The sequence below is a fragment of the Labrus bergylta genome, chromosome 3, assembly GCF_963930695.1.
Source record: "Labrus bergylta chromosome 3, fLabBer1.1, whole genome shotgun sequence".
NCBI lineage: Eukaryota > Metazoa > Chordata > Actinopteri > Labriformes > Labridae > Labrus > Labrus bergylta.
In genome coordinates this window covers 12,415,963-12,537,858 of record NC_089197.1, presented here as the reverse complement: position 1 = coordinate 12,537,858, position 121,896 = coordinate 12,415,963, and the positions used below count along the sequence as shown (strand labels likewise).

The 121,896-nt window shown below is 39.6% G+C and overlaps 4 protein-coding genes across 4 annotated transcripts; 2 read left to right on the top strand and 2 right to left on the bottom strand.

Moving 5' to 3' along the window:
• Positions 1-1,252: 1,252 nt before the first annotated feature.
• On the bottom strand, positions 1,253-57,295 carry ddb1 (damage-specific DNA binding protein 1). Its single transcript, XM_065952700.1, has 27 exons — positions 57,130-57,295; positions 53,595-53,743; positions 51,406-51,522; positions 50,890-51,111; positions 50,387-50,501; positions 49,697-49,794; positions 45,286-45,444; positions 43,441-43,524; positions 42,589-42,705; positions 37,062-37,164; positions 36,271-36,346; positions 36,085-36,193; positions 32,364-32,542; positions 28,339-28,502; positions 25,640-25,747; positions 23,048-23,255; positions 22,703-22,798; positions 21,858-21,969; positions 20,822-20,945; positions 17,337-17,501; positions 16,671-16,765; positions 14,044-14,214; positions 12,573-12,682; positions 11,627-11,796; positions 7,041-7,143; positions 5,479-5,602; positions 1,253-1,947 (listed from the first exon to the last, which is right to left on the bottom strand). Exons 1-27 carry the CDS (start codon positions 57,188-57,190, stop codon positions 1,864-1,866), a joined length of 3,423 nt encoding a protein of 1,140 aa, XP_065808772.1. The 5' UTR covers positions 57,191-57,295; the 3' UTR covers positions 1,253-1,863.
• Positions 57,296-58,833: 1,538 nt separating this feature from the next.
• On the top strand, positions 58,834-72,354 carry cfap70 (cilia and flagella associated protein 70). The gene is made up of 26 exons (XM_029279202.2): positions 58,834-58,972; positions 59,362-59,548; positions 59,747-59,842; positions 59,999-60,057; positions 61,143-61,328; positions 61,618-61,800; positions 62,121-62,215; positions 62,554-62,644; positions 63,220-63,357; positions 64,174-64,287; positions 64,536-64,625; positions 64,771-64,862; positions 65,164-65,224; positions 65,334-65,513; positions 65,680-65,811; positions 65,894-66,022; positions 66,242-66,375; positions 66,809-66,924; positions 67,628-67,825; positions 68,260-68,402; positions 68,878-69,030; positions 69,163-69,324; positions 69,766-69,855; positions 70,174-70,275; positions 70,931-70,978; positions 71,277-72,354. The coding sequence occupies exons 1-26, from the start codon at positions 58,907-58,909 to the stop codon at positions 71,385-71,387; spliced, it is 3,156 nt and encodes a 1,051-aa protein (XP_029135035.2). The 5' UTR covers positions 58,834-58,906; the 3' UTR covers positions 71,388-72,354.
• On the bottom strand, positions 72,017-77,483 carry LOC109990943 (transmembrane protein 138-like). The gene is made up of 5 exons (XM_029279201.2): positions 77,357-77,483; positions 74,715-75,298; positions 74,321-74,492; positions 73,879-73,954; positions 72,017-72,156 (listed from the first exon to the last, which is right to left on the bottom strand). The coding sequence occupies exons 3-5, from the start codon at positions 74,489-74,491 to the stop codon at positions 72,044-72,046; spliced, it is 360 nt and encodes a 119-aa protein (XP_029135034.2). The 5' UTR covers position 74,492; positions 74,715-75,298; positions 77,357-77,483; the 3' UTR covers positions 72,017-72,043.
• A 3,007-nt stretch (positions 77,484-80,490) lies between these two features.
• On the top strand, positions 80,491-104,622 carry LOC109990938 (CD151 antigen). The gene is made up of 8 exons (XM_020643217.3): positions 80,491-80,688; positions 84,945-85,029; positions 89,852-90,043; positions 98,756-98,830; positions 101,134-101,238; positions 102,685-102,843; positions 103,049-103,135; positions 103,258-104,622. The coding sequence occupies exons 2-8, from the start codon at positions 84,946-84,948 to the stop codon at positions 103,315-103,317; spliced, it is 762 nt and encodes a 253-aa protein (XP_020498873.1). The 5' UTR covers positions 80,491-80,688; position 84,945; the 3' UTR covers positions 103,318-104,622.
• Positions 104,623-121,896: the final 17,274 nt, after the last annotated feature.

The window sequence follows — 121,896 nt, the reverse complement described above, 5'->3', positions numbered from 1 at the left end:
ATAAAAGAAGTGTCTTCTGAATACAAACGGCTCAGACTGAATGAAAAGGCTTTACTCGCAGGTCTGTCTATGTAAAGAGTTACGTGAGCTTTGGCAAATAATTGTCTACTGATGGTCTTCACTACCTGCAACAGTTTAGGTCAAATTATGGCTTCAAATAAGATTTTTATTATATAAAAACCTGTCCATTGTTTTCTTTGATTTGTTATAGAAATGTTACTGTACTGTAACTATGCCAATAAAGATTCCCCAAATGCCAAGATCACACATTCAAACAGCTCAGTTTGTCTAACAAACACTTGAGAACCATCAAATATTCACATTAATGAGCATTTTGCTAAAACAAGACAATGACTTAGTCCTCAGTTTCCACATTTTTGGGGGGTATTTAACGGTTTATAGGTGATAAATAGGTCAAATCAATGGCTACTGGGCTTAGATTTTGTATGTTAGAGTCCTTATTATACAAAATGATTTTTTAAACGCTGTTTTTTTAACTGAGTAAATTATTTTGAGCTGCTGTATGTTTAAATAGTGCTCAATAAATAAACTTGTCCTGTCTTGTCTTTCCCCTTTTTTTTTGGAGTGACCTTGACATGGCGACCACACTTCAGAATTAAGCAACAAAGGGGGAAGGGCTAACCAAACTAAATTTTATAATTTTTAATTTCTATACACTGGACATAAAGACAACTCTCCTGTCACTTAATAGCCGTCATTAAAACAAAGTTCTTTCGATTTCACCATTCCTTTGCATCTACATCAAATGAATATATTCAAATGTATTTTGTAGACCTTTTTTCCTGTGACGATATGACAGTAATCCCCTTCCCCAAGCAGCTAAATTCCATATTAAACAGCCTCAGTACGCAAAGCTTTCTTGTCGTATTCTTCTGCCACTCAGTTTGGAGCCTGAATGTGAGAACGATCCAGCTGGATGGCCACTTGGAGGACAAGATGACGGCCATCAATCGGACACAAAAAGAAACTAGGTGCCAAAAACAGAGGGGTCAAGGATAAGGGGGGGATGATTTGGAATGCAGCCATAAAGTTGACAGCCATGCTAGTAGCTCTGTGTAGGTTTACTCAGGCTCAGTGGTGCTGTGAGCTAAACACTCCCAACAGCATGCTAACACACTCGCAGTGAGACTTGTCACTACGAACTAACGGCTGGTGGTTAGCAGCTGGTGTATCATTTGCTAATTAGCCCCTCCTGGTTCCTAGGAAACAGACACAACTGAGACACTGAGTGTTAACAGTACTAAAGCAAAGTTTATTAGAATAAACAAAGAAAACATCACAAAGACAAAATAGCTATAAATCTATCATCTTCCTCATTTTGTTTGTCATACAGCGTGTTTTCTTCCAGACTTCAATAATAAACTTGAAAAGTGTAAATCAGTGAGACTTTAACTGTGCGTGTGGAGGATCTGCTAATCTTTAACCTGCATTTAGCTTTTGGTGAAGAAAATATCTGTTGTTATGTTTTCCTATTTGTAGTCACACATTATTCCACACAGACCCAATCACACACACAAGCACACACACACACACACACAGCCATAAACACTCAAACACACGCAGACCAATGTCTCGACTTTGGTCTTTTAGTTGTCCAAACAGGATGCTACGCACTTCGCCCAGAGATTTTTCTTTTCTACATGAGGAGGCAGCACTCGTCATGTAGCACCTTCGGGGACTCACAGGTTGACAAATCACTGAAGTCTGAAGGACGAACATGCACACACTGTTTATTTATAACTATTTACAAATCTGCAGAACCCAAACCGTTCCCTCCTTGTTGTTCCTCTCCTTCTCTGGACCCTCCTGGAAACTCAGCAGGGGTCCGGATGGTGGTGGAGGTTAGTGGATCCTCGTCAGCTCCTCCACTATCTTAATGACCTCGTCCACTGTGGCTTCACGCTTCATGCCGCTGCCGTCATCGATCTGAAATCGAACATCACCAAACAGTAAGACTCCACTACCCGGAGAAACAAGCCTGAGACTAATCTACATCGCAGGACGTGAACCAATAAACAAGTGCCGGCACAGAGAGGGATGCTTGTTTTCAAAAGCATTCGATTAAGTCTCTAAATATGAAACCTCATATTTTCTTTTAGTATTTTTATTTCAACTGTTCTTTTAAGCTATTTGTGCCTTTATTGGAGAGATAGGACAGTTGATAAGAGTTTTTCCCGCTGGGCGTCCCGTTAGCAGGATTATAGCTTTCGTACATGGGGCGCACGCATTAACCACTGTGCCACCAGCGCCCCATTTCAGCTGTTTTGATGTTTACTTTTTCAACTCTTGGGTGTTCTTTATGCTACTTGTAATGTTTTTGATTGCACAATTCTGAAATTCTAAAATAGTTTTTTAATTAAACAAACAAAAACAAGAACATAATCCATCAATTTGGTGCGTCTGTGGCTCAGTTGGTAGAATTGTTGTCGCTCAACCGGAAGGTTTGGGGCTTCAATTAGGTTTAAATTTGGATTTTCTCAATGAAGCATCAAAAACCAATGTTTAAATCATCTTTTTTCCCCAATGAATGAATATTTAAGCTAATCCTTTTAAGTAGCATAGTCAATCATTGACAGATCTAGCTTCTTATAAATGAGATTCTGCTGCTTTCCCCTCGTCTCTGCATGATGACAAACTGAATCTCATCGCATTTTGGACAAAACGGCACATCAGATGGCTTCACTTTTAGCTGCAGGGAAGTTTCACAGGCCTTTCTCACTGTTTGCTGATTTTTAAAAGAGAGAAGAAATTAATAAATTAATTAATGAACCAATCACGTTCTGATTGTTGATTTTGAAATATTTGTTAGTTGTGGACTAGAGTACAAGAGTACAAGTGAGCATCTATCACTGCATCATATTTTATCTGAAAGGCAATGATCCAGCTTCAGTAGAACCTTAGCTTTAAAGAGTTTCTTGGTGTAAAAAATCATCCCAATATTTTAGACTGTGTTTTTATTAGCTTGTATCGAAGGTAAACAGGGAATAGCCTTTTGTTTATGAGCTAAAGGTGTGATTTAAAAAGAAAAATATGAGAGCAAAGAGGGAGCGAAAAAGCAGAGTGTGCTCACTTATTTATCTGCCAATAGTGATTCTGCCACCTGTTCTGCCATGAAGCGTATTCCCAGTTCTCTCTCTCAAACAGCAAAGGAGCAGCTAATGAAACTGTCTAAAGGGTCTCTGAAAGTTCAACGTCACTGGGAGCCAGAAACACAAACGACAGCAGAGATCCGTTTGCTTCTTCAGCAGATGTTTTCTTTTTTGGGTGAACAGAATGAGCTTGGTGTTGGAGCAGAGGTCTGGGCTCTAATAACAAGCTGTTATTAAACTCACTTTCATATTTGTGTCAATTACAGGTCAACACAAGCTGTGCCAGCCGCCTGGCAAAGAGAGAGGGCTGTTGAGCTCTCTTAATGCCTCAGTGCTTAATCTTCTTTTGAGTATGAAGCCATTCAGTGTGTTCACCATGCTGAATAACTCCTTTCATGATTGCAGGATAAAATGAGAATTAACACCTCGCAGTTTTATGGCTCAGCCAACCATTCATGTTCCAGTTTACGTCCATGAGTTTTTCCTACAGAATAACAATGGATCTGTGGCGGGGACAGAGGATATTGTTGTACTTTGAAAGTATTTCAACAATAAGATGACAATGCTTTTGAAACAGACAAATGGCATTCGCAGGCCTAGATTTGTCAGGGTGAACAAGGGGAGTTCATTGAGTTATTGGGGGGGGGGGGTCATTCACTTGGATTGATGAGAGAAGAAAATAAATCAAATGTAAACAAAAAAAAATCATCCTGGCATCGCCAACTTATCACTTTTGCAAGAATGGACGCAAGGTCATAGGTATGTTCATAGATCATGGATGATACATTAACGTGGAAATCACATATAGCTCATGTCAAAAAAAGAGGTGTCCAAGAATATTTCTTTTTTTTTTCTGTTGAATTATAAATTACTGAGAATTTTGTATTTGTCACTTATTTTGCCTTATCTTTGTTATGTGTTGAAGTGTGGGGTCACACTTACATTAAAACATTATTTATCTTACAGAAAAGAGCGGTAAGACTTATTCAAAGTCCACTATAGAGAGCACACTAACGGGCTGTTTTCAAGATCAGGTTTATTGAAACTGAAAGATTTAGTTGAGTTACAGACACTCGTAGTTCGGTTCAGAGCTAAGAGTAAAGTAATATCAGAGAGTTTACAAAAGATGTTTGATTTTTAGTTCAGAAGATGAAGAACATAGGAGATTTCATTTGAAGCATCAGTTTGCACGGACAACTTTAAAACAGATGTGTATTTCTGTAATTGGAATCAAATTGTGGAATTCTTTGAATAATAATTTGAAGAGCTGTGTTCAGATATTTCAACTAGGAGAGAATTATTAGACTGTATGACATTGGCAGTTAGTGTGTTTTGTGTGTGTTTTCCTTATTTATGTGGAAGTTAATTCAAAAATTCTGAATTGTCAGATTTGTTTTAAGTTGCCATGGTATTGGTTGCCAAGTGATTGTTATTGAACAGCCCATCCAGATGTTTCTTGTTTTCTTTGAGAGTAAGGGGCAGGCAAACTAAGATTTAGTCTTCTCCCTGTTCCTTTCCAAACATGGATTGGGATAAAAGTGTGAAAAACGACGTTCACAGAAATCGTTGTGTGTCTTGACATGTGCAGAACAAATAAAAATTAAATTAAATAGTGACGTCTCTATTCATATGTAGATTAGTATTGACCCCAGCAGTACTGACCAATCACATATCAGCAGGCTTGGCTGTATGCAGTCCATATGGAGAGCAGAAGCAGGCGGAACACAGTCTGCCGTACTATCATCCCAGCTCACATTGGCAGTGATCGAACAACCATGAGTCTATCTCGACAAACACATATCTGCATACAAGTGAAGCTTACAATCTGTTCTAGACCAAAAATTTTAACTTGAACAAATAATCGGCTTGATGAAAAGTTCATCAGCGTTTAGATTCCCAGACTTTCTTGAATGCATCATATATTAATGGATCCATTAAATCCGTTCATCTTGAGTCCAAGCGGACATACTGTTCGTGCAAACCTTTAAGATCTTCCCTTCTGGCGTTCTTAGGATTGCCTTTACAAGCATAGGGCGGGAATAATCGAGATAGGAAAGTATTTTTCTAGAAGATAAGGACTTTGTGGGATCGTAAATTCACAAAGAGATTTTGAACTTTGACCACGTTAATTCTCTTTATCATTGAGTCTTATGAACGATTTCTGACAAACAAAAAAAATCACAAAGCACTCCTAAGATGTTCTTTTCAAAAAGATGGGATGGACAGATAAATGGAAAAACTAAAAACATAAAGCCTCCAGCCATAACTCTCACTGGCAGGGAGGCATTAAAGATTCACAGAAAGAAGATTCATCTCTTTCAACATATTGCTTATATAAGGGTGGCGGTGACTGGAGATGAGCTCCTACCTGCAGAGTGCTGACGACCTCCTGCATCTTGGCTCGGCCGAGATCCAGGAAGCTCTCAATAAGATCCCCGTCGATGAATCCTGTGGCCTGCTCCGTCTTACGCTCGGTGTGGAAAGATCTCCAGGTGCAGCAGAGTCAAGGAAAATCAATTCAAGGCTGCTGCTTCGCCTGAGGATTGCACTTACGCTACAACATTACATATTTTATGTCAGGCAAAGTCGACAAATATACAGATTGATGTGTAGGAAGTCGAATAAAAGCTGCAGTGCTCAGAAAAAGATAGCCGGTGTTGTCGGCCAATGGAAATTTCGTATAGATACCCCTGAACTCACAGAGAACTGGTGTAAAAAACTGCAGCTCACATTTAAAAGCAAATCAAAAAGAGGAACTTATCACCCTCATCTCTCAGAGCAATTCTCAAAATTCTCTTTTTTTAGGTTTAAATCAAAACAATGATCTTTTTGACAACAGATTAGAATATTGCTAACCCAGTGTCGTCATTACAAAAATGGGCTTCATCAAGACAAAAATTATAATGGTTACAAAAACAATGAGTCATTACAACAATCAGTTAAACTCCTGTGGAACCACAACTCTGAACAAAATCCCTGGAATTAACCTTAGACTAACATTAGAAACACTCCATATAAATCAGCCTTCCTCGTTAATTAAAGCCTATTAATGACAGTAAGGCAACCTCTTAAAAAGGTCTACTCGAATCCCTCAGTTGTGGCTTTTATTATACAATTAAAACAATTACAGTAACATTAGGACAGTGATTACATGCATAAAACTGTATTTTGGAGAGATCATGACAACAAGCCTTACAAGCTAACAAGTTGATTAAACAAATTAATTACATTTTCAAACGTCGGCCAACTATGCCTCTCAAATTGTGTGCTCAAACTGTTACACAGCCATGGCTGTAGCCACAGAGTGGCAGTAGGCCCGGTTAATGGGCCTTCTCCTCTGGCTCTACTGTCTGTTTGTAAACAAGCAAAGTAAATGGAGTATAGCATCCTGTAGGAGCTGCATGTCTGGTAGTATTACGTGGCCACATTCATCACAGGCATGTGAACGTTAACCTGCAAGGAGGACCAAAGGCTGGCAGGGCTAGCACTGCTAACATTAGCCACACTCTGCAAACTAAACTAGTCGGCTAATATCACCCCTACTCAGAATCAGTCACAACAATGGGATCAGTCACAGTTACAAACGGAGTGTTTCCAGTGGTGAGAACGTATCTGTCAGACAGTCTCCCCGACTATGTGAAGGACTGATAATTGTTGTTGAGTCATTTTCTGTAGACTCATTTATAGACAAATGTACCAATAGTTTTACTTTAATATACAATTACACCATCATATCACACGGTAAAGTGGCCACATACATACCATTATATACACCATAGCGCTATGAAACACCTGCAGAGCCATATAAAGTAACTATAATCACTTTGTCACGTCACCCTCTGGGCTTACTGCCCAAAAGACGACCACAGCTGTCAGCATCGGTCGTCTCTGTGACAGACGGTAATGCACATCCGAATATGAAAAGGATATAAGCTGTGCTCGATCTTGCCCACACTCTTGATGACCTTGTTGAGGCGGTTCTGCAGGTCCAAGAGGAGACTGTACCAGCCCTCGGACAGGGACGTCACCAGACCTAAACACACACACACAGAAACACACACACACACACACACACACACACACACACACACATCAGTCAACAGCACGACTCATTTCTTTGAAGGTGCGATATTCTTAACAGGCTTGCTTCTCTCTTTGGCAGATGGTTGATTCCTTTTATTTCTCCTCAGTATAAATAAAGGATGAGGTTTCAGAACTGGATTCAAAATAGAACTCAAAGCACAATAAAGTCCCCTCGTCTTTTTTGTGTGCCTCTGCCACTCGGTCAAGTTGCAGTCCTGACCTGCGTCTGTCTAAAATATCTAAAGTTAGAAATTGACAGAATTCTTAATAAAGTTTGAGAAAGACACAATAACCATGTTTTCAATTAAATTGAAAATACATTTTCATTAAATTCCAGTGAAAAACATGGACAACCTTCACTTCAAGACTATTTTTTTCACAGGAGAACAGAAGATTGGAGACACAGCATTTAAAAGAAAAGGAAGAACATGAGGTAAGAGCTTATTTTGGCTTTTGACCACCAGAATCTTATGTGCTCACACAGACATTAGTGTAAACATTGAAGTAAACCCGCTCCAGACTTTCTTAGGATATTGCCTTTTTGAGGAAGGGACAACAACAAAAACAACATAATGTCTTGATACCTAGCTCCTGCCAGCAGGGAGGAATTAAGAGCTTCATAATAAACAGACTAAAAGATCTTTAGTGTGACTGCAGTCCTTCTCTTGCAAGATTCAATCACATACACTGGGACTCTGGGAGGAGGAAAGTAGTATGATTTAAATATTTCAATAATTCAAGACCACTCTAAAATGTTGTAATTTATGTTGTAAGTAATTTCCCCGTAAATTTTAAAAGCCACAGAGCTTTAAACTAGTAACATGCTTTCTTCTGAGCTAAAAAAAAAAAAAATGCAATTTCTGTGACAGCAAGTGCATTATTGTGATGCTCTGGGGAAATAATCTGCACTGGAATCGACAGTATACACAGAAAGAGACAAACTTGAGCACAAAGGGCTGCACTGAGTTGCATCGCAGAGCTTACTTCCCTGAATATGAACCCAGGAAAGCATGAAGGCGTTTCAAGAGAAACTGAGAGACAATGTTTGGAAGACAGTAGAGATGCAACAAAAGAAACAACAACACAAATGATTCCCTTATAAATTAATTTCAAATGACCTTCTCTAATTATGGTGTGTCAGAAAATAGTGAAAAATATCGGTCATTTATTAAATGTAAGCTGCCGTGCCCCTTCCCTGATAGAATTCATGATTCAGCAATAATTACACATGAGGCGTTACAAAACACAAACTCAAAGACAAATAGAGACATTATTAACACTAAGCACAGAAACAACAATAATACAGACAGTGGTTTGTATCTTGCATTGCTCTAAGACCTAGTACAATGTACAACAAGACTCACCCGAGGTGTTTTTATGATCATTAAATTGTGTTTATTTTTTTACTATCCACTTAAAATTTAAATTCAATCTATGTATTTCTTTGCACTTATGTTCTTTTTTGTAGAGCCCGACCAATCTATCAGCCAGCCAATAATATCGGCCGATATTAGCATATCCAGTGACTATCGTATCGGCTAGTTTTATAGCAGATATGCGCCGATATTACTCGATTTATTCACCAGTCAAATAGCATTTCATTTGAGTTGCACTATATTACACTAGCAGTTGTCTTTCACCAGCAGAGTGTGCTTTATGGATTACAACAAGCACCATCACTCTCCAGAGTGTCAAGAGGTGAAGCACATACTGTACATGCGCTGTTACTTTCCAGTTGAGTGACCATCTTGTCTTTAATATAAATCTTTTCCACAAGTGTTTGATATCCACATTTGATGGATCAACACAATAAATGTGTATATCTATCTCTACAGATCGAACATAGATCAAAGAAAGATTTCGGATGATATATCGGCATCAGATTTTTTTCTCTCCCAAATATCAATATCGACCCCAAAAATGTCAAAACGGTCGGGCCGATATGTTCTGTTTTAATTTAAGGATTGAAAAACAGGAAGATGAAATAATGATAACTTTTCTCTTCCTCAAATCAAATATAAAAGTAAGACGTTTTCCACAACAGTTTTATTCATACCAACTGTAACTGAAGTCATCTTGTTGCGTCTGCCATTACACTGAAGCCTGTTTGAGTTTTTGGTCGTATTAAAATATTTTACATATAATGTTTTAATTTCCTGTTTAACTTTCCTCAGAGGCTCTTTAAAGAATCACACAAGGTGTGGAGGCGAGACAATGTGCAGTGTGTCTGTGCTGTGTGATTACATGGTGTAAATTACTGCTGTGTCAAAATGATTTTCTCCCTGTTCTTTTCATCATTACTGTCAGGCTCAAAGTTACTCGTTTAAATCGGAGTCATGACGTGTGAGACTATGATTTCTCTCCTTTTCTTCTTGCCTTCTCAAATGGAAACATTAGTTGAGAATAAATGGCTCTGACAAAAGTTTGTGTACTCCTTAATTGGCCTGCGGTCGCCTCTCTGCAGGCAGCTGATTATTTGAGAAGTAGATGGGAGAGCTGTCTGTGCAGTGATACAGACTCATACTGTAAAAGTGAAGGATGCTTTTTTTATCGGTTTAAACTTTGTGATGTTTATCTTCTTGCATTTTCAGAATTAAATTCAACATTATAGGTAGATCTTTTACAGAATACTGCTATTAAATTTAGCTAAAACAAAAGTTAAAAATATGTGATTTGTAACTAAAGTTGTAACATTACCCGAATTTCTAACTTAGATACGATAATACTAAAAAATAGGGATCGATATACAGGTACCTATTTCAATACCTATTTTGATACCACGGCAACAAAAATATAATTCCAGGGTACACAACACTTGGTGATATATTTTTCTTGTCTTGTTGTTTTTTTTGAATTACCATACCAAAAATTGCAAATAAGCTCCTGCACACTCTCAAAATTGCTAAGTGCTAATGTTTGAGTGCTAACTTAGACAGTGTCACCCCCTCTGCTCTCTGTTTGTCAGAGACATAAACATAAACATGTCAGTATTGGGGGACCTTTGAATTTGAATGGACCAGCACTGCTCAGTCTCTTTTGCTCACTGCAGCCTTGGGGTAAAATCTGTATTGACTGAAGATCTGTATTTTGTTTGAAAAGTGGTATCAAATGATCTGACATTTTGACAACCTTACTTGGAACTGTTTAGAGAGTTTACTGTTCTCATAACATATGATTTTCGATCAAAAGTTAAGGAGTTATCAGAGGGTTATCCTAGGCAACGGAGAAAAGTACTTCTCGAAAATAATACTGTAGAATTGTTTTGAAAATGTTATCTTTCACTGCAGGGAACTCCACAAACTGAAGTCTCTTCATCTCCATTGAATCAAGCTGGAGGCAGAGCTCTGAGAAAACAGTGGATATTGCGAAACCTTGAAAATAAATCCACAACTGTCTGTTTGTTTGGACACAACTGGAGATAAGGGAGAGAATGTGTTGTTTGCTTGATTGGGGTAAACTAATCCTTCAGGAGAAACTTTGCCCACAGCTAGATGAAAAGGGAGAAGTGAAGTTCCTTTAACCCAGTTAGCTTACCATAGTTTAGCACAAAGACTGGAAATGGAGAAAAAGAGTGATTCTGGCTTTTATAGCTCTGCCTATTGCAACAACTACAACTTTGTCTGACCTGTACAAAAATCCCCTGCTGAAGGCAGCCACATTGCAGTGGGAAAGTGACGTCAAGAGGTGTTTTCTGACCAAACAGTTCTGTGGACTTTTTGATGAGAAACTCTCCACTAGGGAGTTCCCTGATAACTACACACCATGGGGACTTTTTCTCTGTCTGCATTCACACCACCATTGTACCTACTCTGAAGCAGGAGCTAAAAAGGTTCCTCTAAACGGGGATTTAAGAACTAAAATAGTTCATAGTTCCAATAAAAAAGAGAGAGGGTTCCAACAGTTCCTATGAAAATGTTTCTTCAGCCTGAAAACGCCTAATGCATACCCTCCACTGTCAATAATGTAACAATCTTGAATTCTCACAACACGAATATACAACACGTTTTTTTTTTTTTTTGCTTCTAGATTAAAAAACAAAAAGAAAGGGATAATACGACATGTCAGTTAGCAATCTTTAAAGGCGCCAAAGATGGATTTTATGTGTAGACAGAGTCCAGCTAGATGTGTCCTCTTGTTTCCATACTTTCTTAGCCAACTGGGAGCTGATAGTGGCCTCATAGAAAACATAAATCTACAGATATGCGAGTCATAGGTTAAATTTAACACCTTTTTTATCTAATTCTCAGCACAAAGCAATAACTGTATTCCAGAAACGTTGCATTATTCATTTTAAAAAGTTAATTTGAACACTTGAGGGCATTTTTTTGTTGTGGTTGGTGAGAAACTGATGAGACACAGCAGCAGTTTTACCTTCAGCAATATTTGCGAGTGTGTCGATGCTTGAGTGAGTGTTAAATTGTCCGTGTGCCTACCAATCATGCCGTTAACGGTGCCGAAGAGCACCGAGCCCTGGGTGGGTGTGGAATTCTCGCCCAGATTCTGCAGCACCAGCGAGCCGTGGCAGAAGACATTCACAAACTCCCCCAGGTGGAAGACCCCCACCTCCTGCAGGTGCTGCCGCTCCTCGTCTGTGGTGGCCGCACTGACCGTGGAGAAGGACGGCGGGAGAGAAATAGAAAGAGGGGAGGGGGAGAGATTAAAAACATTGGGGAATAAAGAGGGGTCACACAAGAGCAAATAGAAAGAGGAGAGATCAGAATCGAGTGTGAAAAAAAAAAAAAAGATTTCAAAGGCAAAGTTAGAAATGTTTGTGGGTGAGAGTGATCGATTAAGCAAATGACAAACAAGAGGGGCAGAGATATCAAGAGCGCCGGTAAAGGTCAGGGAGTAATAGAGAGGTAATGGAAAAAAGTGTGAGGAAAAGCAGAGAGCACACTCGGAAAAGAGGTGATACAAAAATAAAGGTCAAAAGCACTCTATGATCTGACCTGATGTATTAGAGGGATAATAAGCATTGGCGTTAATGCAACACACTCGCTTTCAGACCGCATCTTTCTTCCTTTGCCCATGAATTCAACACTTGTCTAATAGAAAATGACTAAAATGAGAAAAGCAGCCGGGCGGCTAAAAGCTCGCTGGCGGGATGACTCATAATTTCCGAAAAACAGATGCAAGGACAATGCTGTTAAACCACATTTGTATCAATGATGCTGCTCGGAAAAAGGTATCCCGAGATTCTGGGTAATGACATAATGGTGATTTGAGAGGATAATATCGGATGACTCGGAAACTTTTTGACATTTTAGTTCTATAAAAAAAGCTGATGTGAGTACAGTCAGTACAAGGAAGGTTGAAATTCATGTTGAGGAAGCTCACTGCAGCTCTACATTCACATTAAAAACTTCATGTTCCCCTCACCTGTCCTTCTGGCAGACAAACAGATTGAAGGCGTTCTCTGCCCCCAGGAAGTTGTCATCGTCCAGGATTTCCACGGCGCTCATCCAGTTTGGATTGAAGTCACGTGCGATCTGACCGAGAGAAAAACATGAGATATGTTGAATTAGCCCGTAAACAATACAGAGGGGCCGAGGCCTGGATGAGGCCAGTCCGAGGGTAGTTACTGTATTATCCATGAGGATGAGGTTTGAGGTCAAACGAGTGCTGAAACCCAGACATAGTCAACATGTTAAGTGCATATACAAGAGGAGAAGACATTTTTAAAAGACTTAAAGATGCTCACGTCCACATAAGAGCTGCCTCCACAGAACATCTGCTCTATTTATGAGAGTTTTGGGAGGAAAAATAAACACCAATCTGTACCGTAATTATATAAAAAGACAGAGTGTGGACTCTGCTGCAGCTCATTGCCTCAAATAACTTTAAAACCATTAAAAAAATAAAATATATAACAGCATCTTAAAACACATTCAGAATATGTTATAAGGGGAAGCTTTTGGGGGAAACTCTCATGTGCTTTATTACAGAATGTACATTCATTTCACCCACAGGAAAAGGAGAAGATGACTGTATACAAATGAACAAGCTCCCAATTTTCTTTATTATCAATGTAGCATTTTGACCTGCAAGGTCTTGACCATGGCAAAGATCCATGTAAGTAAAAAACAGTCTTTGTTCTGCACACTGTTTTTTGGTTCACATGGATGTTTTCCTGTCAAAGACATTAAAAATCAAAAAGGTGTATGACCAAAAGCTTGGCAGCTTGCATATTTTAGCGGATGTGCAGAGCCTCCATTTCTTTATCTTTTTTTGCAGTTTTTTTGTCCGTGATTAGCACAATGTGCTCCTTCTGAGATGGGTACCATCCTCCTCTCTGTAGGTTGAGCAGAAAAACTGGAGCCAGGAGAAAATCACCTTAGCATAGCATGAGGTTTATTGGTTACAAATGCCTGCTTTCAATCTCAGATTGTGTGGCATTTTGAGGAGTGTTTTGTTTGTGAATAAATTCAGAAAGTCCTTTTCCCGGCCCCCAACCTACCCCCACTTATCACACTGAGCACAGCGCCGCAGCATGTGCTCAACAGTGTGCGTGACTCGTCCTCAAATCTCTTCATCTTTCCGCCACAAATCAATTTGAACACTCGGCTCTCCAAAAAGGCTGGGAGGTGTACGTCTGCCACAATGCTTGGCGGAGCGGGAGAAAAACATTTACACACCAAAGAGATATTAAGTGCGGATAAACAGACACGGACCAAATATTTGTTTGATGTTTGATCGTATCTCAGTATGTAAAAATAAAACTCACAAACTAGCAGCAAAGTGAAAACCCTGATTTGCGTTTTTACAGACCCTTTAGGTATGCAGCGACCCATTTAAGGCTCCCGTTTGACCTTTAGAGTTCTGAAAGTCTCAAATCTTCCCGACATCTCACCTCTTCAAAGTTGCCCTCCATGGGTTTGTAGGCCAGGAGCAGGACGGACCGCATCAGGTCCCCCACCAGGATGAAATCCCCTTTGGTCTTCAGGTACAGAGCCATGATGTTGTTGTAGTGGTTGCACTCGGTCCTTAGTTCTTTCTCGGCGGTCCACTCGTACAGACGGACCTAGAAACAAACATTCCAGGCGAGTAAGCGTTTGTATTTGCGTCAGCTGCCAGAAGGAAGAGGATCGGCAATTAGCCCCAGCAGTGTTGGATGAACTGGCTGACACTTTAGCTCTGTGTCGCCATCGCTCCGGATGAGATGAGCCTGAGTTAGGCTGAAGTGCTGATTAACCGTCTGAGCCATTAGCTGCCACATTACATGAAGAGTTAACGGCTAATTACACCCACTGCTTCACACTGTCTGCACCTTCAAACAGTCTTTAAAACTGGTACTGGGGTGGGACAGTGATGGAGTGGTGATGGTTTGATGCTAGAATATGTTAGCTTTACCCTTGGTTTAAGAGTGATGTCGAAAGCATCTCCCACAAGGTGCTACGAGATCAGAGAAGAGTTATCTTTTTAACGTGCTGTTTTTTTAATGTGATGAAGCTTTCATTATTTAGCTTTTCGTCATCTGGCCCTAACATTTTAATTCTTCCATATTTCTTACCTCCTTCTGCCTTTCAGTGCTTTTGTTTCCGTCTCTTCTTTGTTCTAATATTCTATTTAACTTTTCTTCTAAATCCTTCAGCGTTCAGTACCGTGGGCAGATTCATCTTTTGAGACACCCTCTTACTTTTCCTGAATATTTACATCAATACTTATACCTTATCCAATGACCTTCACATTGGCGAGGTAACGCTGCACGCACGCCGCACGCACGCACGCACGCACGCACGCACGCACGCACGCACGCACGCACGCAGGCACGGGTGCAGTAACATGTAACAATGCACAAGTCCAGTGTTTATAGCAAAATGCTAATTTGCAACACCTATCAACAGGAGGCTTCTAGAATTAACTATTTAAAGATTTACATTTTTTTATAAGTAACTTATTTATATTTTGGCATTAGAGAAATAAAACATTTCCCAACCCTCAGATATTTTGGTTCTGACATCAAGAGAAATGTTTGCAAGTGACAGTGATGGAGATTTAATCATCAGTTCATGAGACAGAACAACGCAGTAGAGTGCTGCATTAAGTGAAAAAGTTATCGAAAATGGCATTTCATAAGCTGAAACTATCATCAGAGGGTAATATTGTATTGTAACCACTACTATGATGGATTAGTCTTTAATGATTAGAAGTTCCAATTTTAATGTTATGCGTTTAAACTCTGCTATTGCTGTACCAAGAAGTCAGTCAAAATAAATCATTAGAAGCGGTTTAAGGTACATTTTGCGTTATTATGGATGAAATGATTTCTTTAGAAATCCAATTTAAGGATGAAATTAATTCAGGAGAGAAGTGGTAAGAAGTCATTCTCTGGACGGTGAGATTAGTTCCAGAAATCTGCAAACCATGACTATTTGATTCTCAGTATCTTCAGATAAAGCCTTCGTCTCCAGCTTTTAATCCTTCTAATCTATCTATGTCTCAGTGTGGATGAGCATGGTATTACAGGACAGTCGGGGGGTAAGCCTCTTCTTTCACACTGTATGTCAAGTGTCCCGTGTGGGATGAATCTATTGACATGTAGATATATAATATGACTGAGGGGGCACTTTGCTTCCTGAACAGATCACATGCTTCTTAAAGAATTAAAGAAAGGAATGTCATCCAGAGGTCGACCGGCTGGTGAGAAAAATAATACGTAAGGCTCAAAAAAAGTGTGGACACTATGTGAACTTATTTGAAAAAAGTGCCTCTTCCAAATCCAAAAAAAGTTAAACCAATCATGGCCATTACCTTGTTGTTGCACTGTTATTGCAGGATCATTCAAACAACATCAATTTTACAATTTTGTTAATGGATTTCGTCTCTATCTTGACTATTGGCCCAACAAAAAAAAAAAAGATCAATTTAAAAGATTTATTATGGTGAAAATAAGGATATTCTGAAACAAAAACATGCACATATTCTTGAACTTTCTCAAGGAACAATCAGCTGAAACTAAGTTTATGTGTTGGTTACAGTATTAAGGTTATTTAAACGTCCTTAGCCCTAAAATAAAGGAAGCATTTTATTCATATTTTATGTTTGTGAAAATGCAGTTTGTCTTTATGTTGAGCTTAAACAAGAAAAGAGTTGTATCCCTCCCATGTAGTAGATGCAGACTTTGTCCGGGTATTTATATCAACGCTACAGTGTAAACACAACTAACAGCTAAAAGACCTCTTGGCATACTGACAGGAGGCGCACTTGAAAGAGGCAGGTGGTCAGCACCTTATCAAGAGCTGAGACTAAAGCTTTCAAGTTGGCCAACAAGTCTTCAGACTTTCTGACAGTGAGTGTAGTAAAAGCATGATCTGACAAATCGACTTACATCAAAGTGTACCGTGAAACCGACTCAGCGTTCAAGCTGCACTTTTCCCTTCCAATATTTTACACGAGTTGTACAAAATATCCACAGCGTCAGTGAGGAAAAAAGTCAGTTACTTTGTACGTCTTGCTGAAAACTCTTACACCACTTACTGTGCTATTGATGCTTGCCAGCAGTTTGCCATTGAACTCCACCATAGAATAGACAGCTCCTTTCACTTCCTTCTCAGCCACGGTCTGCAGCTTACCTGTAGGTAAAGAGCAGCACGCCTGTCAGTCTGTCCGTCCAGCTAACAATTTAAGTGTTACATGCTCAATGTCAACTTTAACTAGCACCTACAAGATCTCAGTGAGGCAGAGCGTAGAGTACAGTGGTGACAGGGATGCAGGAAAGAGTATAAAAAAAACAAACAACAAAAAAAACAGAAGATGAGGCTTCAGGAAAATGGTCGAGGAAAGAATGAGAAGCTAGAGGAGGATAAATGAAAGTCACACCATGCACCTTGAGAGGGACAGAGCATGAAAGAGAATGAGGAAATCAGTAGTGGTAAGAGGGGGGGGGAAAGTCTGATAAGAAGAGATAAGACAATGATTAAGTGGGAAGGGAAACAAGAGCATCATAGGACAAACAGGAAGGAGAGGAGAAAATGAAACAAGGTGAAGAATAGAGGGACGAAAACAAAATGAGAGGAACAAGAAGAGGTTAAGGTGGAGAAAACTAAACCTGTGTGTGCACTTGAGTTTGTGTTTGTTTACAGAGAGAGCTAAAAAAAAAGAAAAGAAATAATAATAATAATAGTAAAAGGCTCAGCTACTGACCATCAGTGTAATGAAAGACGATGATGCGTCCCTGCTTGGGCTCAGCCTCCTCTGGGTACACCATTGCCGTGCCGACAATGAAATACACTGACGGGTCTTTTCCCAGACGACATGACACCATGCTGAGGGCGTACTCACTGGGGAGGAACTGATGGGCATGTAGAACTGAGGGGAATACAAAGCACACATATATTAAAAAAAAACACTGCAGCAGCACTATTTCTCTCTCTATTGAAAAGGTTTACTTTTGTCTTTTTAGTTTTTCTTCATACAAAAAGGAGAATCTGTAGACACAGAACCTTATTTGGGCATAGTTAGCGAATGGGGTTTTCATTTGTAGTCTGGATACAATTGTCCACTAACATTTCTGCCGGGACGGTCTGTATGCAGAAATATAACCTGGATTAAGAGCCAAAACAGCAAAATGCAATCTGCTGTAGTACAGTCCAGGAAGTCATCAGCAGCAGCAATCTCTCTAATAATGATTGAGCTTCAATTCATGTCTAAAAACAAATACTGCACGCAAGTGAAACTAACAATCTGTCTCTGAATGTTGGACTGAAAACTGAAGCGGGCAGAGCGTCTGCTTTGGCTGTGATGGCTCCGGAGCTCTGGAATGATCTGCCTGATGAGGTCAGCTGAGCCTGAGATCTCTCTAAATCTAATTTTGTAATCTGTTTTTAAGTGCTCTAAAAATAAAAGATGATTGTCAGTATTAGCAGATAACTCAGAAATATCAGCCCAGAGGCCCATATCCTCAGAAAAGAAACGACGGCTTCCTATTTCTTGGGACCAACCAATCTTTCTCATCTCAACCTCAGTTGTGCAGGCTTCATAACAAACTGTCTGACCTCATCTTAACTGAAATAGGAGGTTGCTGTTTTATGACTCCTTTGAATTATACTTCATTTTGACTGTTTTCTCATATGTGGTGCCAGAATGTCGGCAGGAGATCGTCGGTGTCAGACGTGTTCTAACCTACTGAAGATGCTGTTTGAATTAGGGAAGGGTTTGCTCCAGGGGGAACATGTAGGAGGAATATGGGCTCATCAGTAATGAAGACACTATTTTTATGTTGATATTACAACATATATCTGGAGGTGTCTTCAATGTCAATGAAGAGCAGAGAAGAAAAAAAACAAAGTGTGAAAAAAAATGTCATCAACACACTTTCAGGCCTGTAGCGATTTCAGAAATAACCTGCTCTGTTCACACATCAGCTCACTTAAAGACACATAAGGTCAATTGTAGATAAGTTCAGGGTCTCTCTGCTAGTGTGAGTGGAGCGATTGGCGGTGTCCTAAAATTCCAACAACTTTGGATGAAACTGCCGCAGTGAGTCTACGTCGTCAGTGTAACGACCTGACCTTCATCTAATGTGAAGCAATTTCTAAAACGTTTAAATGTTGGTACGAATCAAATAATAATGAATGACTTCAGGAGAATAAAAGAAGGAAGTGTTTCCAGTGATATTTCAGGACAAGCAGAGAGAGATTTCCCAGTTTTACAGATATCCCGAAGATAAACTGAAAAGGAAACACTATTCAAGGAGGCTGGGTAAAGGACATGTTTCTCTAAGGAGGTTTGGATCCTTTGATATCTGCAGGAAGCTCCTTCATGTTTTTTTTTAATCAGGGAATCTGAGCTCATGTCCTCTTTAATGCTGTGCACCGCTCCGCTGATATAAAAAAAAAACAGGATCAATAAGATGATAAGAAAGACTAACTCAGTGATTGACCCTACATCAGATCACAGAACAAGAGACAACAATTCATAGGTCACCATTTACATAGTGTTTGTAACAGACTAAAGCTCATTCAGTGATAAAAACGTGTTATGGTTCATTACCGTCGGATTCTTATTTGTTGCAAGCCTGCAGGAGCTTCGCTGCAACAAAACCCCCCATAGAGCAAAATGGGAAAGATTAATAGCCATATGCAAAGATTTTAAGGTGGAAACAATTTATCCACATTATGCAAACAAATTTGTTTAGGATAGGATAATACTTTATTGATCCCAAGAGGGGAAATTTGGGCGTTGCAGCATTACAAGACAATAGAAGAAGGTCAAACAAAATAAAACTTTAAACAGTAGCAGTAAAACTAAAGTGAGTGAGCTTAGAAATGCGTAACAATTCTTTCACTGCACAGGAAAACAAGGGCCCCTCGTTCAGGGCGTGATTGCACAAGGGGCCCTTTTAAACTGTTAAACAACATTTAAAAAAAAAAAAGTGTTTTCTATTTTAGATTTTAGACGTCTTACTTATAGTTGCCATATTCTCCGATCAAGCCAGTGCCTCTAATATGATTATGTCATAACGTGGAACCATCCATGGTACACAGACACAGGTGTTTTCAGTCACAGTATCTTAACTAATGAGATCCGCACCGTCTTTTTTTATGTGTGTTTATTTTCTTCCCCCGCTCTCCTGTTTGTTTGTTATATTTTAATCCTAGGTTTTACTCTTCTATTTTTTCTGGCAATTTTGTGCTTAATCTAGGCAGCATACTAAAATCTTACCAATATAAATATGTAGGGAAAGTACTCTGCACAAGGTATGGCAATTAATCACATGTTTCTTACCTTAAGACATGAGGGAAAAAAGTCAATTATAGAGAAGCTACAGAAAGCACAGCCTTGTTTGGAAGATAACAGCAGATTTGTTGTTTGATGTTTTATCAGTAAGCTGTGAGGTGGTTACACTGTCTAACATCCCTGCATCTCTTCTTAAAGACAGGGTACCAGTGCTGTCACCTGCATCAATGATCTGTGTTCACTGAATGACAAGCATCAAAGTAGACAATTTGCGACTGCATTAGAGCGTCTCCGCGTCTGATTGATGGAAATCTAATGACAACTAAATGAGTGGTTATCTGATCACACGTTGATAAAGTGGATTCAGCTGTGGATACATTGTGCTGAACCAGTCCCTCATTTGCATATCATTTACATATAATATACAGCAATTTATGCCGTTGTGGTAACTCCTGGGTTCCGATAGGGAGGCCTGGTGCAGTGAAATCTGAATTGCAAAACAGGATGGAGCAAAGTCGTTTCACTTTGAGTGGGCTTCACATTGGGGGAGGTTAGCTTGACGCTCAACAGGACGACTGTTCTGTGTGTGTGTGTGTGTGTGTGTGTGTGTGTGTGTGTGTGTGTGTGTGTGTGTGTGTGTGTGTGTGCCTGCAAAAAGCCTGCTTAATGTTTAGATACTTAATCGTATTAAGAGCAAACACTTATTGTATGGAGAACAAAAACAGATTAATTCAAGCTCAGTAGATGAAATCATTCTGAACCTTTCTTTGGAGTAGTTTGGGGCGTCGAGCAGCTTAATGAATGAGTGTTGGGACCTATATGGAGAAAGTGTCTCATGCACTGACCTGGTTATTCTCTGAGCTGAGCAAACAATATTTAACCATCAGAGGCTCCATATGAAAGGACCAGCTGTGTAAGATCAAAACGAAATGTTCATCCAGCTGTCTCACCTTCAAAGGTGTGCTGATCCACGACGAGCAGGCTGTGAACCTCCACCTCTTCACCGAAGGAGGTCTCGTGGGGAGAAGTGCTGCTGGGGAAGAGCTTGCTGGAGCTCACGCTGCTGGAGAGAGCCTGCAATGATGTTGGATTTATCAGAGAGGACAGGAAGGAGAGGTAGCGGCAGAGAGGAAACCTAATAAACGCTGTAAAGCAATTCAAATCTCTATTTCTGCGTGAGTTCGACAGCCCGGCCGGCTCCATCTGTGGCACCAGATGTGCGGCATTTAAAATCAGGTAAACATCTTTCTGGTCATCACGTGTGAGGGGCTCTGGCTCTGCAGCAATAAATACAATCACAAATAAAAGCACACACCTGTCCCCCTGGGGGGAAGCTGGAGAGCCAAGCTGAGTGGACACAGCACATGCTGTCTGTGTAAATCTGCCTGAAAGGACTTTTTGATTAGCTCTCCGAGTACAAAGCTCTTTGAAAATGTTGCTCCTTCTAGCTTTTCTTTCTTGGCAGCTGAAGCCAAAGTTATTGTTCTTTGACAGCATATCAGACAAACGGTGATTATGTTTAATTTCATTTGGACTTGACGCAAACTCTCCCAGCTCCTAAATTTAGCTTGAGAAGATCCGACACTGAACAAAATGTCTTCATTCATTGCACTCTTAAATGTTGCCGGAGTAGCAGTGAAACACAAAAAAGAGAAATATATATTGTAGAATCTTATTGTAATTACATTTTTTATTACAGACTATACTTTTGGGGTGCTAATGTTCTGCCAGTGTGAGCTGTAACTGGGCTGAGATTACAATTCTGATGACAAAGGTAAATGAACCGAACAGCATTAAGATTTAAATGTAGTTCCAGTGCACATGCTAAGTGACTAACAGGACAGGACATGCGTTGTCCTAACAAGATCCCAGTTAAGGTTATAAATAATGCTCTTAGTCAGCATGCCCGGTTAGATAAGAGTGCAAAAACAAACAAGCCTTCTGGGTGTTTCAGTTTCTCTAAACACAAACATGGGGCTACAGTACCTGAGTGCTCGCGCTGGGGCGCACAGCAGATGTGGTGCCGCTCACATCCTGGATCTCCACCCGGCTGGACAGAACCCCGAAACACTGCGAAACCTCCTGATAACAGATCCGCCTGTAGGGGAGTGAGCAGAGGGAGAGAAGGAAAGGGAAGATGCAGGTAAATATTAAATGGGGGTGCTGGTTTAGTCGCCCCTTCTACAGAGGCTACAGTCCTCATTGCACTAGTTGCAGATTTCAATCCCTATCCTGAAGCTTTCCGGTGCATGCCATCCCCCCCTTCTCTCTTCCCTCATTTTCTGTCTCTCTATATCTTTCCTGTCAAAGTCCCAAGCACATTACACACACTGTTGACACTTCACTTTAGGTTACTATCTTACTTTTTACCCGCATATCAGCTTCATCTCTGTGGCACATGTATGGTCACATTATATTAATCAGCATAACGTCATCCTGGGAATCCTGGGAATCATGGGGCACGTTTGGAGCGCTACATAAATGACTGTCTTGCCTCGCACTGCCAAGAGAGCCAAGATGTACATTAGTCATATGCTAGGCCACTTTTTCCATGCAACATTGACATTTTCCATTATTGCAAACACATCAGTGTCTGGTCATGATGCCCTTTAAAACATTTTGAGGAAGGGAATATAAAGTTATCCTGCAGTTATTTGACAAAAAAAAACCAGCTGGTGAAAGTAGCCCAAATCAGAGCAAACAGGGAAAGTCACTGCAAATATGAAGAGCACACGGTTCATTTGCACAGAATTTGCACAGATGATGGGTATGAAATGTTCCTTTGAAGGTCAATTCTAATTTTTTTTTTTTTTTTGGACAAGCAGACTGACCTGGGAGACTCGTAGAGGGGAACGGTGCGAATGTGGAGTTTCTGGATCTCGTCGATGGTGCCGATGGTCAGGGTGCTGTTGTTGGCCAGAGCCAGACTGTAAAAGACACAAGATGCAGATTAGTAAGAGGGTAAAACAGAACAAACGTATCCTCCAACTTCATATCAAAGGAAAGATTGATTAAATGCATTACTCTAAGAGATCATCTGAGCAGACAGTGTTTGATGATAAAAACAAAGGAAAGTGAGGTTTGCATTTTTCTGAACACTTCAAAGCCCCAGAAGGAAAACATAAAAGAACAAAAGTTTCCTTTAAGACAAAGAAACCCCTGCAGACGGAGCCTACCTGTCGGGATAGCCCTCAGAGTTGAGTGGGCACATGTAGTTGACCTCCTTGAGGTTGACGTTGGAGAAGACCAGCTTGTGGTTGGACGAGTAGATGACTGTCGGTCGGTCGGAGCAGGCGAAGACGTTAGAGGTGGACAGGGATCTGAAGGTCCTCAGCACGGTGGGCTGGGTGCCGAGAGTGACTTTCTTACGCTCGCTCAAGGCGCCTGGGGGGAGGAAATAAGATGTTAAAAATGTTTTTAAAAACAAGTTCAACAGAAGTTTAAAAAGGTGGGTGTAATGATCTTATTGGGGTCAAAATGAACACTTGAAAAGCACATAAAGTGAATAAAGTTCTATCACCATTTTGATGTTCTTGTGGATGCACTCTGCACACACCTGAGACCTGCATGAAAGAATCTTCCTTTCTTGTGTTTCTCCATTAATTTATTTAGGCTTTTCAGTAAATGAGTGTGACTTTAGGCTTAAAAAACCTTCTGTTATTTGGCTTGTGATGCCTTTATTTTTCCTGCATTCTGACCACATCAAGTGACTGTGAAGTGATCAAAACAAATCAAAATTAATGAGTACATTTATATGCACACTAATGTCCTCGCAGGGGAGTTCTTGATTGAATTCAGAACAAGATGTTTACAAGGAACAAAAATTACCTGATTATATTCCTAACCCTCATAATCATAACATTTGCAGTTCATGCAGGGGAGGTCCTGGAGGGGAGGATTTGAGCTTTCCCAACTGATTACGTGTTTTGTGAGGTTAGGCCATATACTAAAAGGGTCAAACGGATCTTCTTCTAAATTTTGAAAATGTTCATGGAGTGAGCTGAGTGAGCCGTCCTGCTGGGTAACGAGTCCAAAAAAAGAGACAGTAAAGTTGGCTTTAGTTAGAACACACAGTGATTCAATAAAGCAGCAATTATAGCAAAAATAACTGTTCCAAGGCATTAAACTTGTCAAATTCAATTTGGTTTTCACACGGAGTAATGAACAGCTTGTCAAAAAAAAAAACTCTGTTTTCTGTGGCTCTCAGTTTTATAACTTCAAATGATGTCATCTGGGTATCTTGACATTACCATGAATCATGTTCCCATGTGCTGACTGAGCATGTTGCCTGTTACAACTGCTCCCAAGTTTAACCCCGATAAGTTATTTCTGATTCTGACTCTGGGTCTACGTCGCAACATTTTTAATACTGACCCTCCATCACAAACCCTGATGTGAAGAGTCGAGTCTTCAGTAAATTATAAAAAGTCTTTAAAGGAAGCATGTGAGACTTTTTGATCCAGTAGATGTCGCCTTTAAGCACCAGCATGAAACCAAAACAATTTTCTGTGTGGCGACACCTCCACCATACTAAAGCCTCGATCTCCTCCAGCGACACACCTCCAACCCCCCTCCCCTCACATATGCATGAAGGAGTTATCAAAAGGAACGCACCATAATTAAGCATCATTAAGCAGAAGCGGCGGACAATTTTGTCCTTGGTTCGGGCTGTATTGTTTTGTTAGCGGGCTAATGTTAGCACACTTCAGTTAGCTCGTAGCTACACATTGGACGTAAATTTACACTGAATGAGCGTGATCTAAAAACGCTTACATGACAGTCAAATAAGTAGTGAATATGTTATTCTTTTTTCTCTAGTCCTCGACTAAAACAAGTTTTATACAGAAGGGGAGGAGTCAGTCGTCCCGTCCATCTAAACATGTAAACATTTCTCTTTTTTTCCAACTTTAACCAACAAGACTACATAATGCTACACACTGACAGCCAATAAAAGCACCAACAAAGATCTTAATCTTCAGCTCCCTCCAGGTGTAAAGAACCTATAAAGACCTACTGTAACACACTTGAGGATTTATCAGCTAAAAGGAAGAGACGGAGCAATTTCCCTCGGCTGGTAAAAACTATACAGGGTTAAAAATGTTGATTACTGGACGAACTCCAAATGAAAACTTTTAGCAACCCTGTTGCCAAGAAGTACTATAAAGTAGCTTAGAATCGTCAATGTGGTGTTCACAACTTGTTTCTCCAGCTCCCGAGAGACCAAATTAGAAAAATGAGTTATTTCAGCTTTGATTGGCAGTAAGATTCTCTGAAAAGTTTAGAGTTGACTTATTCCCATGAGGTGGCGCACAGCAAGTTTAAAACAAATAAAAAAATATCAATACATATCATTACTTCCCAAGGAAGATTGGCGGGTTCCCAAACCGGAGTGTTTAAGTGTTTGTATATGAGAGAGCAACATGAAAAGTTTGACAATGTGTTTGAATTAAACTGTATATTTTGAACAGGAGTTAGTTTTTTTCTGGCAGGTTCGACAGCTCAGGTGTTCTATCTCTGAAGTCACAACGTTTGATTGCATCACGGAAATCTCGTTCTGTAGTCAAACAGGAAACACAGACTCGCAGTAGTTTCTCCACACTGAAGAGTTCCTCCACATTTACATCCAAATGTAGAGCTGGCAGTTACGCAATTCTCCGTGAAATTCTTCTCTGAAAATGAAAAATGTTCAGACGGCTGCCTGTGGCCTTGCCTGGAGGACAGCAACAGTCTGAGAAGTTAGAAGAGCTTTAATGTGAAAAAGAACCTACCAGTCTGCAGGTCCAGGCCGAAGTAGAAGAGCGCTCCGTCTCCCAGCGCGCACAGCAGGTAGTAGCTGCCTTCGAAGGTGGTCATTAGGATTGAGCGAGGGATGATCTCTGAGGGAACACACACAGAGGCAGATGATTTATTCTCCTTGTTGTCTGGAGTCACAGGTTCATGGATAAACACCGAAGTGATAAATGTCTGCAAAAATGTCTTTGTCAGAAAAATCAATAAGGGTTATTGGCCCGGCTGGCTGGTAACTTTTTTAGAAAAACATTTAAATGCTGCAGGATAAATATAAAGTCTTCTGTCTTCTCCGTTTCCCAAAAGAACCCTGGATTGTCTGACTGCAGGCACCAATTACATCAAAACAGCATTGGCTCTGATTAAAGGCTTGCTGGCTGACTCAAAAACAGCAGTGTTAGAAATGTGGCTTCTAGAAAGGTTGCATGTTTCCATGGTAATGTTCATCAGTTATTATGAGGAAGTGAGCCAAGCTATTAAAAATACAATCATTAAGGCCGGCTCAAAGTTAAAAATAAAAACAGAAAAACTTCGTCTCAATTATAATTTAAAATCATTTAAATCCACAGAACTAACAGAGATAAAGTGAAGCCGCTCAATGTGCCAGTGCTTCCAATGACAGAGCTAAAAATACCGACACTAAGGGCAGCAAACAAGCTTGTAATGTTGAGGTTCCCTGTTTTTTACCAGTACGCCGTTACACTGTCCTTGTTAGGGCAGTGAGCGAGAGAGAGAGGAGCTGGCTGAGTTTGAGCAGCTGTCAGTCAAACACGTTTGGATAATACTGCGTGACAGTGGGTAAGAGTGTGGAAATCCTCCTCATGGATGCAGCAGGCTAATTGGAGAGTGAGAGTCCTTTTCTTTGCCTGGTTCACCCCGCTCTGAAACTTTGTCTCCAGTGACTGCTGACTTTTTGATAAGTTTAACCAAAAGGCAGTCAAAGTCCTCTCTTGCATATTTCAACACTCGCAGTTTAAACACTTTAAGGGTCTAAATGGGAGCGCTAAATGCATTTGGGTTGAGAGCATATTTAATGTTCAAGTACACATCTAGAATATATAAAAAAAAATGAGGAACTTCATGGGGGGATGAAATTTACATCATATATAATCTATTTCAGGTACTATTACACTATAAGGACCCATTACCTGGGTGTATATGTGAATAGTTCTTCATTATCCACAGCAAAGGGTAGCAAAGTCCACACATTAAATTGAATTATTTAAGTCCTGCAATAAAACAGAAAGGGGAATTCTCCGTCACAGTTTTCCCAGGCATTAGGTGCAGAGTGCTTGTTGGCCCGGGGCTGCAGAAAGGTTACTGATCCCATGTGGATTCATGACATTTAAATGGGCTGAAAGGTGTTTTTTTTTCTTCCTACCTTTTCACAGATCCATGCTAGCTGTTTCCGTCCATTTGCACTCTGTTATGCAAAATAGAGGTGCACTAATGTATCTGCCAAATATTTGCATTTGCCGATATTTGCCCTCGTGACTGACATCAGCCCATCGGCTAAAAAAAGTGGCATGCACCGATGTCATTAGAAGAAGGGTTTCTGATGTGTGTCACAAATTAAATGCTGGAAATTGGGAAGCTCTCGTTTATTTTCATGCTCAAACATGAAAAAGAAAAATGTGTCTGCAGTGTGGGAGTGTCTGAGAAAGATCAGCGACATGCAGTTTGTAAGACCTGTAAGAGCGACATTTCAATATGAGGGACAACTAAAAAAAAAAACTATTTGAATACATCAAAGCTCATGGCTCATTCAGAAACAGATATGAAGAAGTAGTGAAATGATCAGAATAGGCTAAATTACATTATCCTAATTATCAGTATCTGCTATGAATGTCACAATCTGTTCGCATATCTTATGCTAAACGAGGCTAACCGTCTGAAGGCTGAGATTTCATCTTAACGACACAAACATTTAAAAGCTGTCTTTTGTAGTCGATCTATAACCGGATTTCAGTCAGTAGAAGAGCAATCCTGCTTTTGTATGATCATGTCAGGGCTGAATTTGGTATTTTTACATCTTTGTTTTGACCATCTTTTCATTCAAAGTCATGATCCTCTCCGCCACCTTCAGCCTTCTGAGGAGAGAGGATCTCTGTTCAAAAGTCCTTGGACAGTGTTGCGTGACTAACCAGCAAACTTTATAATATGCTCTCTCTCTTTTGTCGCAGAAAATGGAAAGTTAGTGGGGGAAAAATGTTATTGTTATTGAATTTTTTTTTCTTTAATATGAATGTCTCAATAGCTTTAAAACTGAGTTTCTTTGAATTCAATACCAAAGAAAAGGAGACATTTTACTTTAAAATAATGTGTAATGTGTCTAAGGTCAAGTTAGAATTAAACTGCACGCCCTCTCCTGCCCTGTATTCAGGCTGTGGCTTTCTAAGTGCTACTGAGCACTGAATGACAGAGACAATTCTGCCTTTATGTGCAAAGATTTGGTGGTGGGTGTTCAATTGCTTTCAGAGAGAGCTTTTGTTGGGTTAGAAATTATTTATTTTTTCCCCTCTATCTGTGAAGCCTATTAAGAGCTTGTATGTGCTATTGGACCAAAGAAAAAAAGCGTCACCTGACTTGACATTATCTGCATCGACTTTTGTCTCTCACACCAGCTAATACCAGCTTTCCTTTTCTCCTGTCAGTGCCTAGTGCCTCTCTTTTCTCTCACCTCCTCCCAGCATCTCCTTGTGCAGGGCCGTGAAGCAGGGCAGTTTGAGCACACGGGCGGAGATGTCGGTCCAGAGTCCCACGGCGCAGAGTGGTGACTCACCGCCTCCCTCCCCCAGAGGTGTGATGTCCAGACAGGCCACCTCGTGCTCCATCTCTGTGGTGCTGATGGGAGATTAGAGGGCATGAGAAAAACAGTAACAAGCTGCCCTTCACATTGTGGGAAATGTGACAGGGTAAGGTTGAGACGCACAGCGCAACAAAAGGACTACTGGCGTTCATGTGTTAAGTGAAACAGTGCACAAGCTCTAATTGAATTTATTCTCATGTGATTTGCAAATTTAGAAATGTTTGACAGGAATTTTGAGAGCCGAGCTGTGAGTTCACACAGCTTGAAGACGACAGACGACGATCTGTTTGATACCGCTCCACTTTTTAAATCGCATGTTAGATATTCTATTATTCAGCATTTCAAAATAAAAATAGTTAGGCTTTTATTTTGAATTTGTGTACTGTCTTAAGCTGAGAGAACTTTACTTGCTGTTTGAATTGAACCCTGCTTTTATTTTTAAATAAAGTTAGGACCTTCTGGTAGATCAAAAGTTACGACATTAACTCATTCTCCGAAAATGGAACTTGTTAGGAATTAAAAAGTAGATAAAAACAGCGAAAAAGGAACAGTACAAGAGTGAAATGTTTGATGAAATGAGCAGTCTGAAAGTTTTGTAAATCGAAAAGAAACATAGATGCAGAGGTGTCATTATTTTCCATCACTGTGACTACAGGGAGACACTGCAGAGGCTTATCTATGGTGCTCCTAAAGGGACAAAATAATGTGATTAATCTCAATCAAAAATTATTCACGCAATCATTTCAGACCTAAATGAATCACGATGAACTAGTTAATGCTGACAGCCTTACTTTATATATTTAGATTTCAACTACAATGGCCCTGATGTGCTGTTAAATCCATGCTTTGGGTGAGTGGACACATTCAACACAGGAATCAAGCAAGGTTCCATTTAGTAATTTGTGATGTATCAGTGAAATAAATATTTTCAAACATCAGTAACCTTACTGATTAGCATGACTTGATATACATCCAGGAACAGTAGCTCACTGATGTTTGCCAAACTTTACTTCACAGCAGCAGTGAGTCACTTCACTCTGTCTCCTTCATCGTGTCATCATTTATCATCACCCACAGGCTGAAGACAAACACTGTGCTTCAAGGAGGCCTGGTGGCCATTCTTTGCAGGCTGTATGTATTACTCTGAAAAATTATATATATTTTTGAGTTTCCTGGACTTTTTTTTTTTAGAACTCCTGTAAAAAAAAAAAAACACTGTCTCAAAGCACTTTTTTTTTCTTTTTTTTGGCAGTACTGGCACAAAGACAGCCGCAGGGGTAAACCATAAGAACAACATGACAGAGATATAATAAAAAAGTGAGACTTGACGGTTCAACTGCACTTTTCACTTTGGACTTCAGAAATGAGATGCAAATCCCTTATCTCAACCTTTACTGCATATCAGGGAGGAAGAGATTAAATTAAGGGAAAGATAGTGAAGGAAAATAACATCACAAGAAAGCTGTGACTCAGAGGTAAAGTTGCTGAACTATCGGGAATACACTAAAATGATGTTTGATTAATTAAACTTTCAATCAATGGTTCTGTTGGGTATTGTCCAAGCACAGTATGTACGATTCTTCCCTGCTGTTATATCACATTAACTAATTAATATACCGACAATTCTATCAGGCGGACCACTTTGTTATAAGTAAGTTGAAGTAAGACATCTTGTCTGTTTCCAAACAAGGCACAGAGAAAATCTCTGCAGCAGACTTGTGTCTGCACTACTTCCCTGAGCGAGCAGCTACAGCTTTGTAACCTTCACGCTACAAGGCAACTTGAAAGAGATCACAGCCAAGGAGACAACTGAACCAAAGATGCTTTTTTTTTTTTTTTTTGTTTTGTTGACTCCTCAGCGTTTCTGCACCTACAAGTGTTACCGCCACAGCCAGCAAGCAGATGAAATGTTTTTATAGATTCAGCAATCGTGAAAAAAGGAGTTTAAAAATTGTGAGTCAGCTGGTCCTCTGTGGCCTTTCTCTGTCAGATATTAACTGCCAACTCAAGAGAGCAGTGACAGTCCACAGCTCAGCAGGTGGTGTTTATGCATTTAACACTTAAAATAGAAATAGAATCCTAATAAAACCAGGTGAAGTGCATACACATGAAATGAAAAATAATTGGGAAATATCATATCTATATCCTTTGTATGTGTACCACACAATCTGACTCCGTAGGTGTCTCTTATCATGTGACTGTCAGACGGTCATATTTGGCATCAACTCCCCTGCTTAAATTTAAGAACTACTGAAGCTGTACACCAGCAGAACCTCTGAAGTCCTCTGATCAGGGTCTGCTGTTGTTTCTTAAACCAGAGTGGAAACATTAGGACACTGTACTTAAGAGGTTGTAGCTCAAAAAACTTCAGAACCGTCTCCCATTAAAACTAAGAACTGTGGACACTGAGTACATTCTTAAAAAGCAGCCTAGAAACCGTCTGCTTAGATTTGTCTGTCTGCTTTTATGGAATTGCATATATTTTAATGGCTGTCTGACTTTCCTTTTAATCATTTATTGTGAAGCATTTTTAACATCTGTTCTTTAAAAAAATTTCATAATTTAGTATTTTAATTTAATATACTAATACACCTCGAGGGAATTTGAACTTTTCACTCTGTTATTTTTGTGAGGCCGGCGACACGTATACATAGAGAGGCCTGAAATACACTCAAGCACACACAGGACCTATAGACATGGATTAATGGTCAGAGTGAGGGTTGGTGCTCCATCCCTGTGCAACTTACTTGTTAAAGAATGGTTTGACAAAGAGAGGATTTGATGATTTTGCATGCAGTGAGTCAAAGGGTCAATGCCACTGCTGTGACTATAAGGTATTTATGAAGCTGGGGTCAGTTACAGGTTAGCTCAGCTGGCACAAATTTAGAAGGAATGAGAAACAGTGAATCTGTCTCTGTCCAAGGTAGCAAAAACTCCACCAAGTACCAGACAATGTATTTACCACCAAGTAGAAGCGTCAAACACATTTCACCTCACTTTGCTAACAGTGTCGAGCATTACTTGAGAAACAGCAGTGAACTGACAAATTACTGTTCGATTGATCCTTTCTTGGACTTTTCTATGTCATGTTTATTGACCAATTTTGATTGTGTGGACCAGACAGAATTAGCATTTTTTTTCTAGTTTCTAGACTTTGTGCAAATTTGCTACCGGTTTGAGCTTTAGATTGACCGCACAGTCATGAGAGTAGTCTGGTAACTGCTGAACCAACCATCACAGATACAGTGAAACGGTCTGAGAAATACAGTTAGCTTTTACCAGAATATCAAATTATTTTTTTAAAAGCATATGTTCTTGTTGACTTTCATCTCCTGGAGTAATAACTGTGTAATAACTGTCTTGAAGTCCCCAGTTTGGCATTTGGAGCCGGAAGAGGCCACACTATATGGATTCGAGGGTGGATACTAATGAGGTCAATTCCAGTGACTTAAATTATCTGTAGTGACACCTACTAGACTGCTAGCTCAAAGTACATACCTCTAAGGCATAATAAGACGCCAACAGTGATTTATAAAATTGGGCCCTGTGCAGCTATCATGAATGGCTAAATCTGCTGAAAAGTTGGGATGTATAGCATTGACCTCCATGGGTTTTAACTCTGCAGGTTTCAGCGCTTTAACATCAGCGTCATTCTTAAGCCTTTGAGGTTGTTACTTGATCTACACAAAATGTACTGTTGTCGATGTTACAAGATATAGATATCTGTATGACGTATGATTCCAAAGGCTTATAGCATGACCTTTGTTTGCAGAGGAGTTGGATATTGAAAGTAAATCCCCAATTCATCAGTGTAAGTCAAATATTTCTGAATAATCAGACAGATGACAATGAGTCTATCCTCTGAGGGTGTGTGTGTGTGTTTATCTGTGTCCTACCTGATCTGTTTGAGTTCTCCAGCCAGGATCTGCAGGTAGTAAAGAGCCCTTCCCACAGCAAGCACCACCTGAGTGTGGTTACAGGCCGCCACGCTGATGTTCCTGCCCTGTGGCTCCTTCCATTCACTCACTAAAGCCTTGCTCTCCTGAAGCACCAGGCGCACAGAGCCTGATGTGATCTGGAAGCACACAGAGATTTTTCCTTTTATTGTTTAGCACAGTGTTTGAGCTACAGTGCTGAGATAGGAAACTGTTTCCAAGAGAATCCCATTATTTATATGCTGTTTTGAGCCGTTAAGGTGTTCACACATATTTGATGTATTTCTGTAAATGAAAAAGTGGAGAGACCCGAGAGAAGATAAATTACTGAACATTTAATCTATTCCATCTACTTCAATTCTGGTGCGTTTAAGTTCTTCAGCCTTCAGTTAACGTTTAAAAAGGGACACTTTCAGTAATCCTGGTGGAGCTCAAACTGATGTTCATAAGGAGAGCGAGTTTGAGTAAAATAAAGTCAGAAGGCTGCAATGACATTTTGAAATCATTACTGAATTTAAAAGCATTCATGGAAAATACAGCTCTTCAATCACTGCACTAATGTTTAGAGTCCAACCGATTTATAGGCCAATATTAGCATATCCAGTGACTATCAGTATTGGCTACTTTTAATGCAGATATGTGCTGATATTACTCGATTTATTCACCAGTCAAACAGCCTTTCATTTGAGTCTCACTGTAATACACTAGCAGTTCTTTTTCACAAACAGAGTGTGCTATATGGATTATAACAAGCACCATCACTCTCGTCTCCAGAAAGTCAAGCAGCAATGCACGTACATGTAAAGTTACTTTCCAGTTGAGTGACCATCTTGACTTAATTTAATATCTTTTCCACAAGTGTTTGATAACTGCATTTGAACAAAGATATCGGCCGATATAAAAAATCCCATATCGGTCGGGCCCTACTAATGTTAAGAAATATGGCTTGAAAGAAAAAAAGATGCAGTACATTAGTGCAGGATGTGTTTCATTAGATATCCATTTAATGAAACAGCAAAAACAAGATGTTTTCAAGTCCTATTAATTTTGTTATAGAAGTTAATTTGATTGCATCTGTGTTGCCTTTACAAAGGAGTGTGTATACCTGATGAAAGCCCCTCAGGTTATGGAAAAACACACACCTATCTAAAATGTAACGACGTGATTGGGTGAGCCATACAGCTGCAGAGGTATCATTTACAACAGTCACACTATAAATGGAAGTGTTTCACTGTTGGAGAGATGATATTATATGGGGGTGCAGTGAAATGTGAAACCAGAGGACTGTATATTTCTAATATTATGGAATCTTAATGGAGTCCTTGAAAGCAGTTATGAAGATGATATAGCCCAGAGTCTGCAGCCTGTTTATGTTGTTGTACTGAATATCAAAGCATACATAAACAGTAAAAATCTGACATCTTGTTGTGAAGGTAAGTGAAGACATCTTTTCACATGGGTTAAGTTTTATATCTGAAACACACAGTTGGGGAACAGCTAGTGTCCAAACACCTGGGGAGGTTATTTTGTCAAACAAGACTAAGAGCCCACAGCAGCTTTAGTGGCTGTGTGAGGCTGTTCTTAAGCACTGCGGTGCTTCCAGCTGAATGCAAACATCAGGGTGCTAACGTGCTCAGAATGCTGACATGCCTTATAGCAGGTAAAATGTTCAACAAGAAGTTTATAAAGTTACCATTCAATAAGTCAAGAAAGTTAGCGTATTTACATCTCCTAATTAGCACAACACAAATAGTACAGCTAGGGCTGATGGGAATGTTTTTTTATTATTGACAATGTTTTACTGTGTATACTGGATATACTGGGTGCACTTTGTAAGTACAGGTGAATCAGCCGGTGTTGGCTGATCTGTGTTTTTTTCTAGCTGATCTACCCGTCTGTTTCTACACTACATCTGCCACTTTAACTCGTTCTCTTGCATAAAATTAAACCCTATGTGTCTACCTCTTGATTCTTAAATTCTACTCTTATAATGCATCATCGGGAGAAAAAAAACATTTCACTGTGCATCTGTATATGGTTGACATTGCAATTAAAAAAAGGTGACATAATTTGAATTCTTGCTATTCTTGTAGAAAAAATGTCTAGAAATCACTCTTCAGTAGAACCAGAGTGAAAGTCAGGGGATCCACAAAGTCAAAGAGACAATGAACAATTACTATCCTGCATCTTCCTCGATCTTATTTTTCAAGCCCGGCACAGTTTCGGCAGATGTTCATCATGAGTCTGTTTTTGCCCAAAGATCAATACCTCCTAAAGGAAGTTTTTTCTTGTCACTGTAACTTTTCTAAATGTTGCTTAGTGCCGTGATGAATTCATGATGGGTCTTTGTAACATAGCACTGAGTAAGGTGTTCTACCTGCTCTTTTGTAAAGTGTCTTGAGTTGGTGCTATAGAAATAAAGACTGATTGATTGAGATTGGAAGAAAGCTTTTACTGTTCCCTCTTGAAGTTGATTTGACTTGTTTCAGTCTGGACAACTAGAAACAAATACCACCATCCCTTGTTCAACAAAAGCACAAATGGGTTACTGTTTTTGGCTAACTATTAGGTTTTCTGGTCTTTTGGCTTAGTCTCAAACGCTCCCTGAGAAATATTACTTGTGCCTTTTTTTTTTTTGATGTTCAGCATTTTATTAGCAGCTTATTTAGCCCTTTGCAGTTTTGTGTTGGATAGGTTGTGCACAGTCGGCTTCTTCCGGCTTGTTAGATAGAAATTGCGGGGTTAATTAGAGCGGCAAAGCCCAAGCTCACTGTCTATGTGCAGGACAGTCGACACAAATAATGAGCTAAAATAAGGGCCAGGAGCCAAAGATTCATTTGTGTTGGGTTAAACAGTATGAGCAACCCTTTCATGTTGTATGGCGTCATTTGATTCACTGTTAGAATTAAAACGTTATGTGCATAATTTGCAAAGTGATTATAGGATGTTAAAATGATAAGATGAGACAATGTTGCTGAAAATCTAAAGCAGCCCTTGTGATGACACCAGTCCTGTAATCTGCAAAAACGTCATTTTTGATCAAATCCACTCAAGGAAGAAGTAACACAATCTAACTCAACAGCTGGAACCTTTAGTGCAAATTTAAGCGCAACTTTAACAATTGAAAGTGACTTTATCTCAGGCAGGAACGCAGGAGTCGTGTAAAAACAACAAGGAGATGAGCTGAAATGTAAAAATGCATTCAGTGAAACAAGTCAGAGAGTTAATAAAATGTTCCAGCCTTTAAACACAAGCGTTGTTGTCATAACAGCCTTAAGATTAATGGTGCAGGGTCTAACAGTTGGCAGAATTCCCAGCAGGTCCCATCCTCGTTTTATAAAAGGCAAGCTAAAACTTGAATTTAGATGAAGTGCAATATTCATCTCCACCCAGTATAAAACACATGAGGTCCTTTTGCACCCTTCCTTTTCACAGCTGCCCCTTTCAATCATGTATGACTCAGTTCCTGCAAAGTCTATCTTATTAAACGGAGAAAGGCCACAGTTGAATTATTAATTTCTCTAATTAAATTTGAATTTGTGAAATTAGATGCTACCCCTGCTTTGAACTGGGGTGTACAAAGTCAGCTAATTCAAAGAGAGCAGGGTCAGACTTCAAACGAGTATCGATGATCTAAGAGTACACATACAACAGAAGAGTTTTCATGTGTGAGAATACGAACTTGGATGAGCTGTTGGTGCGCCACGTTGCCACAGTAAAATGTCTGCTGGTTGTCCACGAAGCCGGGGAGTTCAGTCTCCTCTACTTCCTCGCCGCTCAGCATCAACACTCTGAGGGAAACACACTCTTAAGATAAGATAACGGCATTTGGAATTGACTCTACACTTATCAGGCGGGCTGCACTCACCGTGTTTGACCCACGAAAGACAGCACCAACATGTCATCTGTCTCTCTCCCGGCCTCAGAGCGGAGGGGCCACAAACCTTTGAGTGAAAGTGTTGGGAAAAGTAACGTTACTAAATGCATCGTTCTGCAGCGCAAGACACCAATAATCCAGACAGCACTCCATTTCATCTTTAACTATGCCATCCATCAAATGTTAACATTCTGGAAGACGTACAGGTTGCTGATCCCTCTCAGAGAGCAATTGATTGGCTGAGTGAATAATTGCCTTTCATGAAGAGGCCAGGGGCAAGAGGCAGCAGCTGAGACTTTTAGGGCAGAGGCGGTCAATAAACAGCTGAAGCCTAACAAGTGCGAGCAGACCTGGACCTGGCCTGTGTGTCTCATTTAAGCCTTAGAGAAGTCTTTGGAGAGGAACCTCATTTTCTGAGATTAAGAGGTGTCTGCCATCATTACAGCTGATGGCATTCTTCAACTTGACAGTTTACTATCGCAGACACTGAAGTGCCCGTTGGTTTGCCTAATGAAAACAAATGTTTCCAAATTGGCAATGCTGCTGTTCTTTTGAAGCCAACCGCGCCAAGACCTAGGACTCCTGAGCCATCTGCCCAGACTCGCCTGCTGAGCGTAGACGAGCAACAGCTGACGACTTGGCAAGGTGAGGCAGATGCAGACAGATGTGCAGGTTGAAGTGGCATTACATTAGCCAGCGAAGGATTAAAGTCAAGATAAAGTCAACACTTGAGACAGATGCAGCGGAAGAGACGCGGGCATTCACATACAGTGCACACAAACCTTTAATTCCTGGGAGGTCAATGCTGGCGTGCTCATGAATTCCAATGCCGTTGCGGATGATTCGAAGAGATCCCTCCTTGAATGCACCTGAGCAAGTCACCAGCTGAAAACAGAAAGAAAGACGTAAAGACATGAGCTTGGGGCCAATAAGAAGGGTTTGATGTTGTTCACCTTTTTAAAGCACTGAAATGCAGCCAATCACTTTTCTCCAAATCATATTTGTAAATTGGAACTGTGTTTTTGCTCTCATCTGAGTAAAAAGTTTGATAAACAATGATTAGAAAGTCCGTCCTCTCCATCTTTTGCCTGCTCCACTTTTCAGAAAATATGTGCTCAAACAGGCTGTTTGGAGATTTTCCCTTTATGACATCACAAAGGGAAGTAACCCCTCCCCCAGGTTGGTGACACTCCCACAGCTAGGTGTTGTTCTTCCCTCTGAGTCTGCTTTCTCACTGTAAACAATAGGACATGGCGCGAGAAAGCCCAAGTCACCTAAGCCCTTCCAGAGGGGCGTGGTAGTCACAGCTCATTTACATTTAAAGCTACAGACACAGAAACAGTCTGTTTTGAGCAGGGCTGAAATAGAGGGGTTTATAGGCATGATCAAATACAGGATCAGAGTGAATTATTTTGGCAAGACACTTCAAAGACATGTTTTGGAGACCTCTGAGAGTTATTTAAACCAGTTAAAAAGGAGGATAATATGTGACTTTTAAAACACCATAAAATTATGTTAAGATTTACTTTTATTGATCCCCGCAAGGGGAAATTTCAGTTTTTACACTCTGTAAGTCATGAACACACACATATGCTGAAATATACATACACATGCACAAACAGGATCCTATGGACATGCACTAAGGGAGAGAAACCAGAGTGACGGGGCGGCCCACAGCAGGCACTCCTGAGCTGATGGTGGGGAGGGGGTTTGGTGCCTTGTGACAATAACATTCCTCATAGTTCTCACAAATTATTAATAGGTGGGTTGCTGAGTTTCAAGCAACACTGGCGTAAGGAGTGTGATGGAAAAAAAAAAATGTACAGCTAGTAAAATGATCAGTGAGGTTTAAAATACATGCTCAATTTGAGCTAACTTAGATGAGGTAAAAACAAAAGCCAAGAGTCCAAAGTCATCATCCTGTTATGTTTACACCAAAACACCAAGTCAAATTCCTTTTGTGTAAATGTATTTGGCAATAACTCATTTTTCTGACATTTTACAGAAACTTCTTTTTGGTCAAATTGAAGGATTTATCAATGTTTGGTTTTTTTCAAAAGGGCTGCGACTATGAATTGCTTTCATTTTCTGTTGATCTGCCATTTACTTTATCTACTGATTTTTTTCACTTTGTCTATAAAATTTCCACAAAAATAAAACATTTTGAAAAGGCCAAGCTGACCTATTCAAAATGTTTGATAACTTTAACTGTTTAAATTTAGTTTATGATTTTGTTATATGAACATTTTAACTATATTATAATCTAGCTGTAAATCTTCATACATTAGATGCTGGCACATTGAAACATTTGGTATTTATGATTAAAGGAAGTTTGAACAGAGTTAAAGTAAACTTCAGGCTCGATGAAAATGGATTAGACTGAAGCAATAAGTGCCTCAGCATGTGCTGTACTGACTGACAGAGCCGAGCTCCACCGCTCACAGAGCTGCGCAAAAAGTTCTCACAATGTGTTGCCCGAGAGCAGCAGCAGCCTCTTCCTTACTCTGCTGATTTTCATCGGCTGTATACTGGATTCAAATATATGCTGCTGAAAATCTCAGCCAGCACCCAAAAAACTCTTTTACTTGTTCATTGCATCCTCAGAACTCACACAGTGGATTGCCATTTTTCGCTGCTGGAAATGTAGCTAGTTTGCAATTCAAGCAACCTCAAACTATTTCAAATGATTGTATTCTGGTGCCGGGAGAAAATATGATTTTACAGCACTCCACAGAGACACAGAAAACTTTCATAACAACTGGGAGCATTTTTCATACTTTACACCTACCTGCATGAATAGGAGCAAGTTTAAGGATCAGTAACCAATCCCTAAAAAAGGACATATAAAAAATGTGCCACTTTAACTATCCTTAGAGATTGGCTTATTGCGGGAGCTCTTAGGGTTAGGGTCATTAGGTGTCGTAATAGTAGGATTATGTGGACCTCTAGGGTCAAAGCAGTCATTAGCAGCTCATTAATACTCACAGCTGACCCTGATCCAAGTTCAGGCAGTTTTAAATGTCATCTAATGTTTAAGTTAAGCTAGAAGTCACAGCAGAGGTCAGTGTCATAGCAGCAGCACTGTCAGTTGCAGTAATGCAGGATTTGTATATCCCTATCAGCTTATAGTAGAGCCTCTCTTAGATTGCCAGTTCAAACATGGCAACAGTGTTAACATCCGACGCCCTGAAGGTAAATAACTCTGGTGTCTGTGCAGTCTGACTGCAGAGCATCAGAATGTTATTCATCCATCCAGTCATGGTTCTCTAACAGGATTAATACCAGAGCCCATATAATCTCAGCCTCCACCACCTGCCACCCAAAAGCTTCATCCTAATGGAAATAACCATTGTGAGCCTGGCAACCCACCTAACTCCCGGGGCTTGTTCTCAAATGCCCTCACACTCTCAGTCACACTCTCTCAGGACTGTCTGAATCCTAACAGTCTGATAATATATTTTATTTGGGTATTTCTTGTTTATGCAGGTTTTTAATGATTCAGAAACCACAATGTGGCTTTCAGTTGCACATCTGTGATTGTAATAATTTGTGTAATATCTGGTAATATTTTGTCCTTCAGCTTGGGCATCAATCCTCTGCTGTATTAAATGTCTTGGAATTTGTCCGCACTAATTAACCAGGCCAAATTCTCAGTGGATTTTCAGCAAATGGCTCATTATTTGCACAATCGTTACTGTATTTAGGCCCGGGCCTCAAATGACTGAAATGAGCTGGAGTGTGTGTGTGTGTGTGTGTGTGTGTGTGTGTGTGTGTGTGTGTGTGTGTGTGTGTGTGTGTGTGTGTGTGTGTGTGAACACTGTCAGGGGCTGATTGTGTGCTGGTCCGTACCCAGACTGTGGCTCAGCGCTCGAGTGTACTGCTGCCTTTGGATCCACATCCAAGTACCCCGAGGCCTGGTGTCAAACCCTGCCAACAAAACCTTCTGTACTCTATCTTTCTGGTTACTGTTTCATCTTCCTCTGCCTCGCTGGTTCGACACAAGGAAAGACAAGACAATGTCATCATATAATGACGGGTTTTATCAAATATGTAGGGATGGATATCGTTAGGATTCTAGTGAGACCTACAACAACTTAGATACCGCTTATCTTTACTTATCAATAATGCTCATATTGATGATACTGTATCAGAGTTTTCAACACATAGACGACACCATGGCTGGCTGCCAAGATATATTTATGGCCGCACGAGTATAATTAATAAAAAAAAATTGGTTTATCCATTAAATCATCGTTTGTGAGAGAGACGCACACAAATGCGACGCTTGTTTTGCTAGAACATCTCATTTTAAAACTGTAGCTTCTTATTCTGTTGTTTTAATATTTTTCTGCAGCTGCAGTGATTGTAGTGATGCGCGTCGCATGAATCATCATCATTAAGCGCAGATCTCCTGATGTGATAACGGCATAACGAGTGAAACATTTCAAACCGCGAGTAATGTACATGAATCTGTGAATATTGTCATAGATACACAAAAAACAAAGCTGCAGAATGAGGCAAGGTGGGACAAGCTGGCAGGTGTGTGTGAGTGTGTCTATGGCTAAAGCCTTTTTCACATACGCACTCCTGAAACTTGTCAACCGTCAAGTGATGTAAAAAAAAAAAAAAAAGTGTGGAGTTGGCAGACTAAGCAACAGAGTCCGCTATACGACGCCATAATGAGAGTATTTGTCTTAATATCAATGCTATGTGTAGTTCAACAGAGTCACAATATAAACTAATAGTAATAGAAGATACTGGAGAACAGAAAACGTAATGCAGCCGTTTATTTACATGCACAGAGATCATAGCATTGGCATGCCGACAGTCTATGGTCGTGCACCAATCAATCACTCCCCCTTCTCCCACTCGCTCAAGCTGAATTCTCCTGATTATATCCTGCTGGGTTCTCACATCAGCTCACTCTGACATTCTGCAGAAAAAAATTCTAAGAGGCTGGCAGGTAAAGTCCAGATAAAGCCTGAGTGAAAAATGTGGCTGTTGGCTTTCTCACATGCAGCTCAACCTGAAGACTTCAGGAGTTCATGAGGAGTTTTCTGCAAGTGTGAAAGCCCTATAAGAGAATCTAAGGAGAACGGAGTAAAGATGAGCCGATGACGTTTGTTCACCAACTAAAATAAGTTAGATAATAAAGCACAATTCATATACAAACCTTACATTAACATCTAAGTTAAGCTTGTAAAAAAAAAAGGTTAGGACACCCCCCTGCCTCCAACTACAGCACCCGAGTACAGCGTGATACTATGGGAAACAGTGTGTGTATAATGGTGCATACATAGAGATGAAAAATGGAACAGTGTAAAAAATGTCACCATGAATGTGATATACTGTTTAATATTAAGCAAAGGCTGTTGCTACTTGACTGATGCTGTCTCCTGGATAATTTCGGAACATAAATTACAAGTGTTTCAAACAAAGGCTAGTCAGGGAAAATTTATTTTTTATTTAATTGACACTAGAAAATAAATCCTTTATACGTTTTTTTCCCCTTTAAAAATGACTCAGAATACAAAGTGTTCTACATCAGACGCATGGAAATAACTTCAGTAGTAAGAAGTGCATAAGATGATAGATTGTTGGGAAATATGCAGACACGGGGAATGAGTGAGACAAAGCCTTCACAGTCTGTTTAAAAGGCTGTAAAAACTATAAGAGGCCATAAAACGCACAGCAATCGGCCTTCTCGCATTGAAACAAGAAACTCAATCTAAGTTTGATCACTGCAAAGTCACTTCAGTGCAGTCCAGCTCAACCCTATTATTTTAGGAGACTGGAGTACAGGGCTCATGTTAATACCAGCAGGTATGCAGGGAACAAGAGAAGAGACTAGACTTAAAGTAACACTCATACAAGGAGCCACAAAGAGCTGTGTTTTTGATGTCAGCAAGAATCTCCTGAATACTTCGCACCCCGCTATTCTGGCCAGTGGCAAGTTTGTACAGTAGTATGTTGCGGCTTTAATTCTGCTGACAAAAACACTGTTAACACGACTGAAGAATGGGGCTACATCAGTGGTGTAAGCTCAGACTCCCTGAAGGCTGTGACACGGTGGAAGATAAAAAGAAACACAGACTGAGACTTTACCAAACCCTTTAAAGTGTATCCGTTGACTATTTAAAGGGTTTTTTGGTAATCACCATGGCAAGTCAACAGCCTCTAGAAAAAAGGAGGAACCGTCTATTCTATCTGGATGAATCTCTTTCAGCATTTAACTGAAGTATTACTTGTGTTGTGGATATCTCGTTCTGCTTGAGCAAAGAAATAAATAATTCTACTTCTGGTTCTTACCTGGCCCTGGCCTTGTCTCTCCAGGTCTACCACACACATGTCTACAATGGGCCCCAGGTTGGTGAATGTCTCCATCACTGCCACAAAGGAGCCTTGGTCATTGCTGTCCACGTTGAGCTGCAGAGAAAACAAAGAGATTCCTCTTTACAAATCCACAGCAGAGGAAGAGGTGATGTGGTGAACAGGAGTGAACTGTCGTTTTATATTTTATGTTGACTTATAAAACATATACAGAATCCATCTCAAACTAAGACAGAGTTCTACTTCCATGTATCACATCATTTTACATGCATAGAAAAAGGAGAGAACACTTGCATAGTTTAAAGACAAAATTTTAGAAAAGATCTCAAGTTTCCAATATGTAAGATATCTACTCAATCAAATGATAAAATGACCTCACTATATCATCAGACATTAAGGACACATGCTATGTTGAAGTGCTTCTCTGTCAACAATGCAGCAGCCATTATGTCCTTCTCATGAGTTTAGATTTCAAGTGCGGTATTGTTTTTGTTTTCTACCGGATTCTACCCGACCTACAAAGCCTTGGCATTTTTCTGATATGCTCCACGAGCAGAAATAAGGTAAAACCAGGATAAATATTGGAGATGAAGAGATAAGGGAGATAAAGTGAAGCCTCCTGCGACATGACATTCTGCGTGCACATCGGCTCGAGGGAGGAGGGGTCGGGGGTAGACAGCTTTCTTCAATGTTTTTAAATGGGGACTGCAGTACCCATTTTAAACGCTAGGTTATGAGTTACATAATTGGTTGTTTACCACATTGAGATAAGAAAAAAAAATCTTTAATCAAATGATTGTAGAAGGTGTGAAATAGTATCTTGCTGCTTACCTTCACCAACTGGGAGTCGCCCAGTCTGGAGCCCACAAAGACAACGCCGTTATCCAAGTAGGTCAAACACTCAGCGATGGAAGTCTGTCGTTGGAGGGACACAAAAACATCTTGGTATTAGCCACAATTACACAAGGGCTGCAGCTAAAATACAACATCTCATTTTCAGCAATGCTTAGGGTGATAACAGCAAACACTTTCTCATCCTAATAACTTTGATGGTCTCTAAGCTTTTTCTGCAGCACTTCCAACATGTTTGCTGAAATGTGCTGACAGGCTTTTTTAAAGAGAATAATGTAGCCCTTGGTATGAAATGGAATCTCTTAGTTAAACTCTTTTTGATCGTTGCTTTAAGAGTCATTATGAGGTTGACAAATGTGTTCAATATTTTGGTTTAAAACAAAATCCCTGCAGAATTAATAACATCTCCATCAGTCTCAGTAGTTAGTTGTTTTTTTAAGTAGATGTTATGATGCTAACTTGCTAATAGAGCTGCTTAGCATGCTGATGTGTGTTTCGCTCATGTTTTATTCAGCTGAGGTAACACTGCTCAGCTTCACAGAACCATTTTGAGGAAGTGAACTCTAAATCATGTTGATCAATGTGGAGAATACCTTTTTTGATTTATAGATTTCCCTTTAAGGTAGCCGTTCTTTAACATCAAATCTGCATTATTAAAACTATGTTTTCTGCACCTTACCACCTATGAATACTCTTTAACATTTAAACAATCTGAGAATACAAATAATCATTTAAAGGGACCCTCAGTCCTCAACAGATAATCAACTTAATACTCAGTTTTGTGTTCTCGGTCAATCGGCCCAAATATTCATCTGAGAGAAGTATATTTGTCATTATGAAATATTTAAGTAAAATTAACTTTATTTTTTGTAAAAAAAAAAAAAATTGATTTTTTGGACTCAATCAGTAATAGAAACCAAATTAACTGACAGAAAACTTGAAAATGGAAATGACACACTATTTACCTCCTGACTTTTTCAATTATCTGATCACAATAACAGAAAGATCACTGAGAGCACCCCTGTTCAGCTATACACACTCATATGAAGTCATAACAATGACCACATCACTTTCCCATTGTTCAAAATTTTAACTTTGGAGCGATCTTTAAAAATTTGTTATGAAAAGATATTTCAAATTCAGCCCCATCAGTGTGAACCAGGGCTTACACTCCACCATACTACTGATACACAGTGAAAACCAGTTTTACTGTCTGACATTTTAAAGCGGAGCTGCTGCTGCTGCTGCTGCTGCTGCTGCCTGTTGGCTAAGCAGACTGCACCAAACAATAAAGTTAAGACTGATTTGAAAAGCAATCTGTCTCTCGCTCAGCAGTCCTACTCTGCTTGATTGTTTCAAGCTCCGGCATCACTCTGCGGGCTCCACAGAAAGCGTTTTTACCTTTCCAAACTTGGCAAGTCATTAGAGGAACGGTGCCACAAGCCAAAAGCTGTGCACCTTCACCGTGGGATTTAGCTCCGAGCACAGTATTGACATACAGTGATTGTCTAAATCAACTTAAGAGGGATAAGTGACACGCTGGCAAGCACGCAACAAAGAGGTGGGATCATTTCTTCTCATCTTCTGTACAAGTGTAGACTGATGCAATAGCTCCTGTCAGGGCCATAAACCTTTAAACAGTCAGTCGTAACAAAAGGTGGGTAGTGAGGGGGAAAAGCATCAGGAGGAAATTCAGCGAGCAGCGGAGGAGGGGGGGGGGGTCGAGTCAGGTAAAGAGAAACAGATGCGAGAGGAAAGGCATGTGGACAATCAGTGACGACAGGAAGAGACAAAGAGAGAGACAGAGGAAGATTAATAGAGCACCTCTCCGAGCAGCTCCACGTGCAGGTCTTTGAGTGCCACCGTCCCGTCCATTAGCTCCTCCTTCTCCAACAGCAGCATAAACAGACGCCCCTCCATGTCGCCCAGCAGGTAGCGCGAGCCATTGGGGTCCACACGGTTGTGACATACGATGGTGCTTTGCTGCAAGACAGCAGAACAGAGCCAATCATTAAAAAAAAAAAAAACAGCATTGTGAAGGAGGTCCCTGAAGTAAACAAGTAGGAAATAGGACTTTTATATATATATATATATATAAAAATAAGTTGATTAGATATGTGCATGTTTAATTAAAGACACCGGGATCTGTCTTTACAATATTTGCTTTGTCTGCTCTTTTTATGGAAACATTCTCGCGGAGGAGATTCCCCCAGCGTACAGCTTAATCCCGACTCTCACAGCTTCAGACTCCTCAAATTCTGCCTGACAAGAAAAGTACAGATTAAACACGTCGGCCTGCCGTCCTGTCAGGAACCTGCATGCTACAAAAGCAGAAATCAAAGACTCATGCATGAAGAGAAGGACTCCAGGCTGTCCAGACGCTCTCGTTCTTTTGGCTCATACGATTTGAAAGTCAATTACAACTGTAATAATGCACACAGGGATTATACTGAAGACTTGTTTTACAATGCTTACAATTACAGCCTAATACAGGATTTGCAACTCATTTAGGTTTTCTTTCAATCTCATAAGACACTGACAGGTGCTTTCATTTGAACAAAATTAGATTGCATAATGAAACATTTTGTACATTTTAGTGACATGTCATTTTTCTGATTACTGAATAATGACCAAAACATGTACTGAGCGGGTATACACAACTAGACAAAACTTGCCAGAACTCAGAACAGAAGTCAACATCTCTTTGGTACTTTAGTATAGACTTATAATCTTAAAATGCCCTTTATCACTGAAACATCTGTCATTGTGTTTTTTTTTATTTTATTTTTTTATCTTCATGTTGAAAATGTCTTGAACGGGTGTCTCTAAACATGACAGTATCTTCACTCCAGCCCTATTCATGTTGTCAGTTCAAGGGGTGATATTTATACCTCTATAACTTCTTGCATTTAATATAAATGTCAAAGAATCATGATGGTGGGGACCAAGTCGTCCCATCTCTGTGCCTGCATTGGAGGTAAAAAGTAGGGCTGCAGATATTCCTCTATAGTCCTATTGGAATTTGTATGCTTTATCATTTTTAATATTCAAATAAAGTCGATTTTTTTTAAATGCAAGAATTAAGCAGGCTACTATTTACCCTATTTTCCCTTGCAGAACACATTAATGCCATGTGAAATCACAGACTGGTTCACCAACATTACGGGGCTTTGGAATCAATATAAAAGTACAAAGATGTAACGACAGCAGCGCTTCATTACAGCTCTGTTGAAAAGAGCTCCTGTTTTTATGCTGTTCCAGCGAGACAACAATCTTTTTTATTATTATTCTAGACTGGTTTGACAATAAAAGGAACTGAATTTTAATTGAACTGAAAAGAAGCTTGCTGCATGTCACACCATGACTCTCCAGACTTAATGCTCTGATCGATGCATGTTGGAGTGTTTCACCATGTCCAATTAAATATGTTCACCAAACAAAACTGCAGTCACTTGCAATGCAAACAACAACAGAACCTTTCTTCTTTTAACTTTCCACTTGAACAAAACTCCCTTTGGATAACATGAGAGTCTCACTCAGCCTGAAGTCATCGATAGACCTGGGCGGCCAAAAACAACAGGAGCCAAACCAGAGCAGGTGACACCAAGACACATTTTCTGACATCTTAGGCGCTTTAAAGTGTTCTTTTTTGTGGAGAGCCAAAGTCTCCCGTCTCCACAATAACTAAGATAAGCTGGCTAGAATAGTATTCATGATTGGAGTAGCATTAAAATCACGTAGCGTGACTGAGCTTTCCTTCAAAAGAAGGTATTGTTATTGTCTTCTGTAAGAGCCCCAGTCAATTTCTCACTTGATTGAACCTTTACAAAACTTATTTTCACAATCCGCCCGCCTCTGATATTGCTTACATCTTCTGTCAAACAGAGAATCCACTTTTGTTTTACCACCAGCCTCCAACGTGCCTCTCCACCGAATGGCAGCTAATTAGCTTGTTAGACTGAACAAGGGAAACCAGTGTGCTGGCCCACTTTACACCAGTCCCCAAAAAAAAAAAGAAAGAAAAAGGCTCATGAGTTCAGACATAGTGAGAGGAACTTCATGCAGGCAGAACGTTTGGTGTCTTACATTAGTTTTCCCCTTCTTTGCTCTAGAGTGACAATTTATTAATTAGCTGCCAAAAGTGTTGCCATAAATCAAAGGATATGCTTCTGTGTTTCCTTGACACTGCAAAAAAGAAGCGCTGAGTGTTTCAGATGAATGCTAATTTCACTTTAGGTGTGAAAAATAAATAAACATCTAAAATAAAAAAAAACTTCATCTTCATTTAGACTGAGGCTTCATTAGTCACACAGCAGCAACAGATGTCCCACTACATCTTCCCTCAAACATCTGCTCAGCAATGTCGGGCAATGCTTCTGCAAAAAAAATAAAAAAAACAGAGTTGTAACAGAGCCGAGACAGCTTGCAAGACAGGAGCACTGTAAGCTTTGCAGGCTGTTTGGGGCTTTTAAAGAACAAACTGATCAGCAGGACACATATGAGCTGCAGCCAATGATTAAAAAATAATAATAATAACAACGTACAATAATGTGAAGCTGCAATTCTATTTTTCATGATAGGGTCATTAACAATTTAGTGTTGCTGCTAGAAAACACTCAAGAGAAAGTAATGAAGCATGTAAAGACACTGATGTTCCTGCTATACTGAATATTGAAATAAATATTAACAAAGAACAGTTCTGACAAGAGAATCTGGAACAGGTTTTTTGAAAGACCACAGAGCGCCTTCTTATGGAGCATACCGGTTCACTTTTAAGCCATGAGGCAAAACCCAGGATAGCTTGAGCAGAATCACAAGAGACCCTCCCCCACCCCCCCACCAAAGAAGGTTTTTAATCTAAACGAAAATGACCACCTTTGAAATGACCCCGGGGACAATTAAAGTTTCTTGAATTGAATTGATATATAATACTCATGCAAGTGTCAATGAAATGCAGATTAAAAGGTCTAAAAATCACTGAAGAGTTGCTCATTTCATTACAACACAAAAACATAATTGACATTTATTTGAAGGCAGAGTCAATCCTGGCAGATCATCGTCATCCTTTGTCCAAGGAGTTGACGTTTCAGCCGTCAGGCCACAGACTCAGCCTGCCAGCATGTAGGACAAAGAGACTGAGGAGCTCATTTGTCCCTGCTGCCTTTGCCTTTTGAAACTAAAGACTAATCTGTTTTTTTAACGACTATATATATTGTCCATTGGACTTTTTGCTTCTTATTGTCCTTCCTTATGTTGTATGCTCATTGCTGGCTGTATTTATGTATTTTACTGCTGACTGCTAAACAAATCGCTCTCTCACAGCTTATGTTACATTTACCCATTCAAAAAGGCTTGACTCTATTAACCAGATATCATAATGATAAGTTGGCAACATAGCCAAAAACTGAAGACAACAAATTGATTTCATATAGTGACTCGCCGAGATTTTAAATGAGGAACTACGCCATCTGAACAATTTCCAGAGTGTATGAGGCCATGGCACCACAAGCAGTGGGACAGTAGGAGAACATTCTCTAATTATAGGAGCAGGATGCTGCTGAGGAGCTCCTCTGGGCCCTGAGCTTTGTTAAATAAGAGCAGAGCGGTGCAGGCTCCGACTTCATCTCGTTAAGATAACACTAAAGGCGATGGTGTATGGGGAGCTAAAGTCATCATCACGGCTTGAATGAACCTGCCTTTAAATGCTATTTCAACATTAATCACGGGGTTCATAACAAATTAAGTCCAAAGTGTAAACCTCAGGGTGTCCTGAGTGCAGCGAAGTATGATTATGTTCACGTAGGGAAAGGCTTCTGATGACAGACTGTTTTATTAGACTACATTTGATCAAATAGCTTTGCATTTGGGACTTCATTTCCTATTAAACCTTCTTTTAACTTGACTAATTTGGAAACTCTTCTTCTACCATTTTTCATATCAACTGTGTTTCAAATTAAATCTCAAACAGTCCTAATGACTGTTATGGGACGTCTCAGAAATTGGACTCCTAATAGTTACAAAACAGAAACATTCATTGATCCCATAATAGAATGATCTCCCTATGAAAATAAAGTGTTAGCCGACCCGACATATTCTGCATTGCAGATATGTATATATATATATATATATCACATAATGCAACTGAGATTTTAAAAAATACATTATTTTCTTGAGCCTGGAGGATGATGAAATATCTAAAGCTGCAGGGCTTCAAAAGCAGTTATAAATGTTTTACCTTGATTGTAGGTGGTGCAATGGCCAAGTATTTATCTCCATTGTGGTAGGTGATGGACTCTTGTCCTATGATTATAGCGCCCCCAAATGGCTCTGGCACTAAAATACAAGCGAAGAGGTGAAAGAGTCAGTGGCAAAGCTTTGTAATATCAGACACAGACAGGTTTAAGGCTCTTACACAAAAATACATTTAAGAAGTACTGCCACAGAGAATTATGTAATTATTTACAGTCTTTTTTATTCATCAGTTGACTCATTAGATTGTCTTACCACAGACCTGACTGTACTATAAATCAATCATAGAAGGAGGATTCGAGAGACAAATCAAGCATCAAACATGGCAGTGTTTTCCAAAGTGTAGTCTGCTGTGCTGTGGTTGAATTTCTTTAAATAACCAAGCCTGTCTGACTTTATTCATTTCAACGTGAGAATTGTCAGACAATTTGGTCAATCTCACACAAAGAGCCTGTTCTAGTCTGACTTGTGAAAAAATTGTAAAGATTTGGAGAGCTTTTTTTTTTCTGTGTATAACTTATACTGGAGTTGCTAAGTAGCCACGGCTAGAAACCTGCATGCCTGGCATCTACTTTGTATTTTACATATGAAGCAATGTTCACTGCATGTGTCCCTGTTAAATAAACAAATCAAAATATTACATCTGAGTAATGTACACAGTGTCCGCTCTAATTACCTGGGATGACCATGGATGCCTCGGCCTCCACATTCTCCTGTTTCCAGGGACCCTTGCTGAACTCCTTCTCCCTCAGAGAAACCTCGTAGGTCTTCACATGGCGCCCCTGTGGGTCCTACAATACAAACCAGACGTTAAATATTGAAAATGCCTCCAATGAGAACAGTAGGACGTTGAGTTGGAAGTTTATTCTTATTTACAGGTTCCCTGAAGAGTTTAAGACCTCTCGTAAAGCTACCCTATTCCATTGATCAACAGGTGATCACAACACACCAAGATGTAAACAAAACAAATGAGACTTGGCAAATGTTTCACAAAGAAGGGACATTCATGAGACATTCTGTCAGAGCTAGAGGACACACACAACCAAAAACTGAATGTTTACATGACTTCTGGTTGAGAGCAGGAAAACCCTACATTATACACGTGCCAGCACAATCTGTCCCGCTCCTCTTACACAGACACACTCCCTCATCCAATCAGCGCTCGTCCTGCCTCAGTACCTGGTAGATGAAGCAGACGGTCGGGGCCTGACAGCCGTAAAGAAAGTGAACATCGATGACCTGCAGCTCCTCCAGTCTGATGTTAAAGGCTTTCAGCTCGCGGTTGTCGCGGTCCAATGGGATCACCTTGAACAACCCGTCGTAAAGCCGCAGGCCAATCATGCGGCATTCTGGGTCAACGATGCCAATAATACCCGTCTCTGATGGGCGCCCAATACGATCCTGCAAAAGAGCATTTGTTCTCTGACTGCTTTTGACACTTTATGGATCAAATTCTAATGATACTGTGCACAGCATTTAACAGTATTCAGACAGTCTAGACGCGCCTGACCGTATTTAGAAAGTCGTTATAAAGTTTGATTAATGAAGGTCTTAAGAGTGCAACAAAGTTCATGAGAGAAGCTCAAAATACACATTTCTTCATGTAAACAAATCATCTTAAACTAAATGTCTGTTTAACTAGTAGATATCTAAATAAAGGTCATTTCACAAACCACTTTTTTTTTTCTCACCAACCTGGACATTGCCGTGTGCACGGGTGATGATGTCAATGCTCTCGCCGTTCTGTTTGTACTCTAGGATGCAGGCGTTGTACTTGGATGTGAGAATGAACAGGAGATCTTTGCTCTCACCCTGAATAAATGTCAGAAGACAACACAGTCATCACAGAGCAAACATGAAAGGGGCCTGTGGTCAATTTAATTAAACTGGCTTATTACAACAACAGCAGCAGCAGCAGCACTGATCAGACATGAGGGACCAGTTTCACAAAAACTGGACCGGATCTATCTCTTTATGACTATGAGGAAATCTGGTTGGAAATGAATTCTGGGTATATCAAGACTTTTTACAAGCCATAAAACATGGTCACCTTGAAAATGTAACTTTATGAATTCCGTCAACAAATCCTATGACCACCCAGGACGGGATCAAGACTCCTTGATCAACACTGTCTTCCTCACTTCATGACTCTTTACCCTCAAGACTCTCCAAACATTGCAGGAAAACCACATAGTCTGACCCTTTTTGTCACTTGGTGCAGCTGATCAGCAAGTTCCCCTGATAGTTACACTGGTGCTCTAAGTTTGCCTGAAGTAAGAGTTTGAAAGCTTCTGGCTTGTAATAAGTTTGTCTTTATTTACCAGGAAATGGTTAACTTACATAAGATTAAGAACATCTAAAATATCTTTGTGAAACAGGCCCCTGATTTCCTCAGAGCATAAATAGCAGAAACAGACTTGACCCGTTCGTGACTATAATAAATTATCCGTAGTTGGACAAACTTGGAAGATGGTCTCCTGATCAAAACATGCATGCATGTAAAAATGACCCCTGAAAATAAGAAAAGACTAAGAAATAAAAGAGACAAATCTATGTACATGAGGGTTAAATTGGGTCGGTGCTGTCCACATGTTCAACAATAACATATACAATACATAATATTGTATGAAGAAAAATCAATAATCTGTGGTAAACTGAAAAAGATTTTATTGTAAATTCAAAATAAAGTCACAGTAAAGTCATTTTCGGTGTACCACGAGTTCTTGATCTTTTTTTCATTGTATGTTCCAGCAGCTGAGCTGCAGCTGAAAACATAGGTAGGTTGTGCACAGCGTGCCCCGGTGGTCTTTTGCATAATATTGTATATTTGGACATTTTCGTATGTCATTATAATTACCGGTACAAACAAAATGTAAAATGTTGTATAGTGTTTGTGGAGGACAAAGGCCACTAGTTTGTCTGCTTTGTAATGTCTTGATTTTACAAGTGAATACTACAACATCAACACATGATGATTTGACTCAGATCCTTTATCACTACCTGTAACTTTAAGTCAGCTGGTAAGCTCTGGGTGGAGTCAAACCATCAAGGCAGCTGCCATGTATTGAAATCTCTTCTTATTGTGAGCAGGACCAAAGTCGGTCTGATCATTATATCAAAGCCACTAAAATGACACCATGGCTGGGTAAAGCAGTCTAGTTTCATCAATAAGTAAGGTCTTTTTAACCTGCTCTTTTGTAATGTTAACAGACAAAGAGTAAGGTATTTTACCTGCTTTTTGTAAAGTGTCTTGAGATAACACTTGTTATGAGTTGACGCTATACAAATAAAAATTGACTGATTGATTGATGTGTATGCAACCCTCTTAGCAAGTTAAAGGATGTTGGGTTGTGGTATTTGAAAGATCTCTCTCTCTTAGAATCAACATTTTGTTAAATTGTATTTTATTCAACTTTTTAAAACACTAATTTTTAACTTAAAATATCCTACAAATGTATCTTAACACATTCATTCACAAGTTTAATTCCTTTTAATTTCCTTTTTGAGGGAATAAAGTTAAATTTAAAACGACTAGAGCAAGGAAGAAGAGCCTTACAGATCACACTTAGTTTTATTCACTGCCTGAAGTATTTCTCAGGACTTTAAGGGGGCGGACAGAGCAGGGGATTGTCTCACCTTCAGTTATATGTTATTTCGAGTTTGACAAATGGTATGAAGAAGATTTACTATCCTTGCACAAATACATTAGAATCCATGACAACCCTCAAATCACTTAGCCCTGAAAAATAAAAACATAATTCCACCCCTAATTTTAAAACTCTCTGGAATAGAATATTTTCTGACTCTGTGTGAAATAAAAGCAAAGAAACACATCCACCAGTGTAACAAAAGTTACCCAGTGTTTAAGACACAAACAAACTTACCTTTGGCCTGAACAGCTCCATGACGGCGATCTTTCCATACATGCCCACCTCCTTGACGGGCCTAAGCCCCTCTGCTGTGACCACATAGATCTCCAAACGTGTGTTTTTAGCTATGAGCAGATTGAGGTCCTCTGCAGAGGTGAAGTGACCTGTGGAGACACCAGAATTCAAAACATGTTCATCATACTGAATGAGCGGAGCAGTAAAATGTTTGGTGTGGATTTCATATCATGTCAATTTGGACAAATAAATGTTCTTCTAGTAAGGCAGACAGAGAAGCTTTTTTTAAAGGAATATTGATTCAGACAGAGAGAATGTGATAATGTGGTTATGTTACAATGGTGTAATTACTATGAAGGCAGGGGCGGAAAGTAAACCTGACAGTAACAGTAGTTTTTAAAATCAGGAATTTTACTTTAACTTTAGGTTAGAGGTGGGCGATATGGGAAAAATATCATATCACAATTTCTTTCATATTGATCTTTAGACAAATTTGTAAGTTACTGACCAGTTCAACCAAACTTATTTCCCTGTATAATGTTTTTAAATCCACAAAAACTGTGCTGACAAGTTTAATCTATTTGAAAAACATCTTTGTAGGAGGTCTGGTGGTCTCTCACCCAGAACATCTTTAGCAACAGAAATGTCTTTCCCTCGATTTGATCGATATTTATGCACAATTTGAAGGTTTTCCTCACCACTTGTGAGGAACTAATTATGATTTAGTTATGTGTCCTCTTTTTGTGTTCATCAGGAACATTTTCACACAGTGATGCATTCATTTAAAAACATGTAGACTTCGAGTTCTTGTGTTTCTGTTTCTGTGTTTCATTTAGCCCTGCAGAGTTCTATACCTGCAGCCTTTGTTGTTTTTTTATGACATCGTTGGACTATCTTTAGTTTAGTTTATATATAATCAAACATTATACAGAATGTGTTCATTCTGCGACACATGATCAAAGTAAGTTTTACTGACAGACGAGTTTAATACATAGAGGGGGCGGGACATTGTTGATTGACAGACAGACAGTCACCATGGTTACTCACTTTCACCTGCTGCTTTGTAACGTCATTTAGTGTAATCCCTATAAATTCAGTTATCACAACAGGTGAGGTTCGGGTGGAGAGGCTTGATAGTAACTTTTAAAAACCGAGAGAGAGCAGAAAACACCGACAGCAACATTTTAAACACCGTGGTTATATCTCTAATCACTGTCTGACTGTCTCCGCTCTGTCTCTCTGCAGACTGTGAACGTCTCTCCGGCTCATTAAACGGTTTCTTGTGTCGCTATCCGAGATGTAAACTTAACTGTGCAAACTATGCGGATAAGTTAACTGTTGCTCATGCCGTGACGGTTTGGAAAAATATCAGAGCAGCTGCATATAACCAGGATGGAGTTGTTTTTGTGGACTTTACTTTTAAGTTTCATTTTCGTTTTCACCGCTGCGGAGCAAAAAAGGAGGGGGAGAGACGCGTCTGTGTGGGAGCATAAACTGCAGCATGATAGAATAAATACATTAGCCCGGTTCTACGATCTCTCTGCTTTGGCAGATCGTCAGCACGTTAAAATCCTTCACGATCTAAGATTGTTATATCGCCCACCACTACTTTAGGTAAGTTTTGGGTAATTATTGTACTTTGTTACATTTATAAAAACATTCATTAATGAGCAAAAGGAAGAAAAAAAAACTAAAAATGCTCTAAGGAGATCCAAGCTTTCCTACGTGAAACTGACCACCTGATTTACTTATAGGTACCATATGATGGCACCTTCTCAAATTCTTGTGTAGATTTTGCACTTAGCAGAAAGGAGAGACGATATTTTCCCTTTGCTAGAGTACAATTATCGAACAGTAGTTTTACTTGTACTTAAGTACAGTTGAATCAAAGTAACTTTATTGTTACATGAGTACAATGTTCTTTTACTATTTCCATTCCATTATGAAGGTAATAAAATCATCCACCTTGTGAAATAAAGGGGGAAAGAGGCAGGCATTTTAGTTGCCGTCATTACATATCTAGACGTTTCAAAATGACATTTTCAGTAACTGCAGGGCAAGACTTATCATCCCAACCCCTGGACAGTTACAATTCTCCAATTCACTTAGCAGACGCTTTTATCCAAAGCGACGTACATCAGAGAGTAAGTACAACACAAGCAAGGATCTCGAAAAAAAGGGAACGAACGATCAGCTTTGAGTCCGATTGGACACACAGGTGCTGACAGGAAGTGACCAGAGGCAAAGCACAACATTGACAGCAGTTCTCTCTAATCAGTATAGAAACCAGCTTATAAGTCGTCGTTATCAAACAAAAACAATCGTCACAACCATCATCATCATCATCAATGATATCAAGACCAGCAACATTAAGTTAGTAGGTGTTCATGAAAGAGCTGGGACAATTCACTCTGACTTTGTGCAATAATAATGTTACATTAATGTTATATTATGTTTATCAAACCACTGTGCAATAACATGTGTTACACTGAATATTACAGACTACACTTTTTTCAAATAGAAGTAGTGATCTATTTTTTTTAATAGCTATTTTTTTGTACATTCTTCATTTTTCTTTTTATATTTAAATTGTACTGTGTTCACTTTTTGTCTGCAACCTTTGCTCTTAGCTGCTGTAACAATGTAAATTTCCCCATTGTGGGATAAATAAAGGATTATCTTATCTTATGCTTTTTCTTAAAGTTGCATGATTTAATAAAACCACATTAAAGGTGCACTATGAAGGTAGAGATATGTGTAAGTTGGTGAAATGTACAGATTCGGTTGTATATATTCATAACTCTAAACACAAACTGTCCTCAGATGGAAATGTAGTCCCTGTAACTCTGTTTGTAGATAAAATACTACATGAGAAGTTCAGGTGGTGGGCCGCAAACAGTGAAAGTGTAACTCTCCTGGTAGCTTTTAAGATCCAGACAGTGCTCCAGGAACCTGTTTTTCCTTTGAATAAAGTTTGTGTATTTAGTTCAGAAAATAAAGCATAGAATTGTTTCAATTCTCCAACTTTCACCACCAAATCTACACAGTGCACCTTCAAACATCAGTATGTTTACAGACCCTTCATGTGTAGCCAACATGCATCAGATCAAACGTCGACACTGGCTTTTCATGAAGTTTAAAAAGTGGGTAATTTTACGGAGTCAATACTTTGTAAATATATATCCCCTTGTGATTTGAACAGTATTGAAAAGCTATGATTGATATTTTCAGATTAAAAAAAACAATCGCATTTTGATCTGTAGCCATCAAACTGTGATCATAAACAGATAACGTTGAATATCAAAGAGCATCGTATCTGCCTTCTGCACAGGTTTGATTTTAACACATTTAACACGGTCCTGTGTTACTCATAAGTGTGTGTCCACTCTCAACATTTGACTTGAGCAAAACAAAAGCTAAGCTTAGCCACAGGCCCGTGTGGAGCAGCGCGGGAGCTCCGTTAGCACGCAGGTTTGACAAAACGCTTCATCTCTGCACAACTGCAAAGAAACAACAACAACAGCGTCATCTTTACCTGTGATGCAGGCGTTGACTGCGGTGGGTTTCTGGGCTGTTACCACGTAGTTGTACGACATCTTTGACAACAACAAAACACAAACACCAGAGAAGTGTTTTAATCCCACAAAACTGACAAAATCATTGAAAATATAACTCCCGGATGTAGTTAGCTGAGCCGTTTAGAGCATAGCACGACGACGAGAACGGAGGACACGAGACTTTAGGTGTGAGCGCCCCCTGTGGCGCGGAGGCATTATTATGTTTTATTATTATTTTTATTTTATTTATTTATTGCACAAAAAAACATAAACATAATAGATCAATAGAAAAACTATGGAAGCCCAGTTAAAAAATAAAAATGAAAATAATAAAGTCATAATAAGGAGATAAAAAGTCAAAATTATTACATAAAAAGTCGAAATTATGAGATATAAAGTCGAAATTATGTGATATAAAGTTGAAATTATGAAATATAAAGTCATAATAATGACATAATTCAAAATAATGAGATAAAAATTTGAAATTATGAGACTATTATTTTCTTTTTTTTACTGGCGGAAATGGGCTTCCATAAAAAACAGACAGCACATAATGATTAGTTAATTAACAAACTATAAATTTTGAAAGAAATGTGCTGGAGGAGCCAAATAAACCCAGAGGGGCTTGTCGAGTGGCCCTCCTATTTGTCCCCAGGGTGGGCAATTCAAGGCCACACAGAGCAGTAAATTAACAACAGTGCAAGAACGAAACATTTTAACCTAAATATAAAGTGTCAATTTAAATACAACTTAAAGCTTAGACTTAACTTAAAAAATACAAAATATAAAAGAGTAGATATAAGTGGACAGTGATCGGACTAACAGATGAAAACAGATGTAACCAGAACTATGTGCAGTAGTGACCAGATGTAAACAGAACAATGTGCAGTAAACGAGAAATAAATATATATATACAGAGCTATGTGCAAGTAGGCTAAATACTAAATACTAAATGATAAGTTAAAGGTGCATGGTGAATAATGGAACAACAGAACTAATATAAACAATATAACTGTAAAGGTAAAATGAGATAAATAAAGTGGTCGTAGTGCAATGATGGATAAGAAACAAGTTGCTTATACATGTTCTGCCTACAACTTAATTACAACATGAGTATATCAATTTACTCTTAATAGTAATAATAATGATAATAATAATACATTAGACTTATAGAGCACTTTTTTGAATATTAAAAGAAATTAAATTCATTCGACATCATTGTTGATCCATCATGAAAGGTTCCACTGAGAGCAGTGACCCCTGCTGCCCCTTTAGTGTAACTACAGAGGAGCTCAAAGTTTAATATACTGAAAACAGTGGCAGGAAGAGACAGGGAGAAATTCTGTGGATTTCTTGAATACAGATTTAAATCGGTAGAACAGCGTTTTTAGTCGACCTTAAAATTGTAAAATTGCAGCGGTGCTGTCTGTCTGTTGTAAATAGCAAAGAATAAGATGTTTATTAGATTTTAAACAACTTTGATATGTTGTTGTTATCTTGTTCCGTTCTTCTCTGTCTTAAGAACTCGTATCTTTGATTTCTAATTTATTTTTCTACTATGGCCCGAAATGTTTTTAAAAAATATACTGTATGTATATATTGCTGCCCTGTCTATATTACAGACTGTACGTAAACACATCACCATGTTTAGCAACGTTGTCATGGAAACGTCAATGTGCGGTTACAACGATAAAGCATAACCGATCCAACACTGCAACTTCTGCCAACTAACGTTTTGATCATTTGTCCTCAGAAATGGAGACACAGAGGAGAGGAAGCGACTTGAAGATAGAAATAAATGTCACGCGTGGAAATAACCCGGTAAGGTGGCTCATAGTTAGGTAGAGTAAGCGCAAATCAATGATGAAAATCAGCTGCACAACACATGCTAACAGGAGTTTAAAGGCCTTCAAACACAGACTGGAAACAGACTGTCGTCAAATTATGGTTTGAAGCATCTTTATAGGAAGAGGTCACAACATAACAACTGTTAGTAAGCAATAAGTAAAAAGTAAGAAGTAAGCTTTCATTTGTATAATGTTTTGTTTCCTTTTATTTTTACTTAACTTCATGAGGGACTCAAGTAGTAAAAATATTACATATATGATATTATATTGCAGGACTTACAGAGGTGTGGATGACAGTATCCATATAATATTACTTTTTCTTTTTCTACCTAATGCTACTTATTCTGGGGGGGCTTTTTTCAGCAAGGAAAAAAGGAAGACGGTTTCCAGACTTTTCTGAAGGTTGAAGTTGATGGCAATGTGCTCGGGCAATCAGACCAGAAGCAATTCATCCCTGCGGAGGAGTGCGTTCACTTCGATTTCACCTGTAGTTTCCATTGCCCAAATGATGCTCAGGCTCTCAGTGGCATGGCCCATAAACCGATCATTCGTAAGCTGAGTTTAAAAACATCGTCCTGTCTTCTGATATCTGATGTAACTGATTGTTGAGCCATTCAGCTTCAGTCACATGTTTTATTTGTTTTTGTCAGATGTTGTTATTTCTTATTATTGTGTTCTGCAAATTAGCCACCAGTGTCTCAATTGAAAAAAAAGCACTTGTTAGATGTGAATGGTTTTGTGTGATCAGTGACGGTGACGGAGATTCTGCCTGAAGACAAGAAAGTTAAAGTGAGGACATCTGTGCTGGGTCAAGCTGTGGTTGACCTGCTGCCACTGTTACAAGGTATAGCTATATCTGCTAGTCACATGTTTTCATATTTTAAATTGAAACCTTACTGGTTAATCTCTCTTAATGAAAATTGCTTCATATAGAAAAACTAAAATTGACTTCAAAGAGTTTGCATTTAAAATGTTGAATTTGTTTTTCTTCTGTCTGAAGGTCAGTGCAGCTTCTTGAGCAAAGTCCCATTGAATCCAGTGAACAACTGCACGGCCAAGGTGAGAAGTGCTTTTCAGTTAAATTGCAAACTAAAAGTGAAGTTAATTATATCAATCAGTTAATATTAAGGCAAAAGATAGACCTGTCATATTCTCAGTATTTTAACACTTTCTACAACAAATGTGTTAGTGTTGTAGAAAAGTACACATGACGTTTTTTTCTTTGCTAATTACATTCAAAATACAGCAACTCCATCGTACTGCACAGTGTAAGCTTATTTGCGGCCATGTTAGGTAGAGGGTGTGACGCTCAAATGTTGCATATTCCTGAATAAAAAACTGTATAGATATATTTTAAGATTAACATGTATCATGATATCGGACTGAATTCCTTTCCTTCAACCCCTGGTGGTTTCATCCAGACAGCTTGTAGATTTAGACGGGCGGTAGTTGCTTCTTTCTGATTCCTCTATCAGTGCATGTTTTACAATCACAGAGCAGCCAGAATGAGGACAGAGCAGTTAGTGCCAAAAGGAAGTGGATGGCCAGCACAGCCCTTTTAAAGTCCAAGAGGAAGGTAAATCCATGATAACTCACCAGTGCAGGAACAGTTACAGTGTGGATACATATGTAACCTTTAACATGTCAGAGAAGAACACATTTACTGTCACATGTAGAAGCTGTGGCTGTAAGAGGGCTGTAGGGCATGTTTATCATACAGCATCGAATTGTGGTGCTAATGAAAGGTACAGATAAAAACCATCATTGTGTTTTTTTTTCATTAGTCTGTATAACTATCACAAATGTTAATATGTTATGTGGTTATTTGTATGAGCTGGCTGCCAGGTTGAGGATGATAAGGTCACACAAGAGACCAGTAAGGACTACAGTGTTTGACTCAGGCGTTCACAATGATTTCAATGTCACATAACTGTGACAACTTGACATTCAGGTATCATCACTTCTCCCTCATCACTATAACTCAATACTAATAACCTCAAACTCTGCATAGCGGATTTAATCCCAAACCAGAGAGAAATATAATACAAATGTTCACTGAGACCAGTAGGCCAAAAGTATAAATTAGTTCATCGCTGACTATTTAAAAACATGATGGTTCCTCCTTACGATTTGACTCCCTTTAGCTAACAAGCCTGGATGTATGTGTCAGCGTGTCGGAGCCAGTGTTGTCTGAAGCTCAAATCACAGCCTCCAACCTGCTCAGAGTAACGGTGGAGACAGCTTACTCTGTCCCTGAAGCATGGCTGCAACAAACTGGCCCCGCCCCGAGTGTATACACTGCTGCACTGGAGGTCCCGCTTACTGCAGAGGTTAGTGTTAAACTCTTTGTTTTATGGAGCTACTCTTTGGTGTTTTATTTTTGACATATCCTATTCCAATCTTATACTCTTTGGTTTAACTGTTTAAGGAAAGTGTATATCTCCAAAAATAAGGGATGGTTTTAACTCTCAATGATCTAAAATTTATGAGCATGCTTAAATCAATCAATCAAAATAAAACAGAATAACCTAGCTGTCTGATTCAGACTAAGTTCAAATGAGAATCTCTCCAGGCTGAGGGACTTGATCACTGTGGCTGTACTATTCCCCTGACTCTTAGCGAAATCAGGCGCTGGTGTTCTCTGAAGGGTCTTTGAAGGAAGGGGGGCTACCGGAGGAGCAGGGAAGACAGAAGAAGAGGCCCCACCAGGCCCTGTTGGCCCCTAGCAACCACTTCCTGCATGGTGTCTATTTCCAGAAGGAGCCCATAGAATCAGAGGACGGCGAGCTGACTGGTATAGAGGTACTGTTTTTGCAAATGTATATCTGCTCCTGGTAACAGTTGTTACCTGGTATACTTTGATGCACTGATCAGTTTTACAGTATGACGCTTTACTGTCTTTTATTTTAATATATTCAGCCATGTTGATGTGAAAATGTCACATATCTACCTCTCATTTGATAGACCTTTTAGTTACATTATACATCAAGCCATCTGAGACACAAGCTAAGCTAGTGACAAAACTGTAGATGACGGGATGAAATAAATAGACAAACATGTTCATGAAGGCAAAACCATTAACGTATTCAGTTACAAGCCTAAAGGTGTAAATGTTCCTTCAGGATGCAGAGTTTCGTAATGAGGCAGAGACCATGAAGACCAGGGTTAGCTGGGACACAGAGATGTGCTGCTTCCTGGATGCAGGAGGGACAACCAGGTCAGTTACACACACGACTCACCCCTCGACGTTATTCACCATCATGTTACATGTTGACCAGACTCGGGATTTCTTCTGAGAAAGGGGGAAGCATATTAGAAGTATGAGCACTTCCTTGGGGCTAAAAATATCTACAAATACCACATTTCAGGATCATCGCAGAGTGTACTGGAAAACTTGTGAAGCAGTAAATAGAATATAAACACGAGAGGAGAATAAGAGAAAATAAACACGCACGAACATACAATTACTTTACAGTAATACAATACAACAATACAACAAGCAAAAAGGATTTACTGATAAGGCTGCTAATATATCAGTGTTGACTTTAATTTCAGGCTGCGGCAGAAGGTCATTGAAAGCAGACTATGGCCTCTGGAGATCATGAGGTCATCAGCTCCACTGGGAAAGGTTGCAGAAAGCAAACTGGTAAGACAGCTTCGTTTTCTAATGATAGGTTTGGAAACATTTCCTCTCCAGTGTTGCTCCTGCAGCGTAACCCCTTGATACAAAACCCAATATAAGACATTTCAAGCAAACAGAATACATACACAATCTTTTCAGGCATAATCATTCTATTTTAAGTAAGCTAATGGGATGCTTAAGTAGAGGCTCCAGTAAATATGCTAAGTAACAAATTTAAGAATATTTACCATCTTTCTTTGTTTGGAAACATGAAGCAAAGACCAATGAGAGAACAGCATCTCCATCTATTATATTTACACCTGAGTGTCTTGGTATTATGTTTTGTGATTCTGTATATAATATCTAAATCAAGTGTTCACACGCTATAATTAGTTTCACTGATAAAGGCAGGAAGCATTCTATTTCTCTCAGATTGAATGCATCTGTTCTTTACACTATGACAGTTTGCCTGAAAGATTTCTGAAGATAGAAATATATATTGAAATGTAAGCCCTGTCACATTACATATTGTATCAGATACCGGGCAATAAACAGCCCTATTAGAGTGTGTTGATATGCATGTGTGTGTATGTGTGTAGCCAGATGAGGAGAACCTAGAGATCCCCTTCCATGGTGTGGCGTTCGTAGACATGGGGAGGCTGCTGTGTCCTGGAGTCAGGCGCATCAGAGGAGCGTACAGCATTCAGCCATTCTCCGAAGCCGAGTTACGAAACAAGGTTGTACAAATGTACGCACATAAATCATTTGCCTTTATATTTTTTGTTTTTTTTGCTTTTAACTTATAGCTCTCTTGATCAGGGTTGTTTATTACCTCTATCTGGAATGTTATATTAGAAAGTCTGAATGACCAACACTGAAATGGTTTTAGGCTCTCATTTTTAATGAAGCACTTCTTGAAAATAATAGTTGGAGTACTTAAGTGGAGTCTGGCAAAATGAGTTCTTTGTCTCTGTGTCCAACTAAGTCAGTGGTTGTATTCAGCTCAGTCCTGCTATGTGATACATATATATAGCCTAAACTAAAAAGTATGGTGTGCCATTTTATGTAAATATTATTAATGATGTGTATATTGTTGATCAAATCAGAGTTTCATAAGCCTTTGCAAAATTATTTGAATTTGTACAGTTTGAATGATTTACAGTAATGGTTAAAGGAACAACAACACAGAAAGTAATGTCACTAAACAGAGCTACGATCTGGATTAGAAAACTGCTGCTACAAAACGCTGAACGCACTCAGAGAAGATGATACAGCTAGTAAACTCTACAGAGAGCAAACTCACAACTTCCCTGCAACCATCGTTTAAATCACTATCTTTGAATCCTAGAAAGTACACTGAATGTCTGTGGGCGTCTTTTATGTGGTTTGATTCAAGCCACTTTGTTTGGTTCCCATTCACACAGTCTTGACATAACCAGGGCTGTGTACAAGCACAATATCTTTTACAGTGCATAAACAGAGCAGACATCCAGCAACCCTAAATACTTACATTAGGTTAAATTGTCAAAATCAGTTTGTCTTTTATCTTCAAGGCCAGACAGAAAGTCAGTGTGTTAAAGGAGCAGGCCAAGGCTGCAGCCAATCTGGTCAGATCTCGTGCCAGCTCATCTGCAGGTTCTTACAAGGCCAGGGCGGGAAAGAACAAGGTGAGCAAGGTTGCAATGCTAAATGCTTATTGTACATTAATGTTTTATGAACTAAATTTACAGGGGATTGGATAATTTTAACTTGTGTACTGTAAAACACGTCCTATAAAGTTCTCAAAGCTTTCTCTGACATAAATGATTTCACCACAATGTCTGGTTCACCAGAAGTTTCACCAAACTACAACCTTGGAGGTCTCAGGTTTTGTTTGTAGGGTTCGAAACGATTGAACCTGTTTTTCATTTTGCAGCCACCTACTAGTCAGAGCAAGATGGAGGGAGTCACCAGCGTGTCCCATAGCCCAACCGAAGCTGAGCCATACATCAATATGGAGGGAAATGTAAGTTTACTCTAAACAGCAACACTACTCTGTACAGCAATATTAACTTAACCCCCCCCAGCTCACATCCTTGATACTTTAATATACACTGAACATGTGGTCAGTTTACATGTTTGCTGTTATGCAATATTTTGGTTGATTACAGATGTATTTGGAGGCCAGAACTTATATTATCATTGAGGTAGCCTTGGACAAGCCACTGGTACCAAAAATCTCACCAGAGGAGCTGGCCAGGAGGTAACAGTTTATATAAATCTTCTTACTTTCTATTGGTTGCACTGTCTTGTTAGATTTAAGCACCTGCAATCGTGATATATAAGATATGAGAACTCATGAGATATTATTAAAGCCAACTTCTAGAGTCATCTAGTTTTACAATGATATCTTACTCATTAATGGTGCCAGTCTAATAGTGTCATGTTTAAACCCCTTTACCAACTGCACTCTGGTCTTTTACTGTTGGCCTGTTGGGTTTCGTACTGTATGCTGAACAAAAATAAGTTAGAATCTGCTAACATGATTCTCTATTTTTCTTCAGGGTTAAATCATTGATCCCTCCCAGACCTCTGCTTCCAGTGGGCCCTAGCAGAGCAGAAAGAGTAAAAAAACATACCCTGTTTTAGTTTTACAGTACATTCACAGATACACTCACCAGAAGTTGAAAGATGCTTACTTCTTGACCCTTCCCATGGCTGTGTGCTCCTGCAGGCAGTGCTGGGATTCCACAGGCAGGTAGGCAACGTCGTGAGCCATGTTTCAGACCAGTACAACGAATTGTTCGGAGCCACCCAACCATCGGATGCCTGTAGCCGGGAGAAAATGATGGTTCAGCTCATGGGATCACTCAATGTCTCTGGCAGATATTTCGCCTTCAAGGAACAGATGAAGGTCAGAAAAACTACACTGAATGCTGGAATGATAAAACTTTAAGGAACTCTGTTAAAAAAAAAATTCTGTAGAAGCTTCAGCCCCTCAGGTTTTATGTCCTGGGGGGTTTTGGCTGTTCTGTCTCTTTAACACTACAAAACAGTGTGTACTTGTTTCTGTTTTTTAGCCTGCAGTGGTGCGGATTGTACGTGACAGGATGCAGCGGACAGAGGCGTTCACTGACCCTCAGGAGCTCAGGGCCTTTGTCAGCAAGCTCTATGTCTACCTGGTGGATGAGATGAAACATGCTCTAAACAAGGTCTTTCATTCAAACTCATACTCAAACACACACATTTATATACTGCACAATCTTTTAGTTTTTATCCTTGCCTCCACACCAGATTTATTCAGACGACGTTGATGATGACTCCCAGGATGAGATCCAGTTGAGTTCTTCACAGCTAAGACATTTTGCCAGAGAGGCTCAGCTTACTGGGGATTATCAGCATGCTGCTCACTACTTCCAAGAGGTACAATGATATGCTTGCCTTTTCTAACACTTCTTCTCTTCACTCTGTATAAATGAGGAACATTTTGCTGAAAAAGTCACATCTCTTTTGTCCAGACTACGTATACTCAGCCATCCATAGTCATGTTTAAGAGTAATTAATAACAAATGACTTGCCGGTACTGAGTCTAGCTGGGCAAAATATGAAAGTGGACATTGAACTTTTTCTGTAACCTTGTAGTTAGTGGTGAGGCACCCATATGAAGCGTCATACAAGTTTGATTGGGGAAGGCTCTTCATGCAGAAAGGAGACTACATGAAAGCTAAAGAGTGTTTCCATGAGGCCGTGTCTGTTCAGCAGGAACACCAACCCAGGTAAGAAGTGCTCTAGTTCCACTAAAAACAAAAAATATCAACAGGTTTTCAAACTTCAATTTAGAGATATCATTAGTTTATATCAAGAGAGGAAATACGAGTCTTGCTTTCAAGAACCACATGAGCGCACCACTGAATACCTGAGTGTGCAAACATTGTCTCAGAATTATTTATCCATCCAGAATGAAATAATTGTCAAATGAAACAGATCCCCACTTAGCTGCAGTTTCCCCTTGTTTGCTCTTTATCACTGCTAATAGGCATGGCAACGACATTAATAAACTCTCAAACTCAAGCAGTGCCTCTGTTTCAAACTGTGTGACAATACACATTTGTATCATTTCAAATCTAAACAAAAAGGTATAACATAACAAAGGGCGAAATCTTGGAACTAATAAGTCAAGATTATGTCTGTATCCTCTTGTAATTCCAGCCTGATGATGTGTGGGGTTCTGGCAGCAATGTTTGAGAATTTTGACGAGGCTAAGACCTTCCTGGAGCGAGCCACCAGCATAGACCCGCCTAGTGTGGTGGCCTGGACCCTGCTGGGTGAGATCACAGTGTCTATTCCTACAGTACCTACTGTGGTTTAAACAGTGAACCTGCTCAAAACACAGAACACATACATGAATGATCGTGCTGCCATACAGCTAGGGCTTAGTACAATCACAGCTACAAATATAATATATTATATTTTTACTTTATTCAAATACAATAATGTGTCCCAGTGTTTCACCACCAAAATCATTTTGGTTCATCAGTCTTGGACAATAAAACATGTATTAGTATAGTAGCAGTGCAGTTTTTGTCTCAAACAGTGGTTTTAAGGGGGCGCCAGTGGCCTAACGATTAGTGCGCATGCTCCATGTACAGACGCTACAGTCCTCGAGAGCAGGGAGCCCGGAAACAAATCTGACCTGTCGCTCCTTTCCCTCACGTCATACCCCACTCTCTCTCCCTGGTTTCTGACTCCATCCACTGTTCTGCCTCTAAAATAAATGCATAAAAAGAACCCTCAAAAGTGGTATCAAGTGATTTTTACAGCCAAAAGGAGAAAAAACTGTTAGTAAACACACAAAATGGTAAATATCTCAAGTATCAGAAATCAACGCAGATGTCAACATTTAGCCACTTTGGTCATGTAACATTATATTAGTCCTAAATCAATCAAAGTCGAAACTTTCCAAAAACAGGAGAGTTGCATGTTGGGAGTTTTATATGTTCATTTCACATTTATGAGTCTGCTGTCCAGGTTTGATCCATGAGAGCCAGAACGAATCCATCCTAGCTGATTGGGCTTTTCTGGAGGCCAGAAAGCTGCTGAGGCTGAATGAAGCAAAGAAACAAACACAGAGGGAGGGGGAGGACAAAGACAAAGAGGACAAGAAAGAGAAACAAAAGGACAAGCCAGAGGAAGTAAAGATGGAAAAGTCTCCTGATGCTGAGCAAGGTGAGATGCACAGGGGGGTAAAAAAAAGAAAGTGCTCTCTTTGGTTCTGACCTTTGTTCTAACTAACAGATCTGCAGTGTGACCCATTTCAAATTATCCATTGAAAATCGTTTACATTCAGTTAAATTATCTGAACAATGTCAAAAAGTAAATTTTTGTTGTGAAAATGGCATGTTCTCGTATGTTTTTGTTTATTTCTGTTCCAATGCACTTCCTTATTTTTCTTCAGGAAGGAAACCACACAATGTTGATAAAACAGTGTAATAATAATGTATAAATGGTGTAGATGATCTTTGTTGAGAAAAAATAACCAAAAAGGGACTCAGCTTTTCACTTCTTAATGTTGTCTGTTTGTTGAAACTCTGAAAGACTGGCATTTTGAGTTCTTGGAGCGGCCATTGCTCTCTGACAATATTATGTTTTTTTCCTAATAGACCCAGAGTGTGGAAACCAGGACTCAAACAGGCTAGGACAGCCTTCAGCACAGGGCGTCATGCCCAGACCAACTCGAACTAAACCCTCCTCCACCATTTACACAGAGACAGTTCAGTTCTTGCTGCACAACTTTGCCCTACAGGTAAAAACACACACACATATATATATATAGCGGCTGACCTCACCAGCTGGACACACATTGGTAAAATATGAATGAAACAACCTACAATGTAGAGTATTCCTGTTTGTTTTCTTACTTTACTTACTTGTTTTCTTACTTCATGCAGCTGTAGGTGCAACAGGGATTTATGTCAGCCATTAATGCTCCAGCATGTGGACAATGTTAGTTGGTTGTGGGAGAGTCATGTGAAGTGGAACCACTTTTCTGACAGTAAAATGCACAGAAAGATTTTAAAAAATATAGGTATGAATTTTTAGCACAGCAAAAGCAAAATACAACAGCAAGAGTTGTTATTGTACATATGCTTTATTAGTACCGGTATTTCTTTTAAACAGTGGCAAACTTGAATGCCTTAAGATTGTCAGCAGAGTTTCAGAAAAGATCAAACAGAAAAATAAGACCCTGTTATCATCTGTCACTGTTTTCATTTCGTCAGATGGTGGAGCGTGCTCTGTCTCAGGAGCTGCTGTGTTTAGATGGAGGTCACAGTTTCTCCTATCTTCTTCATCTGGCCCAGTGGCAGCTGCTGAGAGCAGACTACTGCAGTGCCATAGCCAGCCTGAGGGAGGCACTGTTTTACAGAGAACAGGTACTCATACTCTGACTACTGGCTGCCCCCACTACATAATGTCTGGGTGGGAGATGTATCATGCATGGTTCACTGCTGTACTGCTCTTTTGATGGGCCCTGACCTGAAAGGTGTATTCCAACCTGTAAATAGGAAGCAGATGCCTGGGCTTTGAATGGTCACTGTCACTACCTGCGTGGGGCCTATACTAATGCCCAGGAGAGCTACGAGCGGAGCCTGAACTTCCTGCAGCAGCCGTCAGATTCTCATATTGTCCTACTCCGTCTGGGAGCCATCTGCCTTCAACAGGGGAAGGTCAGCTATTGAGAGCAACCTAACTGCTGTCTCCTGGGTCAGACAGTTTAGTCATGTGTATTGTGTCTGTGGATGAGTCAGAGGAGGATGTGTTTCCAGGAAAGACAACAAGTTTAATCAGTCAGGGTTTTGTTCCCACCCCAAGGTGGGGCTCATGTGCATCTTGGGAAACTCTTAAATACTGTGATAAAGCAATGAAGTCACAGTGGGATTTATTTTCTACTGCTGAACTTCCCGTAAGGATGAATGGGTTTTACTAGTGCTTTGCTTTCAGTGATTGTGTATCACTGTTTGAGTGTGTCATAAAAAGCATTGTGCTCAAGAAACCATACAGATATCACATTGTTTGAAATTCAATTTAAGTTGAAATGTATTGTTATAATCGTCAAACAAATTACATGAATCAACAATTTACTAAATCTCTCTGTTTGTGTGTTTTAGTTGGAGCAAGCCAAAGTTGTCTTCCTGCAGGCTTGTGAGCAGTCACCATCATGCCTGACCTGGCTGGGCCTGGGTACAGCCTGTTACCGGGTAAAAGCAAGCTGAAAATAATCTCAATTTAATTTAGGATTTTAAAGAATCTGAAGCAGTCTCATTCCCATGTTGTATGTTGTGATAATACAGTTTTAGAAGTTATTAACACCAGGACTATTAGCCTCAGTTTTGTGTCTGTGTTGTTCTTATTTCTTTTCTCGTCTCTATTCTTGGATGTGACATATATATAGGCAACCGATAAGACTCATGTAGTCTAGTCATGGAGATGGTGGTACAAAACATTATAAACATGTGTGGAGAGAAGTCAGCCATGGTTTAATTTGCCGATGTATTCTATTCTGTCTGTCTGTGTAGCTGGAGGAGCTGCGTGTCGCTGAGGACGCTCTGACTGAGGCGAACCGCTTGAACAACCAGAACTCAGAGGTTTGGGCTTACCTGTCTCTGATCTGTCTGAAGGTGAGTGATAATGATGCTCTAAACTAAAGAACGCCTGAAAAATGTGTCCAAGACATCATGCCTTTCCTTAACACAGGAAACACAGCTGGTTTATCCTTTGGTCATTAGTCTCCCACAGTCCCTTTCTCAACAATCATATTATCTCGGCATATTCCCCGTCCAGACTAAACCATTGGTTTGTGAGGAAACAGTAGTTTTACTTAAAGGTTGACATATTATGCTGAATATACTTTACCATGTTTATGAAACACTCATATTTGCCCCTAGTCTGTCTACAAACCTCCCAATTATGGGAAAATTCCTCTACGTCTTTTGCCTGCTCCACTTCAGAAAATGTGTGCTCAAACAGGTTGACAGATAACAGATAACAGATTTTCCCTGTTATGACATCACAAAGGACAGAACCCCTCCCCCAGGTGGGTGACACTCCCACAGCTAAGTGTTTGTTCTGCCCTTTGAATCTGCCTCTCCACTGTAAACAATCGAGCAAGGGTGCAAGAAAGCCCAAGCGGCCCAAGCCCTTCCAGAGAGGGGCGTGGTCAGACACAGAAAATGTACATTTAAAAAAGGCATCACCTTTTCACCGTCTGCAAACAGATTTTGTTTCCAGAGTCTCAGTGACATGAATTACTTTGTGATGAACTATTTGTTTCAGGCTGGCAAACAAGAGGAGGCAGAGCAGTGTCGCAAATATGCTGCAAGGGTGAGTTAGTGCTGTATTTATCTATAATGGTGATTTTAGAATAGGGATAGTATTATATCTACGAGCTAGGAATTTATTGCTGAATATATTGATAAGGTTTTTCTTCTTTTTGCACATTTGGTTTAGTTTTATTGTCATACAAGTTAATCAAGGCCTCTTTATTTCTAACTAATTTTGTCACAATGAGTTCATTGAACTTAATAAGTCTGTGTAATGTGAGACCTGTTTGAAAGTTGCTTTCATTTCACACAAAGAAACTGCCATCATAAAACAACCTTTTCTCTTCTTTCATATAAAGTTCAACCTGCAGAACGAGTTGCTCCTGAAGGAGTTCAGTGACCTGAAGGATCAGCTCCGCTTCGGTCATCTGGAGTCATGCTTTTCAGCAAGCTCTGAAGCAGGGGTTTAAATCATAAGACAAGTATGTTTCCTACATACAAACAAGAACAGTCTTAATGACCGATGTTTAAGGACTTTTTGTGGTCATTGATGTACTGTAATGTATAAATATGTGCAATTGTTGTGACAATGAACCACGGCCAGCTCAGAGAAGTAGCTGGCCAAACCATAACAAAGTGAATCCTCTTTCAATATTAACATTACAAACAAACTCAAAGCAACACTTCAAATGTATATAAAACAACAGAAACATATTCCTTTATTAAAAAATGTACAGTGTTAACAAAAGTAAAGAAAAAGGGCATATGGTGAGTAGAATCAACTGAATATCTGTCTCACTTTTCTTTTCGTTTTTACCCTGTGAACGACAAAACACTCTGGCCTTGTTGTCGAAAAAAAACCTCACCAGTTTTGGCACAATTCAACCTGCATTGGAAGGGAGGTTAACTTGAAAAGGTTTGAATTCTAAAGTAAATGCTATTGTGATCTGAAATTCATTTCAAATAATTTTGATACACTTAATTGACCCCTTGGGGAAATGTGTTTTGAATGTTCTATACCTTTAGTATACCCTTTATGAAACTGGTTGCAAACTGAGTTTTAACTTATGGGTTTTACATGTGTCATCATTACACTTGTTCCACTATGTGCTCTGTTGCAGCGAGATCACTGTCTTGCCCGAACAAAGACCTCTCGTAGCCACGGCGAGTCCTCATAAAGTCGAGGGTCACCCAAATACTCTGTGGTCCGCTTGTAAAAGTAGTAGTACAACACAGAACCTGCAAAGGAGAAAAATACAGAGAATATGATTCAAAGTCAAAGGCGTTTTGAGTGAGGCTGACCTTTGTACCAATGCACAAAAATGTAAAGGTTGATTTTCAATGATAATACTATTTTAACTAACAGTTTTAATCTAATGCTGAATAAAATGTGGACAAAAATAGCCTTTAAAAATAAAACTTCATATTTGAATGAAATGACCATGTTATCGTTTTTCTTTTCTGTCTAGCGGTTTTACTAAAAACCACACATCACTGGTGTAAACCCTTGTCTTGATTTGTTTAGTTTGGAAAGTTTACTTGCTATATTAATGTGAAATATTGTCAAAACCATCAGCTTGCCAAATTTTAGAAGTGGAAGAATTCATGTGACTCATTTCAGTTATGATGTATTCATTAATTCAAACTCATTTTTGATTCATTCGTTTCAATGTGTGATCCCAACACAATAACACACGACATGACACATTTTCTCATAACACTAATAAACTGTCCATAAACAAACAGGAGCAGGATGAGGAAAATGAATAATACCTGCCCCTTTCTTAGTAACATTTGTAAAACCTGAGGGATGGAAATTGGAATTGAAATGATCAGAAATGTAAATGTTAACAATGGGACACTAAAATATATGAAAGACCTTTTTGCCATTTGTAAGCCAGTGGTATCAAGGTTACTAGGGGCATATTTTGTAATTGTACATTCACATTAGCATTGCAAACACACAGAGAAATGGAAAACACCTAGCAGAAAGTAAGAGGTATTTGTAGGATCATAAAAGAACTCAGCCCAGCACACTTCACTGTGCCGTTAAAGAGGGCTCATAACCAAAGAGATTTGATGTTGCTCCACTGAACTACACACTGAGTAATCGTCTGAGTGCGTCCTAAGTGGCAGACAAAACAAAGCGTCAGATAAAACATGGCTGCCGTGTGCAGTCATATTTAATAATAGAGAAGAACAACAATAAATCTCTTTAACCACTTATGAGCTTATACATGTATGAAATCACACCCACATGGAAGTGTTGGATCACTGCCTGTAGAAAGACAGGAGGGGCTTTAAGGAGGGACTATCTATCCATCCATTAATCCATTTTCCTCTGTTTATTCGAGGTTGGGTTGTGGTGGTAGCAAGCGCAGTAAGTCAACCCATATTTCCCTCTCCCCTGCAACGTTCACACTCAAAACCATTTGGTTCTATTCTTACCATTGGCAAAGTAAAAGAAATGTGCAGTCGCTCAGTCTACATACAAGACAGTGATTCATTGAATAGTGCTGAAACCCGTAAGTAATTGTTACATGGAAGCCTAAAAAAGAGTGGGGGAAATGACGGTGTAGTGTACGTAGTTCTTTAAGTAATAACTATGTTAATGTTTCTTCTGAAATTCAGCAGTCGCTCTTTTCAAATGTTGCTGTATCGGAAATAATTTGACATATTACCTTTTAAAGTACAAATCACATTAAGCAGAAAGGAAACACAACATGATCAGCTGTTTTCTGACCCGTGTTAATTCAGCATGTCTCAAATCCAGATGTAAACCAAGTAAATCAGAACACACCATCATAGAGTCTCACTGAGCTTTACACTCAGAGAAAATTTGATTTGACATTCAATATAACGCTCTAAAGGCAGCTTCAAATTATTAGGCTTCTTTGTTTTGGCATGAAGAAAACATCACTTTGGTTTGCTATAAGAAGAAAAAGTTATAAATAATCTTACCGACTCTTTGGACTACAAACAGCACCTGAAGGCCATCTGTCCAAATAAATCTGTTGCTATTTAGCCAGCGCAGATTCTGGAAAAAAAATGATAGGAAAAAATAATGATCATTCCAACTTCATAGCTCTTTGTTACATAGAATCAAATGAACAGAAGGCAAATAACTCTTGATCAAATTACACTCCCTGTGAGACTGGTGGAAAAACTGGACAAGATGGGCTGTGTGAGGGTTTAAATTTTCTATTTTAATGTATAAGTCACATTTAAGCAAATTTTATTAAATCTATAGTATTTCCAACCCTCATGAAGTCATATATTCATCAATATCAATTAATTTATTATGTACATTTATAAAAGTGCAATAAGCAACATACAAAGTAAAATGAATAAGGACTTAGATTTAAAAAAAATCTCAGCCTATTTGTGCACACACAGCACGTACCGTAAGCCAGGAATGGAGTACGATACTGAAGGTCAAATAGAGAGCAGAGAACATTAGCAGAGCTCTAAACCGCTCCAGCAATATGGCCACCAGGCCGATCTGGAACACGAAGGTGTTAAACAGCATCAACAGAATGATGATCACGTTGAACAGGATGGAAATGTCCTGCATACTGTTGAAGAAAAGCAGGGAGGGGGGAGTGTTACCAGCAGAAACAATAGGGAAAATAACAGAAAGGACTAGACGCTCTTTGTTCACAGTTCTTTCATTTCCACTTCAGCAGTTAAGATGGCTCAGAAACAACAACTGAAGCAGGCTATTTTAAGCTCAGAGTTTTTCCTGTGGGGTAAAAGATAATACTCTGCTGCAGAAATAGTGAGGAAGTCTTTCTTACATGAAGAGTACCAGTTGCACAGCTGGTTCAGTCCTCAGCAGCTCGCTGAAGGAGTTGACAAACAGGTCGAAGGAGAGCAGGCTGAGCTGAATCAGTAACACTAGAGAGTAGTTGCTGGTTTGGAGCGTCTCCGGCCCGAAGGCCGGGCGTCCGGCTGGACTGTGGTTCCACGATGGATCCAAGGCTGCACTGCTCTCGCACAAACACTACATAGAAACATCAATCCTCATATAACAAGTCTGTTATGGGGCTCTCAATGTGGCTTTCCTGCCTTGCTAGCCCGAATGATGGTGAAGTGGGACTCTTGCCAAATCAGGGCTCCATATTTTGTTTAATTAGTCCACTTTGCTTTGAAAAAATTAGAATGCAGGTCTTGGATGAGCTGCCTGGAAATCACAGATGCAAACATGTCACAACTGCTGATTGTTCAAGCTCCAAAGTTATCAGATGTGGCAGAGCAGGACAGTCTATTGTCTCTTGAAAGCCTCCAGAATTGGCAAGCTGTGATAGAAAAGGTTTTCTTGTACCTTCATGTCAAAGCTGTTCATCCATCAGGGGCCAAATAAATCCACAAAAGGCTCTGTCTAGGGAGAGAGGAAAGAATCATTAGTTTTCTGCTAGTTATGCAACTCTCACTATGGTGCAGCTTTACATGCACTCAATGCAGAACTCCATTTGACATTACACATTTTACAATGCTAAAACTGTAAAGTTGAATTAATTTAACTGTAAAACTGGCTAAACCCTCAATCTTTTATCAATAATACCACAAACAAGCTGCTTTTACAATTGCTGGCAAAACATTTCTGTATGACCAGTAACTTCACATGTTGAACCACAAAGTACAAGTTTTGAAAAAGAGGGACAACATTGTTCAAGTATTGACTTAAAACCAAGAGCAGTTCTGGATGTACGGTAAACAGAGATTGCCATGTTGATGACTGAATACAATTAATTCTGTGACAAGCAGAATATTTCAACTGCAAAAGATAAGCTGTACACGGCAAATTATTTGCACTGGTCCAGTTGAACTTGTCGGGTCACTAGAATCTATCCATGCAAAGATTGTGAGCTGTATTTGTTCATGTTTTGAATTATCTGAGATGGGAGAATTTCATTAACCTGGAGACTCTGTCCTGACTCTTTAAAGAGAAGACATTGAGATTATCAAATGTTTTTTTGTCACTTGTGTGAAAACCTACATACAAGTGACAATCTGAACAGATGTGTTTTTTTAATCCATTGAGTCAAAATCTTTGAGGTAACTTTATGCAGGAATTCATTTTTATTTTTGTTCCCACGACTACAGTTTCAGTGCTAACCACTGTACTCTTGTCCAGCCTCTTTCTTGAGGAATCCAGCTTTTTCTCTTCCAAACGTCAATTTTTGGTCTATTTGCCTCTTCTATAACTCTGTCCACACTGTGAATACTGTAGGCCTACTATAACTAGAAGGAAAGGTGTTTACCTGTAGGGCTTTATGCCAGAAAGCTTTGCCTAAAGTTTCACGTATGCAGCCTAAAGGTGGACATATGTCTCACTGCTCAAACCTGTAAAACCCAGATTACATCAAGATCCTGAGCTATTCCTTAAAGCTACTTCAACACAGTTAGAGTAGAGCAGCCTATTCCTTCATAGTTTTGTTGCAGATAGAGAAAACAGTCCCCCTTTTACTACTGCTGGTGTAAGTGGAAGATAATCTTTTGCTTAGCTCCTTTGGCATGAGCCAGGATCCATCAGGCTGCTTCACACCCACACCAGGTAGATCCTCTTATGACCCCCGTATTTATAGCTTTGCACGACTGTGGCAGGTGTGAGGAAGATTAAGCATACCTCTACACTGTGTAGTGTCATCCAAAGGACTACTTATTCCTGAACACTGTCTAACTACAATTCTGGGTTAGCAGCTTTGTTGGCTCTTGGGAATAAAACTGTTTAACAATTATAGGCTACCCAATACAGAAAAAATACTGTAATTATAAAGGTGAAGCATCTTTTTTTGGTTTTCATGTGCTATGGGTTTGCATCTGAGACTAAATTCATATCCTACTCTTGTGATATAGAATAAAATCTGAGACGGGCTACAGCTATTGACCATTTTCAATGTCAGTTCCTTTTTTGATTATTTCCTCTATTAACATTTTATTGTTTAGTCTGTGACGTCAAATAATTGTGACAATGTTCCTCAGAGTACCAAGAGATGTTTCCGAATGTATTCCTTTGCCCGACCAACAGTCCAAAACCAACAACTCTTCATTAAGTATGAAAAACATCAAAGAAACGCAGCAATTTCTTACATTTGAGAAGCTATAACTAGCCAATCTTTTACATTTTTGCTCGAAAATGGCTGAAACTTAAATATTAATTTAACTGACTTCTATTTTATTTTTCCTCTGCAGCTCTTAAATAAATAACTTTGTCAGGCATTGCAGTTTTCCTTTGAGAGGAATAAGATGGTGTAATTAAAAAACCTTTGTTATTGTTGTATGCACCCAACTTCAAGTTCTTAGAACTGCACCTTTTAATCTTCTTAGGAAAGTCCGTAGCAGCTTGTTGCTTTAGGACATAAGCCACATATCCTTGCTTTTACAACTGAACATAAACAAGAGCCTGTGTGCAGCAAAACACAAAAAAAGTATTTACCTGTAAAAGAAGATCGATGTTAGAGGCTGGAGTATTGAGGATCTGTCCAAAAGATGCATGAGGACAACCAAGTGTGAGCACAGATTGACAGCTTGTGTCTGTCCTACTGACAAGGGTTTAACCCCCTCACTTCTCTAATAGACAGGCACAAGCTTTTTGTCATGACATGTTTTTGTGGTTGGTTGGTTGGTTGGTTGGTTTGTTTACATCCACATTAATGACAAACTACAGTATCAAGACTGGATGTGTACAGAAGTAATGTTGCTAAATCAAATGTTTGAACGATTGGATGGTAGAGATTGCACCCTTTGATGCTCAATGGATGCATTGGTGTGACTTCCTCATGTGACTGGCTTTTGATGTATTTTGTGAATTAATAAATTTGTTCATATTTGACAGTGACGTCTGGGACATTTACTTTTCATATTTTGATATCTCACCTCTGTGGTACTCATATTTTTGCGTTATTTATTCTATAATATTCTACACACACTCCTTTTACCTGAAAATTATATGGACTTTTTCCTTGATGGAATGATTGAAATCACAACACTTCACAACAAATTTCTTTGAGTCATTTGTTCAATTCCGTATCATTTTTGTTGTTCTTTTTTTTTTTTATTGAAGACAGACATCTATTACAAAGGTCAACATGTAAAGGCTTTAGTCATGAGAACTTTTTAAGAGGTTATACGTGGAGGCTGTTTGAGTTTTTCCCAGTTTTCTTCCCCGGTCACATTTCATTGAAGATTACGGTAACTCTTCTAAGAAGGACACCTGGAGTAGAGCCAGAGGAAAACCACTGCCATCTGGTGGTGAGCATGTTAAGACCAGCAGTGTGATGATAAATATTGCTGAAGTCAAGGTGTTTAGTTATATACCATCACTGCAGGATACATATCACTTTATTTCATAATTTGGTGAATGTAACATTTGTAATTAAACATTGTGGTATTTATTTCCTATTTTAAAACTCTAAAATTCCCTCTTTATAACGTGTCTGAGAAACTCTCTGCCTGGACCCTGGAAATATGACAGAAACATCACAGTGATTTAATGTCCTCGAGCTGAACTATTAGTTCTGCATTCATTTGTCAAAGTACACTTCTGACCAGTCATCTGTGAAACAGAGATTACAGTCGACCATAATCATTCTCCTTTACTGCCTATATATAAAAGTTATTATGAGCTTTTTGTTGAGTCTTCCGTTTTACCGCAGTTCCTTTGTGATAATTTCTCTAAATTTCTAACATCTATTGATCTATTTTTTTTCACATTATATTCTTTATAGGACCAACTGTTATGCCAGAATGTCCCCCTGGGGATTAACAAAGTATTTCTGATTCTGATTCTTAAACAGAACAAAAAAAAAACAATTTCAAGCAGCAACCTGTGAGCTAACAATAATGACACAAAGTCACAGAGGGTAAAGTGCTGCATTAAAAAAAATATTTTGTATTATATAAATGAACAACTAGACTTAGAATGAGCTGGGATTTTGATTTGATGCTCTCATTTTTTCCTCTTTAATTCTCAATGTGACTAAACTGCAACGTTAACTTGTGAATTTCTATTGTTATCTTATTATATCTTCATACAGGCGTATATCATTGCATTATAATTTAGAAGTAGGCTACACTATATTTTGTATTGATGATTTGAATCTGCATAGTTATTTTGCTGTCAAAGTGTCATGATTTGGTTTTGTATTTGAGTTTCCCTGTTTTATCCCAGTGTTGCTTGTTTCCCTTGTGTTAATGTTCCCTAGTGTTACTGGTTTTTCCCTTGTGTGTTTCCTAGTTTTGTCTTCAGTGTTTTCTGTTTTATTTTGTCATTTATTATCCTTGTGTATCTCTGTGTTCTAGTGTGTTTTGGTTTCATTCTTGAGTTCTGTGTGTCTTCAGTGTTTCATGATTTAGTTTGTAGTTGTCCTCAGTGTTTCTTGTATTCCTGCCTCTGTGTGTTTCCCAGTGTGATTGTCCTCACCTGTGTTTTGTTAGTCTCACCTGTGTCTGATTACCCTATGTCTATTCAGTCTCTGTGTTTCTTCCTCTCTGTGTCAGTTCATTATATGTGTTTGTCGGCGCGTATGTTATGTCAGTGTACTGCTGGCTCCCTGATTTTGATCCCTGTGTTTTTGTTGAAGTAAGTTTTTGTTTGGCTTTTTGTGAAAATAAATAGTTTAGTTAATTCTGCACTTGGGTCCACACCTCCTTGTTTTCTGACTGTGACACAAAGAAATGAAGTGGGGAGAAAGGCCTGTTTCCTGATGGAAGAAATATCCCACAAAGAAGCAACACAGTTTAATACTGAAATATAGCACAGGAATATCAAAACTGCATTGAAGCAAACATAAAGTTCTTTCAATTCAATTCAATTCAATTCAAAAAAACTTTATTTGTCTGGGGGGGGGGCAATTCAAAGGCACACAGAGCAGTAAATTAACAACAGTGCAAGTAAACGAAACATTTTAACCTAAATATAAAGTGTCAATTTAAATACAACTTAAAGCTTAAACTTAACTTAAAAATACAAAATATAAAAGAGTAGATATGAGTGGACAGTGATCGGACTAACAGATGTAAACAGATGTAACCAGAACTATGTGCAGTAGTGACCAGATGTAAACAGACCCATGTGCAGTAAACGAGAAATAAATATATACATACAGAACTATGTGCAGTATAAATATATATATATATATATATATATATATATATATATACAGAACTATGTGCAGTAGTGACCAGATGTAAACAGACCCATGTGCAGTGAACGAGAAATAAATATATATATATACAGAACTATGTGCAGTATAAATATATATATATATATATATATATATATATATATATATATATATACACAGAACTATGTGCAGTAGTGACCAGATGTAAACAGACCCATGTGCAGTAAACGAGAAATAAATATATACATACATACAGAACTATGTGCAGTATAAATATATATATATACAGAAGTTCTTCAGAAAGAATAGTCACAAACACAAACTTACTTTTAGACATTCATCCCCTTTCTCCCTCTCTATCTGCTTGCATCACATACCGCTCAGCGTAAAGCACTGCCCCGGGACAGTAAAGAAGAAGGCAGGAAGCATGTAAGGTGGCCCGGGGTGGAGTCAGCCTCAGCCGCAGCAGCTCCACACTCCTCTCTACGTGAGCTCATTTTGATTTCTTGTAGCCTCCAGCTTCACTCTGCTGTCGGAGAGGCCTTTTTATCCGAGCAAAGTGGAACGAAAAGAAGCATAATTTAGGACTACTTTCCGCACAGTTCACCGCGCTTACATCGACAGAAGATCAAATAAACAGCAGGTGAGTGAAAGTAAGAAGTAATCTGAGTAAACCGTGTTAGCTCGCACTGCGGGGTCGTGTTATCAAGACTGTACCGGAGTAGCATTGTCGTCTTTTGCAACACAGTGGGACACTTAAACTCGCTTTGCTGTTTGAGCGAAGGTTGCCGCAGAAGTTTTAACAAGGCTATTGTTGTGTTTGGATGAATTGGGTGAATTTTCTATCCTGTTTTTATCAGCGATAAGCAAACACGGGACGAGTCGTAGACTGTTATAACTTCAGAGTTAGCTTGAAACCAGCGAACAGATGCGCTATAACGTTAGATTAAAAACACACGAAAACATAACAAAAATGACAGTAAAATCATGCCGGGTACATTTTTATAGAATAATTAATGTGGTTTATGGTCATTTTAACTACATTTTTCTCAAACTGCAATCTCATTCAAGTGTTTAATTAATTGTCATTTGTTGCTATATTTGGTAGCTGACTTTACATTATAGTATGTAACCATGGTAACAACCTTACTACTACTACTAGGCTACTAAGCACATTTTTTTTTATATTACATACAAATCAAATCAACAGGGTTTCATTACCATAGGTGGCTTTTCCGGTCATTTCAAGGTGAGGTCTCAGATACAATTATTCTAAAGTGACTCACCCGGAACAGAAGTTGGCTGTGCTCAGACTGGCAGCATAAACCTGACATGCTCACATTTATACATTACACACATTTATAAAACATTGTTTTACACAAACACGTTTTTCTCCTGTGTTGTGAATCAGAGAGGGAACACTGAAACATTAAATATTTGAATGTGACACGTTTAGGCCTTTGAAACTTAATGAGAAGAGGATAATCAGGATGTGGTTTAGCTTTATCAATATTGGCTATTAACCTTTTTTTTTTTTTTTAATTTAATCAAATTGTTGGTAAATAAAATTATAATGGCTCAGAAGTCAGACCCACAAAAAGTCCTGGTATAGGCTCTGACAAGTGCTTTTGCTTAATGACCCAGTGCACCTACATAATGCATACCTTGAGACTTGCTCAATCCAGACTTTAATACACCAAAACAGATCCAGTTGCAGAAGTCCAGTGTAAATGTGTCTAAACTCAGCAGCTCTCTATTGTCATCAGACTTTATTTACAATCGGGAGTGGAGACAGATGAGTCTAAATATAAGATGTGAGAATGAAATGGGTTTGACGTGTGATTGTCCGTGTCCAGACCTTCACATGTAACACAGTACTCATTTATCCAAGAGTAACTATTTTGTTCAATACACAGAGCTGAACCCTGTTCTTTGCATTACCAGTTACTTTTAATGTAAGTTTTTTTTTTTTTTTTTTTTGGGTTGGGGGGGGGGGCGCTTGTTATTCCTTTATTTATTTTATCTTTTTAGAGATAGGACAGTGGACTAAACCAGGGAGACAGAGAGATTTGGGAACGACATGCGGGAAAGGAGCCGCAGGTCGGACTCGAACCCGGCCGTTCACCTGGAGAACTATGCCTCCTCACATGGGGCGCACACACGATAGGCTACCGTCCCATTACATTTGTTATCTGGGAGTAAGAAGACAATGAAATAGGTCAGGACTTCAGCATACGGTCATAAATTCAACATGTACAACAAAATTAGAAAAAAAAAAGAAAAACAGCAAAAATCATTTCACTAAATAACTTAATACAAAGGATCAACCTCTGAATTTTTAAATAATGTTTTTCTGTTGATTACTTTTCATTGCAGCTATAACTGTGCAAGAGAGTATGTTGCTTTGTAAAGAATAATAAGAACAGGAGTCCTAGCCATGCAGGTCAGCCAAATCATTGCCCTCCTTTAAAGCTCCTGCTTGGAGTTTTTAACTGCTTTTTAAAATGGATTGAAATGATACTGAGGCCTGTTGATGACCTACAGAAGCAAACAAAATGAAATTTTGAAATTCCCAAGGTAATGATAGACTCCAGGAGTGATACATCTGACAGGTCAAAGAAAGCAGGATGAGTTTTTGTGTCTGAAAAAACAGTAATTACACAAATTTAGCTTAGACTGCTTTTCTACAAGAGATACGATAGTCAATACACCAAATGTTCCCCACAGAAACTCTAAGCAACACATAACATTGTTTTTATATTGAATTTAGTTACCTTTCTAATTAAAAAAAAAAAAATTGAAATAGCGGCATTGCCACGGTTTTTCATAAAAGCCTCTTGGGAGTTTATTTTATTTTAGTATTCACCAAAGCTGTTCTTTGTTTTCAAAGCTAATACTGAAAACTTATGGATAAAAAATATGTTTTGGTTCAATTTATGCAAATGTATCTTCCATACCAGGCCTGACAACTTCCCAACATTTGAAAATACCTGATAGCAAATGCAGGTAATATAAACTCCTCTGGACCTGTTCCTAGTATTTCACCACTGTAATTCCCCAGATTAGACGAGACATTACTAAATGCTGTTTATAGTGAGTGTGTCAGACAGGCTGTATATCCTGGCTGACAGACAACAGGCGTGTTTAATGGGCCTTGGAGTAAAGATACCACATACTAAAATAAACTGAATCTGATATGATTCCTAGCCCTAATTATGCAGCAAAACATCTTACCCAATATGTAAAAAGGACATTTCTTTTGAGTGTATTATTTTTCTTTCCTTTAGAAGACTTGTTAAATGTATCATCTTGACTCAGCTGTTTTCAACTCTAAAACGTCCCATAGGGAGGTAATGTTTGATTTCAATTAACAGGATCGCGCTAAGAGGGCCAGATGGTGGACAGACAGAAGCCCAGACGTTCTCTCACTCATTCATTCAGCGCTCACATCTGAGTTGACAGTAGTGTCTGTGGGGGAGGGGGAGCAGACTGAAGAGTCATGGGAGGGAGAGGAGAAACAAGGAGGCAGTGAGAGGGGGGCAAGTCCGGGCTTGAGTGGTAACTAAGCCAAGAAAAAAAACGTGAGACTTTTCGAACAAAGATTACATGAAGGCAGCAAGTGGTTTTCTGAGATTGGAGCTATAAATCTTGCAAATTTCAAGCTTTAGAGTCGTGTTGTTGTGGTGAATACATTGTCAAATGTTAATACAGTGTCATACTACGGTCTGATCACAGAGATGGTGGAGATAAGAGTCAATGTGATTTTATTCCTGCTTTAAAAAAAACACTGTCTCTTTAAATCTGATTTATGAACCTAACTCTGCTGAAAAAAATAATCTGCTGCTAACTGAAGTTCATTTTTGCTGATAGAAGCATTGCATATTGTTGGTACTAAGTTCCAGGGAAGTGGGTGGGTATAATTTCCAGCCTTTGGCAGCTCCTACTCAGTGCTTAGTCATGGATCTCCCTGCATACACATGTAATAACTCAGCTCACTGATTCTGCCTACACTGCTGATCTGATGCTTACTCCCTTATGTTCTGCTTTAGCCCTGTAGCATCTCATTTGCTAAAAGCACCTCACATTAAAAGATAGGTTTGCTTTCACTTTGAAGCCCAATTATTCAGCCTCAATGCCAACTACCAGGCTGCGCTATACCCTCTCAGCCTGTTTGTGCTTCAACAATTAGTTGATCAGATCCTGCATTAATTACCCTTTTACAGTTATTACTATAGAAAATGCAACAATGTTTCTGCCTTTCTTTGTCATCTATGTCAGCAAACTAATTAAAATTGGGTTTTTGAACAGTTGCCTAATCAATCACCATTTAGGGACAAATAAAGTTGAAGTTGAGTTGAGTTCTTCTACTTATTCTTTGATTGCTTAGTTTACAAAAAAAGGGTTGTATGCAGATACAAACCTGTTTGAACCAATATAAAAATTACTAAATGTGTTGAATTAAAAATATTTCTCTCTAGAAAACATCAACAGGTTTCTACAATGAAAAAATAAGACACCAGCCACCTTTACCAACACACCTTTTTTATTTTGAAAACAAAACGTGTTATCCATAGTTAGGCGCGTAGCTGACATCATTGACAGGTGGCCGCGATGTAACGGTTCAACAAGAGGCCCAAAATCCGCCTCAGCTTCGACTCTCAGCCTGTCTTTAGGTTGACTGAAAGTTAGGCTGAGGCAGGATTTCCAACATGGCGGCGGCAGCTGCCGATGAGCCTTTGGAGCCCAATGCCGTAACAGATGGCTGACTTCACTCAGGCTTCGGCCATTAATATTTACATGCTATGTTTTGATCACAGGTTCAGTGTATTGACTGTGTTGAAGCTGCAAAACATAACTCCTTGCATTTTATACTAACATCTAATCTGCTGTCTCTTCCAGCATGGGGGCCAGTGAGGAGAAAAAAGAAGCATGTGGAACCGTCTGCCTGAAGTACCTCCTGTTTACATTCAACTTTCTCTTTTGGGTAAGTTTCCACTCTGCCGAGTTAAGCCTGCACTAAAGAGTTAATTGCCAACATATTTGTGTTGGTTTAAAGGGTCTCTCTCTCTCTCTCTCAGTCACCTGCGTACTTGAGCAGGATTTATGATCTGAGTATTTCACTTTCTAAACACTTGCTTTGGTTTGTTGGTTTGGAGATGGTTTTTATTGGTTATAATAACCTTTTCTCAGCAAGAGAACTCCTGAGACAGTGAAAGAATTACACCTGTTTAAAACTAACCTCAAGGGTTGCCATATGTTACTGTTTTTGGAGTAAAGCAAAGTAGACATGCAAAATGATTCCCCATCACTGCCCTGTGGGCATGCATCACAGTTGGTTTAAAAGATAAATAATTTTGCGTGAAAGTTTTCTCTATGAATGCGGTTTAATGTCTAGATGTAGGTGGTCTGCATGGCAGTACAATGTTTGTGGTTGTTTCATTTTAGCCTCTGGTCAAATCCAATGTGTAGAAAATTAGTTGTCAATCGATTGAAAATGATTTGTTAAAACACAGATATCTCTCTCAGTAATCCAACTCCAGAGAAGCCCAAGTTGTGAAATTGATAGTTACCTATCAGAAAACATATGTAACCTAATTCGTTTAAAAGAACAGGCTATTTTCCGTTTTAACAAACCAAAGCCATTGAAAACATTGTTTTCTTTGACAGCAAAATGACAGGGAGACACATGCACACATCTTAGGCTTTGCAGACATGAATATGTTGTTATGTACTTGGTGTAAATTTTAAAAATTTGCTGATAAAACTCCTTCTGAACCCATCAACAAAGCCTCTTTTCAGGCAGAAGATAAATGCCTGCTGCTGTTCCAGTTCATAGAATCAAAGCCAAGTTGCATACTTTCACAGAAGGACACAAAAGATGCATTCACAGCCGGATTCTTTTCAAATTTTCAGTGTCAAAAATACGCCGTTCCAGGATGGGAGCACACCAAATAACTGATCTCATAATTTCCCTATGTGGTGATAAACAGGAGTCAAACACCACAGCAGCCGCCTCACTGTCAGCAGATGAAGGGTGTTAGTTTCGTTCTCGTTCTCTGTGTGAAATCACACTTACAGCTCTGCCCATATGTGATAATCATCTGTCTGCCCAAAAAAAGCTGATGTCTGTCAGATTGGCAAGACCAACATTTCTCAGTAATTTCAGTGTCAGATGCTGGAGTAACAAACATGAATATTTAGGGACCCAATCAAGTCTGTTGACTAAATTTGTTTGGAAAAAGTATTTATTGTAGCTTTATGCATGGCTGCTATGAAAGTATTTCTGGATAGAATATCAGATAGCACATGATGCTGTTGAGGAGACCAATACCAGGGACAAATTTGTTTTTTTTTTTATCTGTTCGTCCTGCACCTTGGCAGAGTATATCTCCGACCGTATGGCAGCAGCTTGTACTCTGTATAAAGTAGGTGAATGTGGTCACCAAGGATAGCCTGTACTTTTTTTGTAGCTCTGGCTCTGTGTCAAAGGGCAAGTTCATCAAAACTAGTGCCAGCAAATTCACTGCACATTCTCACTATTTGCTCCAACTTCTTCCTATTTTTCAGATTAAGAGAACCAAACCAGCGGATAGAAGATGAGGTTAAAACAGACTCACTAGAACAAAAATAAAAGATTTTCATAAAGACCCAGTCAACGTTAAAAACTAGTACACGTTCTGGAGTCATATTCCTAGTACATATCTTTTGTACATTTTGAGGTTAAAAAAGGTTTAACTATTTTTAGTTTAAATTACACCAGTGATGAAATAGTGTCATAATACGCTCCACTTTGTTCTGGAAAACTTGACTTGAACATTTTAAATCAACTTGGATGGCCTTCAGATCCCAAATGCAAACAGAATCTGCTGTGTGAACATAAAGAACAATGTAAAGGCCAAGTATATAACTTTGAGCAAGCAGAGCACAGCAGAGCCATTGAAAAAAGCATACTGCAGCAGAATAATTAATGTTATTACAGCACCAATGGTGCACTGCACAAACACCTTAGAATTAGAATAAAATGGAGTAAAATAAATACATATCTATCTATGGTGTTCTACAGTGTCACCCAGCAAACAGAAGACATATTGATCTGGCATAATCTCTTCTTCACCTCAGGGTCCTTTGAACTTTCATTTTCTTCCAGTTCCTACCTCTAACTGCCACTGGAGGTCAGCAAATAGTGCATTTCCCCTGTGCAACATTCAATTACACTTGAAAAATATTCATTAATTCCTGTGGTTCATTGAGTTTTAACAGCAGATAAAGCTGCAGCTCAATCCCGCATTGAGTGATTATTGCTGAACCCTTTTCTGTTACTAATACTGTGGTTGTCTGGGCTGGACTCTACGGGTAGCATGAGGATTTTTAGAAAGTCTTAAGAAGCTTTATGTAGAAGAAACAAAAAAGTAATGCAAACAAAACTGTTTCACGTGGTTTCTTTATATTGTGGAGTGTAAAAATTATCGAAAGTCTCTCTTGCATCAGACTCTAAGTATTAAATTGAAACCAACAACTCAAAGGAACATCTTTTATAGTGCTGTTTACTTCTAAAATGCAGCTGGTGACAGAAGGTCGGAGGATTTAAATGCTCATCATGAGCCACCGCACAGCGAATCACAGACTTGAGAGATCTGCTGTCTACAGGCTTCAGACATGGAGGGAGTCGACATATGCATAGTTATCAGGTTATGGCCTGAACTGAACTCTACCATACGTCAGTGGAAGTAGGAATTCAAACAAAAGAAACTAGGTACATATCCAGCACTGTAACTCACTTTATGGCCCCTCCTGTTGCGTATAAAGCCCTCTTTAAAACAGTAATGCTGAGTAAAGACAGTTGACTGAAGTGTTCTACTCAGTCTTGTTGTTCTGTGTTTAATCCTGCCGCTCTGTTTCTGGGTGTGAATCTGACTCAGTGTGTAGCTTCTGCAGCCATCATCGTCTTTCTTTGTCTTTATAAAGAAAATCAGAATTACACAAGCTGTTGGATGGATGACTTTTAGAGGATGACAGACTTGTGTTGCATTGCTGCACCAGCTGCTACTTGTCATTGTGATATCCTACGAGTTAAATTTTCCTCATACTCTAAGATTAGATATGGTTGGAGATGATGGACTCTGACAGTTTTATGGTGGATTAAAGCATTGACTTTTGTGCTGTTTTGTTCTTACTCAATCCTGATAACTTCATTTTAGACTTTGAAGCAACATCATGTCACTATTTTCCTGGAAAATTAAGCTTCAAAATTATTTTAATGCTACGGTAAAATGTAATAAGGAAAATAGTGCTTCTTTTGTTCCCACTCCACGCTCCAAACTCCTGTGCCAGCATTAACAAAACATTACTTGGATATGATCTCCAGAGAGAAGGTTGGCTCTGTTTCCGGATTTAAAAAAAGCCCTGATGGTATACTTGTATGGTTTACTATCTTAGCTCATTGTTCTTAATACCAAACATATATCATTGCAAGGACAAAGAGACTGCAGAGGACGCTGATAGAGAAGAAAGTAAGAGAGTGACAGTAGAAGACTTTGTCCATGTAATCATGGTCTGGCTACACTAAGACTGTAGGGGAGCCATAGATACAAGTATATTTGTTAACCAGCAAGGGATTTTCTTAATTAGTCTGTTAGTCTGTAAATGGATATATGTAACAAGAAAAAATAGTATTTGTATAATTTAGGGCCCAAGAATCTGTACTTGTCTGTTATTGATATTAAATGTATTCTCGTATGACCACAGTAAAGATGGAAAAGGAAAGCTGCAAATTCTAACATTTGAGAGTCTTGTACCAGAAAATATGAACTAAAATAATAAAAAAAATATTTATTTGAGTTACATTTAAGAGCAAGAAAAAGTTGCAATCATGGTATCAAATTGACATTTAGTTACAACTGTTTAAAGTTGAAATAAAAGATTTTAAATGTGCATGTGTTTGCCATTAGGTCTTTATGAAACAAGAAGAAACAGCCTGTGACATGAATGAAAACTTTGTTGCCCCTAGAGAGATTTGCCTTGCACCAAGAACATCAAAACACAATTAAAGTGACCAAAGACGTGGAAGCCATATACAGGACAAAAATACATCATTCATCATCACATATAAAATGCATCATTAAAGCATCACATGATTACATGAGGGATTTCAAAAGCAGGTTCAATAAAGTGCAGAGTGCCAACTTCATACTGTATGATCAGAGTTTATTAAGCAGCTGAATGCTACGTGGTACAAAGGATGTAATGCCTCTTTTAGTGCTCATCCTGTTCCTGCACCCTGAAGTCTTTCTTGCCCTTGCAACCTTGTCACACTACATTGCAGAATATGTAAATAACGGTAATGTCACTGACAGTAAGTCTTAGTTCTGACTGACAGTCTGAATCCAGGGTTTAAGATGTCCAAAATAGTTGCTGACTAATGTTCCTCTTTTCTCAAATCATCTGACTAATGGCCGCAGACGTAGCTAAGATTTAACTTTTTAGTATCAAGCCCGTCTAAGTAGTATCGACAGCCTAGGCTTCCTGACCCGCACAGCTCAGTCGGCTCATTCACAATTATCTTACAGCATAATCTGATTCAAGATTAGATTATCTTGTGAGGACGTGGTGGGTCTTTTTTTTCAATCTGTTCACTTTCCACCATAGGGGCGATTATTCAAGGTGTCTCCTTCACCGCTTTGAAGGAGACTTGGTTGATGAATAATTGAAACTTTTCGGCACTCTCAGTTTTTGTCTCCTCAGTGTTGTACGTATGCTGTCAGTCACTGTTGTAGATCTGATTCTATCATGTGCTCCTCTTTTCCCAGTTGGCAGGGGTCGTGGTGATGGCGGTGGGTGTTTGGACCTTGGTTGAGAAGAGTGACTACATCAGCCTTCTCTCCTCCAAGACCTACGCTGCCTCCGCCTACATACTGGTCCTGGCTGGAGCCATTGTCATGGTAACAGGCGTGCTAGGCTGCTGTGCCACCTTCAAGGAGCGAAGGAGGCTACTGCAAGTGGTAAGAGATCACGTCGAGGTTGAGAGATAATACAAGATGCACACAGCACATCAGTAGAAATATTCCAGTATATGAAACTGAAATCACTTGTTCTCTTATTTAAAATGAGAAAACAAGTGGTTACCATTTCTTCCTGCCACCCACTCTTATTGAAGTAAAGTTTCTTAAACTCTTATTTTCCACATTCCTCTTTGAAAATCTATTTCATAAAATATTAGCTAGCCCGACCGATTAATCAGCCAGCGGATAATTGTCAGCCGATATTAGCAGATCCAGTGACTATTGGTATTGGTTTATTTTATCGCAGAATATACGCTGATATTACTACATTTATTCACCAGTGAAATAGCATTTCATTTGAGTATTATTGTAACACTCTAGTTCTCTTCCATCAGCAGAGTGTGTTACATGGATTTCAACCAGCATTATCACCCTCCAGAATGTATGGCTGTGATGCACGTAAATGCACAATTACTTTCCAGTTGATTGACCGTCTTGTTTTCATTATAATTTTTTTCCACAAGTGTATGATAACTGCATTTGAGGGATCAACACAATAAATGTTTATATCTATGTCTATCTATCTCTACAGATCGAAGATAGATCACAGAAAGCTATCAGCCGATATATCGGTATCAGATTTTTTTTCTCTCTCCAATATCGATACAAGGATCGGACCAATAAATCCATTATCGGTCGGGGCCTAGAAAAATAAACATACCCAAGCTGTACTCACTTTAACTTTTGAAAAACTTAAAAAACATGTTTTTATTATTTGCATAGATTTTGAATGATTTCATGGTTATTACATACATTATGATTAGTTTATCTTTGTCTAGGACATACAGGATTAGATTCAGAATGGCAAAATTATAAAAATCCTCACTCACTTTGAAGTCAAAAAAATTACAGGTGTCTTACAAACCAACATTCATTGTAGACGTATACAGCGGACTCACAGGGATAATGGGGTCGCACTTCCAAACTGAGAACTCACCGAGGCCAAATAACAGCCTGGATCTCATTCAGTTCAGACAAAACAAAATATCATGAAGCAGGAGCTTGTTAGCCCATATTTGTTTTGGCACACACTGTACCTGGCACAGAGTTATGCCAACAAATACAGCAGTGCTTTACTGATCATACACTCCTCAGAACCTCATCTTCACATTACACAAGGAGAGATGTGTGCATGATCAAAACTTGATTTGTTTCATATAAACTTTGCAGGAACATTTCTCATTTTTGGCATGCTTTACTTTTCAACAAAAATGAGTCTATAGAAACCTGGCACACTTAGAATGTCTTTTGTGCATCTTTAGAGACAGTAACGTAATCGCTCTCTAGTTGGATTTAGTTTTGAACTGTGCTCATATCCCACATTTCTAGTCTTCCAACAAGTCCAACCATACGCCAGTCACCCCATTCAAGAGTAGCTACCTGCTCGTCAGGATCTTTCCTATACTTATCTAAACACAGACATCCACTTTTGGGAGGAATTTTGAGTTCCGTATTGCGTCGAGAAGCTTTGAATCTCCAGGCAGATTAAAAAAAAACTCAGTTGTGTGTGCTTACAGTGGATTCCTAGAGCTTATTGTTGCTTAAAACATAATAGAAAAGTCTATAGAACTATACACATTAAATGAAGTCCCCCATACATCCAGATTATTTGATTTATAGCTCAGGCATCTTTGTACAAATTGAGATGTGTGCACCAACTTTTCTCTTGCGTGTTGTGCAGGTTAGAAACGCTCTGCGCATCCTGAAAAGTGGAGATTAGGGCGATGAATCATGGTGAAGAAATGAACTTGTCGGCAAGGAGAGATGCTATCGGGATTGCTTAAGAGGGCAAACATAAGGGCGAGATGGCAGGAGGGGGAGAGTAATTGTTTTCCTTTATGTGCTGAGTGCCTGGTACCTGCTCAGAGTATCTGAAGGCAGTAGTGATTGTCCACAGCGTCCTGTAAGCTCAAAGGTCACACGTTTTTAGCACAAAAACAGCTGATCCAGCCACAGAATCAATCAGATAATCTTCAGCTGTACGGCCCAAATGACCCAGCAGCCGCTGATTAAAGAGAATGCCAAATCAGTCCCTCTGTACGGCTTTTAATGATGTTATTACTACGGCAAGTATGAGAGAGGTCAGCAAGACCAATAGAAAAAGGGAAACTATCCCAAGATAAGAGGGTGTGGTGTGTGTCTGCAAACATACAGACTTATTTTTTGGTTGTAGAAAAGTGACAGAACAGTGTAATGACTCAGGGAGAAGGAGGAGCAACTTTTTCCTTCCAAATGAAAGAGCCAAATGGAAAGTAATCCTAACATAGACCGGATCCACCTGTGGAAACACTGACTTCATACAGTTTGAGGGGACATATTGCAAGTCTGACTGTTTGTCTCTTTTTGTACTTTTCTGTTTTACTTTCTCTCTTTCTTTCTATCTTTTTTATTTCCCTACTCCTTTCACTTTGTTTAAAACGTATCTACAGACAAACCACACAGGAAGTACATTTCAAATTTTGGCCAAAAAGGGAGAGGGACAAAAGTTCATTGTTTTAATTTTTTCAGACTAGCCATTGGACTAAGTATATGCTTCAAATTGTTGCTGAATCGAGACGCTGCCTTGCATCAATACAGGTTTAATTGGCCTAACCTTCTTCAAAGCCATCATATGAAACTGGATGTTAGCAAATTAGACACCTTTTTAAGTCATAAATCCTATATCACCCCATCCCTTAATTTCCTAATATGTATATAATGTAAAAAAACAAAAAAGGGTTGTGATAAACTGAATGAGACAGTGAATAACAGTAGTTCATTTGTTTTTACATTTACTTTGACATACTGTACAGACATAACAGTGTGTTCGAGGTCATTCTGTCATATAAGCAAGAATGATTCATAAAGTTATATCACTGTGGTTTTTAAGCTTCTACCTGGTTTTGATGTGTCAAATTTAGGAACAAATGCTCAACTAGAGATCTACTTTCTGACGGTCTCCTAGTACCTCTCCGTATCTCTAGTTCCTTTAAATCTGACTTCTGAGGTCTTATTTTGCTCCTTTATTTCTGTTTTTAAGTTGTTCTATAAAAGACAACAGGCCAACAGAGCTGCAAGTGGAAGGACACTGTGAGCAGTCTCTGCTTTGTATTTAATTTCTGTCCTGCTGCTCAACTCGCAGCACGCCTGACCTGCAACCTGATGGAGTCCTTCATGACTAAGTTATAATGATCATCACTCATAGAGGGCGAGGCTTTATTCAGATGCACAGCGGAGATTTTGAGGAGTGTCGTTATGGCTTCAACAAGGGAAGTAGAGCTAGACAGAAAGTCCAGAGAGAGGTTTTGTACAAAAAAAGGGACATTAAAAACACATCCTAGCTTATTTAAGTTTACTTATTTTCAAGGTCAGTTACATAGACATATCCAGGTTGTTGTTTTTGTGGGTAAAGAAAGTAGTGTATCTTTTCAAGAGGTCTAGGTTAGCTATTTCACTAAAAAGGTGGCAGTGCTGGGTCTGAAATCAGTGCACACCTTCCCTGTGAGTTTTGTGTGTGTTTGCTGAATGCATGGTGCATGTTGGGGAGTTGAGATCACAGCCATGAATCACAGAGGAGGAATGAACTTGTCAGGAGCGACTAGTGATAGCAACAGATTGCCAAAGATGGAGAACATAATGTGGTTCTGTGTGTGTGTGTTTATGTGAGCTATACTGACTTTATATCATGAATCAAAGAAGCCAATTAATGGAGTGACATCTTGTCGCTTCATCTTGTAAGAATTTGCATTTTTAACACGTTACAAATCCCCCCTCACTTTGTCTTCATCCAAAATCTTTTATTTATGAAATTCAAATTGTCCATAAAACTAGTGCTGACATTGCAAGGTTTTTTTTTTTTACAGATTTTTCTTTGTGATCATCTTATTTATTTGGTTTATGCTCATATAAGTGAACTGTGTGCGTTGTTTCATACTTGTTTTGACAGATACGCAGTTTGTTAGACCAACAATATGTTCTGATATGTTAGTTGGGTTTACTGTCAGCAGAAGAGACTAAACAAGTATGCACACACAAACACGCAATGTTCAAGTAGAATTTACACTAAAATTGACAAGACTAGAAACAAAAGATGTTTTGTCTTTAGCACCTGATGAAACTATTTGACCTTGAAATGAATCAAATACTCGATAAGTAGATGGACAGACATTTTTCAGTACATTTATTAATAATTGGGAGAAATGTCTAACATAATTTCCTCCAGCTTCTCCAATGTTGACATTTTCTCCTCTCAAGAGCCCTTAACATTTTGTGACTCCATCATTTTGCTGACATTTATCATTTGTACTTACACAGTGCATTGTAACAATGTAATATATTTAATGTCGGTATGAATTAAAAATACAGAAGGTAGATACAAGCGCAAAGATATTACACAGTCTATTACGCCTCAGTTACTACCTCTGATGGCGGATCAGCAGCGGAACGTTTATCACCATTCCACCTCTGTGCGTTACTCATTGCAGACATATCAAGGTTTAACTTGATATAAGCAACATTTGTTTAATATCATTAAAGTTTGATATATGTATACATCCAATGTTGTTAAATGTATGACCATAGGCTGGAGCCGCGATCTCAACCACTATCCTCAAATATTTCATTATCTTCTTACATCTCACATAAAACATGTAATCGGGCGGTAGCCTAGCGGTTAGTGCGTGCGCCCCATGGGAGGAGGCGTAGTCCTCCAGGAGGGCGGCCCAGGTTCGAGTCCGACCTGTGGCTCCTTTCCCGCATGTCATTCCCCACTCTCTCTCTCTTTCTCTCTCTCTCTCTCTCTCTCTCTCTCTCTCTCTGATATCCGACTCTATCCACTGTCCAGTCTCTACAATAAAGGCCCAGCATGTTGTATCGTCTACGATAAGAGATCAGGTTTACATATCAGCTCACAGATTATCAGGTTTGAAATGTCAGGCTTGCTTGTAAGCAGAACTCTAATAGACACAGGGGTCTTCCAGGAAAAACACAAGAGTCACGAGGGCTGATTAGACAAGCCTAGTATTAGACATCCAAATGCAGTGCCCTTAACAAATATCCTGAGGTCAATACAGAACCAGTGGTTAAATCAGACACAGCTAAAGTTAGTTTAAAGTTCCCATTGATCAGCTCATTGTGTGAGGCTGGAGAGTTGACATTGTAGCTCAAAGGTCACAGGATGACTCCTCTCTAAAAACAGACACGTGTCTGATCGTTATCAGTCTGATGAAAGTCACCTTCAGCGTGACTCTGAACTCCTGCTTACTCAGTAATTGTTAAGGCGGCAGTACACTTCTAATGAAGTCTGAAAAAAGAAACACAGTCAGACACGGAGCTGCATACAAATGTTTGCATCCTCACTGCAGCTATCTGTTGTTCCTTTATGCACACTGAGTACACGATGGAGGAAGTGAGTTAAGAAAACTCTGGAGAAATATGGCTACTGTGGAAGTGGGGGCATAAAAGGTCAAAGAAACTGTTCAAATATTTTCTAACAACCTCAGCAAGATGAGTCTGAGTTTACCCGGAGATGTCAGATGTTTTGTAGTTTGGCCAGGAAGCCTACGTGCAGCATGCTGTTGAGTGTGAAGCCAATGCAGGGCTCTGAAAAAAAGTGTTGTACTTATGAACCCACTGAGAGACATATTTGCAGTAATTACAGCGTGCCCTGAAGTCACCCGGGGAAAGACTGGCAGCTCTGACGTAAAATGAGTATGTCTGTGAGAGAAAGAGAGTGTGCCTGATATCATGAAGAGTCCTCTGGAGTCACTGCAGTCAGTAATTCACCCGACTTGGTCTCTGCAGCCATCTCTACAACCATCTGCAATATCTTTTTGTCCTGTCACACCCTCTCTATACATCATTGTCCATGTGGGATCACTCTGGGAAGCATGCTTTGTATGTCAAAGTCTGATATATGTGCCTGCTACTATCTCTTTTGTCCTCGTCTTCATCTACATTTGACAGGATTTTCTATACGATGTTTGGTTGGCATCAGCTCACTTAGTGGAAGCGCGAGACCAACACATCACTCGGCCAATGTTTTTGGACACAATATATTCTATATTTTAGACACATAATGCAGAAAACTATTATTGGAAGGATTTAGAAAGGGAGGTTTTTTTTGACATAAGAGTTTACTGCGACATCATGTAAACAATCCTCTCAGCACTGTCTGCAGCACATGCAGCATCACAATAGCCCACACTGAAATGTGTTAACAATGTAAACTATGTTAAAGAGTCTTTAATACATACTACTGACTAACTTTCTAATGTCATATCAGTGTGATATTCACCATACTGGTCACCTTATTTGTAGTCACGTTTTAATTCTGTTCATGGTCCATTCACAAATGTTCCGGATATTGCCATTTGATTGTACCAGAGTTAGTGTAAAGCTGTCACTCATCGGCATTCCTTCGATAGAAGATGTAAGTGGCCTCACTGACAGGAACCACATACGATACAATATCAAGTAAATCTATATTCTTTTCAGTCTTTTTGACTGATGACTTCGATGATTATGACTATGAGTTAATTTATTGCAATTGTATTCCTTGTTAATAACAGCTACTTTCTGCCTCTGTTTAGCTTCCATCCTTTAAAAGAGCTCTCTACAATTCTACATTTCATTTAGCAGACGCTTTTATCCAAAGTGACTTACATCAGAGAGTAAGAACAACACAAGCAAGGATCTAGAGAGGAGTAAACAATGTCAGTAAGTGCAAACAAACAAACGGACACACAGGTCCTGACAGGCAGTGCACAGAGGCAAAGCACAACATCGACAGCTGTCCTTGAGAGTTCTTATCAGCATCAAGACCATCCTAAGATCATCATTATCAAACAAAACCATTGGCCTTAGCCTGAAAAGAATTGCAAACGTCAGGCAAAGCATGTCACTTTTTGACCTGAAAAAGTATGTATCACAACTATATAAACTTGCTGTTATTTCCCAAAAACATTGAGTAGAAGTGCAGTTGGATCGGATCATCACACACCGTGATTACTTTGATTTGTTTAATCTTACATTTCCTGCATTCAGGATCTGTTGTCTTACTTCTTGAACCATCAACACAACTTCAAAATGCACCTCAGTCTCTGCCCAACTATCAGACTCGAAGCCAATCAGAGATCTAATCAGCACAAGCTATCAAATCAAAGACCGAGTCCACTTTAGCGGCTGATTTCTTCCCTCTGATAGCAGCTGGCCAGAGGAATTTAGGTCAAGGTTTTTTTTTTTTTGTCTGATAATATCTCCTCTTGTCCTTAATTCTGAAGAAACTTGGCATGAAAAGCAGACAGTCCCTAAAACTCCACAGGCCCAATCACGAATCAGACACCGGCGATAAACTCTGAACAGGGAAGCTCAGAGCAAGCAGAGTGAGATCTGCATTGACGCGGTGACTTAATGCATCTTCAGGATTTAAGAAACCAACTTTGAGCTGAAGGCCTGATCAAAAATAGAAAACTGTTAAAGAAAGGAGTTTCAGCTTTTTCATCAGTTAAGAAATCTCTTATGGTCTGGCAAGATTATGTGTATATATGTATATATACATTACTACAGTATTACTTCTTTATACAAACCTCTTCAAAAAGGGCAATACAGAACAACTCTGCATTAAATCCTCCTCTGTGAAGGTTTTGAGGCCTGACGTGGTGGTGTGTTTGTGTTTAACCACATAACAATCTTAAAAAGAAAAAGTCTCTGGTCCTATTCCTGAACAAAGTCTGAAATTGCTTAACTGTTCTTGAATGTAGCTGCATCCTCCACTGTTCCTTTCCAAAACAAATCTTAAGTGTTAGGAGAAGTGAGTGGGGGATGACATGCAGCAAAGGGCTAAGGTTGGATTTGAACCCATGGCTGCTGCGATGAGGACTAGCCTCTGTACATGCGGCACACAACATAACCACTAGGCTATCCAGCGCCCCTTCTCTATCTACTTCTAATCTTTTTCTCATACTGTTTTGCTCATACTGTTGCAGCATCGCCGTGATTAACCTACACAAATTTATGAAAGGAATCTGTTGTTTCGACTTGGACTTGGAGTGCTTTATAGTCACTTTCAGCTCCATGTGTCGCTGTTTTGATGTTTTGATTCACTCCCACTGCTCTCATAACATCATTTTTGGCAGCGGGCAACTGGTTTCAGCTCTGAAAAAACCCACTGTTCACTATCTGCACAGCACCAAGTAGATAAACACAGCTCGAGACTAGATGCTGCACACTGTGGAAAATTCAGCAGCTAAAGAGACAGATATTTCCCTCAGGACTTGATTGAGACCGAGAGAGCATAAAGAGAGAATAGTGCACTTCAAAAGCGCACAAAAAAAACATTCAATATTTTAAAGTACTGTATGTATAGACTGTTTTGAGTCTGCTTTTCATGTATTAAAAAAATTATCACATCTCAAACCTGGTAATAATTTCAGCATGGGACTGTTTCACTTGCTGTTTGGTACAAAGCTAATATTCAAAGGCAGTAAGAATTTGTTAACCATGCCTTGGTTTGGTGGCTTCTTAATCAAACAGACTGGCATATCTATTAAACCACCCTACTAGAAGTGCTGCATGCGTGACTTTAAATGCTCTGATATCTGATTTAAAAAAAAGCCACTTGTCGCTTCATCACATTACCATCCGCTAACCATATTTTCTTCTTCCTCTCCACAGTACTTTGGCCTGCTGCTGTGTATCTTTCTGTTGGAGATCCTCGCTGGCGTCCTGGCTTATATCTACTATCAGCAGGTAATCTCCCTTGGGCCAAAAAGAAAACACGGCCCTTTTCCAATAGGTTTTGAGTTGTATGCCTGACATGTCAGAGGAGCAGCTGACAGATACGGGTTAGATATTGGACTCACATCGCAGGAAACTAATCCAAGAGAGCCTATTAAAATTACAAATACCAGACTGACCATATTACTTGGGGTTCATTGAGTTGAAATAGTATGAAAACGCCTGCAGTAGAGCACATAACGAGGCTGAATGCCCTGTGATAAATCATTAAAAACATTTTGATATGATTTTATTCTGAAATTCTCTGAAACAGAAGAGTTCACTTATGCCACCCTCCCTACTTGAACAAAAAAATGACTTTGGAGAGTATTTGTGCTTATTAGTACAACAGATTACATGCATATGTGAACATTTTGCTCATGTCATGTGCTTCAGAAAATGAAAGAGCTGAATTGATAGCCTCACAAGGCAAAGTTAAGCTCAAACAATATAGGCTTGTAATGACTGCACAACAAGCAGCCATGGATGAAAAGTTTTTCCCATTTGTAACATTACCATGACATTGCTTTCCACCGGCATCAGTCCCTCCCTGACTAATCTTAAACCCTGGTGGCTTGTAGCTCAGCAACAGGCTCAGTCTGGAGCGGCACTGCCATCATTATAACTGCCTCATTCATAATACACAACACGAGAAGCCACTGAGCTGCAAGGCTCTCTGCTGCTTCCCAAACCTGTCTCCTTCTCCTTCGCCTCAAAAGACTCTCGCATTAATTAAGTTCTGCAGAAGTTTCTATAGGTGCTCCTTTTTTTTTATCTATTTCGCCACCCTCCCTTTTTATTACCCCTTATCTTTCAGTCACAAATACACTTGAACACATTTTGTAAACTGCTAATTATCCACAAGCGAGGCAAGCAACTCAATCTCATATTTTTGCCATGATGTCATAACCATCCGAGGTACACTTACCACGAGCTACCTGAGTGTGAAACGATGGTATATGCTCCTGTAGAAGACCTAAGTTTATATCATATCAACCTTGTACACTACCCGCGATCATAAGAGTGTCACAGCGACGTCTCTGATTGGTGGAGCTCACTGTTTCCATGGAAATGTTTCCACTCTCCAGCGCTGTATGGGAACGGATAGCTGATATCATATACTGTATGTTAGGAAGCAAACACGAACGATATCAGCTATCAGTTCGCAATGGTACTAATATGACCTTGTTATGCTGCAGTGAATTGAACTAATATACACAATACAAATTACAAGATAGTACAACTTATGACATATAACAAAAGTTACATATAAGACGAAGTGGTATCGTTCACAATGGATTGTGGGATGGGTAGTTCCTTGGCTAAGGAAAAATTAAATTATGTACACATTCTTGCACCTCTTAAACTCTTGCTTTTTTCTCTGTTTTCCAATTTTTGCGCCAGATCAAATGTATTATAGTCATGAGTCTTTTGGTAGCTGGTTGTCTTGGTTCCAGGCTTCGATGTCATGATATAAGGATTTAGTGAAATGTCAATGTAGATTTTGAATGGGGAAATGTACTTCCTGAACAAGATCAGCCTAAAAAGTGGGCGGACTCTGTTGATCTCTATGGATTAGAACCAACATCAAGGATACTGATTGGGCAGTTTCAGAGCCATCACCTGAATAGATGCTTACATTAGTTTTTATTGGTTTGGCTGTGTTAGAGTCAGCTCCACATTATGTTTTGCTCTTGCACAGAGGCAGTTTCAACTCATTGAGCCTCTTTAAATCTCAAATTGCTGTTTCCACTTCACTGCCAACTTGTTTCCCAAACAGTCAACAGGTAAAATGAAATGCTTCACTCTCCTTTTTCCTCGTTCTACCATTTTCCTCCTCCCCTCTGTCTTCACCTCCCATCTCTCATCTCTATGCCCTCCCCTCCACTCTTCATCATTCATTCCCTTGATATCTCCTTCACGCTTTGATTTACAGTGCTCTCCCAGCTGGCTTGTTGCCATAGAAACTGAGCCCCCCAGACCTCCCGCTCCTACAGCGAGTATTTTTCTGCCTCTGGTCCAAAGAACAAAAAATAAAACATAAAACACTGTCTTCCTCTGCCTTAACCCTGGCTCCTTCTGCTCCTTTGTTGTTAGAACTGCTGTCTGTATTGTGTATTGTCAAGAGAGCTTTTAAATTATGTGTTACAAATCTCATACGTAGCAAAAGTCAACTATTGCAACTAATTTATCCCACGGCTGTACTGTGAGTTTTTTTGTTGTAATTATGTGGGCTACCAGTGCAAAACTCTGTGTCGGTCTGTGTGTCTGAACAGTTGAATGAGGAGCTGAAGCAGAACCTGAGGGAGACCATGACCCAGAAGTATCAACAGATCCCCCATGAGCAGATCACCAGGGCTGTGGACAAACTGCAGCAGGAGGTGAGTGTCTGCCTGAGGTTGATTTAATATTTTATCTACAAATAACTGTGTGTTACAGTTAGGAGTGCAGTCACAACCACAGTTATTTAAAAACACTGGAAAGTTGATGTATTAAGTTAGTAATATAATAAGCGAGTTAGAGCGTCTGAGCTAAATTCACATGGCCTCACATGATGCCTGTTGATTGGACAGTGTTTGGTATCCTATCATCCCATCAGATTAGAGATTTTGGTGATGAGGTTTAGTCAAGACAAATCCGATTCAAGTCACTCAGACTTCAGCTAAGCTTGACGGAGTTGTCTGCTCCCTCTGCTGTCTGTGTTTTACTTTCTCCTTTGACTTATACCAGTTGACAGCACAGGAAAGAAGGAATAAATATGAGCAGCAGATGAGACATAAATCGCTTCATTTTGTATGCATAGATTTTTTTTTTTCAAGTACGAGATGCCCCCGGCTGTCAGACGTCACCATTTATTATTTGTTATTTTTTCTACCTTTTTTTTACTTTGTGTCCATTTCAAGAAAATAGTTTTGACTGTCTTTGCTGTCTTGCTGGGAGTTAATAGGATGACTAATGAAGCTACAGCTTGGTTAGTTTACAGCCTGGTTAGCTTAGCGTAGCATAAAAAACTGTGAACAGGGGAAGCCATTAGCCTGGTTTTGATAAAAGCTATAAAAAAAAAAGAAAATGCCTACCAGCACCACCAAAGCCCCCGAATAGAGATGTTTTTTTATTCCTAGAAATAACAAAGATGAGAAAAATACTTCTAAAACACACATTGTGGTTTTTACAGGCAAATGTGTGCTGACATGTGCAATATGGTAGTGGTTAGTCTGTGCAGAGGCTGTTTTCCTATAAGCAGGCAGCCCGGGTTTGAATCTGACTTGTGGCTCCTTTCCCACATCATTCGCCATTCCCTCTCTCTCTCTCTGCTCGGTTTCTGACTCTATACACAGTTCTGTCTCTCAATAAAGACATAGAAAGACGAAAACTAAATCTTAGAAAAATGTTAAACAACTCAAAAGAGCAAATGACTTAAAATGATATTCTCTACCTCGCTTTCTACCTCACTTGTAAGTGACTGTCTGAGATTTTAATAAGATTCATAACTTCCAAAAATGAAAAAAAAATGTTTGGGCCAAAGTCATTCCCTGCTAAGTGCTCAGGCTAGCTCTATTTACTGTAAATAGACAGAATCATGAATCCAGAGTCATTTTGAATTGAAAATAGATTCTGAATCGAATCGTGACCCCAAGAATCAGAATTAAAATCGAAATCAAATCTTATCATGAGACACCCAAAGATTCCAAGCCCCAGTCTTAATGTTTTATTCTGATGAGCAGAGATGAGTCTTTAGGGATTTAATCAATGCCAGTTGATCAACTTTTACGTCCTTCCATACTCTTCTTTTTAACGTATTGTTTTCCTCCTCCATCTCTGGACAGTTCAAGTGCTGTGGCAGCAACAGTTCATCGGACTGGGCTGATAGTGTCTGGATCCGCTCCAGAGGCGCAAACAGCAGAATAGTGCCTGACAGCTGCTGTAAGACTCAGACTGAGCTCTGCGGCCGCAGGGACCACCCGTCCAATATCTACAAGGTGGAGGTGAGAGGATGAAGGGTGCTGTGAGTGCCGGAGGAGTTGACTTATCAGTATTTCTGTCATGTCTCAGTATGCGAGAGAGCCTGCGGTGTTCGAGGAACAGAGAGAGAAGAGGCAAACTGTATACTCAATATTTGTTTACAGTGAGACTCTAGTAACTCTCCCACATCGACTGATGCAGCATAAAGACACTTTGCTTTTCATTTAGGGTGGCTGCATCACTAAACTGGAGAAATTCATCCTGGACCATCTCAAGATCATCGGAGCAGTGGGGGTTGGGATTGCATGTGTACAGGTGAGCAAAGAGCTCTACTTTGAAGCAGTGTTTTTGCACATAAACATATCAAATGAATGCTTGTCCACTGAGACTGCAGTTTTTGCTTAATCCTGTTTCCTTCTCTTCCATCTGATCCCCAGATCATTGGGATGGTGTTTACATGCTGCCTGTATCGAAGTCTAAAGGCAGAGCCGTACTAAGAGAGGCAGAAAGAAGAAGATGAATAGTGTTGATGAAGGAGGTAACTTCATCACCACATGCCAAACTCAGATAGCCCATAGGTTCTTTTCTTTGCCTGGCACATAGGGGGAGGAAAATTTGGCAGGGGATCAAAATGCACATCAGAGGATCTCATTTTAATAAACAAAAGGTGGAAATAAACTACAATGTATCTGGAGGTAATTAGCCGTTAAAAATGCAATTTCAGCTCCATCTCCAAGATCACAGCGCTGTGAAAAAAAAAGCCTCAGAGAGAAACTGATGGGAATTTGAACACAGATTGTGTAAATTAGTGTGGGGACAGCCTCCTCGGGACTCAAACATTGTCGTTTTTTTTCTTCCACACCGATTCCCTCGATGTACGTTTATGTTTGCAGACAGGATGCTGCACTCGAAAGTGTTGTAAAAACCAGCGGAGTAAGACTGGCACTTGGAGGAAAATGTAAATTCTGGTCACAGCAGCTTTCCCTTCCCCAGCAATGTGTGGTTTAACAAGCCTACACCTCTGGGGCCCTCTTCATCTTCAGCAGCATTTTGTTTCCACGCTAACTTCCCTGTCATGCATTTTAAAAGTTGTGCGATAGTGGCCTTTTTAAACCTTTGACCTGTTACTTTTTATACGTTGCAAATGATCATTTTGTGTAACACTTGAGGGCGTTTCTTCTGAGCAACGAGGATGTATTCCCTAATGTGTCGTCATAGTGATATGTCAGTGTAACATCATGATTTGATTCAATTTAAAGATCTGCTGAGAAGGACAGTGTCTGCCTCAGTGAAGGTAATGCCTTGCTCAAAAGCATTTCCATGAGGATTGTTGAAGCAATTATGTGACTTCTCTAAAGTTTAAAACCTGATTAAATCATTTTTTGATCTTCTTGCTGACACATACAAGCAGTGCCTCTAATTTATGCTCATAAGAAAGTGCCTCATTTTAGATATTTTACTTCATCTTTTTTTATATGTGGGATTTATCCACTGATGCCAAAGTTGAATACCGTAACTTTGTGTAAGGACCTACTGTATCTCCTCAAGCCTTATACACCTATCTACTGACGCCTCTCTCTTTTTTTAGATTGTTTTCATAAATGAAGATTTTGTTTACTTTTCTATACTTAACTATATTATTGTATTTAACAGACACATAGTAGAAGATGATTTTTCACTCACTTGTCAGTAACGATCCTTTTACTGTGTGCCTCACAGACGACACTGAATTAACCTGCTGTAATTTCTCTTTGTGATAATCCAGGAAATATTTTCAGTTTGAATAAATGTTGATCATTACATCTCTGCGTGTGCTGTGTCGCTTTCTCAGCAATCGATTCATGATTTCTAAAACCACCAGCTGAGTGTTTTTTTTAATTACTTTTGAAAGCACAAATGCTGAGCTACATCCTCCACCTCGTAGTTATGAGGTCATTTCATCCCCAAAAACTGCCCAAAATATATATTTCTACAAAAAAAAACACACACTAGCCTGTAACCAGTAGACCTTAAATAATTGGCACCAGCTTACAGGTGCATTAGTGTATTAACCCAGAGTCTGTTCCCTAATGTTATTGTTCCATCAGGATGTAGATTCAGCATGTTAGCCATATTGCTGACAGCTCCTTCAGGGATGTATTACCTATACCATGGCAGCTTTACAACCTGTAATAGCACTTCTTCTGCTCTTTGCTTGCTCTTCTGACCTTTTTATTTCGTTTAGTGGCTGTGCATCCGTGTCATTGATGCACACAGCAGCAGCAGTTACTGCATGCAAACACAGGGAGGCAGCACCAGCCAGGCTTTCACCACAACAACACAACACTGATGCAAACAGCTGGTGAGACTGTGTGCATAACACCCAGAGGCTATTGAGGATTACCCCCCCTCCCCATACACACACAGAAACACACACACACTCACACTCCTTCTAATTCAAAAAGGCAGACAAGCTTTAACATAGGTTCACTAAGTGTTCAGGAGGAAAGAAATCGTGTTGGTTTTAAAACCTGTAGAGTCTGCAAATGTCCCTTGAATGTTTTTCTTTACCTGCTTGTAATGTTTTTAGCGGAAAACATGCAACTCATTCATAAAATTCTGCCTCTGTTTGTGCTACATAATGAGCCTGACAAACATTAAACAGCAACTGGTCAGCTCACAGCCACAGACCGCTAATTGGTTTCCATTGGGACTGCTAATAATACAAATTAAGCCATTTCTCACTCAGTGAAGCTGGCAGTGTAGAAACATTTCCCCTCTGTGTAACAGGCTCACATGGGGGAAATAAAACGACAGAAAATTGTGTGTTTTATCCCAGAGAAGTAGTTGAAAGTGCTCTTACTGCACACCTTGTGAAAGCTGAGTCATCCCGGTCTAAATGAGTGAGAAAATTGTTTTTGTTTTTCCTCATGTAGGGGGGTAATGGGGAGGGGGGGGGGGTTGAGCAGTTTCCATTGGAGTGAAAGTAGTTGAGCACATGGCAGTTTTAACAGGGCTTTTTTCCAAGCAGCAGACATCTGTGGAATGCAAGTGGTCTGCTCTGCCCTGCTCTTGACACAGCCATTGCCTTTGCTTGTTGCCTGAGTTTGACTTTAAATAGATGACAAAAATTATGACAAGGCTTCAAACGATCACTTTGTTCCACCCAATTGTGCCCTGCTGATGGAAACCACAATAAATCTGCCTCCAGCAGGGCAGGCCTCCCTGACTGTGTTCCCTGCTCATAATGAGAGCCTGCATACAGGCTAACACAAGGGTTAGTCTAATAATGCCGGTGCATGACATTTCAAGAATATCTCCTCCTGTACTTTAAGCAGTGTCCATTCGGTGCACATGTCACCCTCTGTACCTCAGCTCGTCCAGCAGAGACTTTGATATTTTTAGTCCAAGGGGGCTTTGTGCACTCTTCTTTTACCTCTACCGTTTTTGTTTTCCTGGAAGGTGATGGGATTTCTGTGCATACAGGACAAACACACACAGGGAGCTGTGTAATAGTTTGTCAGCCGTTGGTGACAGGAGGAGGAACACATTCATTCTCTGGGTTAGCCAAGGGCAGGGGAGCCCAAGGGTAAAGAGGCCTGTATGAGAGTCTAATTTTAGGCTATTTTTTGTATAAATTCCAGCTTATTTGTCTGGAGACGGCTTGTTTACTGAGTTTAACGATTTGTTGTCTCTGATTCGGTTTCACAGCAGTTACATTTATCATGAGCCAAATCGGTTCCTGTCTTCACCCGGGTCATTGTAAAGGTTAACGTATAGTATCAGTCATGGTAAAGTTTAGTGTTACATGTAGGAAATAAATGCCAACCCCCGAGTTAAACCCTCATTAGCAGTGCTTACTTGGGAGTTGGTTTGTGTTTTTAACTGTATATGGTCGTCCGATAACACAAAATCCAACCATGACATTCCTTTGAGTTTCATGTTTGTGAAAAGTGTTGGTTTTTATTCCGAGTCTCAGAGATTTTGACTCATCAGTAAAAATGTTTGGGAATGTTTTTCATTATTTTTGAATCAGAAAAGAAATCACATTTTGTGTCAGTTGTCTTAGTTACTGCTTACTTCCATTGATTAATTAAATATAGAGAGAGGGAGGAAAGGTGTCTGACTGATGGACATAAACCCTGACTTTTTTCAAACTTTCCCGATTAGCAGGGTTTTTTTATTCATTTTTAATTCTGTATGAGATGTGAGTTAGTCTGAGGCTTTTGTACGAGACTCAGCTCAGTTGAGTATTTTTATGTACGGTAACATAGTTCTCATGACTTTTTGCATTGTGTTTTAATATAATCTTGAATGACATCGAGATTATCAACTTGATAATTTTTCAAAGCAGTTGGAACGTCTATTTCTTGTCACCTTTAATAAAATCAAACTCCATTTCCCTTTAGGTCAGATCTGCTGTAATAAAACTTGTTCCAATGTGAAATTACCAAAAGTTTCCTCTCAAAGTTTTCTCCCCAATATCGGTTCCAAACCTGTGGTTCAGGGACACCCAAAGAGTTCAGGTGATGAATCCAGGGGGTCACACTGGTTTACAGAAACAGAACTTTAAACCATGCTGATTTTTTTGCAGGCTTTCCGCTTTCCTTTTTTGGTCATCAACTTGATATTTTTATGTCTCGTGTCCTTTAAGTCACCCTTTGGATTACTGGCCAGTGAAAGGAGATATGCAACCTTTGACAAGGTGCTCTGCAAATAGACATTGCATAGTTTTCAGAGGTCACATGCCAAAAAGGTTCTGAGCTACTGTATGTCAACATCTGTCTGTGTACTCATTATTAAAAAAGATGAAAGGAAGCTCTACAGGTGACTTGGTGAATCATTTATGAGGACTCTTGATTCTTTAGCTCTGACTTTCATCCAGCTAACTGTGCTGCGACTGTACAGGTGAAAACAGAAAGCCTGAGCAATAATCTGCTTAGCTGTATGAATGATCTGCATCCCAAATGTGTCTGCTGCTCCAGGCACGGGCACACCAGGTCATTTCATTTTCAATCAAGTCCTCAGCTGTTTACATTGAGTATGTGTAAGGAAGAGGAGGGGGGGGGGGGGGTAACAAATGTAATCTTGAGTCTGTAGATGGCAGCAACACTCTTGGCCAATCTGTCTCAATATAATGGGGGGAAAAAAAGTATTTTGTCATGGCGGTCAAGGGCTGCCAGCCGAAATTGAAATTAATTGGAATATTCCAGCGTGAAGGAAAGAATTCCACTGTGATTGTGAAGTAAAACCATTCCATATGAACACACCTGAGCACTTATAGTACAGGTTAAATGTATGAACAGTCAGTTTTTTTTTTAAACAGTGCTACAGAAATGGATTAATACAGGAAGATTAAAACAAAGCAACAGCCTCTACTTCACCCTCATGATGACTGTGGCTGGGGTCAGGGATAGGCCTCATTATGCAGCAGAGGACGCCATGATGTCACTTTTCTTCTCCTCACTTGGTCAAACTGTAAATGAACTTGCTGAACATGACTGATGATATTTGGCTATTTTTAGTCAGTTATCAACAGTGTTATTAAGCGCTGACTTCACAGTTTTTCTGGTGCGTGTGTGTGTATAAGAAGGCTGCTGATTATGTAAGTCATTTACATTTCTCCCAATTTAAGAGTGACTGGCTCAGCGAAGTGAGAGACTCTGAGCCTCGGTAGCTTTCAAGCTCCCCTCAAGACTTTTTAATTCTGGAGAGCCGTGTGAAATAAAACCTCTCACTGAGCTGCTCCTCGGATTTTAGGAGGTGTCACTGGTGCATCTTTTGAAAAGAAAAAAGAAAAAAAAGCACATCAGGGTAAAGCTCCTGTGTGCTGACAAGAGGCTCACATGTGGCTCTTATCCCCTCAGCGTGAAGATTCGGCTCCATGGAGCTCTTACGTCACTGGGTCTGTCACTCACTTGCTCACTCAGGCTTATTTCAGCCCTCGCTCGCTCCCCGGAGCGCCTCAACATCTGGCTCTCCATCCTCTTCCTCTTCTGGGTCACGTCACATCCAGGCGGAGCAGCTCCTGAATCCTTCTGTGTCTCCCAAGGTGCTTTGACCAGCTGCCTCTCCATCTTCCTCATGGGGGGTCGGACTGTATTTGTCTTTAGAGTGGGGGGGTCGTGTCCCCAGGGATAACATCAGAGCTGCAGATGGAGACAGGGTGGGGTGTGGAGGGTACGGCCTTGGATGTGATACAACAACAATCACTCATATTTACATAATACCGTTAATATCATCCACAACCTGCGGCACTGAGTAAATACAGAGCATAGGTTATGTTTGGGAGGGATTGGCTCAGACACATTTCGTTCAATAACGTGATGGTAGATGTTATCTGATTAGAAATGAAAGCCAGAAAAAAAGACTTATTTATACATCAGAAAAGGCCAATAGTTAAAGGGACAGTATCCCTTTTAAGTTCCCATCAAAGCTTTGACAGAGAAAAGAAAAAGTTCAGCTTGAACTTCCTGGATAATATTAATAAGTCCATCCCGTTATATTAAATCATTACGTCTTTGATTTGATTTCCAACATTTCACTTCCAACTTTTTTTTGTAACCGTTAATTTAAACTTATTTCTTGTCATGATCTGAGAGTCGTATGAAACTCTTCAATAATTCAAGAATTAAAAGTACTTCATTGTTTAACCACAAGTGGTATAGTCAATTGAACTCAATTGATGTTTCCTGCACACCAAATTTGATTCAAATCAGATCAAGCATTATCCCCATTTCACAATGAAGTGGTTGTACAGAGCAGAAAGAGAAAGCGTTTCACAGGAAATCTCATATAAACTAAACATAGTGTCCAACAAACATGGCTTAAACAAATAACACTATAAAACTATATAAAACCGGGTGCCGGTAGCTTAGTGGTTAGTGTGCGCGCCCCATGTACAGAGGGAGTGTTCCTCCAGCGGGCATCCTAAGTTTGAATCCGACCTGTGGCTCCTTTACCTCATGTCATTCCCCACTCTCTCTCTCTCCCTGATTTCTGGCTCTATCCACTGTCCTGACTCCAAAATAAAGGCATAACCCCCCTCCACCCCCTCCACCCCCTCTCCAAAATAAAAACTCTCAAACAATATAAATAACAGCACAGTCCCTACGCCAGATGGCATGTTTTTTTTATTGTCACTGTGTTTTTAATAGACTTCTTCACATTAACTGAGTACAGATACAACATGAATGACACAGACATAATGAATGCAGGAGATTATAAATTAAGATTATAAAACAAAATAGAAAATCTACCAACTAAAAGCCTGTAAAAGAAAAGTCACCAGTTCACAGAGTGCTACTCATACAAAGCAATACCACTTTCATGGGTTGAGCCTAATAGTATGTTTAAGTCCAATAAAAGTGCAGGAGTTGGGGCGCGCTGGTGGCGCAGTGGCAGGGCGCGCGTCCCATGTGCTGAGACTCTCGTCTCGAGCGGCAGGCCCGGGCTCGCCTCCACCCATGGCGCCCCCTCCGCATGCCACTCCCCGTTCTCTCTCCCTGGTTTCCGACTCTATCCACTGTCACAAAAAAGGCACAAAAAAGCCCCAAAAATAAATCTTTAAAAAAAAGAAAAGTGCAGGAGTTATGGACACTGAGTCTACTTTAGGTTTGTACATTTGAGTATACGTAGTTTAACTTAAAAGTAGTAAATCTGTATCTAAAAATTAACTTTAGCTTTGGAATAAGTCCAGTGGAGTAACAGACAAAGTGTTCATCAAGAAAATAAATCAGTTACTGTAAATATGCATTAAAACTTTTTACACAGGATAGAGATGAACATGGATATCCTCTGCCAGAGTCCTGCAGTTATCACTGTTTGTGTTTGAAATGTACTTAAAATACAATTTCACCTCAACGTGGGTCCACCAATTTCATTTTGATAATCTTTGTCAAATAGAAAAACAGAAAATGTTTTTTTCATTCAGCTTTTTTTTTGGGGGGGGGGGGGGGGGGGGATAGAGGTTGTTCTTATCTATTATTGAGAAAATTACAGGACATTACTCAGCAGTAGTATCTGTAGAGTGTCTGTGTGTGGTGTCTTGTTATCTGTATTATAGTTTTTAATATTCCAAATGTTGCAGGTGCACTTGATTTATCTAATTGGTAGCATCTCCACACTGTCGGGGGTCAATGACTCTGATCAGCACCTGATCACAGCCAACAGGGACATTACATGAGCATCAAAAGAGTTTCTAAAGTGGGTAATGAAATGCTTATCGACGTACTTAAATTAAGCCAGATAGGGATGTAGATATAGTTTTTAATATCCTTAAGTTTCAATCAGAAAGTGCACTCATGCAGGTTAAATCATAATTAAAAGTAGGACACAAGCACAGACAAATAGAGGACCTTTAACACAGTATGTCAATACGAAAGCTTTGAGGGCTGAGCGGGTGCTTGATGGAGAAGTGGTACAAGCTGATTGATTCTTGTGACATTTGGAGAGGGATCAATGGTAGATTTCTGAATCTATCGTTCATTTTTGCTTCCTTTTTGTGAGTTTCTCTGGCCATTATAGGGTTGTTACATCACAAAACAACATGCTTATTAAGTTAAATGTAAAGAAATGAGAGGAACTAGAACTATACCTCAACATATGTTGCCAACCTCCTTCATTCAAACACAGCAGAAATATATAACAAGTGTTCAACTGTAGACATTTTCTTCTTGGACCCTTCTGAGTGAGCAACAGAGACGCCTCAGGGTTTCTGAATGTGTCTCAATATTGGGACAATAATGAAGTCAATGGTCTGGGGCTTTCTCCCCGCTCAGAATGACTTGGTCTATTTTAGAGAAGGTAATAGCTCTGGGATTATGAATCTTTGGTCTTTATGTGACAGTGACTGTCAGGCATTAGTACACACACACACACACACACACACACAGGGTGAGTATTGATTCACTGTTCATTCAAAGAACAGTACTGAACTCATGACGTAACACACTCAGTGTGATAACATGTACAGTGTGCGCTTTGTCTGTGAAAACTCTGATTAAAAAAAAAATGTTTTGCTATGGTGGATAAAATCCAAGTGAAGAGAAAGTGACTGTTTCCTGAGGTGGCTAAAACTACAACTCTGTATGTATGATAATGTTTCTGAGTAACAGTTGACCATGTCATCTTAAAAGTTGATACTATGACGTTGTTGTTTTCATATGCTTGTGTACTGATGCGAAGAATAAGTTATTATTTGTTGAAGTGAAAACAAAAAATGGACACAGGAAACCTTAAGAGGTCTTTAAATATCAATTAAGCATTAAATCAAATTGACATCGTCTTCTAATACTTAACATATAGAGCAGATCTTTATAGTGATATCTAATGAGCTCTAACTGAATCCACCATGGATGAACACTAAACAACTGTAGCCAAGAAATATGTCCTTTTAACAGGAAGTAGAAGCTAACACTGGGTGGACCGCCACCAGGCAAGGGGTTGGTTCGGAGAAAAGATCAGCACACTCTTTTAAATAGTTCTTCTAGAATGAGAAGCCCTGTGTTTTTCTAAAGGCATTAAGAAGAACACAGGCTGAAAGAATCTCATCACCAGAAGTGTTAATATGTTGTTTTTACATACAGTTGACCTAGCGTGTGAGGCAAGCATGTGCAAAGTTTCAGATCATCAGGTAAAACGTATGTTGGTGTAATCCCAGGATAAACCTGCAGGGGCGCTAAACGTCTCGTCCTGCTAAACACGCGATAGTCCCTCGTTATGAAAGCAAGAATTTCATGAGATGGCTTCAAGCCTCTATGTAAGCTGTTGAAACCTCTTACATTAACTCTCTTCTCCCAACACTGGAAAGAAGCCCCCCCCCCCAGCTTACCCGACATTAATTTTATAGTTATGTCATTATCTGAATCCTTGTCCCATCTTTTATGTTATTTCCTCCCTTCACATCCACTCATTGTCTGCATGCATGTTGTGATGGGATCAGCTGCTCCATACTGTATCGTTTAAGTCTTTGATTTAATATGTATTCATTATCAATTATTGAGCCCAGGAACATAATGTCCATACATGGAATGTCATGGATGTTTAACTCATCTATGTAGTTAGTGCTCTTTACCCGACGCTCATTGTGTTTCACTTAATCGATCGCAGCGAGCTGAAGCACCTGGATCACCACAATAAAATGATTCCTCTCAAAAAATAACGCATCAACAAAATCAACTAATCAACACAAATCAGATTAAGTTCAGTATAAGACTGACGACTCATCATGGTTTGCTAATCAAGTTATACCTCTGATTATGTTTCCCATGAAGAAAAACATGGTATACGGTTTACATGGCAAATTTAGCTAATTTATTCCTCACCCTGCATTACCTCCCTTAGTCTCCCTCCTCCTTTAGATTGAGTCAGGCTGGGAAATGACAGTGCATCATTTCTGCAGTTCTTGCTCTTTCTTTTGTGTTGTTGTTTTATTTTTTTCCCCAGCACAGTAGGCCAGGAGCTGTTGATTTGCTGTTCCTCCAATCTCCAGGTATATGTCATTGATAGGGGAAAAAAGAAAGAGGAGGCGGTGGAGGTGTTGTGTATGTGTGTGTGTGTGTGTGTGTGTTGGAGGCAGGGGGCTGCGAGTTGCTGGAGCATAAAAAGTCCACTACTATTTGTCTCCGTCAGCTGTGTGCTGGGCTGTCAGTGGAGCCGCCTGCATGCTGCACCAAAGGCCTCCCTGGGAGCTCGATGTCTCTCTGTGTTCATCTTCCAGGCAGGAACCTGAGCGCCTGTTGCTCCCTCTGCATGGGAGAGGGCGTGTGTTTGTGTTTGCTGGGAGGGAACGAAACAGGAAGTAACTATTACCTGCAAGGCAAAGAGTCACTTAACCAAGAGGGGGTGGTTGAGCCAGCACTGATGCAAGCAAGTTCGGAGCTACAATTGGGTGACCACACTTTAAAGTCATGATCATATGATTGTCTGCAAGAAATATCCTTGTTTAGTCATTATTTTTGCCAAGGGAGTATTTTGTCCACTGATGAAAGCTCTAACATTTGCAGTTTTCTCTGTTATTACAAATTGTGTGTCAAGTTGACCTTACCTAGAAAAATCACCCAGCTGTGGTTGGTCTGCATGAGAGAGAAGGGAGAGGCAAGCATTATGTCCTCTGGCTGAAAAAATAAAAGGAAGAAAAATGAGTGCAAAGCAGTGAATTGGACATTTAGATGCAGGATTTATAGGACAATCTGAACAGGGAATCCCAATACAGTTATGAATACCTTACTGTACTTAGTAAAAATGTTCAAACAACCCAGCACAAAGCAAAAAAGTAAGCCAGTAAGTTTACAGGTTTTTTTTTGGTTGCTCTAAAAGTATTTGCTGGGGGTTTAACAATATAGTGAAACAACAAAGTCTGTTTGTATTACAAAAGAGAAGCTCTCTGTAATTAATTGGGTTCCTTTTGAAAGACTTGCAAATTAACACTCAGAATCCAAACCAAAAAATACAGCTTAACTCCTCAAAAAAGCTGAGGAAATGTTGGCAGCAGCTGGTTCTAAGTCCAGCCAGATGTCCTGAATCTGTTGTTTTTGACCCGACACAGTAAACAATCTCTGCACAAGGTAAAGCTCCTCCATTGATATTTATTTAGTGGATTCAATAAATTCGAGAAACAGTTTTTAGCTCAGGATAGAGACGTGCTTCTACACCTAGTGACAGCATACAAGCAGATTATGTGCATGAGCAGCAGGACTCCACTTTTCTTTCTGAGATCAATGGCTGCACAATGGCAGAAGACGTGTAATGATATCAGGAGACTCATTCCAGTGTGTCTAACATGCACCTATTGAACCTCCTATGTAGGTGCATTTTCCAATCCCAGTAAATGGTAAATAGTTTAATCCATTTAAGGCACCTCAGGAAAGAAATGTGAGAACAAAGCACCCAACCACATCGAAGTTTAAGACCAAGGATGAAGTGCATTTGCTATTGAATACATGTTTTTAAGCTTTATTGGTTAGAAGCTAGCGATGGCAGCACCAATGCATTCTGCAACTCCTGCTGTTTTGCCCTGAGTGCTAGATTGGACCTACATCTTAAATGAGGGCAAAAGACTTGGGTTGGGTTGACTCATTAGCATAAGTAATGTTATTTATCAGTTATTTTTCACTACATTTTTAAAGGCTTTCCTGATAACATACCCCATTGCTTCATACTAATTTCAAAGCAGATCCCCGTTTTTGAAATGTGGACTTTGAACACACTGCGTCACTACAACACTGAAAAATAACAAAGCCAAGTCACCAGAAATGAGCTCTTCAAGCAGATTTTTCGAACATTTTTCCCCAGAGAGCTCGTGCTCTCCGGGCCCACTGGCATTTCTTTTAAGACGCTTTGTTTGTATTTCTGCTTTATTAAACAGTTAACTGTTACAACAGAGAGAAAAGACGGAAAGAAACAAGTATCAAAGACATGAAGCCGATCAGAGACACAGGGACAGCTCCGAGGTCGTTTTTCTGTAGAATTATACCTGAACATCCAAATGTAGCTAATAAAAGTATGACATTCACATATCTTATCCAGCAAATGAATGCATCATTATTCCCCAGCCAGACGGGGGTCTTTCTATGTGAGTGAATTCACTCCAGGTCCAAAGAACTTCTTTTAGGTTAACTGATGACTCTAAATAACCAGAAGGCTTGAAAGTTACGTTTTTCTCTATATGTCAGCCCTGTGATTGACTGGAGACCAGTCCAGGGTGTACCCCTCCTCTTGCCCAATGACAACTGGGATTACAAAATAATTAAGTGGAGGGTTTTTTTTGTCGAGTGTGATATGATGGCTTTCATTTGGACAGGCCTCTTCTTTATAATGACTTTCTAATAACTTTTCATGAAATTCATTAATCTTGGCAACTTCGGGAAATGTATTATTCAAGTCTGCCTACCACCTGTTAACACTCCTACCTTTAGGTGTCTGAAGCTGTAACCTTATATGGGTGAAGCATATGTTGTCAGCAACTGTTTGCTAGACAGAGAGTCTACAGTTGTTACGTATACAAATCAGTGTCATGTCATCTTTATTGTTTTATGGTGATGCACCCAAATAGAAAGGAATTTGTGGGTTGCACCTTTTCGACAGAATATAAGCAGCACTGTGAACACTGTTACTTTGTCAGCACTTTGTCAGTCAAGTGATTTGGAAGCGTGCTTGTTTGATGAAGTTGTCTGACCTCGGCCGATTAAATGGTGTTATAATCTCCAGTCTGTTTCACGATTTCTTCATTGGATTTATACAAACAGAAACAACCCCCACCTAACAAACATGTACGAGGCTACACAATTTTGTGCATGTTATTGTTATTACTCATGACATTGTTTTGACGTCATGCTTTTGCACACAGAACATTTTCCACAGCTGTTGTTGCAAATTTCCAGGCGTTATAAAACATTGACGTGAGGCGGACACCAGCCAATGTTTGCGCTTTTAATTTCCTGAATTGACCTGTTAAATTGTCAATCCATTATCCAATATATATTTTATACTTTTAACACGATCCTTTTGCGTCGTTGGATGATCATGATATCAAGAACAAATCGAATCCTTTATGCTGAGAAATATCTGAACCATGAAACTGTACCGAGTTCGACTTTGACGTGTTCATACACTAATGTCAGGTCCCATCCAGCTCAGTGCTTTTATGTGTAGGCTTCCCTCGCTGCCTCTGAGAGGTCAGCACCACTGTTACATCACAGGCTGGCACTCGACCTGATGAAACTGCCCCGAGAGAGTACATCGGTCCAGTCGACAAGGACTGTCTGTGTCTGGCTGCGTACATACAAACTGTATTATTTGACCTCCAGAAAAAAAACAGGTTTTACAAAGTAGCCTTGAAACATTTCATATAACCTACTGTTGGAGACATTCACCTGAATATATCAACATGCATCAGAGCCTGTGCCACAACACACCACCTCTGTGTTAAAAGCTCAACAAATGTTACTGTTAGGAAAAGTTCAACTGTCACAACGACTCTGGATACAAATACTTAGGGCAGCACAACAGGGAACAAAGAGTGTAGAAAATAGTCCTGTGAATTGTCCTCGCTGTCACGTCGAGTTGACATTAATGAGCACGTCTGAACGAAACACAAAGCCATCTCCATTGTGATCGAAGCTGCAGCAGCATCGTCGACGACCGTGGCAGGCCCTGAGCGAGGCTAACATCCTCAGATGCATCTCAATTGAGTCACTGATGCAGCCCTAACCCATTTCCAAATGAGCGTCTGGCAGGGCACTCATGTCGAGGCGGATAGGCTGACTGCGCTGAGTCGTGTGGACAAATGGTGAGGGCGTCGAGCTGCAAAGAGAATGAAAATGACCAAGACAGACAAACAGACAGACAGAGGGAGATACAGTCAGAGAGATGGAGATGTAAAGAGGCGTCGCGCTGGCTCTTGCAGCTCCCACACACTTATCGTCTCCATGTTGTCATTTTTATTTGTTTGTTTTTGCAAGGATGATTCTGAGATGAATCACCATGTGACCTACATCGGAGAACCCAGGATGAGAGGGAAATCAAACAGATAACATAGGTTGTCTTCTGCACAGACACTTGTTCCAAATTACAGTGATTTAACAAGCCTCCTTCAGGGAGAAATAATGAGCTATGTATAAATAAGGTTTGTCCTGAAAGACAAGGAAGGAATTCGTCTCAGTCATCAAGTGTGTCCCACTGGCATTACATTCTATAGCTTCATCTCTTACTTCCTTGTAGGGGTTAAACCTTTAGATAGTGGGTGTTTAGCCCAAAGCCAATGAGAGTGCACAGGGTGTGAAGACAGGCTCTAAAAAACTGTGAATATGAGCATCATTACCCCATCAAATGTCCGATATAAGTCATCATAAGGGACATAAATATGAAGAATTAGAGCTCTACTGTACCTCCAGTTTAGTTGAGAAGGATATTATCATCTTTTGTTAAGACTCATATATATATGATTAAAAGTTGATGACTAAAGGCTGTAGTTCTTCCAACCAAGACATAGAAGGACGTCGTGATGTAGTATAAATATCGAGAAATATCCACATCAGGAGGTCTTTGGGTCCGACGGCTACATCAAACTAACTTAGGAATTTATCCGAGGAGGTTTGTTTCCAGCAGACGCAGTCTGTGTGAGAGGAAAATGTCAGCCTGTCATGTCAGCCATTACTCAGTCTTTAAATCCTGATATTTTATTAAACCCAGAGTCTCATACAGACACACAAGGAACCCTTAAGTGTCCTCACATATAATGCACCAGGCTTATATCCTGTAATGTAAAGCCATCTGTGGCAGTATTAGATGCTCAGACCAATAGCTCTCAATGAAGTCATTGATAGACAAAAGCACCTTTCACACATGAACTCATGAATGAATTCTGGGCATTTGGGTCCTGAAATGTTCCTGACTTGTTGTCTTTTACATACTGTATGTCCAACTCAATGTATCACTGTTAGTGTCAGATGAACCTCAAAACTCAAAATATTCCATTCAGTTTAGCTGATGGGGAGGCTGCATAGAGTCAGCAGTAGGAGAAGGGGGAGGAGTCTTAGATTGGTGACAGTATCTGGGTTACTGTCACTACAACATATATCAGGTCATTCCACAATACAAACACATGAGTAGAAAACGAGTAGTAGGCACTGTCCTATTACTAAATAAAGGCATAAAAGCCCCAAAATTAAACTTAAACTTTAATTAGAAGGAGTGCAGTGCTTGTGTGAAAGGGGCTCAACAAAGTCGATTTGGGTCTGCACTATAGTGGAGAGTCAAACAACACAGAACCCTTGTGAAACCAACAGCAAACATTAAGCTGTGGTTTCAACCTGCCCCAAGATGTTTCCCCGACTTTCACCTTGTTATTTTTGATGAACCTGATCAAACGCACATGAATGAGAGGCAGCCAGTAGTTACCTGGGGGGTCAGCTAGATCTGGTTTTAAAAACTGATAACTCTGGCTGAGTTAATGGACTTTTGTTTTTTTATGTGCATTTGGCAGCTGTATGTGTGCTTGTGAATGTGTGTGCATGCAAATGTGTGTGTGTGTGTGTGTGTTTTTGGCTGATCTCAGCACTCCTCAGTGAGTTTGAAGGTTACAGTAGAAGAAAACAACGAAATTTGATACACCTCTAAAAGTGTATACTTCAGCTGGAAGCTCTCCACATTTTCACTTTTCTATTCCCACACCCTTAACAGAATCTTGAAGAGAACTTTAACTTGTTATAACATTTTCCTTTTTAATTAAAGGTTTAACGATGTTTTATTAAACTCTCAAATAATCTAACATGTCCAGTTTAGGTTAAACTCAATAAAAAAAAAATTTAAAAAGTGAAAAGGTCAAGAAAAACTCCATATTTTAGACTATCTTGACCCAAAAATATCACATCACTTGACCCACTGGTCCCCTTTTTGTAATGTTTTACAAATGATCAGTAAGACAGAGACGCATGCTAAGCCTCAGCCTGAGGATGTGAGCGGCTCATTCTCATTTCAGGGCCAATGAATTACCATAATAAGCCAGCCGTGGATGTTTATGTGTATGTACGACAAACACGCTGTTGTGAGTTCCCCCCCAGGCGCTGTGTCTTCGTGTGAGCCCACTTTACTGTTGACTGAATGATTCGGAGCAATGTGCACTCCTAGAAAGTCATTTCCTCCCTCAACATGGGGGAGGAGGAGGAGGCTGCACTTAGAGGACCAAAGAAGATCTGACTACAATTGCATGATATATATATTTAAATGTATATATATATATATATATATGAAAATGGAAAAAAAACAATTTAAGAAGGGGGTCGGAGGGTATGTTGGAATGTTAGTGAATAACTGGAAATCCTGTTGGCTTTTAATGATTCAAAACTGTGGTTCTCAACTGGTCTAGTCTGATGACCCACCATCCTTCACCTTCTCAATGACTTATCAGGAACCAAACCGTCTGAAAATGTCTAACCCCTGAAATGTATTTGATCAAAAATGATACAGTTTTGACCTGAAAAGAACATAACAGCACAGTACAAGAGTCCTCTTTGAAAACGGTCAACAGGTTTGTCTTCCCTCTCTCTCTCTCTCGCTCTCTCTCTCTCTCTCTCCCTCTCCTTTTTACTCCTCAGGTACAGCTCTCTCCTTGCTACAGCTGCTGATTGAGCTCACCATGTGTCAGCTTAACAATCAAAGAAGAGTATAAAGAGCAGGAGAGAGGAGTCATTTAGTGCCAGCGGGCCATTCAGCTACATGGGTGTCTAGCTTGACATCAGGCTACATTTGCGCTGCTCCTTTGGTGAATGCAATGTCTTTAGTCGAGGCCTTCATGTTTTCCTGAGTTGTATAATGTCTATTAGTTTTATTTACTTATTTGATGAAGAATTGGCTTCTCTTTTGCTTATTTTGTGATCAAAGCTTCTTTTCATTTCTGAATTTTCTTGGTTAATTAATAAATCCTTGCTCAGCCTGTAGGGACTTGGGTTGTAAACCTGAGGGTCACCGGTGCAAATCCTGGTACGGACCAAATCTGGAAATTGGTCTGGTAGCTGGAGAGGGGCCTGCTCGCTTCCTGATCACTCCTGAGGTGCCCTTGAGCAAGGCACCCAACCCCCAACTGCTCAGGCGCTCTCTCATTTGCAGCCCCTCACTCTTCATTAATGCATGTCAATAAGATCCTGTCTGTGCATGTCTGTGTCAGCGTATGTGTGTGAAGCATGACTCAATAACAGAGTGTAAAAGTGAATTTCTCCTTGAGGGATTAATAAAGGATATTTTCTTATACTTCATCCTTCTTCTTTTCCCTGGGTTTTTACTTTATTTGTACTCCCTCATTCCTTAAACATCTTTGGGGAACGTGATAATAATGTTTGAGTTTCAATGGCGTCAGAGGATAGTGCAGGATATGCTGCCATGTTTTTGTTTTCATACTGTATTTTGCAACCATGGCATGTAGTGGGACATCCTAAATGTTTTAACATTTTTACAGTAGTTGGGTATTCTATTGCAGCCTATGAGGAACAGAAAGAATGAGAGAGTCCTTCTCTTGGCTTGTGTCTGCTAATCAAGACGTGATGCATCTTTTTGGTTACCCTTTTGCTGCCTTTCCTCTACATGCACAATGCCATCATCCTTACCAGCTCAGAGGAAAATGCTGGTCTTCAGTTAGGCTAGAGAAAGTAACAAGAGTTTTCAGTACTGACAGAGCAACTATTAGGGAAATATACCAAAAGGGGGCAAAGGAACACCAATGATGTGCAGCCTTCTGAAAGCTGCTTTTCCAGCTCACAGATGGTCCAAACAGAATGTCTGAAACACAAGTGTTGGCCTTAATACAGCTGCTGGTGTGTGGACCGAGCTTGAATAGAGTTCTGGAGTTCAAGAATGAAATCAAATTGAATTTTGGGAAACTCTGATCTTGTTTCCTCAGAGCCTCAAAAACACTCTGCTGCTTGATCCAAATATATACTCACTCACTCCCTCTCTCTCTCTCTCTCACACACACACACACATATACTTATACACACTCACACAAACCCTTGTTATGGGATTTTTTCCTCCAACATTACTCTGACACAAACACTCCCTTCTCCTCTGTGCTGCATGCAGTAAGAGCTGGCAGCTATGTACCCCCCCTAGCAAGTAATGCGGCAGGGGGAGCAAACAAATGACACATGTGCACATGTGAGAAAGGGCCCTACCACCCTGCACACACACACACTGACTGTCCTCACACACAGTCACATGGCACAAGCGCTTCCAGTCAGATAATGACAAAGAATCACTGAGACTCCATTGATGTCAAGAGAATCAGGGTGCAGGAGGTGTTGTTGTAGGTTTGAGGCATTTTAGGAGCGAGCTAACAGGACGTGAGCACATTAGGGAACCCTGAGCTGACCTGCAAAGTGGCAAGGACTTTGCAAGTGCTGAACGATCATGCAGCTTGTTGTTGCACAGGAAGATGTGTGCCCTTTCAGTGACATTTTAAGTTGAATAGTTTTTTTTTGGTCCCTGCAAACATACCCAAAGGATCTGCAGTAAAGTTGCAAAACGGGCAAGGATCCAGCTGTGAAGCATGACTAAAAAAAGATTTGGTTCAATTTTTCCATCGAAATGAACACAAATGCAAAACA

What these genes read in the sequence shown, in the direction of transcription:
- ddb1 (XM_065952700.1), bottom strand. Translation starts at nt 57,190, where the DNA reads ATGTCGTACAACTACGTGGTAACAGCCCAGAAACCCACCGCAGTCAAC. An exon ending in GCGACTCCCAGTTGGTGAAG is followed by an intron (nt 42,706 to 43,440) that starts GTAAGCAGCAAG and finishes TTTTCTCTGCAG; the next exon opens with CTCAACGTGGACAGCAATGA. An exon ending in AGAGACAAGGCCAGGGCCAG is followed by an intron (nt 37,165 to 42,588) that starts GTAAGAACCAGA and finishes TTCTGTTTTCAG; the next exon opens with CTGGTGACTTGCTCAGGTGC.
- LOC109990938 (XM_020643217.3), top strand. Translation starts at nt 84,946, where the DNA reads ATGGGGGCCAGTGAGGAGAAAAAAGAAGCATGTGGAACCGTCTGCCTG. An exon ending in CATTCAACTTTCTCTTTTGG is followed by an intron (nt 85,030 to 89,851) that starts GTAAGTTTCCAC and finishes CTCTTTTCCCAG; the next exon opens with TTGGCAGGGGTCGTGGTGAT. An exon ending in TGGACAAACTGCAGCAGGAG is followed by an intron (nt 101,239 to 102,684) that starts GTGAGTGTCTGC and finishes ATCTCTGGACAG; the next exon opens with TTCAAGTGCTGTGGCAGCAA.
- cfap70 (XM_029279202.2), top strand. Translation starts at nt 58,907, where the DNA reads ATGGAGACACAGAGGAGAGGAAGCGACTTGAAGATAGAAATAAATGTC. An exon ending in CCTGCTGCCACTGTTACAAG is followed by an intron (nt 59,843 to 59,998) that starts GTATAGCTATAT and finishes TTCTGTCTGAAG; the next exon opens with GTCAGTGCAGCTTCTTGAGC. An exon ending in GTCGCAAATATGCTGCAAGG is followed by an intron (nt 70,979 to 71,276) that starts GTGAGTTAGTGC and finishes TTTCATATAAAG; the next exon opens with TTCAACCTGCAGAACGAGTT.
- LOC109990943 (XM_029279201.2), bottom strand. Translation starts at nt 74,491, where the DNA reads ATGCAGGACATTTCCATCCTGTTCAACGTGATCATCATTCTGTTGATG. An exon ending in TACTCCATTCCTGGCTTACG is followed by an intron (nt 73,955 to 74,320) that starts GTACGTGCTGTG and finishes TTTTTTTTCCAG; the next exon opens with AATCTGCGCTGGCTAAATAG. An exon ending in GTTTGTAGTCCAAAGAGTCG is followed by an intron (nt 72,157 to 73,878) that starts GTAAGATTATTT and finishes TCTCCTTTGCAG; the next exon opens with GTTCTGTGTTGTACTACTAC.